At 38.6% G+C, this 144,179-nt stretch overlaps 2 protein-coding genes, 1 long non-coding RNA gene and 1 pseudogene across 4 annotated transcripts; 2 read left to right on the top strand and 2 right to left on the bottom strand.

Moving 5' to 3' along the window:
• Positions 1-25,094: 25,094 nt before the first annotated feature.
• Positions 25,095-51,870, bottom strand: LOC102547081 (uncharacterized). The gene is made up of 6 exons (XR_015683854.1): positions 51,626-51,870; positions 51,332-51,417; positions 50,551-50,645; positions 49,577-49,708; positions 37,227-37,381; positions 25,095-26,560 (listed from the first exon to the last, which is right to left on the bottom strand). It is a non-coding gene; the product is annotated as an uncharacterized LOC102547081 (long non-coding RNA).
• Positions 31,949-34,177, top strand: Amd1-ps3 (adenosylmethionine decarboxylase 1, pseudogene 3; annotated as a pseudogene).
• Positions 51,194-53,369, top strand: Nkx2-4 (NK2 homeobox 4). The gene is made up of 2 exons (XM_087654960.1): positions 51,194-51,797; positions 52,203-53,369. Exons 1-2 carry the CDS (start codon positions 51,350-51,352, stop codon positions 52,814-52,816), a joined length of 1,062 nt encoding a protein of 353 aa, XP_087511086.1. The 5' UTR covers positions 51,194-51,349; the 3' UTR covers positions 52,817-53,369.
• Positions 53,370-58,549: 5,180 nt separating this feature from the next.
• Positions 58,550-130,775, bottom strand: Xrn2 (5'-3' exoribonuclease 2). 2 transcript variants are annotated; one of them, NM_001108596.2, is given in 30 exon segments: positions 58,575-59,071; positions 61,774-61,915; positions 66,979-67,042; positions 72,613-72,740; positions 74,673-74,804; positions 74,894-74,962; positions 85,347-85,403; positions 86,997-87,076; positions 87,692-87,789; positions 89,371-89,454; positions 93,978-94,050; positions 94,637-94,726; positions 94,806-94,913; positions 96,106-96,241; positions 101,674-101,792; positions 103,879-104,010; positions 105,640-105,684; positions 110,126-110,233; positions 110,317-110,374; positions 110,473-110,606; positions 110,689-110,763; positions 111,993-112,150; positions 112,588-112,638; positions 112,859-112,931; positions 113,635-113,724; positions 113,801-113,859; positions 114,952-115,063; positions 115,452-115,563; positions 115,644-115,771; positions 130,643-130,762. In NM_001108596.2, coding segments are annotated over 30 exon segments (2,856 nt in total). In that variant the 5' UTR covers positions 130,718-130,762; the 3' UTR covers positions 58,575-59,005.
• Between the last annotated feature and the right edge of the window lie 13,404 nt (positions 130,776-144,179).

Raw genomic sequence — 144,179 nt, 5'->3', positions numbered from 1 at the left:
GCCCACATCCCTGGCCCAAGAGGAAACTGTATAAGGCCTCTGGGCTCCCGTGGGGGAGGGCCCAGGAGCGGCAGGACCCCAGCCAGAGACACCGCCGGACCCTGAAGGAAACAGACCGGATAAACAGTTCTCTGCACCCAAATCCCGTGGGAGGGAGAGCTAAACCTTCAGAGAGGCAGACAGGCCTGGGAAACCAGAAGAGACTGCTCCCTGCACACACATCTCGGACGCCAGAGGAAAAAGCCAAAGACCATCTGGAACCCTGGTGCACTGAAGCTCCCGGAAGGGGCGGCACAGGTCTTCCTGGTTGCTGCCGCTGCAGAGAGCCCCTGGGCAGCACCCCACGAGCGAACTTGAGCCTCGGGATCACAGGTAAGACCAAATTTTCTGCTGCAAGAAAGCTGCCTGGTGAGCTTGGGACACACGGAAACAGAATTTCTCTAGAACCGGGCACGTTCTGTGTTTACCGGAAGTCCCACACCCGCGGATCCCGGCCCGCAGCAGCTCTCTGCTCCCAGACCCGGTGAGAGAGAGACCCAACCGCCTGGTCAGGTGGGCACTCCTGAGGCTGCAGAGCGGAAGAGACCACCAACACTGCTCACCCCTGCCCACATCCCTGGCCCAAGAGGAAACTGTATAAGGCCTCTGGGCTCCCGTGGGGGAGGGCCCAGGAGCGGCAGGACCCCAGCCAGAGACACCGCCGGACCCTGAAGGAAACAGACCGGATAAACAGTTCTCTGCACCCAAATCCCGTGGGAGGGAGAGCTAAACCTTCAGGGAGGCAGACAGGCCTGGGAAACCAGAAGAGACTGCTCCCTGCACACACATCTCGGACGCCAGAGGAAAAAGCCAAAGACCATCTGGAACCCTGGTGCACTGAAGCTCCCGGAAGGGGCGGCACAGGTCTTCCTGGTTGCTGCCGCTGCAGAGAGCCCCTGGACAGCACCCCACGAGCAAACCTGAGCCTCGGGACCACAGGTAAGACCAAATTTTCTGCTGCAAGAAAGCTGCTTGGTGAACTCAAGACACAGGCCCACAGGAACAGCTGAAGACCTGTAGAGAGGAAAAACTACACGCCCGAAAGCAGAACACTCTGTCCCCATAACTGAATGAAAGAGAGGAAAACAGGTCTACAGCACTCCTGACACACAGGCTTATAGGACAGTCTAGCCACTGTCAGAAATAGCAGAACAAAGTAACACTAGAGATAATCTGATGGCGAGAGGCAAGCGCAGGAACCCAAGCAACAGAAACCAAGACTACATGCCATCATCGGAGCCCAATTCTCCCACCAAAACAAACATGGAATATCCAAACACACCAGAAAAGCAAGATCTAGTTTCAAAATCATATTTGATCATGATGCTGGAGGACTTCAGGAAAGACCTGAACACACTTAGGGAAGCACAGGAAAACATTAATAAACAAGTAAAAGCCTACAGAGAGGAATCGCAAAAATCCCTGAAAGAATTCCAGGAAAACACAATCAAACAGTTGAAGGAATTAAAAATGGAAATAGAAGCAATCAAGAAAGAACACATGGAAACAACCCTGGATATAGAAAACCAAAAGAAGAGACAAGGAGCTGTAGATACAAGCTTCACCAACAGAATACAAGAGATGGAAGAGAGAATCTCAGGAGCAGAAGATTCCATAGAAATCATTGACTCAACTGTCAAAGATAATGTAAAGCGGAAAAAGCTACTGGTCCAAAACATACAGGAAATCCAGGACTCAATGAGAAGATCAAACCTAAGGATAATAGGTATAGAAGAGAGTGAAGACTCCCAGCTCAAAGGACCAGTAAATATCTTCAACAAAATCATAGAAGAAAACTTCCCTAACCTAAAAAAAGAGATACCCATAGACATACAGGAAGCCTACAGAACTCCAAATAGATTGGACCAGAAAAGAAACACCTCCCGTCACATAATTGTCAAAACACCAAACGCACAAAATAAAGAAAGAATATTAAAAGCAGTAAGGGAAAAAGGTCAAGTAACATATAAAGGGAGACCTATCAGAATCACACCAGACTTCTCGCCAGAAACTATGAAGGCCAGAAGATCCTGGACTGATGTTATACAGACCCTAAGAGAACACAAATGCCAGCCCAGATTACTGTATCCAGCAAAACTCTCAATTAACATCGATGGAGAAACCAAGATATTCCATGACAAAACCAAATTTACACAATATCTTTCTACAAATCCAGCACTACAAAGGATAATAAATGGTAAAGCCCAACATAAGGAGGCAAGCTATACCCTAGAAGAAGCAAGAAACTAATCGTCTTGGCAACAAAACAAAGAGAATGAAAGCACACAAACATAACCTCACATCAAATATGAATATAACGGGAAGCAATAATCACTATTCCTTAATATCTCTCAATATCAATGGCCTCAACTCCCCAATAAAAAGACATAGATTAACAAACTGGATACGCAACGAGGACCCTGCATTCTGCTGCCTACAGGAAACACACCTCAGAGACAAAGACAGACACTATCTCAGAGTGAAAGGCTGGAAAACAACTTTCCAAGCAAATGGTCAGAAGAAGCAAGCTGGAGTAGCCATTCTAATATCAAATAAAATCAATTTCCAACTAAAAGTCATCAAAAAAGATAAGGAAGGACACTTCATATTCATCAAAGGAAAAATCAACCAAGATGAACTCTCAATCCTAAATATCTATGCCCCAAATACAAGGGCACCTACATATGTAAAAGAAACCTTACTAAAGCTCAAAACACACATTGGACCTCACACAATAATAGTGGGAGATTTCAACACCCCACTCTCATCAATGGACAGATCATGGAAACAGAAATTAAACAGTGATGTAGACAGACTAAGAGAAGTCATGAGCCAAATGGACTTAACGGATATTTATAGAACATTCTATCCTAAAGCAAAAGGATATACCTTCTTCTCAGCTCCTCATGGTACTTTCTCCAAAATTGACCATATAATTGGTCAAAAAACGGGCCTCAACAGGTACAGAAAGATAGAAATAATCCCATGCGTGCTATCGGACCACCACGGCCTAAAACTGGTCTTCAATAACAATAAGGGAAGAATGCCCACATATACGTGGAAATTGAACAATGCTCTACTCAATGATAACCTGGTCAAGGAAGAAATAAAGAAAGAAATTAAAAACTTTTTAGAATTTAATGAAAATGAAGATACAACATACTCAAACTTATGGGACACAATGAAAGCTGTGCTAAGAGGAAAACTCATAGCGCTGAGTGCCTGCAGAAAGAAACAGGAAAGAGCATATGTCAGCAGCTTGACAGCACACCTAAAAGCTCTAGAACAAAAAGAAGCAAATACACCCAGGAGGAGTAGAAGGCAGGAAATAATCAAACTCAGAGCTGAAATCAACCAAGTAGAAACAAAAAGGACCATAGAAAGAATCAACAGAACCAAAAGTTGGTTCTTTGAGAAAATCAACAAGATAGATAAACCCTTAGCCAGACTAACGAGAGGACACAGAGAGTGTGTCCAAATTAACAAAATCAGAAATGAAAAGGGAGACATAACTACAGATTCGGAGGAAATTCAAAAAATTATCAGATCTTACTATAAAAACCTATATTCAACAAAATTTGAAAATCTTCAGGAAATGGACAATTTCCTAGACAGATACCAGGTATCGAAGTTAAATCAGGAACAGATAAACCAGTTAAACAACCCCATAACTCCTAAGGAAATAGAAGCAGTCATTAAAGGTCTCCCAACCAAAAAGAACCCAGGTCCAGACGGGTTTAGTGCAGAATTCTATCAAACCTTCATAGAAGACCTCATACCAATATTATCCAAATTATTCCACAAAATTGAAACAGATGGAGCCCTACCGAATTCCTTCTATGAAGCCACAATTACTCTTATACCTAAACCACACAAAGACACAACAAAGAAAGAGAACTTCAGACCAATTTCCCTTATGAATATCGACGCAAAAATACTCAATAAAATTCTGGCAAACCGAATTCAAGAGCACATCAAAACAATCATCCACCATGATCAAGTAGGCTTCATCCTAGGCATGCAGGGATGGTTTAATATACGGAAAACCATCAACGTGATCCATTATATAAACAAACTGAAAGAACAGAACCACATGATCATTTCATTAGATGCTGAGAAAGCATTTGACAAAATTCAACACCCCTTCATGATAAAAGTCCTGGAAAGAATAGGAATTCAAGGCCCATACCTAAACATAGTAAAAGCCATATACAGCAAACCAGTTGCTAACATTAAACTAAATGGAGAGAAACTTGAAGCAATCCCACTAAAATCAGGGACTAGACAAGGCTGCCCACTCTCTCCCTACTTATTCAATATAGTTCTTGACGTTCTAGCCAGAGCAATCAGACAACAAAAGGAGGTCAAGGGGATACAGATCGGAAAAGAAGAAGTCAAAATATCACTATTTGCAGATGATATGATAGTTTATTTAAGTGATCCCAAAAGTTCCACCAGAGAACTACTAAAGCTGATAAACAACTTCAGCAAAGTGGCTGGGTATAAAATTAACTCAAATAAATCAGTTGCCTTCCTCTATACAAAAGAGAAACAAGCCGAGAAAGAAATTAGGGAAACGACACCCTTCATAATAGACCCAAATAATATAAAGTACCTCGGTGTGACTTTAACCAAGCAAGTAAAAGATCTGTACAATAAGAACTTCAAGACACTGAGGAAAGAAATTGAAGAAGACCTCAGAAGATGGAAAGATCTCCCATGCTCATGGATTGGCAGGATTAATATGGTAAAAATGGCCATTTTACCAAAAGCAATCTACAGATTCAATGCAATCCCCATCAAAATACCAATCCAATTCTTCAAAGAGTTAGACAGAACAATTTGCAAATTCATCTGGAATAACAAAAAACCCAGGATAGCTAAAGCTATCCTCAACAATAAAAGGACTTCAGGGGGAATCACTATCCCTGAACTCAAGCAGTATTACAGAGCAATAGTGATAAAAACTGCATGGTATTGGTACAGAGACAGACAGATAGACCAATGGAATAGAATTGAAGACCCAGAAATGAACCCACACACCTATGGTCACTTGATTTTTGACAAAGGAGCCAAAACCATCCAATGGAAAAAAGATAGCATTTTCAGCAAATGGTGCTGGTTCAACTGGAGGGCAACATGTAGAAGAATGCAGATCGATCCATCCTTATCACCCTGTACAAAGCTTAAGTCCAAGTGGATCAAGGACCTCCACATCAAACCAGATACACTCAAACTAATAGAAGAAAATCTAGGGAAGCATCTGGAACACATGGGCACTGGAAAAAAATTCCTGAACAAAACACCAATGGCTTATGCTCTAAGATCAAGAATCGACAAATGGGATCTCATAAAACTGCAAAGCTTCTGTAAGGCAAAGGACACTGTGGTTAGGACAAAACGGCAACCAACAGATTGGGAAAAGATCTTTACCAATCCTACAACAGATAGAGGCCTTATTTCCAAAATATACAAAGAACTCAAGAAGTTAGACCGCAGGGAAACAAATAACCCTATTAAAAATTGGGGTTCAGAGCTAAACAAAGAATTCACAGCTGAGGAATGCCGAATGGCTGAGAAACACCTAAAGAAATGTTCAACATCTTTAGTCATAAGGGAAATGCAAATCAAAACAACCCTGAGATTTCACCTCACACCAGTGCGATTGGCTAAGATCAAAAACTCAGGTGACAGCAGATGCTGGCGAGGATGTGGAGAAAGAGGAATACTCCTCCATTGTTGGTGGGATTGCAGACTGGTAAAACCATTCTGGAAATCAGTCTGGAGGTTCCTCAGAAAATTGGACATTGAACTGCCTGAGGATCCAGCTATACCTCTCTTGGGCATATACCCAAAAGATGCCTCAACATATAAAAGAGACACGTGCTCCACTATGTTCATCGCAGCCTTATTTATAATAGCCAGAAAATGGAAAGAACCCAGATGCCCTTCAACAGAGGAATGGATACAGAAAATGTGGTACATCTACACAATGGAATATTACTCAGCTATCAAAAACAACGAGTTTATGAAATTCGTAGGCAAATGGTTGGAACTGGAAAATATCATCCTGAGTGAGCTAACCCAATCACAGAAAGACATACATGGTATGCACTCATTGATAAGTGGCTATTAGCCCAAATGCTTGAATTACCCTAGATCCCTAGAACAAACGAAACTCAAGACGGATGATCAAAATGTGAATGCTTCACTCCTTCTTTAAATGAGGAAAAAGAATACCCTTGGCAGGGAAGGGAGAGGCAAAGATTAAAACAGAGACTGAAGGAACACCCATTCAGAGCCTGCCCCACATGTGGCCCATACATATACAGCCACCCAATTAGACAAGATGGATGAAGCAAAGAAGTGTAGACCGACAGGAGCCGGATGTAGATCGCTCCTGAGAGACACAGCCAGAATACAGCAAATATAGAGGCGAATGCCAGCAGCAAACCACTGAACTGAGAATAGGTCCCCTATTGAAGGAATCAGAGAAAGAACTGGAAGAGCTTGAAGGGGCTCGAGACCCCAAAAGTACAACAATGCCAAGCAACCAGAGCTTCCAGGGACTAAGCCACTACCTAAAGACTATACATGGACTGACCCTGGACTCTGACCCCATAGGTAGCAATGAATATCCTAGTAAGAGCACCAGTGGAAGGGGAAGCCCTGGGTCCTGCTAAGACTGAACCCCCAGTGAACTAGTCTATGGGGGGAGGGCGGCAATGGGGGGAGGGTTGGGAGGGGAACACCCATAAGGAAGGGGAGGGGGGAGGGGGATGTTTGCCCGGAAACCGGGAAAGGGAATAACACCCGAAATGTATATAAGAAATACTCAAGTAAATAAAAAAAAAAATGTGGTACATCTACACAATGGAGTACTACTCAGCTATCAAAAACAATGACCATGAAATTCATAGGCGAATGGAATGAACTAGAAAATATCATCCTGAGTGAGGTAACCCAATCACCGAAAAACAGACTTGGTATGCACTCATTGATAAGTGGATATTAGTTAAAAAGCTCAAATTACCCAAGATGCAATCTACAGACCACAGGAAGCTCAAGAAGAAGGATGACCAAAATGCGGATGCATTCTTAAAAGGGGGAAAATATTCATAGGAGGGGATATGGAAGCAAAGTTTAGAGCAGCGACTGAAGGAATGGCCATTCAGAGCCTGACACACATGTGGCCCATATATATACAGACACCAAAACTAGATAAGATTGATGAAGCTAAAAAATGCATGCGGAAAGGGACTGGATAGAGATCTCTCCTAAGAGACACATCCAGAGCATGTCCAATACAGAGGTCAATGCTAGCAGCAAACCACCGAACTGAGAATAGGATCCTCTTGGGGTTAATTAGAGGAAGTATTGAAAGAGTTGAAGGAGCTTGCAACCCCATAAAAACAACAATGCCAACCAACCAGAGCTTCCAGAAACTAAACCACTACCTAAAGCTTATACCAGGGCTCCAACTGCATATGTAGCAGAGAATAACCTTGTTGGGGCACCAGTGGAAGGGGAAGCCCTTGGTCCTGCCAAGGTTGGATCCCCCAGTTCAGGAGAATATGGGGGAGGGCAATAAGAGGGGATGTATATGGAGAATACCTGTATTGGGGAGGGGGAGGGGAAGGAATGTGGGCTTATGGACAGGAAACTGGGAAGGGGAATAACATTTGAAATGTAAGTAAAGAAATATATAATAAAAAAATTTTAAAAAGTCATGGGAGATCTGCTTGAGTGCTATCGGCTCTGAACCCAGGTAGTTCTGCCTAGACTAGAGATACAGCCTGGCCACAGATATGACCATTCTTTGGAAGTTTTCCCCCAAAACTTCTTTCAGTCAATTCCATTTGCTTTTCATTCTTTTGGGATTCATCATTTTTACAAACTTCAAACATGATGTTTTATGGACTGGAGAGATGGCCTAGCAGTTAGAAATGCTGCAAGCTCTTGAAGAGGACCCAAGTTTTGTTCCCAAGTTTTGTGCTGACCCATGTCAGGTGACTCACAACTGCCTATAACTCAGGTTCCAGGGGATCTGACAACCTCTTGTGTCTTTGGGCATCCACGTGTACTGACAGACATACACAAACACATAAACAAAATATGAATATTTATATTTTTGGTTGTGAGCCTAGCCTTTAACGGCTGAGCCATCTCTCCAGCCCAATGAATATTTAAAACAATAATAATTACAGGATAAATATTCCTTACCTGAAATATTTGGGACCAAAAGTTTCTGACTTTATACATTTTTCATACTTTAGGAGCTTGTATTTCTTTTATTCACAAATTATTTTATATTTTCAAATTATAATTACATCATTTCTCCCTTCCTTTCCTCCCTCCAAAGCCTGCTGTATACCCTGCCTTGCTCTTTTCCATATTTATGGGCTGTCCTTTAGTTGATTGTTGTTACAAACACACGTGCGCGCGCGTGCGTGCGTGCACACACACACACACACACATATTTCTAAATACACAAATATAGCCACCTAAATCTATATACTATTACTTGGATGAATTCATAATAAGAATTCATATATAGTCTAGAATCCTATTGAGCTATTAAAATGAACTACATACCAGGCTGGAGAGATGGCTCAGTGGTTAAGAGCACCAACTGCTCTTAACCTGAGTTCAAGACAGCTATAGTAGTCATATATAAGTAGTCATATATAAAATAAATAAATAAATCTTTAAAAAAATGAACTACATACCTAGATGAAGATAATTTTAAACAAAATTTTTAAAAATTGGGGGCTGGAAAGATTCCTTAGAAGTTAAGAGCACTCAATACTATTCCAGAGGGCCCAGCTTTGCTTCCCACCTACAACATAGTGCCTCACAACCATCTGTAACTACAGTTCCAAGGGATCCAATCCCTTTTTCTGATGTCCATGAGTACCAGGCTTGCTCACAGAGTACATACATGTATAGCATAACATTCATACACATAAAATAAACCTTAAAATACTGTGAGTAAAACAGGTGGGCAGAGAACACCCAGAGGCCAGCTCACCACGTGGCCCACCTGCAGTGGGAGCCACTACAATGTAAACAAGTATGTGGTGGAGAAATGGGAAAGAAAGAGAAGTGGAATGGTTTCAGCATTATGAAAAGAGGCAGAACTGGAGATTCAAGGGTGCAGAGAAAGAGCCTGATGTGAACTAATATTAGGTAAGATTCTTGGCTAGACTTCAGAGCCTGAAATACTCCAGATCAATTATTTTCTTCTCATAGATCAGGGGAAAGATCTTTGGTGGCAAATATTTGTATTTCTTTTTCATTCTTAACCATAATCACCTAAGTTCTGTTTGGTGTTTTATTACCCTTCTAGATTAAAAAGATAAAAACCTAGAGTTTAGAAGCCCCTTACACAAGTTGTTTTTCTACCATGAATGAGCAGAAGCATAGTTTGAGCCTGTGCAGTAGAGCAGAAAAAAACAGTAACCATCCTTGCCCACAAGAAATAAGGATCATTGTCCTTCAACTTCCTAACAGTTTCTGTGTGCTTGTCTTAGTTAGGGTTTTACTGCTGTGAACAGACACCATGACCAAGGCAACTCTTATAAAGGACAAATTTAATTGAGGCTGGCTTACAGGTTCAGAGATTCAGTCCATTATCATCAAGGCAGGAAGGATGGCAGCATCTAGATAGGCATGGTGCAGGAAGAGCTAAGAGTTCTACATCTTCATTTCAAGGCCACTAGGAGAAGACTGGCTTCCAGGCAGCTCAGACAAAGGTCTTAGGCCCATGCCCACAGTGACACACCTATTCCAGCAAGGCCACATCTACTAATAATGCTGCTTCCTGGACCAAGCATATGCAAACCATCACAATGCTCCTCCCCAGGTCTATCTTCCACTCTTCTCCACCCTGTTTGGCTTTACACCTTAGGAGGCTTGTCCCTCTAGGCTGTATGACCTGGGCTCCTGTACCCTCTAGGTTCCAGCCAGAGATGACAGAGCAATAGGAGAAAGGAACTGGGATATTTACTCTTCTTTCATTCTTGTCTTCATCTTTAAACAGAACCCAATCCCAAAATGTAACATTTTGTAGAAATGGATCACAGTAAGATCCCATTTATGGACTGGAGAGATGGCCTAGCAGTTAGAAATGCTGGAAGCTCTTGAAGAGGACCCAAGTTTTGTTCCCAAGTTTTGTGCTGACCCATGTCAGGTGACTCACAACTGCATTAAATTTCATTAGTTATTTCATTAGCTATTCATGTGGTGTGTGTGTGTGTGTGTGTGTGTGTGTGTGTGTGTGTGTGTGTGTGTACACATGGATGTCAGAGCACTACCTTGGGGTTGTTTCTTAAATGCTCTCCACTTTTTTTGGACAGGATATCTCACTGGCCTAGAATTCACCTACTACACTAGGCCCCAAAAGTCCCAGGAATCCACCTGCCTCCACTTTGACTTTTTACATGGGTTCTGGTGATTGAAGTCAGGTAGATCTTCATGCTTGCAAAGCAAGTACTTTACTGAATTACTCCCACAATATTGCATTAAATATATTTTAAACCTGTGGTTTAATAAAGCTAATCTATTTATTACAAGCTTTTTTCTTAAGTAGAAGAATTATTTTAGCATAGATTTAGATTTAAAGCATGCTCTTAATTGACTTAATAGAATTTTTAAAAGGTATAAAATGGAACACAGAGAAAGACATCAACTGATACTATGTGAAAAGTTGTAAACTTTGTTAGCTATTGGTTTCAGTTTTTCATATCTGGTATTTGGTGAAACACAAAAATTCCATTTCCATTAGCTAAATAATGATAGTGCTGATACAACTATTGTAATACTGATTGGACCCAATCTGCATACTTTTCTTATTTTTCTCAGTGTATACTACTAGAAGGCAAATCACCAAGTCAAAGGCTCTCGTTTCCTGCTCCTGGTACACACTGCTGTATCCTTTTAAGGTTGGCTAGATCAATTTATAATATCACTAGTCAAGACAAAGCTCCAGTCTCAGCAGCAGCATCAAATTCTCATTCTCCTTCCCTCCTTCCATTCTTACTTTTTTTTGAGATAAGGTCTCACATAGCCTAGCTGGGATTACAGAAGTGAGCCATCATGACCAGTATATTATTAATTTTCAGTGCTTGCTAATTTCATAAATAGAATGTATCTTATTTCTAAAGTACTAGAGATTGAACCCAAAGTCTCAGATATGTGAGACAAGTGCTCTACTCCATCTAGTTCTTTATTCTATTTAACTGAAATTTTCCTTCATAGGTAAATCTATTTTTAAATAAAATTGTTATTTTTATTTTACACAATCACCTATTTTTGTTCTTTATCCATGTGTTTATTAAAATTGCAATAAAGTCTCTGTAATACAAAGCCACCATTTCTATGAAGGTGTTCCCCCACCAATCCATCCAGCCCTACCTGCCTCCCCACCCTGACATTCCCCTACACTGGGGGTGTGGGGTGGAGCCTTGGCAGGATCAAGGGCTTCTCTACCCATTGGTGTGCCCAACAAGGCCATCCTCTGCTATATATGCAGATGGAGTCATGGGTCTGTCCATGAGCAGTCTTTGGGTGGTGGTTTAGTCCCTGGGAGCTCTGGTTGGTTGGTATTGTTGTTCTTATGGGGTTGCAAACCCCTTAAGCTCCTTCAATCCTTTCTCTAACTTCTCCAATGGGGACCCTGTTCTCGGTTCAATGGTTGGCTGTGAGAGTCCACCTCTGTATTTGTCATATTTGTATTTGTCTGTATTTGCAGAGACTCTCAGGAGACAGCTATATCAGCCTCCTGTCAGCATGCACTTCTTGGCATCAGTAATATTGTTTGGGTTTGGCGGCTGTATGTATATGGGCTGGATCCCCAGGTGGAGCAGTCTCTGAATGGCCTTTCCATCAGTCTCTGCTCCAAACTTTGTCTCTGTATCTACTCCAATGAATATTTTTGTTCCCTCTTCTAAGAAGGACTGAAGCATCCACACTTTGGTCATCCTTCTTTTTGAGCTTCATGTGGTCTGTGGATTGTACCTTAGCCGAAGTTTTTCAATGCTTGCTTAAGTTTCACTTCAGACACTCTGTGATCAACCTCTGTATCAATTCTCCTACATCCCCACAGCAAATATGTTCTGAAGGATGTTCATAAGGACTTGATCATATCTCTGCCTTTAGAGAGAGCTGAGAATCAAGTCATCTAACCTAAACTCTCTGCCTTTGGAGAGAGCTGAGAATCAAGTCATCTAACCTAAACTCTGGAGAGCTGGGTATTACATGGCTTGGCAGGTAGGAACTCAATTATATATTTTTCATTCAGCAGACTAAGTAATTCCTTTGAACACTCTTAAAGAGCCTAGGCCACATAAGGATTTTTGTGAAAACTCGATAGGCAGCTCTCCATCAGATTAAAATTCCAACTCTTCTTTCAACATTTGCCATATCAATCGATACCATTTTTAATATCTATGATTACTTTTCAGAATTTCACCTGGGCAAAATTCTATCTATGAGCAGCTCTTTTTCCTTCCCTGAACCTTAAATAACCCAGCTTGTAGTAACCTCCTCTACCCCACCCCAGTTAACAGCACTTCTTTGGATAGTTGGCTGCTTTTCTTAAGCAGATGTTTTAAATAATAAAATATGTTATATTAAGACCAGGAAATGACATTGTTCTGCTATCATCTTAGAAGAATAGTCTCAGTCTTTCATTTTATCATAACTTGAAGAATGCTCGCAGTCTTCCATTTTACCCTGCAACACTTTTTAGATGAAATAGAATATCATGTATTCAGAAAGGACTAGTGTCCTACCCCACAGATACTTGCTCAGTCGCGTTCATTGGCACTCTATCCACAGCAGCCAGGTAATGGAAACAGGCTAAATGTCCTTCAGCTGATGAATGGATAATGGAAATATGGTCCATACATACTATGAAATATTATTCAGCTGTAAAGCAAAATGAGATAATGAAATATGCAGGTGAATGGATGGAACTAGAAAAAATTATACTGAGTAAGGTAATCCAGACTCCCAGACCAAGAAAGACAAATGCCATATTCTCATATATTCTCATCCCTCTCCCTCCCCCCACCTCTCTCCCCTGTGGCTCCTAAATCAAAATCTTTAAGGATAAGTAAGTCTCTCTCTCTCTCTCTCTCTCTCTCTCTCTCTCTCTCTCTCTCTCTCCCACCCCCCACCCTCGTGGCTCCTAAATCAAAATCTTTAAGGATAAGTAAGTGTAGCTCTCATCCTTCATCAAAGATATTTTTCTTTGTAACAGAGACCATTACAGAAAACCACAACCAATCAGTATGCAATAACAAATGATCCTGCAATGCCCAGTCACAACTGATACATCTACAACACAAGTCCTACACCTAAGCCTCTAGAGAGCATCAAAGAGGGGGAAGAAAGATTCTAAGAGCTGGAGGAACAGAAAGTCTGCTATGAGATTGTGTCTCCTAGAAATCTCAGTAAAGGCTCATAAACATATGTACTTAAAAAAAGATGTGAGAAAAGACAACACCAACCATTTTTGGTTAATATGGGTGGGGGAAATCTCACAAAGCCCAACCCTAGACAGTTTTACATGTATATATGCCACATCCTAGCCCAACAGCCCATCCTATTTCCACTTTTTAAACATACTGACCACCTTTAAGATTTTAAAAATCTCTTCATTTATTGTAAAATCTTTTTTCATTCATGCCAGAAGATATAATTTGTATTTGAATAGATATAAAATTAATTTAAAGATTTTATATACCTATTAATTACAGGTTGAACTTATGGAAATAAATTGACCAAACAAATATATGAATTTTAAGACTATTGAAATAAATATTTAAGGAAGAATTATTTCAATTATTAAGAATTCAACAAAGTACATTATGAAATACAGTTAACCCAAATAAATAAATGGAGTCAGACACTGGAGAGACTCATCTGAATGAACTGTGTCCTATAGCTGGAAGAACTAGAGTCAGCACTCCATATGTCAGGGATTCGGGCCCAACTCTTGAGATAGGGGCTAATGTCACAGTGTTGATCCAAAACCTCTTCACTGGAAGAGTTGGTACTCTTCACTCATTCATGATCTCTCTAACAGGGCTCATTCTAGTTCACTGGAGGCCTGCCAGAGTAGCTAGTATTAAGCCAATCATTCAGCTTCTTTCTAGACTGTATTTGAAGTCCTTAGCATATATATCAGAGTGCCTCAAATCCCTTGCTGATCCAGGGGTAATGCAATTTCTGCCCCCCAACACACTTCCCCATCTCTCTTCATATTTGTTTTACTTGGTTTCTCACTGAGTACATCACATGGCCTCATTTTCTTGCTTCTCTCTTCACATGTTTGCTTTTCTCTCTGCTCTTCCCTTAGCCCTCCATCTAACAATCCTACTTATCTCCAGGCCCACTTTAAATAACAGTTCCATCATAAATCTTTCTTTCTACTTCTTTCCTGCTATATTTGATTGAACTAGATTTAATTCTGTGGGCCACCACCATGACTCAATTTGAACCTTTATTTTCATGCTCTCAGCAGACTAAGATTGGCATGGAATATGGACCTGTCTCAGCTTCCATATATTTACTCCTAGGAGGTAGGATTACCTATGATCCAATTCTTTCCATTTCTAGCAACTCCCAAACACATGGTAAGCAGTCAACAGATTTTTCAGATGACTTTTATTTCTTCCTATTACAACTATGCCAATTGCTCTTAAACATTCTAGCCAATTTCATTTTGAAGTGCTTCTGTTGATAAACCAATCATAGCTCACTCCTTTCTCTAGCTTCACTTTTTACATCTGCTCTGTTCTATCAGGCATTATTGTACTACACTGGTATATTGTCCTTTTTCTTGCCCTCATCCACAGTTTTTCTCCTTTCTGTTTTATTCTTTCTCCCTCTTGCCATCTCTCATTTTCCCCTTTAATCCCCCCACTGCTTCTGTTGTTATGAAACAGGGTCTTGTTATGTAGGCTGATCTGAAACTTAGTCCAGGTCTAATCCTCCAGTTCCATCCATCTAAGAGCTGGGAGTATAAGCATGTGCCAACCCAGGCTTACCTATTCCCTGAAATGTGCTCTTTTGAAAGAGGTGGGATTACACTTATGACTTACAAGGATAGGTAGATGTAGCAATTCAATTCTCTTCAAAGACTTACATTTTTCTCCTGTGACAGGATAGTGGAGACTGGAAAAATTACATCAAGATTAATATATGGAAATCCAATGAACATAGCAGAGAGAGGTTGAAGAAAACTCAACAGGAAAGGCAGGGAAATATAAAAGGCCATACACTGAAACAGCCCACTTCTATTCTAGATCTGGAGTGTTCTCTATTTCTAGATCTAATGACTTCCTGGGACATAAAAGCCTGAGATCAAATATCCTCTGACCTTACATTTGCAGCTTCTAAGCACATTTTCCTATCACTATAGGCTTCCTCACTGCTTCACTGATCTCCATGGCTAACTTAAAAGACATGACTTTTTCCTCAATGACCCTTTCTAGGGACTGCTGGGATTTTTAGTTTGTCTATATTGTTGCTTTTCTTTCAAAATATAATAAAAATTGTCCTCAAACTTCCTTCTTAGTCTTTTAAAAATCCTTTTTGTTTAAGAGATTACATCCCCCCAAATGGAACCTTATTTTCTTTACTAACAATATTGTCATCATTCTTCAGCCCCTATCAGGTAAATTATTCTGCACCAGTATGACCCTACTAGTGACACATCACAGAGCATCTCTGGAAATTCTAACTTACAGACCAAAACAATGACACTCAAGAGAGGTTATCAAACTTGTTCAAGGTCATCTAGGCAGTTGGCAGCAGCCTTTTGAGTCCACTGTATTTTCACATTTCATCATCCCTATGAAGGGAGCTTTATACATCACTCACAATGCTGAAACAGTCTCCCATGAAAACCCATTTCACAACACTAGCTCATCTTATCTAGAGCCATTCATTGTTACAATTTTGATTGCTGAATGTATTATATTTTTCTATGTTTGCTAAGTAGGTTTTCATATATTGTAAATAATGCAGAAAGACAATGTCTCACATATGGGAACTAACTAAACATTAGTCTTTATTTTGCCAGATAATTGCAAAATAATAAACCCCCGGAAAAATCAGATATAGTTTTCTATACTCTATTGTCTTCAATAGCATTGGGTTTGATTAACATGGGGGAAAAGAGCTGAAACGAGAAAATGGAAGAGGGTTATTTACATCCTGGTTTGTTTGTACGTCCTCAAAGAGGCTGTAATGCAGCACAATTTCAATGATTGTCACAAAATTGGTAGTTCTCAGCAGCACCTAAGATTCTCCATTGACCTGATTGTTCCTGGAATTCATTATAAAACAAAGATAAGGATAATTTTCCTGGGATTATTATTAAGCGTCTGATTGTGTGTATAAGCAACTACCATTTTCAGTTTTCTGAATATAAAAGCACAGCAAACAGAAAACAGTGATTAGGAAGAAACTCAAACCATGTTGTATTCAAACTTCATAGTATGTGTCAGTATTTGTTCTGTTTTTAGAATTCAAATTCAGAAAAACAGAAACTATATCCTTTTGAATTCATCTTTACTTAATTTTCACTTTCTGGAGCTCATATAAGCATTCTACTTTTTATGTTTGGCATGCATCTGTGCTTTGCTTTTATTTGTTTTAATGGTGAATCTTCCAAATAATGGTACAGGTCATTTCCAAAGTAAAATGTCTTCTTCAATGCTTAAAAGAACGATATCCAATTACAAACAAAGGCCCACTGATGGCTAGTTCGAGCTTACTCGTATAAGCATTAATGTGGAGGTGTGTTTCTTACTCTAAAATAAGGCCTTTAAGCAGGATCATTTTGGTTTAGGTCCTTCAAAAAGTAAATCCTGCTTTTAGATAGACTTTTCATCTTCCAAATATCTGTTGTTTTCTTGGATTCAAGCTAATTCTCAGGTAGAATAATGTACATGTAATGTTATCTCTCCCTCAGTATTTTATTTGAAAGCACACAATGTTTTCTCATTGGCATCTGTCTCTATTTAGTATTGTCAATTATGATCACCTAATCAAGGTATATCTAATTTCTCCTAATAATAAGTCATCTTTAAGAAGATACTTAAGGACACACAAACGACTACTACTCATCAAAACTTTTTCTTAGGACTAGCCAAAGAACATTAACCTATATTTAAGAAAAAATAAGTTCTTTTTTCTTTCACAGAGTAGAGTGACTGTTACAGTAATGCATTTGCATATATTTTTAAACATAGAAGAGTAATTTTTGGTTTTACCACAAATGCAACACTTTGAGATTATTTAATTATTTATTCTGATTTGAACATGACACACTGTAAGCATGAACTGAAAGAACAAATGATATTCCAGAAATATCTACTATCTACATACTCATCTTTAAAAATACATAAAGAAAAGCATAAAATACAAAACCACCTGAAAATTGAAATCTGGTAGTGACAAATGTATGCATTTAAGCTAAGGAGATGTCTTAGTGTGTAAAAGAGCTTGCTGTGCAATCATGAGAACTAACCTGAGTTTGAATTCCCAGAACCCATGTAAAAAGTCAGGCATGCATGTGGGTGCCTGTAACTCCAGCATTGATGAACTAAGACAGCTTAGTCTGGAGAATTCACTGGCCAGCCAGCCTAGTCAAAACAGTGAGCTTCTGGCTCAGTGAGAGAGAGACCTTGTCTCAAGGCAGTAGGCAGAGTAATAGAGAAAGATGTCCTCTGGCTTCCCATACACACACACACACACACACACACACACACACACACACACACACACATAGACACATATATACATACATTCACCACACATAGAGACACAGACACTCTTTCACATGCGCATACGCGCACACACACACACACACACACACACAAACCATACATATATACACCATACAACCTTCACATCAGCACACACTAAATAAAAGTAACTGGAGCTAAGCATCTTTGCTATCTAAGAAGAAAAGAGGTGGTAGGTATTAGGACAACTGGGTGATTATATAGAACAGGCTAGATTTTATCTATTCCTTACACCATAAGAATTTTAAATGGATCAATGATTTCACTATAAGGTGGCAGCAGTGGTACATGACTGTAATCTCAGCACTTGGGAGACTAAGGAAGGAAGATTGCTATGAATTCAGGACCACTCTGGGATACACAGTGAATTCAATGCCAGCTAGAACTATAGACTACACTCCACCTCAAAAATTTTTTTCAGCATAAAAAAAATGAAGGAATACCAGGAGGGAGCAGTGGTGGGAAACCAAAGTGAGTGTCTTTATAATCTAAAGAAATAAGACTATGACTTTAAAACCTAGAAAGAGACTTATGGTATAGTTCTGCTGATAACGTGCTTGTTGCACGAGTATAATAAATCCAATCTGAATTCAATCCCCAGTAGTTACATAACAATTGGGCCATGACGGTGCTTCTTGCAATTCCAGTGCAGACAGAGAAGCAAAGACAGAAGGATCTAGGCTCACTCTCCATCAAGTCTAGCCTAATTGGCAAGTCCCAGACACCAGTGAGAGAATCTGTCTTAAAAAGACCTAGCAGATAGCTCCTGAGAAGTGATAGCCTATGTTGTCTCTGGCCTACACATAAACACATATGCAAATCATTAGAACACACATGTACACCATACACACAAAAAGACACAAACACAAATCTAGAAAGGATTAAGGAAAAATAGCTCACAAAACAGGCTCCAAAATGGCAGCCTGGTGGTATGTTTAAAGATGGATGCTCAGATCCCACCATAGCTGTTTTTGCTAATAAATAGAAACCAAACCGCCAATGTTTCTCAGAAAACCTTAACCCTCAGCCTCATCTCTTCCTGCAAAGTCCCCTAACTAACTCTCAGGTTGCTTTGGCCTCCAGGATACCTCCCAGGACATAGTTAACAAAGCTTTTTCTGCCAAGTTGCTGCTTTTTACTCTGGTGGAGTTTGGACAATTTATTTGCCAATAAGCTTTTCTTCCTATGTACATAATGGTCTAGTTCGGCAGTTTTGCTGCACTCACTTATAATGATAAACTAGGAAAATACTTTTGTTATTTATAGCAAGGCATACAGGGTTGGCATTCTTATATAGGAATAGAGTCGAAACAGAAGGAAACAATCAATATCCTAACTGAAAAAAAAAATGGACCAAACTTTGAACAGGAAATTCAAACTGCATCCTAGTTTGTTTTCTATTACTGTGATAAAACACCATAGCTAAAAGCAACTTGAAGAGGAAAGGGTTTTCCTTACAAGTCACAGTCCATCATCAGGGTAAGCCAAGGTAGGAACTCAAGGCAGGAACCCAGATACAGGAACCTGTAGACAGGAAAGTGAAGCAGCGATCACAGAGAAAACCTGCTTACTGGCTTGCTTCACTTGGCTTACTCAGCCTACTTTCTTATAGCACCTAGAGTAGGTTGCACCCTTCTATAATTGCCTACAGGCAATCAGATGGGGGCATTTTCTTGACTGAGATTTCTTTTTCCCAAGTAACTTTAGTTTGTGTCAAGTTGACAAAGCTATCCAGCACAGCTGGAGATACGACTCAGAGAATGTGCTTAGCAAGATGCTGTCCCTGGGTTCATTCTCTTGTGTGGCAGTAAGGAAAGATAAGAACAGGGAATAGGAAAGTCTTAGCCATGTGAAAAGGTTGTTGCCACATAAAAGGATGTTGAACCTTACTCGCAATAAGGGAAATATAAATTAAGAGAATACTGAAATACTATTTATTAGATTAGCAAAAATTAACAAAAACAGTAGTGGCAAAAATACAAAATGACACAACCTTACCTAAAAAAGAACAGAGATATGTTGTAAAAGTACAAAGGCAGTTCTTTACCCAATAATTCCATCCTAAAACTCAAACACATCCTGGGAAAACACATGAAATGATACCTATTACTCACTGCAATATGCTTTGTAATAGTAAAAGACTTGAAAGACCCAAACTTCAACCAGAAGGGGACTAGGTGAATATGTTACAACATTCACAAAATAAAGCATCATTTACCTATTCAAAAAAATAGGAAATGTATATTATCTCCATACAGTAATCTCCAGGATATACTGGTATGTGAAAAACAGGTTTAAGAAAAGTTAAAAATAAGGATATATAATAAAACCCCTGACACACATCTTCATTATAGGTACACCAATTGGATTATTATATATTATGAGTTATTAATTGCATATATGTCTAATAATAGCACCAAAATTTACATTTTTAGGAAAAATATATGAAAATATATACTCCAGAAGTCCCAGAAATAGGAAGGGCAAACTCCAGAACTCAAAAACATGTAAATGGAATCCAGGCATGATGGCATACAAATTTAATCACAGCACTCAGGAGGCAGGGTTAGGCAAATCTCTATAAGGTAAAGGCCAGTCTGGTCTACAGGGCTGCAATGTGAAACTCTGTCTCAAGAAAACAAAAACAAAGAAGTAGAACATAGCTGCAAAAATTCCTAAAAATTTATGAAACCTATATAAGACAAATATATACAAGTCAGATATATTTTATATACTAACAACAATTGAAATTAAAGTATATTATTTACAATGACAAAAGCCTTATAAATATTTAGAGATAAATATGTTCCCTAAAACATTACTGACAGAAACATTTTAAAAATTAACAAAATAATGTTCATAAAACATAACTAATTCAGTACTCTAAGAAGTGAACAGGAAGAAAATCTGAAGTTCTAGGTCATCCTCAGCACCATAGTGAGTTTGAGTTCAAGACCAAATCTGTCTCAAAAAATGTTCACAGGCTGTACAGTTCAATATTGTTAGGATGACAGTTTTCTGTAAATTGATCTATAGATTCTAATACAATTCCAGTTAAAATATCAATATGATGTTAATATGAAATTAAATGTGTATGCTGAGTAGCTCTGAACTCCTTTCAATTGTATACAATCACTCCAGATAGGAAGGGCTCTGCTGGTGGCAGTGACGGTGTTGGAACTGGCAGTGCACTCTGCCTTCCTCTTTCCCCTTCCACCTCTCCCCTCCCTTCCCTTGACCTCTCCTCCAAAGTGCCAGGATTACCAAGTCTATGCCCAGCCCACTTTGAATCTGTTTGAAGCCAGCTTTGTAGCACAGAGGTAAAACAATAGTAACCATGCTCAAGAAAATGAAATTTAATCTATCAACCAGGCACTTCAAATCAGAGTTTTACATAATTATTTGGTATACTTTTCCTTTTTCCCTCACATGGTTTATCATTGACATTTTTGCTTAGACACATGACCTCACAGTTGAATGTTGTTTTCGCATCAAAAGGAAAGTAAATTAATCTTTTACTAAGGAAGGGAAGAGACAGAAGATAGAGAGGTAAACTGGTAGTTTGCATTTTAAAAAAGGAGACAGAATTGAAAGTGTTTGGTTATAAAAACCAAAATTAGATTTAGATCCCATTACAGATGGTTGTGAGCCACCATGTGGTTGCTGGGAATTGAAATTAGGACCTCTGGGGTCAGTGATCTTAACCACTGAGCCATCTCTCCAAGTCCCTATTCTACAGTTCTCAACAATAAAAATATTTTGGAAAAATATTAATTGGTTTTTGGAGGCAGGATGTCCTGTAGCCTAGACTAGTCTCTTATTATATAGCTGAAACTTGCCTTGAACTCTTAATTTTCATGTCTCAACCTCCTACGTGTGGGTATTACGGTTGTGAAACATCATACCCAGCAAAATATTTTACTCAAATAAAAAAAATTGTAAGTGCAAGTAAGATTATACTAACTTTATAAATGTTATAAAATGAACTATAAAAGTGTGTTATTATTTGTATATAAAACTTGATTACAATTATAACGGTGATGAGATGAGAGAAAAATACAGTTGCACCAAATCTCTTGACTAATAGAAGATATTTCAACATATTGCTTTTCTCTTGTTTCTAAAGATTATGGAAATAATGGCTAAATATTATGTCTGAAAAGTACAAAAGTAATCACTGGTAGATTTTAAGACAGGAATATGTCTTTTTAATCACTGAAAGTGCAGAAAAATGCCAAGGACCATTTATGAAAAGAAAAAATAGGGGAGAAAAGAAAACCAAAACAAGATGACAAAAGCAATGTAAGTCATACCAATTATAATAATAATTAAAATATTTTAACAGACAAGTCCCTTGACTCAGTAAGAACAATGTCTCATCAAAAAGACCAAAAGGTCAGGTGAGTATTAATCGGGCAATTCAAAGAACACAAAATCAGGTTACAAAATTAATATCAAACAGCTAAGAATTTAGGGCAAACATTAATTGGGCAAAGACATTAAAGCAGATAAAAGAATGAAAGTTTCAAAATGAATTAGTTTCATTAAGTTGTACTTTCTAAGTAGCATTACATTAAAATATTCAAAAAATTATATATCCATAACTTGCATTTGAGTTTCTGTATCTTCTTTGAGCTGTTTGCAGATCAATTTACAAAGACAATAGAAGTTTTGTTCTCTAAACAGCAAAGAAAGGAGAGTTGGTTAGAAGGATTTTTCCTGGGGCTGGGGATTTAGCTCAGTGGTAGAGCGCTTACCTAGGAAGCGCAAGGCCCTGGGTTCGGTCCCCAGCTCCGAAAAAAAGAACCAAAAAAAAAAAAAAAAAAAAAAAAAGAAGGATTTTTCCTTTCATAGAATTCTAGGATTCATGTGCTAGGGTTGTGACTTTACATACTGTAACAGCAAGTCCATTTATGATGAAAACTTCAATCAGAGTATACCAACATTTTGTTCACAGCAAATGGTGAAACAAACGCAAATGTTGAATGTTGTGGTAAATACTATTTGGGGGTTTCTACCCCACCTTAGATCATCTAGTTCCCAAAAAGACACACAACCTTAAATAAATAAGTCTTTATAAATAAGTTTATAAATAAGTCTTAAAAGCACTAGAGCTGGGCAGATATCAACCCTCTATGCTATTTTCTCGACTTCCTTTTCACTAACCCTGAAATATAACTTGCCGTGTTCTACCTGGGCCACTCCTGCTCCAAGTGGACAGACCTCGTGGCCATGTTCTCACAATCCATCTACTCTATAGTGTCTTCTTCTCCCCTATCTTCCTCGAGGTCTCTGCCTCAGACCCCAAGCCTGAGAACCGAAGCCTCACCTACCTCTCTTCTGCCCAGCTTCAGGCTGCAGGCATCTTTATTCAACCAATACACCATATTATGCTATGTAACCTTGCTCCTAAGTTTAAAACTATTGACTATATAAAAATGGCTACAGCCAATTACTGGATGGATTAGAGGTAGGTTTTTTTAAGTGACCTGGTTGGAGGTTGCAGAGGAGAGAGTTGGAAGCCATGATAAGAGGAAGTGAGCCAGGAGAAACAGCAAGAATTTGGGGTACACCACTAGGGATATATGCAGACAAACAGTTAAAAAGTAGACTAGGAGTTATCCCCCGATAATTGTCAAATCCAAATAAATTAACCCTAGTCTGAGTCTCATTCAATCATTCATAAGCTAGACAAGGATAAGTTTAAATTGGTTCAACCACAATTGATGTTTGTCATCTGCGTAATGCGAATGCATAATAGGATAATTGGGAAGGGAAAAGATGGCAGCATTCTTATAGAAGACATGAAACATTTTAATTCCAGGAATAGACAACGCTGGCCAGATCACCAGGCAGTTCTTAATATTTTTGACTTGTGTTTATCACAACAACCAGACCATTTATTTTGTAACTAAGAACAGTATACTCATTCCCTTCTAAGTCTAACTGGATTGCAGGGTTGTTTATGGTTATGAGTAAAACCTAAATAACAACAACAAAAAGAACAAAAACTACCAAATTTGTATATGAGCAGTACTTGTAGGAAGCAGAGCAGACATAAGGAATCTTTCAATGATTGCCACTGGTAGATCAAATAAACAAAAGGTAACTTATGGGTCAGTTTCCTTGGAAAGAGACTCTGAAAAGCAACTGCCTGCCAGAGATTTACTGGATGTACTCTTAGGACTGTGAGGGATGGTGAGAACTGGATTTACTGGATGTGCTCTTAGGATTGTGAGGGGATGTTGAGAACTGGATTGGTACAAAAGGAACCTAACCTATGCTTGCAGTTACATTAAACACACATAGTGCAGGGAGCTCTGAAGCTGGAAAGGATCCTTCAAAACAAAATCCCCACCGAAGGAAGGCTAGAAAGCCTTTGTATTTCTTTATCAGTCTCTGAGGTGCATAATGCACCCCAGAAAAGCTTAATCTCTACTGAAAACAATTTCTAGAGGTTGACTCAGCTCTAAGTTAAAAGCGGGTTAACAGTCATTACCATGTCCAGGGCAAGGACAGTACTGTTCTTTGCAAAAATAGGAGAATCTAGAATTTCATGAGGACCACTGTATCAGAATGGGAATATATGGAAGAGAGGTGTACTTGGCATCTATCCCCTAGATTACTCTGATAAGCTTCTTCCAATTCAAGTCAGAAGCACTAGAATCTAAATACAACAAAGTTAAAAGTTGGTTTAAAAATATATTGTGCCTTTTGGGCTGGAGGGGTGGCTCAATGGTTAAGAACACTGGCTGCTCTTCCAGAAGACTGAGTCAAGTCATAGCACTCACACGGAAGCTCACAATCTTCTGTAATCTAGTCCCAGCAAATCCAATGCCTGCTTCTGGCCTTCATGAACAGCAGGCAAGCACATAGTGCACAGACATGCATACAAAGCATCTATACACATAAAGTAAATAAATAAAAAATGTTTAAATGCTTTTAAATTTAAAATTGAACTTACTTTCCTAGCCAGCATCTAGGCAACCTTTACAGTATTTTTTACCAAATACTAGAGTATAGAAAATGTGTTAGTACATTAAAAGTGTATTATTTCCAGTATTGTTCTAAACATAATAATTATAATAGACAATTATCAGCAAAAATTAGAGTCTAAAATAAGGGTAATCAAATAAAATATAATCCAGTCTTTCCAAATTCATTAGAGTACCATATAATCCCATGCTAAACTCCCAGTCACTTGAAAATAACTAGTAAAGAGCAGCCTAGAACAAGTCTTCATAATTTATTCAAATCTATTAAAGGAAGATAGACACATTCTAGTGGTAAACAAGATAAAAAGTATTTGATGTATTAAGAACTTAGAACATTAACTAGCAACGTTGGAGGATCATAATGTATTAAAGTTTACTATTTTATAAAACTGATATACTGTCTACTACTCAAAAAAGTGATTAAGATTTAAGATTTTAGAGATCATTTCTTGGGAACTATGACTGTTAAGATCAGCTTTACACTTTTGTAGCATGGTCTCATCACTGAATTATGCTTATTTTCATAAGCAGTAAGACACATTTCTCTTTGAATGGTCACTGTGTTGATGTATTGACAGCAATTTTGATATGCTACAATCATGACACTGGATATGTCATGGTACATGTTTTTCCATACGTAGAACTTGCTGAAATTAGAGTTTGCTGATTTGATTCTATATGACACAAGAAGAAAATCTATAATCTCTTTGAATTTTACTTTGAGTTCTAGGGGTTTTTTATATTTTAAATTTACATTTAAAATTATTATTATTATTATTATTATTATTATCCCCTTTTCACGTTTCCCATCCATAAACCCCCTATCTCATCCCCCCTCTCCCTTCTTCTAGGAGGGTGTTCTTCCACCCATCCACCCACTCCTTCCCACCTCCCCAACCTGACATTCCCCTACACTGAGGGTCCAGCCTTGGCAGGATCAAGGGCTTCCCCTCCCATTTGTGCCCAACAAGGTCATCCTCTGCTACATATGCAGCTGGAGCCATGGGTCTGTCCATGTGTAGTCTTTGGGTAGTGATTTAGTCCCTGGGAGCTCTGGTTGGTTGGTATCGTTCTTATGGGGTTGCAAGCCCCTTCAGCTCCTTCAATCCTTTCTCTAACTCCTCCACCAGGGACTTCATTCTTGGTTCAACGGTTGGCAACAAGCGACCACTTCTGTATTTGTCATGCTCTGGCAGAGCCTCTCAGGAGACAGCTATATGAGGTTCCTGTTTGAGTTCTTGTTTTAAGTGCAGTTAGCCAACAGTATCTTATTAGATTATTGCCTTCATTATATGTGGCAAATTGTATAGCATATTTCCAAAATTTGATCAGTAGTTATTTTTCATTACTTTAAAAAATATCATTTTTAAGTGTGTGTGTGTGTGTGTGTGTGTGTGTGTGTGTGTGTGTGTGTGTGTACAAATGAGTTCAGATGCTTGTGAAGGCCAAAGGTATTGGATACCCTGGAGCTAGTGTTACAGGTATTGGTGAGCTCCTGGCATGGAGAAACAACGAACCAAACTCAGATCTTCTGAAAAAGCAGTAAGGGCTTTAAATGCTGAGTCATTTCTGTAGCCCTTATCTTTATTTTCTGAAGTATCTGTATCGTTGAGTTTTCATTTTTACCAAATATTTCCAGCAAAAAGTCCTTTGATTCCATGAACTTGATCCTGTTGAACAGTCAGAAATTTCTGGTTTGTAATTCTGGTAAACAAATAGAACAAAGTTTTATTATGAAATGTGCTTGATTAATGCTTTGAAAAAGAAAGCAAACTTTTGTTTAAAAGATACAGTGTAAAATAAAAAGACAGACAACTAACCTTTAAAAATAAATAACTACAAAAATTATGACTCAAGAGCCTGGTTATGACAACCTCTTACAGAATGCAAAAATTAATTGCATAGCATTAAGTGACCAAATATCTCAAAACTGAATATATTCATTCATTCATTCATTCATTCATTCATTCTCTCTCCCCCTCTTTCTCCCTCTCTCATGCATTTGTGTGCACATACACATATGCGCGTGCGCGCGCACACACACACACACACACACACACACAATTTGTATCCAAGCCAAAAAACCCACTGAAATCAAATGGCCATTTACACTCCACAAAAGCAGATATACCTATAAAAATAATTCTCTATTATGTCAGTTTGTACTGTTGAAAGTGGTTACCAAGAAAGACCGAAGATCTGAAAAGCAAGCAGTTAAGGGCAATGACTGCTGCCTAAAGAAATAGAATGAAATTACTGACAATGATGGAGTGATTTCAGGAGGAAATGAGAAAATCATATACCAGCAAATAGAATTTTCGCAAAGGAAAATAGCTCCAGTTTATACTCACTATTATAGAAATAAATGTACTGCTGACATCTGCTTTATAGAACATTAGTAACTAAATCACCACATAATGGAGAAACTCAGAAGACTGAGGCATTACCATTTGTAGAGTATAAGGTCACTGTATACCCATATGGGGAGAATCATTTATGACCCGTCTCAACATAAATGTCTGAGTTATCCAGCTATCTCAGGCTGAGTGTAAGGAATATCCACATCATGATCTTGGGAGCTACTCATACAAGTTTTTCTAAGGCAGTTAGTTGGTTATTTCTGGCTACTAGAAACTATGTAAGTAAATTTCAGTATTAATTCTCCTATGAATGAGTGAATCCTTTACCATCTGTCATCATTTAGAGGAACCTATGGAAATGTAAATGAGACTGCTCAAAAAATGGAGACTGATAGTTTTTTACTTGTACCTGCATTTGAGTTTTCCCTGTTCTATGAGTTGTCTTCACATCTGCAAAGCGAGGGGGAAAGCTTAGGTACTACTTTCTTGCTTTTCTTGATCCATTTCAGATTTGTTTGGAATGCCTGCTCTGCTTTCTCCAGAACTACTTATGAATGTGATAAAGTTTCTCATGCCTTCTTGGTGTGTGTCAAGTGCCTAGTATCAACATCTGAAACCAATTTTGAGAAGGTGTCCATTCTGTTTCCCTGCAGTAACAGAGTAGTTCATAATATATTGCTGAATAGGGATTCTTTCCTCTGGATTTTTTTTTTATTCAGGAAAATACAGACTGTTGGTTAGTGTCCTTACAAATTACAATGCTGGTATAGATTTGGTGACAGCTATAGACACACACACCTGCCACCCAAAATAATCAATTTAATGACAAGAGAATCTATGTCTAATTTGCTTATGGCACATTTGGAATAATTGTGGAAATGACTGTAAGGAACAACACAATCAAACTGGACTCCTGGTCCTACCTTATTTATGTGGTGTTCATAAGATTGTATGTCAGAGATTCTCAACATTCTTGATGTTGTGACCCTTTAATACAGTTCCTCATGTTGTGGTCACCTCTAACCATAACGTTATTTTTGTTGCTACTTCATAATTACAATTTTGCTACTGTTATGAATCATAATGTAAATATCTGATAGGTTGACTCCTGTGAAAGGACTGCTCAACCCCAAAGCGGTCATAACCCACAGGTTGAAAATCACTATTTGGTATCATTAGCTCTGTTTAGAGTGACTTTATATTATACTACCTTTCTCCATTCCACTATTCAGCATTTTCATAACAAGACAGATTCTCTGTGCTTAGATTTTTTAAAGCGTGAAGAATAAATACATTTCAATATCTTTATATCTGAGAAAAGTATGAGAAGACAGAAGCTACAAAATAACTATATAAAAACTTTAAGTTCCATTTCATAAGAGACAATACAATCAAAATTTAATGACAAATTGAAGAAACTGTCTGCAATATATACACAGGGCAAAGTGTTAATGTGTATTTTATAAAGAACTTTTTAAAAAGAATTTATTTTTATTATTTTTAATTATGCATATGTGTGTGAAGAGGGAATGTGCATGTGCTTACAGAGCCAAAGGCCAGATCCCCCTTGAAACTGGAGTTACAGGAAGTTGTGAGACACCTAATATGGGTGCTCCCTTCAAAAGAAATCATTGTTCAGGTGTACAAAGATGTAATACAGTGACATCAATGTAATTGTTGTTCACAATATTTGAAAATTTGATTAACATCATTCGATAAGGGTATAATAAACTGAACAATGCTATAACTATACAGGAACTTCATGTGACAGAGAACATGGAAAATACCATCAAGTACATAGACAGAGGAGCCTACAGTCTGTGTATCATCTGGGGGCAAAGGAGAAAAGAAGAGGAGGGAAGGGAGTGAGGAAAGGGAAAGGGAAGGGAAGAAAAGGGAAGGGAAGGAAAGGAGAGAAGTGGGGGGTGTTAGTGAATACCTATAATCTCAGTACCTGGGATGCTGATGCAGGAGGATCAAGAATTCAAGGCTATCCTGGGCTATATGAGGAGAGGGAAAGGAAGAGAGAGAATATAAGATGATGTAGAAGACTAAAAACTGTACTTTTAGGGAAGAGGCTAAGAAAAGGCATACCTAAATGTTGTGGGATCATTTAAACAGGTTCTGCATGTGCAACTGAGACACAGAAAGCAAGAGATAGAGCTTGCAGGTGAGGTCAGCCTCTTTAGATGGCTTTTCCCCCCAAGAATTGAGATATTAAGGATAAAGGGGTTTCCAAACACAGGACTTCCCTATAAATTATCAACACAATGAAAGTGAGTGTCTGAATCAAAATAATTAGACACATTTTATTTAGTACCACACTGCTTATTATTCCTTGTTGCAATGTCTTCAAGAGAAATGAAAGGGTAAAGTTGTGATCTTGGGATGGGGGGCAGAGTACAGGAGTATTACACAGTTCCATGGAATACTTGTTAACCAGCCCTCAAGCCTGGAGTAATAGCTTGTGCTCTGCTCTGGTACAGTGTATAGTAAAGAAGGCAATTGACTTTGTCAGAGGTTGAGGGAAATGACATCAAGAAAATGAGTTGCTGGGAAAAACAAATCTTAAAGGCTATCAATCAGAAGAAAGGGATCCAAGCATCTGGCAAGCAGAAATTACACCGTATATTAGTAAAGGCAACCTGATACAACCTTCAGCAGATATAGTGAATGTTTCTATCTGTAAGACTAGATCAAACTTTTTTGGAAACAGATGCTCAATCACATACATAGAACAGAGTAAGAGGCAGGTAAAGTTGGCAAGTGACTGTTCTTTTGGTCAAGACAGATAAAAGTTCCAAAGGCCACAGAAATGGTAGCTTCTATTGCAACCCAATAGTAGTTTAAAAATAAGAATTACTGGGGACAGAAAACGTGTATCAAGTCACCTCCCATTTATTTTCATTCCTCAGTCATGGTGGTATCCAGAGTGATTGAGAACCTTTGGTAGTATAAAGGAAACCCCAGTGTTTAGTAATGGGTCCTCTATCTCTAACTCTCTGCAGTACCAACAACAGAGACAAAAATCTATATCTAAGTATAGCATGGAGGAGGGTTTAGTTTGGAAGCCAAACAGCTGTCATGATACAGGTCTTGTCAAACACTGCAAAGAAAAATTACTTCAGGTGTGGGCAAGGAAGTAGTTGGAGCCCCCTAGTTTGAGGCACATTCTTGCAACTCAAATTCATTTAGATAATATGCAGACAAAAACAAAGAGTCATTTACCAGAAGGTCAGAGATGCATCACTACTCTCTGAGTAATGTTTTATCCTTAAATATTTCTAATATTGAAACAGGTATTTCTAGAAACTGGAATGTAACTATGGAACTGTGACAAATTGTGGCAAGGATAGCATACATTTCATTGTGATATCAGAAAGACTTTCAGATGACAGTTTAAGCATGTTAACATTTTCATTTCATTATTCTGGCAACATAATTAGTTTTAGGATTTAAGTATTGAAGGTGTTAATTCTATTGTAACCTCTTATTTTTGCCTCTGATATATAAATGTCAATGAATATAGTTGCTTAAGGCACTTGTAAAAGATATAGAGAGAATATATAGAGTTGCTTTTCACTTTAACTTTTTTACATTTATTATCTGTTATTCGTGGGGTGGCATTATCACAAACCACAGAGCATGTGTGGGGATTAGGAAACTACTTGCAGAGCTCTCTTCTCTCCTTCTACCCTATGGGTCCTGGCAGCTGAACTCAGGTCATCCGTTAGGCTTGGGAGCAAGTGCTTTACCTGCTGAGCCATTTCATCAGCCCTTATTTGCATCTTTTTTGCATGTCACTGATTAAATAGAGAAATACTGATAACAGTGTTAGGTCTTAACCACACCAACATAAAATTTGTAAGATTTATAGACATATCAATTAAATGAAAAAATAAAGCTCAGGCATTTTATATGTACATAAGTCACCACATGTATCCTGGGAATTAAATTAAATGTCTCTGGAAGACAACCAATGCTCTTGACAGCTAAACAATCTCCCCATCGCCTAAACTTTTTTGTTTGTTACTCAATATTATCACTGTGGTGTTTACTAGGTATAGAAGTAGATGAATGTAGCCTTCTCTTGTTCTTTTCAGTGATTTCATAGCATTGTTCTATTGATAAAAATACAGAGCAAGATACTTTCCCAGAAATGAATTTGATATGTAAAAGAAGATGGGAGATGTGCATATAAAACTTACAGGCAAAAATGCTATATTATTTCACAGTCTTGTCAACAACCTGCCTGTGTTGTTTTATATTCTTTAGCTCTATGTATAATGTAGATTTTCCTGGGAGCAAAGAATATCTTCTCATGGATATTTTATTTGCACGTCCTTCATACTATGGAGGAATAAACTCTTTTATTCAGGTGGTGACTTTTCCTATATCCTTTGTAAATTATTCTTTGTGGTTTGCTTGAAGGCATTGCCACTACAGATAGCAATATTATTTTTTGTAGTATACATTTCCCTCCATCATAAATATTTTTTGAATGTGGCACAGCTTGGCCAATCAGCCCTCTTTTTGGCATTTTCTTCAAAATCCAGAGTATGGAAGGCTATAGTCACATCTTAGCAGCTTTTGTCTGAGCTATCAAATCTGTCTTTCTGAGGAGCCAGAAACACTTTCTTGTTCCTTCTGGTAAGCTGTCAACTCTTCTACATTGAGGTCCTTCACCCACAAATGGGAAATGAACAAAGCCAATGATAGACTAGATAACATGGCTTACACAGTATGGCCAGCAACATTAGCTAGCACTTGCTCGACTCCCTCTAACAGGAAAGCAGCAGACTACAAGAGACTTAACTGTTTCTGCCTCTATTTCCAACAAACTCAGGTTCAACTTTCATTCACAAAAATAGCTGGGAAAATTTTATTAGCCCTTTTTTAAAAAAAAGTTAATATAAAATTATAGCAAAGAAGAAGAAAAAGAAGGAGGAGAAGGAGAAGGAAGGAGGAAATTTTATTAGCCCTTTTTTAAAAAAGTTAATATAAAATTATAGCAAAGAAGAAGAAAAAGAAGGAGGAGAAGGAGAAGGAAGGAGGAGGAAGAGGAAGAGGAGGAGAAGGAGGAAGAGGAGAAGAAGAAGAAGAAGAAGAAGAAGAAGAAGAAGAAGAAGAAGAAGAAGAAGAAGAAGAAGAAGAAGAAGAAGAAGAAGAAGAAGAACAAGAACAAGAAGAAGAACAAGAACAAGAAGAACAAGAAGAACAAGAACAAGAACAAGAAGAACAAGAACAAGAAGAAGAACAAGAACAACAACAACAACAACAACTACTACTACTACTTTAGTAACACCTCCGGAACAATCTGCAGTTGCAGCAGGAGCGGCAGTACAAGAGATTTAGTTTAGTTGATTTTCTGTGGTTGTTGGCTGTTCATTAGTCTCACAGTGATGGAAGTTGCACATTTTTTTTGAAGGGACCGAGAAACATTTGAAGGTCAGGTTTTCCAGACAGCAGTTCGACACAAACCAGGGATCTAGGGATCTTCATACCGCCCCAAGGTCTGAGTGGGATGCCCTTTTGAATAATAATATGTCAACCATAACTGTGACAAAGACTGACAAGCAGGAAGCTTATGTACTTAGAGTAGCGTGTTTGTCTCCAAGAGATGTTTTATTTTGAAGACATGTGGTACCACCATCTTACTGAAAGCACTGGTTTCCCTGTTGAAGCTTATTAGGGACTACAGTGGGTTTGACTCAATTTAAAGCTTCTTTTATTCTTGTAAGAATTTCATGAAGCCTTCTCACCAAGGGTACCCACACCGGAATTTCCAGGAAGAAACAGAGTGAGTTTCTTAATGCAATTTCCCCAAATGGAGCATATTGCATGAAACATATAAATTCTGACTGTTGGTACTTGTATACTTTGGATCTCCCAGAGAGTCGAGTAATCAATCAGCCAAATCAAACCCTAGAAATTCTGAAGAGTGAGTTTGACCCAGCAGTTATGGACCAGTTCTACATGAAAGATGGTGTTACTGCAAAGGATGTCACTCATGAGAGTAGAATTCATGACCTGATACCAGGTTCTGTTGTTGATGCCACACTGTTCAATCCCTGTGGCTACTCAATGAATGGAATGAAACCAGATAGAACATATTGGACTATTCACATCACTCCAGAACCAGAATTTTCTTACGTTAGCTTTGAAACAAACCTAAGTCAGACCTCCTATCATGACCTGATCAGGAAAGTTATGGAAATCTTCAAGCCAGGAAATTTTGTGATCACCTTGTTTGTTAATCAGAGTTCTAAATGTCGCACAATGTTTTCTTCACCCCAGAAGATTAGCAGTTTTAAACATCTTGATTGCCAGAGTGCTATATCCAACGATTACAATTTTGTTTTTACCAGTTTTGCTAAGAAACAGCAACAACAGCATAGTTGATTAGAAAAAAACGAAGAAGAAAAAAAAGCCACAAAAAGAGAAGACACATAGGAGGTAGTGGCTGCTTTCTAGATGTTGATCCTGGGGGCCATGCTAACCATAACCACCACTTTGTAGTTGCAGAAAGCCCCAGGTGTAATGATAGTGTAATCATTTTGAAGTGTATGCATTATTATGTCAAGGAATTAGATATCTTGCACGAATGCTCTCGTCTGTGTTTAGGTGTTCTATGCCACTCTTGCTATGGAACTGAAGTACATGTAGAAAAGAACTCTGACTGTATGAATCCTTATGACATTTGCAAAAACAATTCAATTTGGTTTATGCACAGTGTAATATTTCTGCAGGCATTGTCCAAAACCCTCACAGACAAGGCTTTCGTCCCCATTAGATGTGGCCTCAGCTGACCAGCTGTGACTGTTCTATTAAATTGCTGCCAGAGTTTTTACATCCATTACCTCCACTTTCTAGAGTATATTCTCTACTAATGTTATTCAAAACCAATTCTTATTTCATACATGTGTTTTATACAACAGCAATTAAAGTTTTTCTTCCACAAAAAAAAGAATAGATAACATACTGCATGGCAAAAGCATCATCCTTACGTAGCTTTGACATAAGCAATCATATATAAGTACTTCAATGGCACCAGACCTACTACCTCTTTCTTTGTTTGCCAAGCACCCCTCTAAATTCCAGCAGCTGTCTTTAAAAAGTAGGGAACAGTGGGTTTAATCCTGAGTTCAATTGTCCTATCAGGCTTCACAAAGATGTTTGTAGGTAGAGGAATGCTTTCTTTGATGTCTCTTGTCTTTTCATGAACTATTTACAAAATTGTTCGATATCTCTATCAACCTTTATGATCCAAGGTAGGACCTAATGGGGACCAACACCTGGACTGGCCTTCCCTGCCTGTATAATAGTCCAGAACACACCTTGTGTTTCCCAAGGGCCTGACTTACCCGGCTTACCTTAAACATGAATTGAGAACTTAGTTCACCTCTGCTGCTATATGTCCTTTAGCCTTGCTTGTGATTTATTTTTGCCTTATTGGCATTTTGAACTCTTATGAATTTAACCTGTAATGTTTTCCGAAAGCAAATCCACTCTTCATTTTATACATGTACAGACCAAATGAAGCCAAGTTACTTGCCCTGTTTTATATTTCTACCTAGTATTCTATCAGAATACAGCTGTTTCCACATAATGCACTTTAACAAGTAGATAATAAAAATGATGAATGCAAATGATAAATTTAATATCATTGCAGTCATTTTTACATCACTCAAAAAAAACCCAAAATCTAAAATGAAATATGACATCAGAAAAGATCAAAGGGAGGAGCGTCACCAGAGGAGAGAATCTGAGCTGGGTCTTGATGCCTGCTGGGAGGAGGATAGCACAAAGGTAGGTAGCAGAGAGTTCTTAGGATAAAGAGAAGACCACAGACTGTTCACAGAACTTCTAGAAATAGAATCATTGGGAAAGTTACCTACAGTTTTAGTCGGGGTCCTAAAAGCAATGGATTTTCTGAGTAGAAATCAAGTAAAAGGTTGTCTCTTCACCTCCCTTAATGTATGAGATGGCTAGATACAAGTTGGTTCTAATGTGTAGGAAGTTCTGAAAAGAATATAAAAAAATACACTCTTCTTAATGGATATTTGGAGAAAATGGAGAGAAAAAAGCCTGGTGGAAGCAGGCAGCCTGAGATATATTAAAAAAAAAAAAAACCTATGAGATCCTGGAGCTGATGGTGTAGCAGAGTGGTAGTTTTCTGTTCTTGTTGCTGTATTTATTTATTTTTTTACTAGCATGAAAAAAACAAGTTTGAGATTTATTATTGATCAGAACACCATATTTTATTATTTGTGAAAGACAAGAAAAGTAAAGGGAGTCAATATTGGGATCATAGAATAAGCATAAAGTAGAGGGGAAACAGTAAGAAAACCTAAGGATATTGCAAAGATAGTAGCAACAATGATAACAGAAAAGTCTAAGAAAAGGGTTCTGGATGAAATCTATTGTAAAACAGAGGTGTGGCAATCATGTTCAATTTTTCTAGCTTTTCACCACCTTTTGTTAGCTGTTCTCTACTCCTCCCATCTCAAGCACATAAATATCTTTAACCTAATATTAAACAAGTCTTTAACCTGCCATAGCAGGTTAGCACTTGTACCAAGTTCAATCAAACAGTCTTTTATAGGATTAGACTACAGCATCCTATACAGAGTTGCTGGCCTTGTTTTTTTGCAACACAGAGGATAATGATCAGTTAAGGAAGAAATGACACCAATATGCAGAGAGAAAATAAGTAATGATGTCCTAGTGGGATGTGAATTTCTAATTCCATTTGTCCCTGACAAAAGCAGCCATGGAAGTAGAGAAGGTTGTGAAAGATACACAAGAGATGGAATATATGAACTACAGAGGTTTAAATACAAAATAGTGGTATGAATTTCTACATGAGTTTGAATTTGTTTCTATCTAAAATTTAAAGAATAAAGATGTTCATATGATGGATTCATGGATTTTAAGATTCATATATTCCATCTCTTGTGTATCTTTCACAACCTTCTCTACTTCCATGGCTGCTTTTTAATGTAGGTATAGAAACAAACAAACAAACAAACTAAATGTTACTGAAGCAGTATTTTATCTGGTAACTTTGTCCCTAAAGCATACTTATACTCAGTGTATCAATAAGTCAGATGGAGTTGTACCAAAAAAATCCAATTTTCACATTAACATTTGATCATTTGATTATTCCATCTCCTCATCAAACTCATCCTGGCAAGATATTTTATTAATTCCCTTTGTACAAACTTCCTTTGCTTTACCTCAACTGCACATCTTTGAAGAACAATGCTTACTCTAAGTTTAAATGAGTGGAATGTTTCCTTTAGAAAACTAAACCAGGTTCATGCTATTTGAACAAAGACAATGACAGATAAAATTATACCTCAGGGTATACTAAAACCCTAGACTGACAGAATGTAACATTATTTTGGAAAGCACTCAGGTCTTCAGAGTTCAAAGGAATATGTAGACTTTTAGCATCTATGTGGTGAACAGCACGGAAGTAGGGGATATTATGTTAATGCTACTCAAGCACTTTTACCATGATATGAGCTGAGCACTGTGAAAAGCTGAGAGTAGAGAATAACCAGCTATAGGGGACCACTCCCCCATGGATCTGATTGGCTAGAAAATGAATTCCTGGTAGTCAAGCCAGTCAGGAATTAAGCTGCTGGTATACTGGTTAACTGGCTCTCCAAACAACAAGCAAACAAACAAAAATGTCCTAACTTGTAGGTTTCCAATGTTCTGTGATAGGAATACTTCCATTGTATTTAAGAAGACACTCTAAGTTTGTTGTAGAAGAGACACAAGCTTTGCCTCCCTCGTGTCATTTGGAGTCAGTCTGAGCAGGTAGGAGCCAGTATAAGTTTGAAGCAAAAATCCCCCAAAGAAGCAAGTAAGATGACACCTTTACTTTTCTCATTGTTGTGACAAAAAAAAATGCCTGATGTAGAAAAACTTAAGGGAAGCAGGATTTATTCTGCTCATGGTTTCATAGCATTCATTTGCTTATAGTGGAGAAGCCATACCAGAGAAGTTCAGTCATGAAGAGGAAGCAGAGAAAGAGGAATGTCAATGCTTCGTTGGCTTTCTCTTTCTTCTTCATTCATTCTGTCCAAATTCCTATCGTACATAGGGCTGTGGCCACATTCAAGTTCTATCATCCTCTTTAAATGAATCCTCCCTAGAAATAAAGACACACCTCATCAATCTCCTAATTCTATGTGGTCAAACTGACCATGAACATTAACTACCACAAGTCTGTCCCTTGCCAACTTCACACACAAATACATTACTTTAAACCATAATTTCCCAGCACTGTCTCTTCAAAAGGCTAAGCTATATTTCTACACAAATTTCACTAGCCCAGTGTGAAAAGTCTCTGTAGTTCCATTCAAAGTTATTCATAAGCCCAAGTACAAAGTCTATACTAAAGTTCAAGGCATTCTCTTGCCTGTGAATCCTTGTAAAATAAAAGTACTCCATATTTCTAGTACACAGTGATACAAATATTCCCTTTTCTTAGTAGAAAATTTTTAAATTACTCATTTTATGTGTATGGGTGTTTTGGTTGCATGTTTGTCTGTACACATGCATGCACTATCCTAGACTGATGCCAGAAGAGGGTATCAGAATCCCTGGGACTGGAGTTACAGACTATTGTGAACCACCATATGGGTACTGGGAACCAAACTCGGGTTCTCTGAAAAGGCAATCAATGCTCTTAACTGCTGAGTAATCCCTCCAGACCTAATATTCCTATTCTTAAGAGAAGAATGAGATTGTCTGTGATGACGGCAGTGCACAATCCCAGCACTCAGAAGGCTGAAGCAGGTGAATCTCTGAGTTTGAAGCCAGCCTGGTCTACAAAGAAAGTTCCAGTCAGGGCTGGAAAAACCAAGTTTGAAAAGACAAGTGTGGGATGGAAAGGAATGGGGACACAGAAAGGAGGAATGGGACCAGAGCTAGACCAAATACAATAAGAAAAAGATTAAATCCCATAACTTCGTGTCACACAACTAGAATATGTGGTGACCTGATGCGAGCACTACCAAGCATGGGCAGTCCCATCCCTATGGCTTTACTATCTGTGGGCCTATATGGCTTCTCTTAAGCTGCATTCACTTGTAGCCTATAGTTTTTCTTGGCAGACATTCTACATTCCTACTCTGTCCAACATCCTAGCATCTCCATTACAACTTAGACTTTAACCTAAGAGCTTCACACATTGATCTCTCATGGACTCCTTGCAAGAGAATCTGACATACCATCTGCTTTTTAGGGCTTCCTTAAAATGCATATGTATCTGTGATTCTGTAATTTGATTTCTACCTGCCTGCAAAAGCAGCATCACATGAATGATGCAGTAGATGGTCCCCCTTGGACTATGGTTGCAGTGACCTTTAAGTTTAAGTGTATGTGTAGTTAAACCTAGGAAAACCATTCCAGTCTGTTGCTATTTGTTATCTCATAATCTTTACTGTTCACATTCTTATCTGCATTCTAACTTTCTGAGCTCCCACAAGAATCACCCATTAAGTTCTGCTCATAGCACTTGGGCTTGTTCAGCCTAAATTTCTGAACTTAACATTTCTTTGTGTAAGTTTGTTTTTTTTGTTTTTTTTTTTTTGGTTTTTTTTTTTTTTTCGGAGCTGGGGACCGAACCCAGGGCCTTGCGCTTCCTAGGTAAGCGCTCTACCACTGAGCTAAATCCCCAGCCCCCGTGTAAGTTTTTATAACAACTTTCAACTGAATGCTCTGCTTCAAGCATTAATATTCCTGAATTCTTCATCTATACTGATGGCAGTATGATTTCCCAAAACATAAATCTAGTCTTGTTCTTTGTGGATAAAGTCCCAATACTTAGTATTTAGCAAAGTTCTTTATCATCTGGACCCTATCTAACTTTCCAATTCTATCTTCCATTGATTCTTAATTTGTAGCTTATACTCCATTTGAATGAAACAATGTCTTTCTCTAAACACTGTACATATTGTAGGGCTCGGCACATGTCTAGTTTTTGCTGCTATACTAAGGTATCCAAAGCCGTGTATTTATTAAGAAAGTAGGTTTATTTAACTAATAATTGTAGAGGATGAAAGTCTAAGATCAAGTGTTCCCATCTGTTTGACCTCCGATGAAGTGTCACAACATAGAAGGAAAATTGACACATGTAGAAAAGTCAATAGTAAGAGTATCCTTGCTTTAATACAATGCAGTCTTACAAGAAGTGATAAGTGAGGTCCCAAGAAAACTGTATTAACCCCATTCAAAGGCAATACCCTAAATAGTTCATAAATGTCCTGTTTAGTACTAGGCCTCCCTCCTTCCCTTCCCCCCGCCTTTTTTTTGTTCTGGAAATTGAATTTAGGGCCTTATGGATGCTAGAGAAGCACTCCTCCACTGAAATGCATCCCCAGTCACTCTCTTAAGAGGAACTAAGTTTTCAGTATATGAAGCTTTGGAACACAAACTTACATATAAATCATAGCAGTAGGCACTAAGTAAACACTGATTTTAAACTACCAGATACGGTGATATGCCTATACTCCCAGCTCTTAAAAGGCTGAGACAGGATTGTAAATTCAAAGTGACCTTTGGTTACATAATAAATTCAACCTTTTTGAAAATAAAAAATATTCAAATATGTATATCATACCATATATACATACATACATAAATAACTTCTATAAATGCTCCTAAAATATTCTTCTGTTGGGACTATGATTTCCACCTTCTATTTCCTCAACCTATACAGTTCATAAAGTCCTCATCTATGGTTTCCTAGGATATAATTCTCAATGTTATATTCTTCCTTGGCATGTAATTTTCCATTGAAAACCATTTGCTTAATAAAATTTGATTAATTCCAGGATTATACAGTTCTTTCTTCTAAAAAACACAGACAGACAGACAAATAGAGTAAGGAGACTAAAGAGGAAGGTATTTCTTTTATGCCTGAAGATATATTTTCCCAACAAGTAGGATATTATTCCACATCTTGGCTATAGAGTAGTATGTGACAAGAGGATGATATAACTGAAGGAGAAATGTCATGAGATCATAATAAAATGACAGCCTTGAGGAAATTAATCTTTCGATATATATAGATTTGTAAACATATTGGACATCATTACTAAGCCATCTCCATTTACATATAGGTCCCCAAACATCTGCAATTAAACAGTATTCTTGGAAATAATCTTTTTGTTGTTCTTATAAACAAGTAAAAGAAAGAATAAAGTGGACATCTTGGGGGGACTTTTATGACAATTTAACCCATTTTATCTGGCACATTTTTACAGTTAAGAATGGTGAAATGCAGAAGGCTTAAGTAACATTTGTCACCAAAATTTACAGTTTGGTGGAATAGGATTTAACCAAAGTCCATGTAATTCTAAAATATAATTACATTTTACTGTACAATATTGTTCTTAGAATAATAAGAAAAAATGAAAACAACAGTCTAAGCTTTTATATAGTGATACTTCTGGACATTATTTCAGGGAACGCTATTTTTATACTTTATATATTCTTTGGTTAATTTTTTTGTTCTTTTCAAATAAGGGACAGTATTTTAAAAAAACAGAAAAGTACTGGAGATACTAAAATAATTATCTAATACTGAACTAGTATTAAACGGTTTAAGGCTTGAGAGATGACTCAGTGGCTCAGTCACTTGTCCCCCATGCATAATCAATTCCAAAGACCTACATGATAGAAAATAGAACTATTTGCTATAAATTGTGCCCTCCCCTCCCCTCCTCCCTCCCTCCCTCCCTCCCCCCATCTATCTAACACACACACAAATGTCCAAAATGCTCTCACATACATGCACATGTACATGCATATGAGCACACATTATGGCACATATATGCACACACATACAAACATTAACACAAAATAAATGTAATTTTTAAATTTAGGAATTAGCTAGTGTTGGCAAGGACATGGGGAGAAAGTTTATGCATACTTCCATGTAGACTGGTAGTTTTTTAAAGGTAATTTAGCAACCTCTACCAAATGTAAAACCTCATACTTAGATTAAATTTTACTTCTAGAAATTGACCTTGCAAAAACTTATGAGCCACAAGAACCTATATGTATGTTACCTATAGCACTGTTTATAACAGAAAATAAAAAGGGAAAGAAAGATAACTCAGGAAGGAAGAGAGGAAGGAATGATAGAATAAATAAACGAACAAACAAGAAAAAGAATGAATATACACTCATTGGAAACTGGTTAAACAACTTATGTAAACTCATATTGTGGAACAGAATGTGATCATTAGAAAGAAGATGGAAGCTGGGCATGGTGGGGCATGCCTTTAATCCCAGCACTTGGGAGACAAGAGGCAGGGGGATTTCTGTAAGACCACTCTGTTCTACAGAGCAAGTTCTAGGACAGCCAGGGCTACACACAAAGACATTCTATCTCAAAAAATTTTAAAAAATAATAAAAAAGAAGATGAATACCTACACTGTAACAAACATGTGTGTGTGTGTGTGTGTGTGTGTGTGTGTGTGTGTTTGTGTATGGAGCATACGTATAACTACTGACATGCCAATTGATAAAAAATATAGTTGAGTAAAGGAAATCAGAGCAGATGTAATAATACCATTACATAAAAATGTAAATGTGTTCTAGATACATAAAACTACAGGATATGAACATGTTTGCACATACATATTTATATATTTATACACACACATAGAGAGCATACTATATACCACATCTCTATACATAAATACATAAATATAAAAATATCTAAAAATCATAAAATTGCACATAAAACCTTAATAATGATTAGTTCTTAAGACACATACGGGATTGTGTATAGCAAAGGTGATTTTCCATTTCACTAGCAAGGGTTAGTCAATAGTATCTGTAAAAAAATTTAGGGCTATGGGACAGTACTCATTGTCATAGCTGCTTTGTTGTTATGTTATGAACACAGCCACAAACAAATGAGTATAAATGTGTTCAATAAACCTTTATTTATGAGTACTTAAATCTGAGTTTTTATGGGGTTTTCACATCAGATGAACTAATATTATTTATTTGACTTAACAGTTGAACATGGTAATCCCAGCACTGAGGAAGCTGAGCAGGAGGATTGCCATGCGTTTGAAGCTAGTCTGAGCTAGTGAACACCAGACCAGCCAAGACTACTTAGCAATCGAGAGAGAGAGAGAGAGAGAGAGAGAGAGAGAGAGAGAGAGAGAGAGAGAGAGAGAGAGAGAAAGGGGGAGTGAAGGGAGAGAGAGGGAGGGGGAAGGGAAGGGGGAGGGGAAGGGGAGGGAGACGCCATTTAATTCCTGGGGTATAAAGAAAATAGGTGCTAAGCCAAATCTGGTGCACAAATTTCAGATCAATGTGAATTTCTGTGAAAACACATATTTGTAATGACAATGAATATACATACATTTAGATGTATAGGAAATTTGAATAGAACACTATAGGAGCACTACCTCTCAACACAATAATCATGAATGACACATGGCCACTGAGCCCTTGAAGTATGGCTACTTCAAGCCAGGAGTAATCATAAAATTGCAAAGGTCTAGCACATAGAAAAGAAAACCTTAACCTTTTCATATACACCAACTTTAGAGATGACTTAGTTAGGAACAACGCCTGCTCTTCCAGAGGATCAGGGTTCAGTTCCAACCACTCACATGGCTGCCCACAATTGCCTGTAACTCTAGTTCCAGGAGATCCAACACCCTCTTCTAGCTTCCCCAGGCACTACACACACATATTGCACTTACATGCTTGTAAAACACAAACATAAAAATAAACAAAACGGGGGCTGGAGAGATGGGTCAGTGGTTAAGAGCAGTGACTGCTCTTCCAGAGGTCCTGAGTTCAATTCCCAGCAACCACATGGTGGCTCACAACCATCTGTAATGGGATCTGATGCCCTCTTCTGGTGTATCTGAAGACAGCTACAATGTACTTATATATAATAAATGAATAAATCTTTAAAAAAAAATAAAACTTTAAAAATTAAGTTAATAGATGGAAATAATACTTCAGATACATTGGGTTAAGTACAACCCACCTACTTGAGAATTATATATACTTTTATATTACTTTACAACAAGCCTCTCTTCATTACTTATAATCTTAATAATACCAAATTGACGTCAATGATCAATAACAATGGTCTATAAATTTGTAATTCACTATAACATGGGAAATTATACTTTCAAATTTTCTAAAGAAATTATTTTAATCCTGAAGAATCTGTAGAAAAAAACTTCTTTCATCCAGTAACCACTTACAAGCAGTTGAAACTTTATATTATGCTCATATGTATATACACATATACTTATCTGTGGGACTGTAATGACCCAGGGTTACAGAGGAATGGTTGAAGGAGCTTTGGCCCTGGGTACCCTAATCTTGAGGACAGCAGGAGTTGGCTAACCTGCCCCTGCTTCAAACCTGAAGCCATAAGGCCAGCTCCCCCACCATCAACCCTGGTAAGAATTTATTGTAAGTTCTAATAACAGTTATCAGGCTTCATTCATTTGACCTTATAAGGTCCCCAGATTCTCAACTCCATCCTCAGATCCTACAGTACCTGAGTATGTAGATAAGGATCTTCCAACCCCCCTGCCCCAGCCACACAAACCTTGCCCCAGATACTCTGGCCACCTCCCCAGGGGCATAAATGCCCCCCCCTTCTCTCCTACTCCTCGTAATCCAACCAGTTCTCTGAAGCTGTTCCTGGATGTGTTCATTACCCATGCATTCATTGCTGACCAAGATCCTGCACTGCATCCACTTGTGCCCAGTTAACTTCCCTCCCTCCAGGCCAGCTCTGTGTGCAAGTGGTCTGGCTATCCCAAAGGAGAGGTGGACATGGGGCAGCACACATATCCATCTGGATATCCATTTGTATCAATCTGGAAACAAATATCCACATGAGTATTAACTTTGTAAACTTTGTGTAAGTACCATCAAAGTCATCAGGCAATATAAAAATAGCCTCTACAATTGATACTCAAAGACAGCATAAGTCTTGACCCATCACCATTGCAGACTCAGAAGAAACTGATGTACAATTTTCTGAGTACTTCTTTCCTCTCCTATTCAGAATATTTACTTAATTGTATACCAATGTCAATTACATGTTTAAGTTCTATGTATCAGTTAACTTAGACAAACACATAAAACTCATTACAGCATTGAGTATGTTATAAGACATTAATAACTCTAGGTGACCTACTGCCACATTCCAAGTAGGACAAGTTCTGAGAAGCTGATAAATTTAGAAGACTTTGTGTCTGTATAGTTAAATTTTTTCTTCCTATTCTTTCAATAAAGTTCTTATTTGTGGGATCTTGATAACCTGCCATATATTTTTCAGAATCAGAGAACAAATAAACTGCATTTTTCCGATACATTTCCTCCTGGGTGTCAAAATATCTATATGACAAACACAGCTGGCTTGAACACATACAAATGATGTAACCTAAATAAGTAAAGATAAGTAGTTTGTTGTTAACTTTCCTTTCCTTTTTTTTTAAGATTAGTTTTCACTATGAAGCATAGGCTGACTTCAAACCCATCAGCTTCCTTTTTCAGTCCCTTTACTGCTGACATTAAAGGTGTGCACCACCATCCCTACCTTCATAAACAGACTTCCTTAGTCATGAAAAGTTTGACTTTTCATGAATGCTCACTCATGTTCATTTATTATCTATGAGGATAAATTCAGTCACAGAGACTACATTGAATATGCACAACATTATTTCTTTTTGGTAGGAGTATAAAGCATATACCATGATTTGTCATTAAAGAACCATGCTCAAATAATCTCTTTATGCCACTTTTTTCATGACAGGTACTTAAAATGACACTTGTCTCTGCTAAACCTGGTTTTATGCAAAGATGATTTCAGAGGGTATGGGAAGCCCCAGGTTTCTCTTCCATCCTTCAGTGTCCTTAGAAAGCAATTTCTAAACCACCATTTCCACTACCTTTTCAATCTCTGAAAATCATTAGTAAAAGCTAAGTCGAGGCAGTCTTCCAACAGCAGCTCAATCACATATGCATTATCACTGATTATCCTAAAGAAATATATTTATAATATATAACATATAAATATTATTATATCTAATATATAAACAGATTGTTTATATAAGGACACAACTTCAGATCTATATATCCCTTGTATTCAACATTATTTATATTGTCTAAAAGTTAACTATATAAAAGTATCAATTAGATTTTTAAAAGTTTCATCTTTACTACATAATTTGACTTCACTTATTGAGACTCATCATCTTTTATTACTGAATTAGTGTTGCTCTTAAACTGATACTGCAGTTTTAGGCTTTTTATTATGGAAATAATAATTTGCCACTTTTGTCTTCATCAGATATTATACATTCTTATCAACATACCAACAACAAATTGCTTTTCACTTAAACTAGTTCAAAATTTCTCAAGCGAATCTTATTTCTCTGGAGTTGTAATTTAGACTGAATTACAATGCCCTGTGCTTTGTGACACTTTTGTATCTTGTAAAATTCTTCTATTTTTCTAAAACGATAACAAACAAACCCTTCCCATATAGTTGTTATATTACTCCCTATATTCAAATTTCATAATTAGTATTTCATTTTTTAAAACTTTTGTCAAAGGGTCAGATCCCATTCTTACTTTACTTCACAGCTAGGTACTTTAGGGAAATAATTTTCAAGTACATCTGACAAACAGTTTGTGGTTTTATTAACTGAGGGTTGTTCGAAGCATTTAGCCTTGGGATTGATCCTCAGCACTCCAGAACCGAAACAGCATTAAAAACTCCACAGCTATCTGTTTGCTTATTTATTGGCAGATCTCCTCCTGTAGCCCAAGTTGGCTTCAGATTGACTATGACACGCAGGCTAGCCTTGAACCCACAATTCTTATGCCTCAAGAGATTTATGATTACCAATGTGTTACTACATCCAACTTGATTTTATTTTTGAGATCTTATGAGGCAGCTTTATCAATAAAATTTTCCTGATGGTACTCACAATGAATAGAGTAATTAACTCTTTTGTATCAGGCTTTTTAATGCATATTATTAAGCTAATAATTAAATTGCTTGAAATTTACCCAAATGTTTTATGAGGTAGACACTTCCTTGTAAGTACAATTATCAATCAAATATTCAGACTGATATGCATAAACAGTTATTAAATAACACCTTGACATTAACAATATAGACAAAAAAAGTGAAGAAACTATTCTCTGGTTATAAGATTACTTTAGTTATTTCTTCTAAAATGAACATAGTACAGCTTTAATAACAATGCAACAATCTAATAATCAACTCACCAAATGTCATAAATTGGAGTTCTCCTTCAAGTAAGTGCTGGCAACAAATAAACCAACTACTCAGCTCAGATATTAAAAGCTAACTTGTAAAGCTAAGGTGATGCAACATTAATATAACTTACATGAAAATTATGGACTAACTTGGACTGGGGAAATTGATTGTGTATGAAGTTATAAAGGTATATATTTTAAAGACTATGTGTAGTAGTACCTATTAAGAATGTATATAGAGAGAAATTAGAACTTTGTCCCTGCATAAAATAATAGAAATTATTTTTTCTTAAAATTCAAATTATTCCTTTTATAACAGGAATTTAATGACATTCTAAAATATGTGAAAAACAAATAGAAATAAAGTTTTGAACGTTCTATGGCAGCAAGATATACACATAACTTGTTGTTTAGAAACAAAAATTATATTCCTATATTGTTAGTTTTCCTATAGCATACACTAAAACACTATTTTTAAAACTAAAGAAAAGTATAAATATCTAATTTAAGAGTATATACCTAAGGTAAGGGAATTATAATGTAGTAGATGTATTCTTCTTGTTTTATATAAACATACATACATACATACATACATACACTGTTATTTTCTGCTACAACTTAAAAACTAAGATTACAGCTTTCCTATAATATCAGGAGAAGTACATTGTTTGGTGTGGGTTGTTTTATATTACTTGTTTTGCTTTGTTTCTTTGTTTTTGCTCTGGGGTAATCATATTAAAAAATCATTATGATTTAGCCAATGATAACATTGCTGATATTTCCCATTTGTTCTCATGATGTTCAAAAAATGTACTATTAATAATTGTACTAACTTAAAATAAAACCATTGATTAGACTTACCACTGAAGAGAAAGCATAATATTTTTCATCTAAAAATATCTGAATATTTTTCAGATTCAGTCAAGAGTCTTTTTGTAGGTAGTTAAATCACAAAGACTGTATTTTATAAAGAAAATATGAAAGTAGCACTGTGTAACAGAGAGAGTCATAAATATATGAGTAAAATTAGCCAAAGAAATGTGAAATAATTTAAACAACCAATTAAAACTAAAAGCATCTAGGAAAACTATAAACAAAAATGGGAACTAAATTCCAGAAATTGATAAAATTATCAAAAATTTAAGAATAAACTTCATTTTGTCTCCTTAGCATTTTGTTTATACATTCAAATTTTGCTGCACAAAACTAGTGCTATTGACATGATTCTTTATTTCTTTCCAATTAAAAAAAGGTCACAATTGTTATATTACAGCTACTTCTCCAACATGAGAATTTTACTAATCAAATAAGTTTACAACTATTTCAAACAATTTCTAAGTACAGCAAAAGTCTCATTTCTAAACAGCACTTATATTCTTGATTATTCAGAAGAGTAATATTTTCAAGAACAGTCACCCTGATGCAGAAATTCAGGAGCTAGTGACAATCTATGTGCCACCATAGAAAGACAAAATCTCCCTCTTGGTTCTAGCTGGAACTCTAATTCAAAGGGGGGTCTGTCACAAGGTTACTCCCCTTTTCCCAGGCCCCTCTGGCTGAGCTGCATGACAACAGTAAATCCCAATTACAAGGAAGGCTCTTTCTTCTGATTTTAGTATTTTAGTTTAGTTTAGCTTCTTGCCAGGAATTTTTGTTTCTAAAGTTAACTAATATATCAGAGATTTTCAATAAATGTCAATTTTTGTTTTAAAAAAAAGGAGGGGGATGAGCCTACTGAATCTTTTTGTCTAGGAAAATTTTCTTTTTCTGCTATAAGCTGTTTTAGTAAGTTTCCAGTGTTGTGTGATGTGTGAAACTACAAAAATCTGAACTATGGAAAACAGTCAAGGCACGGAAAAAACCAAATCCATGCTGTCCCCTGTATGTAAAGTAGCATTGTACTTCAAGACCAGGAGCCAATCCTAGCAGAATACAATGTCAAGTGTTGTGAGGAGAGGAAATGGGAAAGGAAACTAGAGTAGGAGAGGGAGAACCATCTCTTTTCACTACTGTATTCTCTTTAAGAGTTTCTTTCTTTCCTTTCTTTCTGCTAAGTGCTAAGAGAAGGGAAGGGAATAACAAGAAAGCATTCCTGAGAAATACATTTTCACAACACATAGTCAACGGTGTTTAACAATCACTAACTAGAAACTTCCATTCACAATTTGGGCAGAGAATAATTGGATGAAATGAGTTTGATGGAAATCTTCAACAGAGTATCATACTATTTTATCATTAGATGTACATGTATATATTCTCCAGAGTCTATTATCAAACTCATCTACACACATCCAAATAACAACATTTTAAAGATGTCAAATTTCTAGGGTAAGATGCAAATAACTGATAAAAGAAAATGTAGAAGATTTTAAGATTTTTTTTCCTTTCAGAACATTTCATGTCCAGGAGAGGAATTCTCCTTGGCCTATGATGTTCCTAAGCAGTCAGAAAGTGAATTTTGGCAGAAATTCTGTTTTGTTTTATATTTTCACCTTATAGTAGGAAACCTCCAGATCTGAGTGCACTGATAAACTGAATAAAATATAGTATAAACACTTATAAAATTGTCACACTGAAGTTTTACAAATAAAATGTCACAAGATAAAATGTGTAACTTGAAAACAAAATCATCTGAAAGAACTATAACTATTTTTTCTGGCTTGGATAGCTCATCAACATGAAGTTTATGATAATTGTTTCATTTTTAAATGTGTCCAAACTTGAAACATAAAATGACTTGCAAGAGACTTTCATATTCACAGATATTATGAAAACTATACTTATCTTTGTTTAAAGTTTAAGATTACTTTCTGTTGTTTTTAATCTAGTAAGTAGTAAAGAATACAATTTAAAGCAAAACAAAGTTTAAAACCCACACTGTAAAAGGATCCCAGCATTTGAGTGCCCTCCCCCGTAAAGGCTTCTTTGTATATCATTAGTTCAAGAAATATAAGTAGGCAGTTCCAGCATAAGTGACCTAGCTCAAGTGTCTCAAGTTCAGGAAAGACCTGTAAAAGTAGCATTATGTCAGACTGTAGCAATACTAACCTTGTTAAGGCAGTAACTGATGTCTGTAAACAACTGCTAGAAGCTGGCATTTTGTCTCACAGTGTTTTAAAATATTAACCACTACTCTGGTTGTCCTTTTCTTTCCACGAGTGATCATAGGTCTTTTTCTCCCTACAAAAGGCAGATTCTTTGCAAAAGTACACTGAAATGAACACAGTTGTTGATTAAAATAATAAGACAAAACCACCAAGGACATTCAAACCACAGGAAACCAAGAAAAAGATAATGCTGAACTGCTCAGATCTTCAAGGCACGTGCTGCCAGGTTAAACTTTGGTAGTTACTCTTTGGTTTTTAGACACAATAAAATCTTGCAGAAGAAACATTTCCAGTTTCCAGGAAAACTTTTAAAACGTGTCTTTGTTTCCCTCTCATCCCCATGTTTTCCAGTTTTACTGGTGCCTGCACACTTCTTTGTCTTTTGTCTTGCTCGGCACTTTCTGTAAGTTCAAAAAGTTTAAGTTCTTTGTTATGCAGGAACATTTGTATACCAAGAGACAACACTTTTTTTAAAAAAAATTAGCTTATGGGTTTGCATTTTTCAAGATGAGCTGCTGTTTTAACCTTCTTTCTGCATCCACATCAATGTTGATACCCCTTAAACAGGTTATTTTCCCAACACCACCAAAAAGATCCATTACAAAAAACATACTTGAACTCTCTCTCTCTCTCTCTCTCTCTCTCTCTCTCTCTCTCTCTCTCTCTCTTCCCCTCCCTCCCTCTCTTCCTCCCTCCCCCTCTCTCCCTTCCCCTACCCTCCCTCTGTCTCTTTCTCTTTCCCTCCCTCTCTCATAGTAGAGTAGTGACAGAAGAATAAACTGTAAGTCAGATTCTGGGAATGGGGACAAAGAAAAGATAGAGGTAATGAAGGTGCAAATTAAATATGAGACGTTTTTAGCAAATACACTTTGTCTTGTTCAGTTTCTAGCCTGAGAGTAGAAACAGCATACTTACAAGCCAGCATCTCTGTAAGCCAGTATCTGTGTGTGTTGTCCCTCTTCTTTAGATTTGGATACTTTGAGCTAATTTGGAAGTGTCCGTTAGGTTGCCTACAAAATGATGCTTTAAAGGATCTAACGATGCATAAATTAGAGAGCCCTACAATGCCAGAGGACTGTCATTGTACCTCTCCTCTTTATCTGCTCTTATGGTGGGACCCAAGAGCCTTTTTTTTTTTTTAACACTTTAGCTGATGGAGCCAGTGAGGGGCTGGTAGCTAGAAAGGAGGTGAGCCCTGCAAATCATCCCCCTCCCAAACTTAACAGCTGTTTGTTCTCCCCCACCCCCCACCCTCCACGTTGTACTGAACTTTGCTACAAAGTCACTTTAGGAAAACTCCCAGTATGCACGAAACAAGCGTGGGTCTTTCAGTGGCCTCAGAGTTTTTATTTCTCCAGGGCTAAGGTAACCTGGATAGGAGAGCGAAGGATGGAGATAGAAAGGGGAGGTGATATTTTCAAGAAACACCCAACTGGCCCTTTACCTTTTTTGCCTCCGTTATGGGGAAGGGGGGTGAGAGAAAAAGATGTCAATGACCATTGTTTGCTCGTTGGGGATATTGCTCCGCCCCCCGAGTCTGTCGTAAACCTGGCGCTGGACTAAAATAAACCCAAGATCCCGCAGCTCGGGGGCTCGCCGCGCCGCGGACAGCTCTCCACTGGCGCTGCCGCCGGGCCGAAGTGGCGGCGACCAGCGGCCGCCGCGTCCCGCCCGCGCCCGCCCCGGGCCCCCCTACCTGGCTGTCCGCCGAGCCATGTCGTTGAGCCCCAAGCACACGACGCCCTTCTCTGTGTCCGACATCCTGAGCCCCATCGAGGAGACCTACAAGAAGTTCGGCGGCGTCATGGACGGTGCGCCGCCTGGCCTGGGGGCGCCCCTGGGGGCCGCCGCCTACCGCGCGCCACCGACTGGCCCCTCCTCGCAGGCGGCGGCCGTGGCCGGCATGCAGCCGCCCCACGCCATGGCCGGACACAACGCGGCGGCGGCGGCAGCGGCAGCGGCAGCGGCAGCGGCGGCGGCCGCCACCTACCACATGCCTCCCGGCGTCTCGCAGTTCCCGCACAGCGCAATGGGCAGCTACTGCAACGGCGGCCTGGGCAACATGGGTGAGCTGCCCGCCTACACGGACGGCATGCGGGGCGGCGCGGCGGCCGCGGCCACCGGCTGGTACGGCGCCAACACGGACCCGCGCTACTCGTCAAGTGAGCGGGGCCAGAAGCGCGGGACTGAGGGCAGGCTGGCGGCGCGGGCTTTTCCCGCCACAGCCGGGGCGCGAGGGTGCTGGCGTTCTAGTCAGCGGCGCCCGAGGGCCGACGCGCGGGGTGTCCTGGGACGCGGCCTAGGGCTCGTGAGGGGTTCTGGGTCGAGGTTTGGGACGCGCAGGGCGGCCTGGGACGCGCGGGGTTTCTTGGGAGACCCCTGGGGCGCGCGGGGGTTGCCGGGCCCCTGGGCACGCGGAGAGAGTGGGGCGCGGGCCGCGGCGCTCGAGGGGTCCCGCGATGCAGTCGGGGCCCCCGTGCCATCACTTAAAGCGAGCGGGGCGACGGCGGGAGCGGTTCTCGCAGGCTCGGGGCTCACCGGCCGTCCTTTTTGGGCCCCCTCCCCAGTCTCCAGGTTCATGGGGCCGTCGGCGGGTGTGAACGTGGCCGGCATGGGTTCGCTGACCGGCATCGCGGACGCCGCCAAGTCTCTGGCACCGCTGCACGCGGCCGCGCCGCGAAGGAAGCGCCGAGTGCTCTTCTCGCAAGCTCAGGTCTACGAGCTGGAGCGGCGCTTCAAGCAGCAGAAGTACCTGTCGGCGCCCGAGCGCGAGCACCTCGCCAGCATGATCCACCTGACGCCCACGCAGGTCAAGATCTGGTTCCAGAACCATCGCTACAAGATGAAGAGACAGGCCAAGGACAAGGCGGCACAGCAGCTGCAACAGGAGGGCGGCCTGGGTCCTCCACCGCCTCCGCCGCCGCCGTCGCCGCGCCGCGTGGCCGTACCGGTGCTGGTGAAGGACGGCAAGCCGTGCCAGAACGGCGCGGGCACCCCGACGCCTGGCCAGGGCGGCCAGCAGCCGCAGGCCCCGACGCCCGCGTCAGAGCTCGAGGAGCTTTCGTCCAGCCCGCCCGCTCTGCACGGTCCCGGGGGCGGCTTAGCGGCCCTGGACACCGCCACCGGGGACTATGGCGGAGGCGTGCTCGGCGCCAACCTGCTCTATGGCAGAACGTGGTGATGAGCCCCCGGGGGTCTGCCTGCGACTCGCAGTATCCGCCAAGAAACTGCAAGAACGGATGGGGAAATGTACAGAAGCTGGCCCTTTAGTGCATGGAGATAAGAACGAATGAGTCGCGAAGAGGGTCAGTCTGCTCTGAACCTCTTTACTGGGGGTGGGAGAGGCGACAGCTCCAGACCGAATAATGTGACACCACACTTTGAGGTGGTGATTTCTCTTCTTTCAGAAGTTCCTAAGTTATGCGAAGAACTGACGGGAATCCACATTCACCACGTTCCGAACCAAAGCTCTCAGAGTTTTAGAAGTTGGAAACTTTGTTGGTGTTTGTATCTCTATAAATCAACCAGCTTTCACGATGAATCCTTGAAGTGGAATTTATTTTGGGAGATTAATTTGCAAAGCCCCTCCCCTAAGTGCAATTTCGTTAATGCTTGATTGAAAGTAAATTGAATTGTAGCCCAAAATGGATCATATACACAGCAACATGATTGCTGAGGAATAACTGCCATTTGGGTGAAATAGAGAAATGGAATAAAAAGAATTGAAATACTAATTATATGGATCGTTACCGTTTTTACATTTAAATGCTGATTTTAAAATATTTTTGTTAATTATTAGGCAACCAAGTAATTGTATATTGTCCCAGAAGAGCACAACCCCCACCCACCCCAAGATGCAGTACATCATTTTTAAAAAGGGTTATAAAATACGTTTTATATAGAATCTAGCCTTTCCAAATCAGCTGATAAACATACCCTTCCCTTCTAAAACCATGGCATTTATTCTCTTTAAAGTATTTTTACCTGAATTTGGACTCCTTGACAAAAGTACTAGAACAAACAAGCAAAATTAACAATATTACTACCAATCTGTTTCAAAGCATGTCAAAAAGAATAAGACGATTTACTGACTTGTAATCAAAATACACAGGAAAAGTAAGATAATTGCACGTTTCCACCATATTGCTCAGTGGAAGTTGCAGCAATTTTATCGGTGTTTTATCACATAAATAAATGTATTTACTCTTTAATATGCCAATTTATATTTTCAGTATTTCAAATGGATATTTAAATATAACTTTAAAAGGGCCTTAAGTACTTTTTCTAAAAGTCAAGAGGTCACTTCTTTTTAAGTGTTGTAGGGATTTTTTTTTTACTTTTTCCTCTTGGCAGTGTGGCAACACAGCTCCTTTACTCATTATTAAGGTAATCATATTGGAGGAAATAAAGCTGACCGAATAGTGTGAACTTAGAGAATCAATGAAAGTTAAGGAAATAATATGGGCAAAACATGCTTTCAAATAATCAAAACAGGTGGTCACCAGAGATACCAAACCTCTTCTACATTTGAGTTTTTAGAAGAACAAGTTTGAGTGTGAAACACTCAATTTCTTCTCATGGTTTAAACATTTTTCTGGAAAGTTCAAAGTGACTGCATAGGAAGGTACATAGAAGTCAAACTTGCCCTTTCTCCAAAATTTATTTTATGTAAATTCTCTTGAAAAAAAATTAACTCCAGTTCCTTTCAAGGCAAGAAAAGGGAGGGGGCATGGAGCAAAGAGATTGTCTTTCATCAAACCATCATTGTGCATTTTTGGAGAATGAGATTTAATTTTAAAGTTATTTAATATAATCTCAGTAGACAAGTTAGACTTAAAGTGGTGCGATAAACATACAGAAAAATCTCTCAGTTTGAGTTTTTGCATTACTACTAGATTGACTCCAGAAATCAGTGTTAATTTTGCTGGGAAAACTATTACTGATGTGCTGTAGTTCAAAGTGCTTTGTCTTCATCTGTTTGATTATACTCCCTCTAGCAAATGATTTAAAAATTCACACCATTTTTAATAATTTTTTTAACAGACCAACACTAACAAAAACAACAATGGATTTAGGTCTGTGAGCATCCAGACCTTAAGGAAAATAAACCTTTAACAGTTCTACACACACACACACACACACACACACACACACACACACACACAAACGCCACAGCTTATTTCCAGACAAAGAATCCTTTAAATTAAATGAATTCTACTGGAAATAATGTCACCAGAAGCAAACAATTTTTTGCCATTTACCATTTTCTGAAAGTATATTTACTGTAGCCATATCTTTTTCCATTCAGCATTTAAGTAGTAAAAAACCCCAAGCTTGAGGTAATTGCTGCAGAGGGCTTAACATTCTACACCCAGAGACTTACTGAGCACATCCTGACGTTAGGAAAAGGTTCGATTCCTGAAACATTAAAAGAAACGTTTTTTACTATAGAATTCCACTTTCTGATTAATGCAAAGCAAAAGCCTTTTCCTTCGTTTGCAGTTGGTGCTTCACAGATCCTTTATAAAAATACAAACGGCTAGACTAGGTGAAACTCATTAACTGAAGAGGAGGATAAGTGTCTCCACAACCAAGAGGGAGAACTGGAGCTGGGGCTGGGTGGAACAAAGCCCTCTCAAAGTTTAGCAGAGGCCATAGCAAAACCGGGTTTCAGAAATGCTAACTCTGCAGATGTGACATTTTGCAGTACATTTTGGGGTCTAACATCTTTTCTAGTGGAGGCGTAGAAACCAAAATGCAGACTGAAAGTTGCAGGGAGTAACGGCAGGGATTGTAGGTACTGCATGTAATCTTCATTAGGATGTAAATTAAAGTATGAGAGTGTGCAAATTTGAAGGACACCACAAGGATGGTTTATATACGCAAGGGTAAGAGTGTAACCCAGTTGTCCTATTTAAGGCTTTGCTTAGAACTACAATCTAAAGGTCAGAACAAGTAGTTAACACAGCTGTGTTCAAACTCCATTCTGCTAGTATCTGTTTACTTTCAATTTAAAGCAAATCAGAGACTCAATTCAGTTCACTAAGTACAAACATCTTCCATAGGCTTGCTTTGTTAACTGCACTGAACAGTAATGGCTCTAAAAGTAAATTTTGGACCATAATTATATTAAAAAGCATATAGATTTAATTTTGATAAGAATTTGTGCATATGAGAAAGTAATACATTATGTGGCAGTGATATAAATTCCAGTTCACATACAAAGCACAGATAATATTGTCCTGCTATTTAATGCCACGGTATCATTGGACCTCTGTATGTAAATTATTTAAATTTAGTTTGTTTCTTTTTTTTTTTTGAAACACTGTGATTACCATCCTCAGTCCTGGTAAGACAGAGAACTGATACATTTGTAAAACATAAGAAGTCATTTTACTGCTAGTGAGAACTGGTGAGTATCAGTCTGGGGAAATTTCAGAGATACCCAGACTGGGGAACCTCGCACTCCTCTTTCCAGTTGAGTATGGAGAGTTCTTTGTGATCTCCAGGTTATGTTTTCTAAATTTAATGGTGATTTAATGAAAGTTTCTGACATACGGGTTTTAGTTTTGTTCAGTTTTGATTTAAAGAATTTATCTGAAATGGAGTGAAACGTTTTTTTTTTTTAATCTCTATAACCTTAGTAATTGTTAGGCAACTTCTAATAAAAAAAATTAACAGTTAAGCTGCATAAGCTTAATGTGCCCAATTTTGCAGTAGTGCCATTTCATACATACGAATTAAGGCATGTTATCTTTTTACTCCAATTCAGAAAGTAGGGTATAGAAAAACAGCCACAAAACATGTTGGAATTAATGGTGAATGGAGGAAGCATATTTCAATGGGCCACTTGTTACTTTGTGTTAGAAATAGAGGATGCAATCAGTCACCAGGAATACAGCACCTTGGTTTTCTGACCCATTCAGAATGGGCAGAAGTCAAGGTATAGTTGCAAAGCCACTCTGTGGCCTTTAATTACGGATTAGATTTCTAGGCACAGATGAATTTGATTAGTCAAGACTTCCGAATTTTAAACAGAAATCTGGAGTGAGGGTGAGGCAGGACATGTTTCTGATTTTCTACAGGTTCAGCATGTGCACTTGCCTGGAGAACTGTAAATATGAAGACTGTGGTACTGCATCCAGTGAAATGATGCTACAATGTCCCCAAGACTGAAGGTCCGAGATTCCACACACCTTACTCCACATTTGTTCCTGGGTAGGCTGAAATTCTAGGCTTAGGGGAGATGTTGGGCCAATTGCCTCAGCTTCCATATTCGACAGGGAGGTGAAATCAGGATACAGCACAACCTTGACTATGAGGAGCAGCTCACACCCTCAATAACCCTGCCAGCCCTCTGTTCCCAGGCAGCTCAGCCTCAGCTGCAAAATCCTTGTGCATCCCAAACCTTCATCTTAGCCAAATCCCTGAGCATCTGACCTCCCTCAAAAAGTGGGAGGATTCCTACCAGCTGTGTTATGAATATTCCAGGTTTTTCAAGAAAATTAACCTACATGTCATTATATCCTATTTGCCCTTGAAAAGCTTAATGGCAGTCTAATACCCATTTGCACAAGGTTTTGTACTTTCACATCACCCCTTTGGGGCTCCAGAGCTAAGGAGGTTGCTTTTTCCTTACTAGGTCCTCTTAGCATGCCCCCAGGTACTGACTTAAAACAATTTAGTGACAACCCCCGAAAAAAGATGCCCCAAAGGTAACAATGGAATACAAGTAGCAAAACTAGCCTGTTGCCTGCAAGACTAAAACTTGAGGGAACATTTACATCGGTAAATATCGTCCAAAGCTTTAAACAGCACTTTACTGAAGTAACAGCATTTTTCTCTTCTAACAGTAAGAGATGGGCAGAGGATCTATGAGTTCAGGAACTGGGCAAATGTTCCCTGGACACACCCACCTGTTTCACAAGAGGGAGCCTATTGTCAGCTAGTTCCATTATGCCTTTTACTTAGACTTCTTCAGCCAAAACTAAAAAATCAAAACCAGTGAATTGGGGAAATAAAAAGCATTAGTGTGGGTTTGGAGAATCCATGAAAACTATATAAAGTAAAACACATGCTCCCTTGGAAGATACAGGACTTTATTTAGAAGGCAGCATTAATGTTTGGAAAGCCAGACATTAATAGTAGGATTCATTACTATAACGTGGAGTGAAATTATTATACAAAGGTTGACAGTCCTAATGAAAACTCTGTTCCAACAATAAAATGATCCTGCTGCTTTCACCAGCATCAGCAATGAATTCCACAGCTTCCAAATGCCTGTTTTCAAAGGTGAATTTCTTTCCCACATAATAAAAAATTAACAAGTGTGCATTAGCTGTGTTCCAAAGAACAAATGTCCTAAGTGGGAAAGTCAAAAAGAAATCTTACAATATTAGTCTAGAAAAACTGAGACAAAGCCTCAGTCTTCTCGGAAAGGTGTCTGGTCTAAGTTTGTTTTGGTAGTTAAACAAAAATAGCTGTGTGTGAATCCTAAACATGCATTTAGGACTTCGTGTACTCAAATGAAGGGGAATAAGATCTAGACTGAATTCTGCTGTGATTTATCACTTAAAATATGCTGAGTATAGATTCTTCAGTTAAAAAAACTTCAACTTGAATTTTTTAACAAAATGATCCCTAAGTAAGAGATTTAGAAGTCCTTAAAACTAAAACACAAGCATGAAATTTGTAATAATGTAAATATTCACAGATGTATTAGTAATATGCTAATGTAATAAATGCTTCTCTTAAAGTGCTAACCATATCCTCTTAAAACATGCCTTGACACTGACTGGCTCTTGACATCTAATTGTAGGAATTGCTTTCTGTCTAAGTTGGCACTGTAAATAAATCTGTATAGGCACCATAAGTCAATACTTCAGCTGAGGTAATCAGACACCAGACCACAACATTTTTAAAGTTTAGCTTTATTTTTATTTTTTTTACTAAAGTCCACAAATTTCTGTAAGACAAGTACTTTAATGAAATGTTTTCAAAGAAATGTTGAACAATATATGCTCTAGTCTGCAGAATGTGCAGTTCAAATGTCCATACCTAATTATTAATGTGCATTAAAATCAGCATAGAGCTGTTTTGAGTTTTAACCATAATGAAAACCCAGGACTCCTAATTTCATCAAATGTGTTTACAAGCAATAATAAATTCAGACCCACTGTATTATGCAATACACATCTCTAGAAAGCAACATAAAACAGTGAGATCAGATCAGTAAAAATATACACACAGTTAAAAGAAATACACAAAGTACTATAGTTTTATTAAAAACTACTACTTGAGAAAGAAACCTTTCCACAAATAGCATGAAAGTGTAAAATGGTGAAAGGAATGTGGGAAGCTTTACAAAAGCCTAATTCCAACTGTATCTTCCCGAGGGCGGTGGCAAAGGGTACTTCCTTCCTTCTCTGGGATATCCCTGAAAATAAAAAAAGAAAGAGTTTATCTTCTGGATTAATATACCTAATAAAGGAATTTACATCTCTGTGGAAGAGCACATCAGAAAGCAGCAGACTTTTTCTTAAGGTACATCACATGACAAGTCTTCAAAAGTATGTGTTCTAAGTCTACAGCTATAACATAGCTTGCTACAAAGCTAAAGATAAAGATGCACACAAAGGTTGAATTACTGAACACCAACCCCAACAATGAAATGCGTCTTGTAAGTATGGACAGTGGGGCTTATTTTATATATTGTTTTAAAGAGTTTATTTCTTTTATTTATATAAGTACACTGTAATGTCTTCAGACACACCAGAAGAGGAATCAATTCCATTATAGATGATTGTGAGCCACCACGTAATTGATGGGAATTGAACTCAGGACCTCTGGAAAAGCAGTCAGTGCTCTTAATCACTGAGCTATCTCTCTGGCCCCTGTATTTTTATTAGTTCTTTGAGATTTTCAAACAATGTATTTTGGTTATATTCACTCCCTTCTCCTACTCTTCTCAAACCACCCAACTTTGTCTTTTTTTTTTTTTTTTTAAATCCATTAAGTACAAGCATTCGTGTTGCCCAAATGCTTTTGGCTATGTGACCTTTTTTTGGTGAGTAGTCAACCTACCAGGATCTACATCCTACCAGGAACTACACCCTTAAATTAACAAATGAGAAAAGCCATCAAAACTTTCCCTCTCTTTCCCAGTGATTACGAGTTGCCAATAGTTCCTTAACTAAGGGAGGGACTTTGTGTCTATCTCCCCACTCCATGCTGCATTCTGTCTGGTCTGAGCCTGCACAGGTATTATTCATGTTGTAAAGACAGTGCTTTAACATTTTTCACCATTCTGAGCCCTTGGTGGCAAAGTCTCTTTATTTAACCAAAGAAAGAGACTTATTAAGGCCTAATGGCCAATTATTTTTAGGAATATATTTTTTTGTTCAATGAAAAACAGAACAGTAATAAAACATTAATAAAATGTTTGCAAAAACATTTCCATACAAAAATAATTCACAGGTACTCTTCTAAAGGTTTGGGAATATAGCTTAGTGGTAAAAGCATTTGCTGGATGAGTGTGGTACAGATTTTGGTTCTAAAGGGAAGAGGAAATTCCTATTTAGAACACCAGTGATAAAACTCCATTTTATCACTATACAACTCACACTATATGGCATGACAGATACTGGAGGCTGGGATGTGCGCTAAGGACTTGTTTAGACAAGTACAAAAAAAATTAAGGCATGATTCTCTTTAACAATAAACTCTAACTTCAATAGTTGCAATTTAACAAAAACTAAGTGGAAACAAGACTAAAAAGAATGAGTGTATTTCCAAAAACAAAAGAATCTTCCAACTTGTTTATGTATCTTCTCAGCAAAGAATTTTAGCTTCTTCAACAGCAGAGTTCCCCCAAAAGGAAAATCTCCTTAGCTACTTCCAGAGGCAAGATGAACTGGGATTCAGTGTTCCCAGCTCTGTCTCCAAACTATGAGGTCCCATAGTCAGGTCCTGACTGCAAAATGATGTAAGTGACTACACACAGCATCCTCCACGGTTTCTCATGTCTTCATTTTTAAAATGCTGTTGTCTCAATTGCCTAGTGCCATCTAAAGCACAGACAGCAGTAATTTCCTAATATGATTTTTCAGAGATGTTGGGTAGAAAAAAAAATTAAATTCTATGAAATGATTTTAATGAATTATAACAAAATTTTCTCAAAGGGTGTTAACTATAAGGTAACTATTTTCTGGTAAAGTTGAAATGGACATACAAAATACACTTTTGAGGTATCAAAATCGTTTTCCTTCGATGTCAAGAGATTTTAGACAGGGGGAGGGACACAAAGTAAGAAACAAATTAGAAAACCAATATGCCAAGTACTACAAAGGCTATAGGCAACACCAGGTGAACAACTTAAAACTCCTCATGTCACTGCAGGCACCTAACTCCAGAACGCTACACCCCAGGGCCGCAGTACTTCAAATCCTGCTTTCTACCAAGCACTGGATTAAAGTACAAATTCTATTCAGGGTGACAAACTGCGAGAGGAAATTATATTAAATAGGTCTCAGCTTTAACTATGGCTAAGACTGGATGGAACTGAGAAAACAAAGCTGCATCATTTCAGTTTATCTATGAATTCTAATAACACTCATTTGCATCCATTTAATAGAAAAATGTGTGGAAAATCTTCAAGGAGAACTTTGCTTCCACAGGGAGAGACTCAATGACGATCAGTTAAGAGAATTCTAGGATGAATAAAGACAGCCGGTGAACAGGTACTTTTGTGTTTGATTGATTTGATTTGATTTTACTTATTTATTTTACTTTCAGCTTCCAGGCAGTCTTCACTTGGCAATGACAGACGTAGTTTATATTAGAATACAACATCCTCCAAGCTAAAATGAAGTGTGTTGGTGACCGTGACTCCTATTACTCACCATTGCCAGCTAAGATAAAAGAGGCTTCTAGGCTGGGATTCTTAACGGTTGCCCACATACAAACTGTTTATGTGAGATACTTGGCATGAGTGTATTTTTAAAGATGACAAAAGTTCACCTAAGCTGTTCTATTAACAATTCCTCCAGAAATATTGGTAACAAAATATTAATTACCAAGAGGCAAACGTAACCGAGCAGTATGCTGCTTCTCCTCTGTAGCCCACACTGTATTTATTACCTGTCGCCCTCCTCGATGGTCATCACGTCTGGGTGGATATCCTCCGGGCCCAGCCAGCATCTGGTACTGATTTGGCTGAAAGGCTGCATTTTGGGTTTGGAGCATTCGGTTCCACGGCAGTAGGGGTTCAGCTCCAACACTTCTGTAAAAAGACATTTATATCAGAAGCATAAGCAAAAATGGACAGCATAAGCCTAAAATGGACAGGTTATCTCCTCTAAATTAGATGTGTTATACAGAATATGCAGTATGATAGCCTTTGTGTCTCTGGTATCCAGTGAAGTGTACTGCAGTTCATAAAACACCATAATTTATTAAGAGGGATGTTTACAGCTAGTGGATGGCTCAGACGGTCCAAGTGCCCACCTTACAAGTCTGATGACCCAAGTTCAATCCCCAGGACCCAATTAGAACTTCCATATATATGAGGTAATACCCCACCACCACCACATTAGTGTGCACGCATGAGATAAATGAATTATTTTTTAAAGGGTGATGCTTAAAGTCAGCTGATTAACATTTACAAAATATTTTGTATGGTTTTAAATGTGAAGTTTCTTTGTATTTGGATCCACAATCAGCAAGCTGATTACATTTATGATGCTGCCCAAAAGAGTAAACATGTACAAGTAGGAGAAAGAGGCTTTATTTTAAAAAATGTCTGGACTCGTTCTTAGATTCTATTCTTTCTAGTTAATTGCAGGTTGCAAGTGAATTCTTACTGCTGAGTATTTTGAATCCAGGGTAGGAAACTTGGCAGTTTTTTCCCATCCATTATTCTGCTCAATATGTCAGAAGGTCTGATCGTGAAGAAACCTTTTCAAGTTCTATTGATGCAGTTTTCAATTGACCATGGTGACCTAGCAACATGAGCACTAATTGGCATGGGCTGACTGGCATTTGGTGTACAGTTTACATGGGAACACAGATTGAACAGCTATTATAACCCAGTTTGCTGTCCCAGATTACTAGTTGAAAGACATGTTTTAATTGTCTTCAAGTGCCTATTTTAACTTTTAGATACACAACAACAGGTAGAAGGCATTAAATCATAACTTAATTAAAACCTGTCACATAAACAATGTAGCAAAGATATTTCTAAAGGCAATAATTAATCATCATTTAAAATGGAACTTTCTCAGTTAGAAATTTTTAACTTCTATTAACAGTCACAAAAAAATAAATAGAAAAAAAAATGTTCCTGTATACTTTTAACATTAGAAATTTTGGGGCCAAAGATGATACCAGGAAGAACTCAGTAAAATCTCTTATATTCGCCAAGGTTCTGACTAGCCAGCTTTCACTATAATGGTATCAGCATATGAATTTCACTTCTTTGTAGGAGAGAAAATTTAGGGATAAAAGCCTGAAGTTGGACTAATTCTTCTTAGTTAGCTATTCAAATCTGAATCTATCCTCTCTACTCTCCCTTCATTTACAACAAGCCAAGCCTTCTTAAAAACGAAACAAAACAAAAAAAAAAGTAAAGTAATTATTTTTGTATAACAAATCAAAGACAACAGTTATCTGCAGATTCAAGGAAGACCAAAGCTACTCTTTATAGAAAGGGAGTAAAACCAGAGCTCAAATAACACTGAATGTGATTCAAAGCCAATTCAAAGTCAGAGTGAGGTGCCTATGGTTAGGACTTGTAATTATCTTTAGGTTATTATCAGTAAATGAATTCTGGCAAGAATGTCCTATCTGATTCAGAAGAACAGCCCTATACACACATAAGGATGGTCTCTTCTGACCTCTGCATAGGTAAGGGAGCTGGTACATGGGTTATGATCAAGGATCATCAATGTGGGATATACATGCAAAGCCTACAGACCAAAACTGCAACTCAGGCACTGTACTGTGATTAATTTTTCTTTTTAGCCTTAGTAAATTTCATGTAATTATCTTGGCATAATATAAATTATAAATATAACTTAAAAGCATTTTTATATTCTAAAAATGTTATAAGGCAAAGCCAGTGTAAAACATACAATTTTCTTTTTATTCAAAATAATCACTAATATTTTTGTTCAAAGATAATTTCTATAATGAAAATAAAATTTAAAGAGAAAAAACCATGCAGCAGATATATGTACTACCATTTCCTGTTTGCTGGCAAGAATACCTGTATTTACTATGAAGTAATCATTTTTATTTGCAAATATAAACAAACTGAAACTTTGAGAAAAACATTTGTAAAATGTGAGATGGAAACCCTAAAGTTGGCCAAGCCTAACTTTAATAGTTAAGATTACGTGTGATGGCGCACACCTTTGACCCCAGGACTTTGGAGGCAGAGGTAATTGGATCTCTGTGGATTTAAGGCCGATCAAGTCTACTTAGCAAGTTCTAGGCTAGCCACGACTGCATAGTAGGAACTGTCTCAAAAAAGCAAACTAAAAATCCAGGTGGTGGTGATGTAGCCCCTTAATCTCTGCACCTAGGAGGGAGAGGCAGGCAGATCTCTATAAATCCAAGACCAGCTTGTTCTACAGAGTTCCAGTCTAGCCAGGGATACACTAAGAAACTCTGTCTCAAAAACAAACAAACACAAAAGGCTAAATAAATAAATAAATAAATAAATAAATAAATAAAATGTAAGAGATAGTGGTTACAAACTGAGGCACTACTTGGTACTGAGTGACAATATTCTTAGGCTTCCAAATTACTGTTCTAAAGAGCAGTCGGTAGTTTAAACCCAATTTGGGTAGTTTAAATTTGCATGGTAGTTAGTCATGCCATTTAAAGATTTTCCCCCCACAACTGAGCTGAATAATCACAAGTAAGGAAACTAAAGTGAATGGCTGCCTTGTACTCAAACGCTAGCTAGTCTTGCACAGAGTCAACACCATTAACTGCAATATAATTATTTTGTTTTGGGGGAGAGGAAAGGTGGCTTGTTTTTTTCTGAGATATATGACATCAGATTCATTTGGTTTTGGGTGTTCACGTTTGCCTGTGTGTATGAGGTCAGAAGACAACTTGCAGGAATTAGTGTTCTCCTTCCAGCACTGAGTCCTGGGGACACAAATCAGGTTGTCAGACTGGGCACTTTTATCCACTGAGCCTTTCATTACCAGTCCATTCACTGTATATTTAGGTCAAAGGGACATATAATTTAAAGTACTATCACAAATGAAGAAATAACTCAAGACAACATACTATAGTAGTAGGAGACAAGATACACTCAAAAGTCATGTTCTAATAGGATTCTCAACAACACCCAAAAATAGTACACTGGAAATGCTCTAAACTAGGGATTACAAAAACACCTGGCTCTCATAAGACTACCACCATCTATTATCTATAATCTTTTGGTAAAGTAAAAATGGTTCCTACTCTCTGTCTTGTAAGATCTGGATATACAGAATGACAAGTGCTATGGAAATGAGTAATAAATTGTAACCACTTAAGTAGCTAAAGAAGCTTAGAATAAAATGGTTTAGTTCACTAATACTTGGGAAACTGAGGCATGAAGAGTACCTAAAACACCACCCCAACCCCATCACACCCAAACAAAACTTTCCTCACTTCTGGGCTCACAAAGTTCTTGGTGATGTGAGGGTAGAATAAGAACAAGAACATGACAGACAGCAGGGCCAGGAAGAGGATACGGACGGTAGACAAACTTTACCCGTGCACAGAGAAGGAAAGCTGTTGCAATTGCAGAAAGAGCCTCAGAAGTGGAGCTGACCCTTCATTCCTTTGATGTGCTGTGGCTTTATACTAAGTTCAGAGTAAAGAATCTGATGAGTGCTGTTCTACTAAAAAATTTCTTGGTAAAGAGTGACCTCGGATAAGCTACTGAACTGTGTGGACAGCACATCTGAGAAGATGTCAACACAGTGTGGATAATTCTTAAGCTGAAGAAACACATTAGATATTGTCATTAACATACTGAAGAAGGGAGCAATGATATAAAGAAACCAAATACGATAATTCACAAGAATTTCTTCCTTAATTTGTTTTAAAACAGGGTTATGCTGGTTGTGGTGTTGTATACAGGTAATCCCTACTCTCAGACTTGAGAGACTAAGGCAAGAGAACTGGACATTCAAGGTCAGCCTGGCTACTTTGATAATTAAATAGTATGTGCAGTATGCTTTGAGAATGTACAACATACATTTACCAGTTGTATTGAATTTAAAATATGATTTACATGAGGTAGCTGACATCATCAATAAACAGCTGAGTTATACAAATCTTTGTAGTAATATTGAAGAAAATAACAGAAGGCAATTTTGGAAAGGCTCGGGCTACTGAATGTTTGTGCAAGAAGAACACTGTTTCTAGTACAATTTGTTACTGCACCCCATTCATTGAGTGGAGGAAAGTAAAAACATTGTAACTGGAAAGGTGAAAAGGGGAGTTTTACTTTCATGAAGCTCCATTTGGTTTTACATGTATTGATGCTATCAAAACCAGCCTGGAATGATACATTACACTTTTAAATAAATGAGTCTACAGATGATAATAATTATTCATAACATGCCCATCTGACTTCTCACGCAGGTCCATGTGACTTAGGAACACAGAACTTATGAATGACAGAACACATGTCAAACATCCCTTGTTATTAAACCATGTCACATTCTTCCTAGTCCATGGTACTTATTAGACTGCAGATCCCATAATCCTCTTCTGAGTCCCTTCTGCATTTAATTCAGTTCAATCTTAAGTAGTTAAAGAAACTGTTTTCAGTGGCAACTAATAACTACTGACCTACAGTGACACTGCCCTACAATAGGCCTGTCAGCCCTGAAAAAGTTGTACCAAAGAAGCTGATTAGGACTTGAAGAGGTCTGTAGTAAGAATCAATAGCCGGCCTGTACTAATGCTGTGCTGCTGGCAGACATGAGAAAAGTAGAACACCATTAGTTATGCCTCATTAAACTGCACAACCCTGCTAAAAAGAAATTTGTTTAGCTTGACAAAAACCTAATACAATTTTAAGCTGTGTTGCGTTTTTTTAGAGTACCTCAATTCGTCAATAAAATAAAGTCCAAGAGAACCAAGAAACACAGTAAACTATGTAAACAAGAACATTTAATTCAAAGCATTAATTACATATTTCCTAAAAACAAGGACAAGAAAAAATATTTGGGGTGGGAACAAGCATTATTTCAAACCAGGTAGGTTTTGGTTTATAAGCAGCCAGCATACCCCAGACATCAATACATTAAAGCATGAGAGCATTAGCATTACCTGTCAAATCTCTGCTGCTGGAAAAGAGGAGGAGGACCTCGCCAGTTATCTTGGGGCCTCATATCTGGAAAATAAATGGGAGGAGTTCATAAAACGCTTGCAAAAGTAATCTCTATAACTCACATGGGTTATAATTCAAAGTTCCTGAAATAGAATGAGATAACATGTAAACCAAGTAAGCAAGCTAATGAAAAAAGACCAACAGAACTAGCACTGACTTTCATTGATCAAATTTTTGTTGCTAACAAGACAGTTTCGGTAACAACCTTAGCTATACTTACACTTCTCTCACTTGTAGTGTGTGGCTATGTATCATATACATAGACTTTTTACAAGTGTACTTTAAATGTTATTTTTTAAAAAAGGATCTTAGCTTTTTTCATGACTGTACACTGAACTACTTAAAATTAGTATTAATTCGAATAGAACTACGAGTTCTATTCGATGCAACACCATCAAATAGGCAGCACACAATCTCTCTAACACATACCACCAAGAAAAGCTAATGAAAGAACCACCTATTTTTCTGTAGTTTCCTCACCATTCACCCTCACCCATTATAGCAAAGCAGAACTGGTAACTTTATCTACTTAGATAAAACCAAATGGCTGCTGCTCTTCTCCATAAGCTGAGCATTACAAGGAAGGAAAGGTCCATCAGCTCCTGGTCAGGCATAGCATTCACATTTAAAGCACTCAAAGGGGCAGTATCAACTAACCACTGGTCCTGGCTTCAGCCTTGCAGTTATTATCTGCCTTTATCATGGTCTGCTGTGACCTAATTAAAACAGATCTAGAAGTTGTATAGTCACTATGTGAGGACAGTGGCCATCTCCAGACTGCCAAGAAGAAGGACATCACAGCTCATCATAATGTATTCAGGCATGCATTTAAATGGAAACTCAAACCAAAACCATGCTTTCCAGAATAGCTTTCTAAAAGAATGAAGAAACAAAAACTTAGCCCTAGTTAAGAACCAAAAAATGTACAATCTGATTTTACAAAAAACCCCAAAGAATTAATGCTTTTAAATTTTCCACAAAGCACAAATGGGCCAAGTAAAGTACGTGACAACTGACGACTACAGCATGACATAGCTGCTCTCCTCTGTTCTAAGCTTTCTGCCTATCTCCACAGGACTGTAAAAGACAGCTTAAGGTTGTTCTCTAGATGTGGGCATACTATCCAAAGACTGGTACCAACCTGCAGTTTCAGGCACCCAACTAAGGACTCCTTTTTCAAAAAGGAGAGGAAGTTCTTCTTCAGAAAACCAAGTAGTCTCTCTAGCTGAATTATATCCTGTTTCACTGCTTAAAAATATAATTATTAGCAGTAAAGCTGAGTTACAAGGTGGAAAAATCTTTCAAATGGTCCAAAAATAGGGTTCAAAACCTTAGTGGAAATTCTGGAAGCTGATTACAAAGTTCATAGAAATGGGAGAAGAGAGTTGCCTATTCTGGGACTAGAATGACCCAGTACTACAGAATATAAATTGTCAGAAAAACCAGTATTTATCTTATTTTTCGAGATAGGGTCTCATGTATCTCAGGCTAGCTTCAAACTCTAAGTAGCTAAGATGACCTTGAATTTCTGATCCTCTTGCCTCAGCTATTTAAGGGTTGGGTATTAGAGGTGAGCACCAGTACCATGCCTGGTAATTATGGTGCTAGGAGATGGAACCCAGGGCTTTGTGCTAGACAAACACTCTACCAAGTCAACTAAACCTTAACCCCAAAGGAAATCTTAAACTGGTAAAGCTAGAAGTTCGTGTAAGAATGAGAATTATTTCCTTTGTGAGGCTTCCTTAGATAGAAAACTTAAGACATTTATTAAACATACTTAAATTTTCAATGACCTGCAATCTATGAAAAAATAGTCCTCTGAAAATAAAAATATGCATTTATATTTTTTGATTACTTTGTTACACTTGAAGACCAATAACCTATTCAGATGGTACACAAAAATTAGTAACAATCAGCTAAATGATTTTTTTATGTCTCTACATGTACAAAATTAGGTAATATACCGACAAAAGTAAACAAAATCAAACTAACAGAATGACTCTGACCCAGACACTCTTCAGCTCTGCTCTGCATGCCTCTGCGCTTCACCCCGGAAACACGCCCGTTTATCATTAAGACTTAATGCCAAGTCTAGTTCCATGGTGGATCCTAATAACCACAGAATGCATACCTTCTATGGTACCCAGAAAAGCTTTCACACAAAAACCCCGATTTATTCAAGATCAACTAAAGACAATAAAAGACACATGCACATTAAAATAAACTTTCTAGAGTCATTTACCCTAATGTTTTTTGAAAATGAAGGGAAAAATGTTTATTTGCTCTTAGAAAGTGTACAATTGGAGGGTAATGCAATCACCACATCTATTCACACATAATTCAAAGATGATGTACATTAAATTAAGCATAAGATTGTTTTCAGGAAGTAATACAATAATACAGAAGCATCAACGGTGAACACTTCCTACAGACTACCTTTAAGTGGTAGAAAATGAAGACAAACATTCATTCCATGTCACCATTTCCAGGCACATCAAGTGCTTCCATATTTAATTCTCACTTTCAGAACAACCCATTTTCATATAATCTTAGCATTAGCAAATATATGGTGTTTTGCTAAAACTTGGGCTAATAATATAAAATTTTTTTTTTTGGTTCTTTTTTTCGGAGCTGGGGACCGAACCCAGGGCCTTGCGCTTCCTAGGCAAGCGCTCTACCACTGAGCTAAATCCCCAGCCCCATAAAATTTAAAAATTTTTCTGTCATATATTATTAAACATACTTTGCTTTTAATCCAAGAAAAGCCACAAATTTTTTTCAAAGCTACTTTTAGACAAAATTTTTCATGTAGTTATAAGTAATACACATAGCCCTTAAGTATTCATAAAGTAGAAATATTTCTTGGCTTATAAGTAATGAAGTAGACAGTAAAACAAACTTATTACCATTCATTTGTATGACTCTAACAGAAGATCTTTTTGAGTGGGAGAAAAAAAAACCTATGAGACAATGAATTGCACTTCAGAAGGTACAAGAACAAGAAGGGGGGAGTTAATTTTTTCCTTTGGTCTTCAAAAAGGCATCCCTTTTCTGGAGCTCTAAGGCCACATAAACCAGCCTTGCCAACAGCTTCTCAAGTGACAATTTACTTAATCAGCGTGGCAATCACAGAAAAGATTTCATGTTTACTGATTGCAGTAATCACAAATCACTTTTCAAATGTAACTAAGTGACAAGTTTACTGATCAAAATGAAGAGAAGTCATGTGCCACCTTCTCTGGAATGCCAAAACTGATGCTTTATTCATATTGAGTACTCAGGGCTACACTTGACTCCAAAAAGTTATCAAAAAATAAAGATTTATAATGTGACCCAAACTGTCACATTAAAGGTAAACTAAAGAGCAACAAAGGAGACATCAATGGCAAACAGCTGATAGAGGCAGTTTGACCAAATGGTTCATCTATAGTGTATTTTATACCATATTAAAGAAAATAATTATGACACGAAAAATGCTTTTGAAAAATTAAGTGGTTTAGTTTTCAATTTTACTAAAACAAAAGTTTCTGACCAAAATTTCAAATTTATAATGAGTGATGTTCTACCAGTGATGGGTTCTTATTAAGCCAAGTATCACTAACCTAGGGCTTGCACTTTCCCAAAGAAGGGTGTTTTACAGTTTGTTATTTTGTGGTTTTTGGTTTTGTTGAGACAAGGTCTCCCTCTGTGGCCCAGTCTGGTGTCAAATTTGTGGAATCCTCCTCCTACCTTTGTCCCACCAATGCTGCTACAATAAGGTGTGTGTTAGTAAACCCAGAACAGTTTTTGTTAGTCACTAAACAGTCTTTTCTATTTTCACAATTATGCTTTTGTGCGCGCGCGCGCGCGTGTGTGTGTGTGTGTGTGTGTGTGTGTGTGTGTGTGTTTGCAAAGATTTATTTTTATTTATCTGTCATGGGTATTTTACTTTCACAAGTCTGCCTACAATGTGTATGCTATGCTGTCAAAGTCCAGAAGAAAATGGTAGATTCCCAAAACTGGAGTTAGTAATGGCTGTGAGCTACCGCAGAGATGGTGGGAATTGAACCAGGTCCTCTGAGTGAGTCGTGACATTGTTATCAATATCAGAAAGTCATGCAAACCATCAAAGTCATACAATCAAGACAGCATACCTGGTAACAAGTGAGCCCTGAGAAAAAGGAGACCTTCAGAACCCATTTCTTCTCATGTACTATATCCAAAAAATCTGTGCTTCAAGTTAGAAAATGATCTACAAATCAACTGACATTAAAACCATGATAGGCACAGAGCAGACACTTCCTAACAATTTCCCACCTTACCTAGCACTTTAATAACTACTCAACATCCCTAAAAGTAATGCCTGGCTCTATGGTATATAGTACTGAGATATTTTTTTGGATCAAGAAAGAGCAACTTAAGTCTGGTGTGTTAGATTAAGCCCATTGTCCCAGCATCAGAAGGCTAAAACACAAGAATTTCTGTAACTCTGAGGCCAACCAGGGCTACATACTAGCTAACAAAATCTTACCTCAAAAATAAACAAACAAGAGTAACAACAATTGAGTTGGAAAGGAGGGAGGGCAGAGAAATGAAAGGAAGAAGGGAGAGAGATATAAAGATTTCCGGGAGTTTTCTGCACTAAAGCAACACTCTATTCCAGGTAGTAGCAGAGATCAAACACAGGGCCCTGGCAAGCAAGATAAGGGATCTACTGTTGAGCCATATCCCCAGCTCCCACCCTTCTTTTGAAATTTAATTTATAAAATATTACAAACATTAAAAACATATTTTTAGGTGTCAATGCCCCTCATATCTCTTGCCAAATGTTTTTCTCCCCCATGCTGCCTTTATCTGGTTGGGTACTAACTGAAAACCAGGAATGGAAAAGTAAGGCTTTATGAAGACAGTTCAAAGAACATGGCATATGATCTGTATCTTTCTGATGAACAGAACAGCCATGGATCTCAAAAGTAATATTAAGTAGGAATAAAATTAAAATCAATAGTAAACTTAGTATGTATTAACACTCAACTATATTCTATCATTACTATGGTAATCAAAATATATTACACTTTTTATGGTTAACATTATCAACTATTTATAACTCAAGTTTTGAGGAGTGAAAGAAAGGCCAAGGTTGTCTCAGATGAGAGATTAATACTGCTTAAATTAATGCCTGGCCTTATGTTAGGTAAAACTAACATCCAATTTGGACCAAGATAGGAATACTTTTGTCTTTCAGCATCTAAATGACCACTATTTCATATCTAATAGACCTATTAACTATTTAAATACTTTAATTATCAATGGATAAACATAAATCAACTCTGCCTGTATAGGTTAACTCAGAAATAGGTTTATAAGTAAAGAAAAGGAAGAAAGTTCAGTTCCCCTTAGTCAGTTAGCTAAATACAAACAAGACAAAAGTACTGGAAAGAACTTTTATAGTGTTCTCCCACGAGTCTTCTAGCAATGTCTGACCCCATCGCTGCATTCAAAGCAATGATCGTTCTTGGCACTGAGAGTCAGAAAGCAGCCTTTGCTGTCACAGGTCATTTAGAATATACAATAACCAATCAGTAAAAACTTACTTGACATTAGTTTTGGGATCTGAGCTTGACCTCTCAGCAGTGGCCTGTATACGTTCCCCTGGTAATTGGCAGGTGGGGGTGCAGTGTTGCTGTAAACACCAGTCCCTGAGCCTCTTGGTATAACATGGCTGTAAAAGAGAGCCTTACATAAGAAAAAAATAGAGAGCTATATCCAGAAATTATAATATGTTAAGCTGACAAATCAAACACTGGCAGTTTCCTCTTTGTTAGACCTGATTAATATAAAAATAAGGTTTGTAATTAAACTAAAGTTCCAAACTATACACAATAGTAATGGTGATAGCAAATGTTCATCTACCGCATAAGATGTTCATAATCCTCTAAGCATCTAATTACTGTGAAAAGGCAACAAATCTTCTTTTTAAATATGGTTGGCTCTTTTTCTCAAGGATCTGTTAAGTTGCTGTCACTGCTAATCACTATTCTATATTCTGCTACTTTAGTTCACCATCCCAAGTACTGCCCTGTGGCTTTCTTTACTCTTAATAACAATAGCATGGAATCCTTAGACCATCTCACTGTTAATGTCTCATAGTTCACTAAGCCTCTTTTCTCATTTAGAGCTAGTGTTACATATTTTGATGAACAAGACATTTGGTATACAGCTATACTACTTTAAGCTATTTTCTCAAGTAAGTTCCAAGTAAAAAGAATTTAGATAAAATATTATCTTTGAAACTTGGAACTCTACTTAGAAGACTTCAATGTTGCTTTCTAAAAGACTAAGACTGTGAAAAAGAAGTTACAAGTTTCTTTTATCATCAAGAATTGAGAAGCTTCCAGATGGTAACATATCAGCTGACACAGTATTGAATCACCACCTCTTCCTGAGGTAGGTGCAATTATTATCCAATTTACATATTAGGAAACTGACATGTTAAGTGGTACAGTAACTTTTATTAATATAGGAAGAAACTTAGGAAAAATGAGACTGAATTTTACTATTAACATTTAAGCCACAACCTTTTATTATTTAATATATAAATGACATGCTGCCAGAGACTTTTTGCCTGAATTACCTCTTCACTTTTTTAGATGTCTCATTCACATCAAAATACCTATGAGTTATCAATTCAATTCCTGAATTATGAGTTATTAACATTTCCTCCATCAAGTTGCTCTGAGACAAGGTCTCACTTTGTAGCCAGAGTTGACTTCCAACTGGTGATCTTGCCTGAGCTTTCCAGGTATTATAGGCATGTGCTACCACACCCACCCCAGACCATTCTTCTTTTTATCCCCGCCTGAACTTCCATTGTTTTAAAGTCCTCTAAACACAGTTGCTTCTATAGCTAGGAAAATGACAATTCAACAGCTAATAAGGGTAAAAGATAAAAACCACAAATTTATATAGAAAATATAGATGATCAAATAAACATTAACTTTGCTGGCAGAAAAATGCCAATGCAAACAACAATGATATACCTCCTTTCGTGCACAGGTAAACAAAAATTTAAGACTCTGGTGTCTCTGTTTTTATTATTTATTTCATTATCATTTATTATTTATTAATGTATTGGTTAACACTTCATAAAGACACTCTTGTAACAGTACATGACAAATCCAAACCTTGACAATAAAGACAATATTTCATTTCTTTATCTGTTAGAAACCTAGAAAAAAATAACCTGTTGAGAGAATACTCTTCATGCAACATACAATGCAATACATAAAGAAATAGAGAAGCGAACATCTAAAATGAAGAAAAGTTAATCAGCACTCTGAAGGCAGAGGCAAGCGGGTCTCTGGGTGTTTAAAGTCAGTTTGATCTACATAATGAGTTCCAGGCCAGCCAGAGCTACAGAGAGGTACTGTCTCAACAGAGATAGAGAGACAGACACAGACAGACAAATGACAGACAAATAGATAAGGCAGAAGGAGGAAAAGATGATTATCAAAACCACTAATATAGATGCAAAGTGGTTGTGCTGTGTAGTCTCATAAATATCTGTAGCAGAAATACTGACTTGTTTATGGAATAACTCAGGAAAACAACAACAAAGCTCCCACAATATACAAACAGGAACCACACAACTCACCCTAAAGTTCTAAAGGCTGCCTGGTCCAGGTGAACAGGCCGCCGGTCCCGGTTAAAGCCAAGCTGGGGTTTCCATTGCCGCCCATTGCTGGATTTTTCCCAGTCTCCGGGTTTCAGAACTGCTGCTGGCTTTCTGGCCATTTAAAAATAACACTATTTAGGATATAGGGATGAACACTGCCACAAAGCACACATCTTAGGTAAGTAGTTTACTGTTGTTACCTTGCTCCTGGAAGCATTATAGCTTTAAAAACATAATCTTCCGCAAACTGTGGATCTTTAAAATTAATACTGAAAGAGAACAATGAAAAATTTAATGATTTGATGATGTTATCAGTTTTAATTTTCAAGGAAACAAAGACACTAAACAAAGATGTCTAGACAGAATAACTAAAATTGAAAACTGTCCAAATTGTTATCTTAGACAATGATTTTGTCAAATGGTTAAATATCTTCCTTACCAAACTACCTCTGATCTCTATTGCATTGTCTTCAGGTAACTTTCTCTATAGAAAGAGCCAGGTTCTAGATAACTGTAAATGATCACAGAAAAATAATAAGACATTATCCCAATTCTTAAGAATTTCCAGTCTAATACTGGAAAAGCTGAGAAAATTTGTAACAGAATATAAAATGTGTACACAAACATTTAAGCAACTGTGCTAGATAGTTTTATGGCAACTTGACACAAGCTACAGTCATCTGAGAAGAAAACCTCAATTAACAAAACGCCTCCATAAGATCAGGCTGTAGGCAAGCCTATGGGGCATTTTCTTAATTAGTGACTAATGGGGGGAAACGCAGCCTACCAAGGGTGGTGCCACCACTGAGCTGGCCTCTCCATCAGCTCCTGCTCCCTGGTTTCTGCCCTTTTTGAATCCCTGTCCTGCCTTCCTTTGATGATGAACAGTGACATGGAAGTTTAAACTAAATAAACCCTTTCTCCCCAAGTTGCTTTGATCATGGTATTTCATCATAGCAAGAGAAACCTTAACTAAGACAGGAAGTTATGAGGGAAAACAAACATTAAGAGCCCACTCAGCATCGCTGTTGGAACCACACCCTGATCACATAAAGTCTTGGTTAACACTTAAAACTATACTGAATGGTTCAATTATATTCCCTTTCTGGTGGTGGCAGGTATATATACCTAGCCCTCAACTGTTAGGTATATATGTCCAAGTCTGCCTTCTGACTCAGCAATGGCCACTCGACAAGTTTACTTAGATGTCAGGTTTATACTCAAGAATGCCTTTGACATCCTTATTCAGCATGTTCTAATTTATAATCTAAATGTGTGATTTACAACTTGTTAAAGAAACGAGGTTCATCCTTGAAAGACAGGTGAAAAAAAATTAGTAAAATATGACATGGGTAAAATATATACACAACAGACCAAATATATGTTTCAATTTATTATTTGTGATTTTCTGTGTAATTGCTATCTTCTTGTCAATCCTATCTTTTTTAATATTTTTCCAAATTACTCTCGTGATTACAGTTGTTATAGTCAATAATTTTTTTTTTTTTTTTTTTTACTGAATTACTTAGTTTTACTGAATTTTACTGAACTACTGAATTCACTTTGAGTCAGATAATTTCTTTCTTTCCTGTTCAGTATCACCATTTTTACAACTAGGGTCCATGTGTTACAGAAAAAAAATTATCACGGTGAGATTTCAATTGTGTACTTTAAATACACAAATTACTCTTAAAATAAAAATTACCGCAAGCACAAGGAACTACTGAACAATCCTTCATTTAGTCAGCTGGTTCGTCTTCTGCCTCACTGTTTACTTACAACCACTATCTTTTTTTTTTAATTAACTTGAGTATTTCTTATTTACATTTCGAACATCCCCCTAACCCCTCCCCCTCTTTATGAGTGTTCCCCTCCCCATCCTCCCCCCATTACTGCCCTGCCCACAACAATCACGTTCACTGGGGGTTCAGCCTTAGCAGGACCCAGGGCTTCCCCTTCCACTGGTGTTCTTACTAGGATATTCATTGCTACCTATGGGGTCAGAGTCCAGGGTCAGTCCATGTATATATAGTCTTCGGGTAGTGGCTTAGTCCCTGGAAGCTCTGGTTGCTTGGCATTGTTGTTCATAAGGGGTCTCGAGCCCCTTCAAGCTCTTCCAGTCCTTTCTCTGATTCCTTCAACGGGGGTCCTGTTCTCAGTTCAGTGGTTTGCTGCTGGCATTCGCCTCTGTATTTGCTGTATTCTGGCTGTGTCTCTCAGGAGAGATCTACATCCGGCTCCTGTCGGCCTGCACTTCTTTGCTTCATCCGTCTTGTCTAATTGGGTGGCTGTATATGTATGGGCCACATGTGGGGCAGGCTCTGAATGGGTGTTCCTTCTGTGTCTGTTTTAATCTTTGCCTCTATTCCCTGCCAAGGGTATTCTTGTTCCCCTTTTAAAGAAGGAGTGAAGCATTCACATTTTGATCATCCGTCTTGAGTTTCATGTGTTCTGTGCAACTAGGGTAATTAAAGCATTTGGGCTAATAGTCACTTATCAATGACTGCATACCATGTGTGTTTTTCTATGATTGGGTTACCTCACTCAGGATGATATTTTCCGGTTCCAACCATTTGCCTACGAATTTCATAAAGTCAGTGTTTTTGATAGCTGAGTAATACTCCCTTGTGTAGATGTACCACATTTTCTGTATCCATTCCTCTGTTGAAGGGCATCTGGGTTCTTTCCAGCTTCTGGCTATTATAAATAAGGCTGCTATGAACATAGTGGAGCATGTGTCTTTGTTATATGTTGGGGCATCTTGTGGGTATATGCCCAAGAGAGGTATAGCTGGGTCCTCAGGTAGTTCAATGTACAATTTTCTGAGGAACCTCCAGACTGATTTCCAGAATGGTTGTACCAGTCTGCAATCCCACCAACAATGGAGGAGTGTTCCTCTTTCTCCACATCCTCACCAGCATTTGCTGTCACCTGAGTTTTTGATCTTAGCCATTCTCACTTAGAACCACCATCTTTATCCCTGGTGTGTCTTACTGGGCAAGGCGGTAGGAGGGCAAAATAGGAACAGCAATAAAATTCAGAATATTGTACTGAGCACAGAAATTATGTATTTGTTGTCACCAGGTAGGGAATCTGCTATAGTATATAGTATATAGTATATCTGCTATATATACTCTCAAGTAGGCTTCCAATCTGCTAGGTTGCCAATCACACACACATCAGGGTGGCAGTCTGAACAGTCTGCTTAGGCACCAAGCCTATCTATCTCCCCTTCTAAAGCGAGAAATAAAGAATGTTTCACAGTTGTTTTATAAATCAGGAGAGTAGACATGCAATAAAAGACACAGAAGAAATGACAAGTTAAAACTGTGTGTGCACTTGCCTTCTATATACAAAGATATAAATGAATCAGAAAGGGGAAGGGGAACAAAGGAATTCTTTTATCAGGGGACCAAGGAAAACACACAAGGGGCTGCAACTTAAGGTACAATAATAAGACTAACTATAGAATGGCAGAAAAAGATATCGCAGCAATCTACAAAACATCTGAAATTAAAACAAATCTTACTCAAACCATTCCAAAAGACTGGGAAAAGAGACTGTGTCAAAATTTATTCTATGAGGCTAGCATTACTTAGACAGCAAATTACATAAAGGCCTAACAACAAAAAATTAACAAACAAACCAATATATCTGATAAACACAGATTGTCAACAAAATACTGTCAAGCCAAATCTGACAGCACATCAGAAAGATCAAACATGGTGATCTGGTAGGGTTTATCCCAGAGATGCAAGAGCATCCTCACAAGTCAATAAAGGCAGTGTCTTTGGTATGATTTGAATATGTAACGTCCTTCATATACTCATGATCTGATGCTGATAACTAGATGGTAACACCATTTGTGGAGGTTGGAGAAACCAGGAGGTGGCCTACCTGGAGGAAGCAGGGCACTGGGGGTGCAGGTACTTGAGTATGTATTTATGCCTACTTCCTACAACACTGTTTCCTGTTTGGTCATGAGGTAAAACAACTCTCCTCTGCCTATCCTAACACTTTGCCCATGTTTGTGAACAAACGGCTACAGCCTAAACTATTTACAACTGTAAGCTCAAATAATCTGTCCTCTTGTTTCAGGGACTCCATCACAGCAATGAGAAAGTAACTAATGCAGTATCACATTAACAAAATGAAAGGCAAAACAGTTTGATCCTCTTAATAAAAACATCCAATAAAACCCAACATCCTTTCATGATAAAGAAAAAAAACCCTGTATGTTAGGCATAGCAGGAAAATACGTCAACATAACAGAGGCTACATATGAAAAGGCACAACCAAATTTAAGCTTTAAAGAGAAAAGGTTGAGTGTTTGGTCTGATAGATGGAAAAATACAATGATTGCCACTCCTACCTAACATAATTTTGTCATGGTAATAAAGTAAGACAAAGAGATGAAGGACATCCAAAGTGAAAAAAAAACATAAATTTATTGTTGTCAGATTATATGCTCTTCTATAGAGAGAATCACCTGAAGACTACCAAAAACCCAATCAAATTGATAAATTTAGTAATAATGATACAAAAATCAACACACACACACCCCATGGATGTGCACATGTGCGAGCACACATACACACACGAGGGTTGGGGAGGGAGAAGGGGGATTCCTCCCTCTCTCCCCATTAGTAACAAACTCTTGCTAAAAAACAAATTTTAAAAAAGCAGTCTCATAGGCCTAAAAAATGGCTCAGAAGTTAAAGGTACTTGCTATTTTTTGCAGAGGACCTGCACCTGTACCTGTACCAGGCAGTTCACAACCCCTTGTAACTCCAACACCCCCTTCTAAGAACCTCAGGTACTTGCACAAACATTCAAGCACACACACATTTTTAGGGGCAATATCATCCCCAATATTCAACATTTTAAAGGTGAAAAAAACCCCAAGGAATAAATTAAACTAAGAAAGGAAAATATATCTGCTATCAAAACGACAGTGACAAAAAATTCATTATATACAAAAAGCTAGAAATATATCCCAAGTTCAAGAAATTGAGCCATTAATATTTTTACAGTGTTCATCTTACCAAGGGCAGTTTAAAGATAGAAAGCAATAACCATGAAACTACAAATACTATTCTTCATAGTATTATGAATAATCATATAATCAACACAGGACCCACAGCAAATAAAGCATCCTGAGCAAAAACAAAGCTGACATACCACAAATCTTGACTTCAAAATACAGACAGAAACCAGCAGACCATGACAAAAACTCCAGAAATTAATGTGTGTCTTCACAGCCAACTGAGTTTGACAAAGGCATCAAGAACATACACTGTTCAACAAATAATGTTGGGAAAGTGTGCGTGTGTGTGCGTGCGTGGATGCGCGTGTGTGTGTGTGTACGTGTAGAAAAATAAAAGTTAAACACCATGTTTCACCTTAATTAACTCAAAAGATACAAATATAAGAGTGGTGATTATGAAAGTACTACTGCAGGAAAAATACTTCAGGATTTAGAGTAGGCAGAGATTATTTACGGAATGGAAGTACTTGCAGACTATTGACCAGATAGAAACTGTAACACCCAAAATATGTAATGAGTGATGAAATGATATTAGACATTTCTCAAAAGACAACACAAATGGCCAGCAATTATATAAGGAAAAAAGAGTCATAAGTCAGCAAGGAAGTCAAATCAACCAGAAGTTGTCATTCTTCTCCAATTTAACAGTTTAACTATTAAGAAGACAAAAGTAACAAATGTCGATGAGGGTATAGAAAGGAGATTTTAGGAATTAGTTAATTTTTGAAAACTGTAGCAGGAAATCCATCCTGTAGGCTCGCTTTACCGCTGCTGCACTACTTTTGTGGTCTGGGAATTTACAATCTCATTTTAAAATAATAATCTTTGCCTACTCAAATCCTGAAGAATTTTCCATTTTCTAGTAGTTTTAATTGCTAGTCACTACATACACAGCCCAACTGGCCACAAACTTTTGTTCTTCTTCTGCCTGAGCCTCCTGAGTACTCAGGATGGAAAAGGAACTCTCACATACTTTCTATGGAAATGTACGTTATAGCTCCATTATGGAAAAAAAGTTTTACAATTCTAAAATAAAAACAAAACAAAACACCCTAAAAGATACAATGCCTATAAGGAAATCCCACTGTCAGGTATATAACTAAAAGAAACAAAAAGACTGCGGCATCTCTACATGTACTGTAGCAAATATTCTCAATAAAGATACAGTTACTAAGATGTCCTTGTACAAATAATGGCAAAGAAATGTGGTGCCTACGGTGGTATACGGCATTTACAGGTAATTTTTTAAATTGTGATGTGCACAGCCCAAAAACAAGAACTATCACCTGCAGTAGACTCACAAGTAAACACAAGTCAAATGTTTCAATTAAGGTATTTTTTAAAGGGAACAAAAACACAGTCTTCACCCTAAGACCAAAGAAAAACTTAATTTAACTGAAGTAGTCCTTCTCAATAGAGATGGAGAACTTTAAACTCTACAAAAATAATGTGAGTACTTACTGAGTTCTCCCGAGGAACAGCAGGCTAACACTGCTCTACAGCTACATACAACTAATGTGTGCACTCTCAAGTCTTCACTGTCATGTGGAAAAAGCCCAGACAGTTTAGGCCAGAGCCTTCACTGTGCACTTGAGACACTAGGGAAATAGTCAGGAAGCACATGGAATATGGAGATGAAATCAGCATAATGTTCAAATTCAAATGAACAAGTTACATGTGGAATGATCTGAAACTAGAAAAAAGGAGAACACCAGCAAAAGAACAAGCTCCTGGGAAGAGAAAACAGTCCTGGGATGCAAAAAATCATTTCCTCTAGCTCTGTAGACAAGGCTGGTCTCAAACTCAAGAGACCTGCCTGCCTCTGCCTCCTAAATGCTGGGGATAAAAGTATGCACCAGCAGGCCCTTACTGAGGTAACAATGAGATTTAGTTAAGAACTCAAAATAACATTTGGGAGAACAGATTCACTTATTCACCAAAAACATTTACTTTAGGTACCATTCCTTTAAATGTTTAAAATGTCTATATTTCATACTCATGCTCTGAAGGGAAAAAATTTCAAGCCAATAAAGAAAGTAATTTCTCAAGCATCCCTCAGAACCACACCCACACAATAATGTTTATACTTAAGATAATACAAATCACTTAGAGAAAGAAAAGGTACCTAAAAGTAAATTTTGACATCCCAATTCAGGGGGCAAATATAATCTTAAAAACTAAATCATTCTTTTCTTTGAGTATCTGAGACCATGATAAAGAAAATCTTTCTCCTAAAGTTAAAGACTTTTACAATTTTAAATAATTCCTAAAACTGTATTTCATTTTTTTTGCTGTTGCTGCTATTGTTGTTGTTTAAATGTAGTTTCCAATGTGGTAACATTAGCCACAGCACAAACTTATTTCCTAAAGTAAAAAAAACCTATAGGCAAGATCCTAAGAGGAAAAAAATCTATTACAGATCAAAAGTCTTTTAAAAAACATTTCATCTATTAAATTAATTAATTTATTTATGCAGCAGCACACACATGCTATGAACACACGTCTGAAGGACAGAGACATCTTGTAGGAGTTATCTGTTCTCTACTTCTGTGTGGGCCTCACAAACTGAACTCAGTCTATCAGGTCGGATGGCAAGCACCTTTGCCTACTGATATCTCTGGCTAAGGTAATCCTTTATACAGGTCCAAACATTTCACGGTCCTTCGCTTCTTTCAGGTTTATTATTTTTTAATTGTTCAGGTAGAGCACTGAAGGGAAACATACAGATGACCATCTACAAACTCCACAACCAGAAACAGAAACCAGCTGTGCAGTTTATCTGGGGGAGGAAGCAGCAACACTAAAAAAAGTAGAGGAGCACCCGGACCCTCACTAAGGCCAGAGAAAAGGAAAGTCAGTATACAAACGGCCTATGGCAGGAGAGGAGGGAAGGAGGGAGGAAGGGGGCGGTATAGGTATAGGTATAGATCTATGACAGGGCTCTTGCCACAAAGCCTTAAACAAAAGTGCCTAAACCAGGCCAGCCTACAGACTCAATAGGCTGCTAAGTCAGAAAACCACGTTCAGATTTACACTATTCCATGCAACTCTATGCACCTGAGAGTATTTTCATCTGCTTTTACCTAACATAGATGTTACCATGCTGATTCAACATTGGTCTCCTCCTACCAGCTGAGAGTATAACACACCCCTTCCTTGCCAGTTATATTTCTCTCACTTTAACTGCCTCACAAATGTGATACAAATATGTTACAAATGTGAATAAAGTATAAATCCTAAATATCTTTGAAAATAAGGAAACTGACACTTATTTGCATGCCAGATACTGTAGATGCATGACATCTCTTTTGACTTACTTCATTTTAAGAATTATTCTGAGGAGCTGTCAAAATGGTGCAGAAGGTAAAAGGCACTTACTGCATAAACCTGGCAAACTGAATTTAATCTCTGTAACCCACATAAAGGTGGATAAAAAGACCCAACTCCACATAGCTGTCTTCTGAAAGACACGTGTGCTTGTGCAATCTCTCTCTCTCTCTCTCTCTCTCTCTCTCTCTCTCTCTCTCTCTCTCTCTCCCCACTCACCATGTACCTGCATGTCTAATAACAAATTTTAAAACAAAAAGAAATTTTTCTGACAAATGCTATTTCAACATTACTGATTAAAAATGGTAGCACACTTTTCAAAGAGAGAAAACTCCAAACAACAAGCTTCATTTTTATTCTACCTTTCCCTATACTCTCTGATTATGTTGGCACTGCAAACTGTTCTTGCAGGGAAGGTTTTATGATTCATATACTTGACATTTTAAAGCACTTAAAGAGTTTGCAGAACTGTGACATTCTCTCAGAAGAGGTTATCTAGTTCAGTGTCCCACAAAGGACTGTAGGCAGTGTCAGCTAAACCCTCCCCAGAGTTTGCCACCACCAAATCTGCTGTTGAGTGTGTGTATTCCACTTCCTTCAGGCTTCTGATTCTTAGTTACCTATCTGCCAGCTGTGAGCCTTATAAAAACTGTGGTAGTCATTACATTTAAAGTCTATTTACATACGATCCAATTAAAAAAAACAAACCCTTCCTGTAGAGATGAACTTGAAGTACCCTAGTAATTGGTGTAATAACACACTTTCTCAATACTAAAGATAAGACCAGATATGACAGGAACCAATCCAAAGTCAATCTGAATTACTCAAGCATGAAAGGAGAGACACTGACTGGAAGGTGCTATTTTTAGCTCGTTTCCTAAAAATCTTTAGAAAATTAGCTCAAAAGTTCCATGTTTAAAGTTAAACTTTCAACATATAGCAGAATATGCACCTAGATCTTGGATTTGTTTTGGAAACTCAATCAACACTGTGAGCTCATTCACATCAAACAGTATAATGCCCTTCAGGTTCAGAAACAAAGAGCCAGCAGAGCAGCATCTATCACCCCAAAATACTCCAGGACTCATCCACTCATCTGTCACTCTCCTCTGGGAAAAGTTCTCTTTCCTAATTAGAAGCTTGAGTAGAATTAACTGTTTCTAGAGGGCTAGGTAGTGAGGTCTTTGAAAAATTCAGGAAACCCAACTAGTAAAACAAAAATGTGACAACTCAAAGAGAAAACTAGTGTAATTAACTGGTCTAAAGCACCAATGACAGGCAGAGATCCGCAGGTTAATGCACGTGTCCACAATTAATGTGGCAGATTGTTTGTGACGGGCTTATGAGATGGCTTTAAAGTCTGTACTTCACCCTTAACAAAAGAACATAAAGACAGAGAGTGAGAGCTAAGTAAATAAAGAGGAAGAGAAAAAAATGTATGTACACACACACACACACACACACACACACACACACACACACACGCACACACGCACACACGCACGCACGACCTTTTAGAATGGCATTAGCTACTAATTAAATCCATTTAGGCCAGCAATTAAATTGGTTTACATTGTGCAATGAGAAATTTTAATTAAAATCTAAAGCATTTCCTGAAAGTATGAGCAATTTTAACAATGGGTCAGGGAAAAAGATTAAGAATTATCATGTATTTAACAAATCCTTAAATGTATTTGTTTTAGTCTTGCCTAAATGATAACAGCATAAATTCTGGCAACAAGATTTACAACTATACCACAACAAAAAGCAGAGGGCTGACTTTTATTTACAGTAGTTAAATTATGTTATTTTTTTACTCAGTGGAAGATGCCAAAGTGAGGGATAACTTTCCCAGCTATTCTTAAGTAAAATATAGTACATAATATTTTTAATTTTTAATTCTGCAGGACCACAATTATAGTAATAATTATAAAGAGTGAAGCAGTGTGAGCCACTGGGGCATAAAGGTTTGTCTGCTTCTGTATGACATGCTACTCACAGACCCCATTTCTACCTCCCACTTTTCTAATCCTGAAAGAATCAGAGGTTGCCAGGGGAAACCAGAAAACAGATAAGCATGCTTGTTAAATCAGTAACCTTAACAATATACATAATTTAAAGTCAAGAGCTCTGTTCTGAGGTCTGCAACACGAAGACTCTCAATCTCAAAGAACTGTGAATTAACACTGCCATTTCCTTGTAAATTAAAGATCTGTAAAATTCACTTGTAAATTCTAAGCTGTGCCCTGGATGAATGCTCTGAATTCTAGAAAACTTACCTGATTGCAGTGTTCTGTGTCAAGTCCCGTAACATGGGCACAGGGGAACATACTGTTCTAAAGAGAAACAAGAGAAAAATCACCTGTGTGCACACTGAAACTCTGTGGGCAAGTAAGGCATACTGTTTTTCGGGCTTTTGAAAAAACTAAATCATTAAAATGTACTAATGAAAACAATATGCCTTTATAAAATGATTCAGTTTAATATAAGAGAAAGCAATTATGGGAAAAGGGTTTATATTAGAATCCGTAAAACAGAACAGCCAAAGACACTTCCCCTCATTAATCAAAGGGCGGCAGAAAGAGATTAGCCAATAATAATAAAAAAAGTTGAATGGGAGCTGGAGAAAGGGCTCAGCAGTTAAGAGGAAACACTGATCTTCTGAAGGGCCCAAGTTTAGCTGTCAGCATCCATGTTCAGAGGCTCACAACCTCCTATAATTCCAGGTTACAATATTCTGATACCTTCTTCAGGCCTGCACAACTATGTGCACTCACATAAATAAGAATTCACATGAGTAAAAAGAACAAAAAATAAAAAATAATAATTTAGAAAAGGTGAATCTCATTAGTAAACAGAGAAACACAACTGTAAACCACAAGAAGTCAATAAAGAGATTAACAAAGAGTTATGATGATATCTCAGTATCAGTATCTCTCATCACCTACCACTCACTATGATACTATCATATATCATACATTGTAGCCACTTTGAAATATATGTGCCCTGAGTAGCTGTCTAAAAATTCATGTCTCAGAACCCTTTTACATTCTTGAAAATTATGCAGTAGAGCTTGGGAGATGATTCAGCCAGTAAACTGCTATACAATTTGAAGACCTGAGCTCTAATCCCTAGCACCACGTAAAAACTGAAAAGGGCAATAATCTGTCCTCGTAATACTAGGACTGAGAAGGTAGAAACAGAAGGATCTCAGGTACTTGCTGGCCAGCAAGTGTAGCCAATATAACAGTTCCAGGATCAGAAAAAGACAATATATTTCAAAAAAGAAAATGAAAATAAAAAGGTAGAGAGTAAATGAGGAAAGCATCCAATATAGCTGTCTAGTTTCTATTCAAATGACTGTATGTACACACTTGTACAAACACACACATATACAACAAAGAGGAAGAAAATTATGAAAGATTCTGAAGTACTTTTATGATAGCTATAACTATCTGTCTATTAAAATACTTTAAAGTACTAAATTAGCACAAATAATATTTCAATGTAAAACAACTTTATTTTACAGAACCAAACTAAAAGAAATAAAAGTATCACTGTTACATTTTTAAAATCTAAAAATCTGGCTTATGTATTTCAGTAGTCTCCTCTGCTTCTTATCCCACATCTTGCCTCTGAAAACACTGTGTATTCAAGAAAGAATGGAAAAAGCAAATGACATTGGAATAGGAGTAGCAATGACTAAGCTCTGACTGTGTAGGTATCTTAGTTTCAGAAACTCAGAAAGACGCACAGAAGGCTTCAAAGCTGCTAGATGCTGGCCTTGGAAACCATCTCCTTATTGTAAGTTCAGCAGTTTGTTGTACGTACAACGTTCATACTATTTCTAGAAATAAGACAGCAGACCAAAGAGAAAGCTAACCTGGCACTGTTTTAGTTGTCTCACTCACACTCAAGTGGGTACTTACTGGTCTGGAAGTATGGCTTCTTCATCCAAAGAAAACTTCCCTTGAATCCCGTGACACAACTCAGGCGGCACATCTACTGGCTGTGAAAAAATGCATTCCTATAATATAACTGAACGAATGGACCACAAGGATACAGAAGAGGTTTGTGAACCTTCTTGTAAGTTAGGAGGACTGATATTGAGAGGAGCCAAACTCAGGTGAAGGAGCGAACAAACTGAAAATACATCAGCAGGTAAACTGATTTAAAAAAGGGTGGCATTTGCTTCTTATTGAAGATCAGTCATATAAAGAAATGACATTTTGGTCATGTCTACAACATGGATAAACTTTAACATGCCAAGTGAAATGCAGCATACAATGAGAATTCATACCAATAGGGTCCTATACATGAGGTACCAAAAATAAGCAAACTCATAGAGAAAGATAAATACTTGGCTCTGTGGGAGCGTAGAATGAGGAGATGCTGTTTTAGTACTAATGGGTAGAATTCTGTGTGGGTAAAAGCAAAAGTTCTACAGATGGACAGTATTGCTAGTTGTACAATACCATAAATATACTGAGTGTTACACAATTTTATATTTTAAAAAGTTAAGAGTAAATTATAACACACACACACACACACACACACACACACACACACACAACCTGTAACTTGTATATCCCTAATTATTATTAAACAAACTTTAATACTGTACCTCTGTAGAACCTGTCTGATACAGCTCTAAAATGAAGTCGTGTAGTGGATGAACTTTTCCCACAAACAAAACATCACTTCCAAGACTATTTCTCCTGTCTAAATAAAAAAGTATAAGACCACAGTCAAGCAATTACATCTAATAAGACCCATCTTTATAAAACTATAACAAAAGAAAGCATCTATATACTAAAATTAATTCAGCACAATACTGATGAAAAACACTTTATAAGTAACAAACTTAAATGTATGATGTGTGGCTCTATGGAAGAAATCCTATTTGAAATGAGTTTCGACAATGAGAAACCCTAAGAAAGGTCACTGCTGATACATACTTGGATGCATCACATGAAAAAAGACAAGACTTTCTTAGTTATACAGTAGTTGGCTTCTTGCTTAAGACATAAACATTCTCTAAGGAAATACAAAGTCACAAAGATGAAACAACAGTTTCTTAAACTTGTTATAATGATACTACATAAAATTTTCAAAACTGAATTCAGCTTCACAATTTCCATGCTCTAAATACTCTGCCATAATTATAAAATGCTATTTTATGCAGAATAACAACTGAAGTCAGCCCTCTAGGAGTAAATGCTTGTTTTACCCAACTCTTTCAAGAAGAGTCAGTCTTTTGAATGCTAATAGGAAGAGAGCAGATGAGAGAATGAGGACTGCCTTCTTAAGAGGCCGTAGTATGTCATTTGTGTGTGGATGTCATTAAGAACCAAAAAGTCAAAGGGGATTCTTTTTTTTAATTAACCTAGGAATGTTTATTTCCTTCTTAAAGTTTCTTCAAGGACAAGTCATTGTTCTCTAGTGTCTAGTTTAATCTCCACAAGTTTATGGATGCTCTAGGGTTTACTATTGATTTATAATCTTATTCCTGCAAGATTGAACAAAATACAAGGAATTATTTCTATCTCCCTTTATTTGTTAAGACTCCTAGTACATCGTCTATTTTAGAGATAGTTCTCTGGTCTCTAAGAAATTAGTATATCCTATAGTCTGGATGGGATAATGTCCTAGGAATTATCTCCTCATCCATTTGACCTAGGATGTCATTTAATTCAGATATTTTTTGTCAGGGTTGCTAGGGCTAATCTGTGACATTATGACTAGCAGTACTCATTCGGTCAAACTGGATACACGTGTGTTGAGGGTTCAGAATATTAATATTCTCTTTAATCGGTAAATTAAAGAGAAATTTACACCTTCACATGTTTCCACTAGTTTTGGCTTAAAATGTATATTGTTAGACACGATATCGGCTTGTTATTAGGTCCACTTGCTTAGAATACCTCAAGAGATATTCTTGAATTGTAACATTTTTTTAGGGTCTCATTCTGTAGCCCAAGCTGAATTTGAACTTTCAGCAAACCTCTTGCCTTAGTGCCCTCAGTGCTGAAATAACAGGATTGTGCCAGCAAAGCCCAATTGGACTTAGTCTTTAATACATTTAGTAAATACTTTTGAATAAAAAAATGACAATTATTTAGTACTTAGTTTACAGATAACAAATTAAAAATCAAAGTTAACGTCTATTACAAAAAAGCAAATCAATAATTTATGCCCTCTATATGAGAAACTTTCCAAATGAAAAAAAGGCTAATTTTATACAGAAATGAAGTCTGTGTTGGATAGACTTCACATTGACCAAGTAGGCAGTGTGACTCTTACTCTCTTCTGGAGTGAGGTCTGGGTACACCTCTTCTAGGGCCGCTCGCAGCCTTCGCTCATCCACAAATGGCAACAGAGCAACACCTGGAGAAAACAACGAACCATCTGACCATTAGAATCACCTGATTTCAATTCGTTGGTTCAAATAAATACTCTAGAAAAGCATCTCTGTTGACACAAAGACATTTGGAACTGAACTGTCATGTAGCAAAACTCAGATGTAAATATTTACATTTGTGATGGTAATGACAAAAATGTCCCCATATTTTCATACTTACAATGCTATTACCTTACTAATGTCCTGAGGCCAAGTATTAGCTCATCTTCCTTGAGCCTGAGCTTGTCCTTTGGTCCTTCATGATTCTTTGTAAAAATGATTTAATTTACCTAACATACCCAGGAGTTCTATATTCTGGACTACATGAAAAGTCACTTTAATTTCCAAGCTTCTATAACGCTCTGTTTATAATTAATCTAGCTAATTTGAATGCAAACATTGTTTAGAGCTTTGCCTAAATAACTTACCACTAGTTAGGAACAGAATAGACTGTTCATGTGGGGGCTGGAAATGGCCCCCCTAAGTGTGCTGAATTAAAGGCATTATTTCACTTGAACCTACAGCTACCTAAGCTAAGGGAAGCTTATCGTAATACAGTGTCTATTAGAATACAAAAAAAAGTACTGAACCATATCTTTGTTCTGCTGGAATGCAGAATAAAATAGTACTCTGGGTAAATAAAACTTAAAGATAAGTAACAACAACAAATGTGAAATAGAACTAAACAATTCTAAAACAAGCACCACTCCAAACTACTGTATTTGAAAATTTAAGTAATGAAAAGGTTTCCAAAGCAGACATTACTAACTTAGTTACTATTATTTTCTTAGTAAGGAAGCATTTGATTTTACTGCCATGTAAGAATCTAAGTTCTGGTATAAATTTTGCAGTGCCTAAAAGAAATGATCTCAAAATAATCATCATCTGTTATCTAGGCAAGGCTAATTCAATTATTGGCAAACACAAGGAAATAAATGAGTTTGTTCAAATTTTATTCAGTCACACACTTGGGAAAAATATACCAACAAATACCCTAATCTTTATCTTTTATTGTATACCCATTTGACTTAGGATTTAAAGAGAGTTCTGAAAGACTTTCCTTTAACAAAACTTTGCTACAATATTCATTTCAGAAGATGAATCTAATCAGGAAACAGCTTGCAGTGCCACTGACAGTAATAAAAATCACCAAAGAACAAATCACCTTTGTTGCCTGGAGCAGAAAGGAACCATTAACAGTAGAGTGCTGGTAGTAACCATGAAAGAGCAGATCCACGCACCACCTCATCTAATCCTCTCATTCATCCCAAACCAGCTCAAACACTGGTTATTGTCAAAAAACAGCCACTTCAAGAGAGCTCTTCTAGAATCAGACTCCCTAGGTTCTGATCTTCGTTTTGCCATCATGAAACTTTGACCAAATTACATAAGTTGTTTGTTCATATATAAAACAGAAAAAAATCAAAACTATTACATATATAACAAACTGTATAAAATCACTATTGTGATTTTTTATTATTTTGTTATTAAATTATTATTTATAATTATATATAATGTTATAAAAGTACCCACACTCAAAAAAAATTTTTTTTAAACAAGTGACCATATTTCTCTTCCTATCATTTTAAGGTATAATCAACCCTGGTAAAAGCTTTACCAAGTAATATACTAACATTGCTTCCAGTAAGTTTTTAAAGTTGTGTTTTAAACTGTATTTCTTAATAGTACTAAATTTGACAACATTTTTGTGCTATGGATAGAGTGTAACTGAAAATGTTAATGTAATTTGACATATAAAATATAGAAAAACAGTAAGAAACTGGCATTCAAGCCATTCTAAAACATAAACTTTCCAAGAGACCCTGTGATGGTTAATCTTCACCATCAACTTGACTGGCTTTGGGGCCTCCTGGGAGACACCCCTTTGAGTGTAAGTGTAAAGGTGTTTCCACTGAGAAGGGAAGAATCCCCCTGAATGTGGGAAGCTCTCTTTTGCTGGCAGAAGTCCCCAATTACAAGAAGAGGAGCTGGCATTCATCTTCTGCTTTCTAACTTCAGTGACAGTCATCAAATAGCTGGTTTCCCCTGGTTTCCCACGACCTCCCTCCCCTGGGCTAGGCTCAATCCCTGAAGGCATGAGTCACAATATTCCTTTCCTTTCTTAGGCTGCTTTTGTTAAGGATTTTGTCACAGTGCTAAGTAATTAATACAGACTCAAAATACCCTAGAAAAATTCCTGTGGGGGACTAGTCTGATGCTGCTTGTGTTCAAATGCTAAATTCTGTACCCCAAGATCTGGTTGCCCCCCAACAAGGAGATCCTCAAGAACAAGATCCTCACATATACCAGCTTTTGTTGTATAAACTTTCCTCAAGTCATCCCTGACTGGGTAATGAAGATGTCTACAGCCTGGGCTGGGCAGAAGAAGGGGGATGTCAAGGATTTTGACAGTGAAGTAGACAAAATGGCACAAAGGATTGATATCTGCCCAGCTCTAGAGCTTTTTATAAATCTAAGGTCATTGTGTCTTTTATTTAGGAACTATATGTTCTAAACCACCAAAATAATATTTACCATAACAAATCCTGACAGTACAGTACTGGGATAAAACCATACAGAAAGACTAGCCTCAAAAATAACCACATGATTTTCAACAAAGAGTACCAAGACTTCTCAAGAGGAAAAAGTCTTTTTAACAGCTGGTTCATAGAAACATAAGATATCCGCATATGAATGAGACTAGATTCTTATAGCATACACAAATATTAAGTCAAAATAAGACTGAAAACTAAAATATAAAAAGTAAAACTGTAAAAGGTTTAGAAAATAGGCAAAAGTTCACAATACTAGACTTGGCAAATGATTTCCTGGATACAGAAAGGCAAGCAAAATAGATAAAGCAGACCACCAAAATTTAACTGCTCTGACATTAATGGACACCATAACCAAGGGAAAAGATAACCCACAGAATTGAGAAAATATATAAAAATCATTATCAAATGTTTAAAGGCTATAAACTTTAAAGCAACAACAAAGCCCAACACGACCCAAAGTATTTGAATAGATATTAAATATAAATGCCCCAAAGACAAATGAAAACATGCTCACTATCATTATCATTGGGGAAATGTAAATTAAAGCTATTGTGAGTCACCATTTCATAATGGTTAGGGTAGCTCAAAAGAAACAAAAACAACAACAAAAACCACAGGAGAAAAATATTGGCAAAGATATGGGGACACTCAAACCATTGGACATTATTTTATCTTCTCTCTAAAATTACTATATTGAGAAGTTACTGTCATTGATACAAATAACTATAACATCAGTTGGCAAGCAAACTGTACGTTTATATATTTAATTATTTGTTTACTTAGTAAACCTAAGCAAGCATTGAATTATGTACTTAATAAGCACAAATATATTTACTTATTAATCCCCTTTTAATTACCCCTCCATTTTCCTACACTGCTTCTCTTTAATTAAACCATCCTCTACAAAGTTCCTTCAAAAACCTTTAGAGAGTCTAATCCATTTACATGTGACCAAAGCACATTTTAAATAGCCCATATGTTGGATGCAATTTTCAATATCATTATATTAAAGTAATAAGAAATTATCACTATTATTTAAACCAAAAGCTAACCCCCCAATTACAGTATGTCTTTGTTGTTTTTGAGGGGATGTGGGGGTGGGGGTTGGGGTAGGGGTGGGTGGGTGAATGTTGCTTTCTGGGGAATCAAAGGCACTTGTACATGCCAGGTAAATGATCCATCACTGAGCTACTTCTTAGCCCTGCAATCTGTAAACTGATGATATGCCCCACTGCCTCACAATTCTGAGCTCAGTATCCTAAAAAGGGTACAGCCTAAGAAAGTGTCAGAGGAGAATTTGGTGAGCAAGATTTTTTATTGTCTTATATTCAATGATCAACTTTTGTTGAGTAATGCCTAATACCTTAAATTTAGTTTAAATTTTAAAATTGCCTTTTCTACATAGTCTATTCACACAAGGAATATAAAAAATAGGCACAACAGAAAAGATAAGTTTCTACTATATTTTTTTACAAGTTTCCATAACCAAATAGGCATGACTGTGTTTCTTTCTTATCAGTTTTGAAAGGTGGCAATGGGCTACTGATTGAAGAAAAAGTCACAAAGCACACTAAACCTCCAATTTTAACCTATTTCAATAAGTCACTATTAACCTTTTACTATTAGAATTAATACTGATCACTGACAATCATGGATTGAATATTTAGATCTACATTTCACATATAATTATGAAAGTATGACTTCTAGAATTCTTATCCTGGAAGTCATGATTAATCAGCTTTATTAAAAACTGTAAACAAACCAGGTGATGGTGGTGCACACATTTAGTTCCAGAACTCAGAAGACAGAAGTAGGCAGATCTCTGAGTTTGAAGCCACCCTGGTCCAAAGAACAAGTTCTAGAATATCCAGGGATACACAGAAAAAGCCCCCAACCTCCCCCCGCCAAAAACAAGCCAAACAAAACAAAATAAGGAACAATTATCTAAATCTTACCTTGCCATGCATACTTCTTCCCATTCAAATCAATAGCAAAGTCTTCAGGATAGAAGTCAATTATACTAGAATCCTGTTTCAGGGAGAAAGTAAAGAGAATCAGAAAACAAAAGTTACACATCTTGTCACAGAAACATGAAATAACTTTAAATAAGAAAAGGAGTTTTAGGTCTGATAATTAATGGACCATATGCAGTCAGTGAAGGGTTTAATTACTTGACAATTCCTACTTCCTGGCTGGGTCTCAAAATTTAATCAGCACAAAAGAATAAGCTTAGAATTAATTTTAGTTATGTCAGATAGAATGTCTGAAGTTGTTATAGGGCTGAAAACAAATAATCATTATTCAGGGTGTGATAACTCACAACAACTATAATTCTAGTACTGGGGAGTCAGAGGTGGATCTGTGAGTTCAAGGCCAACCTTGAACAGGGGGAGTAGTTTCAGGGCTATCTCAAACTAGTAACATGTAGACTGAAAACAAATCAGTTTTATTGACTGGGTAGGATATGCAGAGGCAAAGAAAGTACAGAATACCACATTATGTAGTGAAAAATATATAGAATATATTCTTTCTGTATTTCAGCTTTTTAAAACTATGACATGCAAAGTCAACTCTGACTAATGTTACTAACACATTTGAAAACACTAAGACTTACAGGGTCACTCATGAGCTTCCGCCATGTTGGAGGTAAAAAGTTACCACTTGCAGCTGGAAAAACCCCCATTAGCTGTTCCAGTGGTTTAAACTGCAAGAGAGGGAAACGTTAAAGGCTTTCCATTATTATCAAATTCAAATTCCTACTTTTTCATCAACTTGAAGCTTACCGGTTTTGTGCCCTTTTCAAATTCAGAAGGCATGTCTGCAATACCTTCAAAGTCTGAGGCAAACGGTGCATAATGGAATGGGTAATACCACTTCCAGGAAGCACAGCCCTAAAAGCAAAAAGGAAATTAAAAGCAAAATACTCTTAATGATGAACACAGCAAAAACAAAAAAATTAGACTATTGACTATCAGTCGATAATATCTTATTTGTAAAATATGATTTCTGGCATATACTCCACTCATTAATTTTTCTGGGTTCGAAATAGTTTAACTGATTGCTCCATATCAGTAGTTCTTTTATTTACAAAAACATTGTAAACTTTCTTGAATAATCAGTAGTTAATATCAAACTTTATATTTACATATATAAATTCATTAAGACATTTATCCTTAAAATACATTTGATGGCATTTCTTTCCAATATCAGAGCTTCTGTCATCAAATAAAACCAAACACAGTTTTCACCTAATACTTACTGAGCAGGTAGTATTTGGGAATGTCAACGTAGTTGAGAATTAAACAACCAAAATTTACTATTATACTTCCATGTGGCAACTTTCTCTTGACTATAAATACACTAAATATTAACCAAAAGCAAGTAATATTCATGGAAAAAGAGAAGCCTTTTTAGCGTGCTCTAAATCAAGATCTCTCCATCACTACTTGGTACACTGGACACACTGACCTAATTCATCATCCCCAGGTAACACCAAACTGAAGTTTATTCTCTTTAAGATGAAGCCAGATGCTGTCCTAATTTAGTATGACAATCTTCCATGTGTCTACCTAATAATCTGTCACTAGCCTGGCATCTCGATAAACAAAAGGTTCAAGTCAGATACAGACCAGTTTAATTAATATTCATCTTATGTAAAAATCATAGTATTATAAGGGAATTGTTACAATCAAATCCCTTTCAAATTTTTATTGGTACACAACATACCACATCCTTTCTTTGGTTACTTAGTAACTGTCTAACGCCCAATTATTTTTAAACTCTTTAAACAAGCAAACATATAAACCAAAACTCAGTTAAACTTTAATAATCTTAACGACCAACTCAAACACTGTGATACTTAAAGTCCTTTAACACAACAGAACCAAGTTTTATTGACAGACTAATTCCTAAGGAAGTTCCAATTCTTTACGAATATTATTCATAGTAATAATTTTTAGTAGAAAGTTTAAAATTATAAGTGTAGGTTTATCAAAGGATATTCATCATTAGGTACTATTACAGAAATTACTGGTTTTCTAAAATGGTTACCTAAGAACTTAGGAGGAAAACTTCTTTTGATACCTGGTAATAATATCGAAGAACCCAGCACAATCCTTCAACATAAGACTGAACAACCTTACGTCGGAATTTCTCATCAGCTGCATCTACATCAAATTTGTTCTTGTAGTATCGCTGCTTCCAACCAGCTTCCCATAACCTAAACCAGGTAAAGTAATTTTATGTTTAATTAATGCACGTGTGACTATAGACTGTCTACTGAATCCCAAATTAAATCAATTTATACTGACTATCTAGAGGAAATTGAAGGAGCTGAACAAAAAGGTAACAGATTCATTTAACACCATTTTCAGCATTATCTACTTAAAGATAATTAAACATCAGAAACCCAAATATTGATTCTGGTAAGTATATTATAAAATTACATTTTAAAAAGAGAGGATAATCATTCATTGAGCAAATACATGATACTTGTCTGTGCCAATTTTAATACTGCTTCCCATATTTGCTTTAATTGTGCAATAATTCTAAAATTATATTCTAAGATTAAATATTCAATATATTTTTTATTTCAAAGTTCTTATTAATATATTAAATGATGAGTTGAAGTGGTAGTTATTTTAAATGTTAAAAAGGTATAAAGTGGTCTAGGGAGTGGGCAAAGATTGTGTGCATAACTTTTCTTTATCCTTGTTTGTCTTATTCTCTTTCAACTAAGAGTTCTGATGTCTTACTAGGAGACAGAGATTTATTTCTGCATTGTCTCTCCTCATATCTCCTCCCTTATGTTCTGGTATAACCTATAAGCAGTCACTTATTGTTAACATTGAAGATACACAATCACATTTTAAACTTTGTTTGTGTACCTGAATGTATGACTGAGCCCCACATGAATGTCTCATGCCCACAGGCACTGGACCTCCTGGAACTGGAGTTACAGACTGGTCGCTAGCTGCCATGTAAGTACTGGGATTCAAACCCAGGTTCTCTGCAGGAGCAGCCCATGCTCTTAACCTCATCTATCTCTCTAGCCCATAAATTGCTACCCAAAGAAATGTATTTCGTTCTGTATTTTTATTTTCTAAAAGATTTAGATACTTTATCCAAAGAACAAGAATAAAACCAAAGAACACTTTTTAAAAATCAAAACAGATCAAGAACATCATATCATTCTCCATTAAGGACTTTTGCGCAACACTCAAACTTTAACAAAGAAACAGAGACCACACTACTATCCTCCCAAACCACCTACCCAAACCAAAAGGATTCTCAGAACTAGAAGATATGGTCTCTACTGTTTTAAATAAAGATATAAATGAAACAAATGCCAAAAAGCCTCAATCATTTCTTGATAGAAGCACAGTTCTACCTTGACTATCCCGAGCACCAGTGTAAAACAATAAATTACTGAATAAATCAAATTACCTATTAAACCGGTGTTTGTCATGATGGCTACATGATAAACAAAAACAATCTGGTTAAGTAAGATGACACATGTCTTTAATCCTAAAATTCAGAAACAGAAGCAGGCAGATCTCTGGTCTATAGAGCAAGTTCCATCCAAACCAAAGTCAGACAGTGAGATCTTGCCTTTAAAAAGAGGGAAGGGCCACTGAGAGACAGCTCAGGTTAAGAGCACTGGCTGCGAAGCTAGAAAGAACCCAGATGCCCTTCAACAGAGGAATGGATACAGAAAATGTGGTACATCTACACAATGGAATATTACTCAGCTATCAAAAACAATGACTTTATGAAATTCATAGGCAAATGGATGGAACTGGAAAATATCATCCTGAGTGAGGTAACCCAATCACAGAAAAACACACATGGTATGCACTCATTGATAAGTGGCTATTAGCCCAAATGCTTGAATTACCCTAGATGCCTAGAACAAATGAAACTCAAGACGGATGATCAAAATGTGAATGCTTCACTCCTTCTTTAAAAGGGGAACAAGAATACCCTTTGGCAGGGAAGAGAGAGGCAAAGATTAAAACAGAGACTGAAGGAACACCCATTCAGAGCCTGCCCCACATGTGGCCCATACATATACAGCCACCCAATTAGACAAGACGGATGAAGCAAAGAAGTGCAGGCCGACAGGAGCCGGATGTAGATCTCTCCTGAGAGACACAGCCAGAATATAGCAAATACATAGGCAAATGCCAGCAGCAAACCACTGAACTGAGAACAGGACCCCCGTTGAAGGAATCAGAGAAAGGACTGGAAGAGCTTGAAGGGGCTCGAGACCCCATATGAACAACAATGCCAAGCAACCAGAGCTTCCAGGGACTAAGCCACTACCCAAAGACTATACATGGACTGACCCTGGGCTCCAACTGCATAGGTAGCAATGAATATCCTAGTAAGATCACCAGTGGAAGGGGAAGCCCTTGGTCCTGCCAAGACTGAACCCCCAGTGAATGTGATTGTTGTGGGGAGGGCAGTAATGGGGGGAGGATGGGGAGGGGAACACCCATAAAGAAGGGGAGGGGGAGGGGTTAGGGGGATGTTGGCCCAGAAACCGGGAAAGGGAATAACATTCGAAATGTAAATAAGAAATACTCAAGTTAATTAAAAAAAAAAAAAAAAAGCACACTGGCTTTTCTTCCAGAAGACCTGAGAGGCTAAATCTGTTAAATTCAGACTGTATTTTGGAGAACCTGACCTAAGTTTGAACTCAGGTAAACTAACAGATTGGTACCTAGCATTAGTTTCCAAGTTGCCCCCCAACAAAACCCAAGCCTAGAACCAGTCTCCAGGTTACACCCTCAACAAGACCAGTGCCTCCAGTTTATTCCTAACAAACCTGCACCTTCAGGTTATAAGCCTATACCCTACCTAATGACCACCAATGCAGAGAAGAATAGAAATTAAGTTTATGATATGACTCCCAGCACCAGCCAATTATGTTAAAGACCACAGTAGCTTTCCAATTAGATGCTTGCATGCATACTCCCTGCTTGTTGCCTAATACAAAGCCCTGTTCCAATACACATCTGGGGTTCCTCTCTCCATCAAAACCATCCTGTGTGCTAGCAGTAAGCTGAAGGGCCCAAACTAGCTCGAATAAAGATCTGTTAAGTTGCATCAGATTGGCTCCTAGCTGTTTTCGGGGAGGGGGGGATCTCTAACATTTCCTTGACACTACAGACCCAGATTCATATCCCAGCACCCAACAACTACCTGTAACTTCAATTTCAGGGAACCTGACAATCTATTCTGGCCTCTCCACGTATGAGGCATACACATGGTGCACATATATCCAGGCCAAAACACATTAAGGCAAAAAAAAAGAAAGAAAGAAAATCAATGGTTTTAGGATGAAAACCGGGAGTGACAGAGATAGTAGAAACTGTAAAAAGTTTAAATAAATGTTTATCTCATGATTATTCACTAATCTGATATTAAAGGATATTAAAAAGAAACACCACATATGACCTACAGAAAACCTTAATCGCAAATAAAAAATCCCACATTTTATCTCCTGTACAAGAAACATGCCTTGCTGAACCTTGAAACACACTATTTCCCTAAATTCTTAGTGAGCTACAATTTTTAAAATTGTTTTCCTTTGTACAGGGAGCTGAGGGTAATCTGGACCTAGGTATAAGAGAAGGTAATGATCTTTTTAATGATTCTAAGTCTAATTTCTAAGCCAATTACAAAATCAAAGTTCCCCACTACAAAATTTAAATATGTAATTAAAAGGAAACTCCCTTGCCATGCAACAAAATCACATATGTGCAATTCCATAGTTCTTTTTTAAAAAATATATAATTATCTCTTGGCTGGTGGGATTGCAAACTGGTACAATCGCTCTGGAAATCAATCTGAAGGTTCCTCAGAAAATTGAAACAGATGTACCTAAAGATCCAGTAATACCCAAAAGATGCCCCAGCATGCCACAGGGCATGAGTTCCATTATGTTCACAGCGGCTTCATTTGTGTTACCTAAAAGCAACACAGATGTCCCACAGAAGAATGGATACAGAAAATGTGGCTTCATTTACACAATGAAATACTACTCAGCTATTAAGAATGAAGACATTCTGAGTTTTGCAGGCAAATGAAACTAGAAAATGTCACCCTAAGTGAAGTAACTCAGACTCAAAAGGACATGCATGCTATATACTCACTAGTAAGTGGATATTAGCCATAAAGTACAGAATACCCAAGATAGTCCACAGAATTCAAAAAGGTCAACAAGCTGAAGGGCCCAAGTGAGGACACCTCAGTCCCACTTGGGAGGAAGAAGGGGTGGGGGTGGGGGGATCTGGGAGGGAAAGGGGACGAGGACTAGTAGAAAGAATGGAAACAGACAACCTCAGGAGGTAGGAGGTTGGAGAATCCTCCAGAATATACCAGAGACCTGGGAGGTGAGAGACTCTCAGGACTCAAAGGGGCAGACCCTAGATGAAAGGCCCTACAGTGGGGGAGAGGGAACGTGTAGAGCCCACCTCCAGCAGAAAGACAGGGCACCAAATGAGGGATGGGGTTGCTCTCCCACATTCAAAACCCTGACCCATAATTGTTCCTGTCTGAAAGAACTGCAAGGATGGAAATGGAGAAGAGTCTGAGGGAAAGGAGGTCCAGCAAGAGGGACAAAGGGGGATCCAGCTCAAGGGGAGGCCCCAAGACCTGACACCAATACTGAGGCTATGGAGCACTCAGAAAAAGAGACCTATTATGACTGCCCTCCAAAAGACCCAACAAGCAGCTGAAAGAGTCAAATTCAGATGTGTGCACCCAACCAATGAACGGAAGCTGCTGACTCCTCTAGTTGAATTAAGGAAAAACTGGAGGAAGCTAAGGAAGTGGGGGAGCCAGAAAGAGGACCAGCAGTCTCAATTAGCCTGGACCCCTGAGATCTCTCAGACACTGGATCACCAATCAGGCAGCAGACACCAGCTGAGATGAGGCCTCCAACACATAGACAGCAGAGGACTCCCAGGTCTGGGTTCAGTCAGAGAAGATGCAACTAATCCTCAAGAGACTCAGGCCCCAGGGAGTTTATTTTGATGTCTGGTGGGGTCGGGTGGGTGGACCAGGAGGGGAATAAATCTGGAGTGTAAAATGGAAAGAAGGGAGGGGGGAGGGAGGGAAGGAGAGAGGGAAGGAAGGAAGGGAGGGAGGAAGGAAGGAAGGAAGGAAGGAAGGAAGGAAGGAAGGAGGAATCATTATCTCTTAAAATGATTTGTGCACATTTTATTTTATGGAGAAACGATTTCAGCTGAGAATACTAAGGCAAACTATATTAATTGTCCAAATGTATCTGAACTTTCTAGGTACGCAACCTAGAAATTTTAATCTCTAACAGTAACATTCAGATCATATCGTCGGAGTTAAAGATTCGTATCTAGTCAATCTAGTGTTTGGTCTCTGAGGGATAGTGGTTTGGAAGACAGAAAGCTGCCTGCATACTAATCTAGATACTTGGGTTTAACAGCAATAGCTTACACATCTCCCTGGAATTAGTGATTATTCTCACTCTCCACATTAATTACTGCTGGATAAAAAGATCACAGGCAAGAATCTAAAGGCATTGCTGCTGTAAGCTAAATAGCATTAATTAGACCGCATGTCTTTCAGAATGCGCTAACAAAGTGTTACCCAAAGAAAAGGCTTTACCTGACGTTATCCTCTGGCTCTGGCTCACTATCACTATCTTCTGCTTTTCTCTTAAGTCCTCCTAGTGGAGATGGGGAGCCATCAGATGCAAAACTTGTATTAGGGGATATTGAAGGACTCTGCAGACAATTATGATATTACAGGAAGATTTCATTATTCATTCTACGAAAGAAGGTACAGCCAAGCACCTCCACTTAACAAGTCTCGTGGGACAGTTAGTTTTAAAGCTATTAAACAGAGCAGACACACCTACGAAGAGCAGACTGGTCGCCTTCCGTACCAGGCCTCTTCCCAGGAGAGTTAACAAAGTACTGAACTTCTTATGTTCAAACCCAAAGAATTATTAGGACACAACTTGTCTCAAAAGAAACATAGCTTAACAGACATAAAAAAGTTATTCAGGGGCTGGGGATTTAGCTCAGCGGTAGAGCGCTTGCCTAGCTAGTGCAAGGCCCTGGGTTCGGTCCCCAGCTCCAAAAAAAAAAAAAGAAAGAAAAAAAAGTTATTCAATTTAAATCCTGATTTCTTTTGGCAGTTTCCTGGTACCATAATTCACAACCATTCTCTACTATCAAACAGTAAAGTTCTTAAAAAAAAAAAAAAAAACCCTCTGAAGGAAAAACCACACATGTGGTATATATTATCTGTAATAGATAACAATTGAACACACACAAACAAAGCTCGTGAGAATGCAATCAAATACTAAATGGCCAGCCATACCCAACCACACTGGAAAGAAGCAATTTAATGAGACTCCATCTGAAAACTGCGAAATCGTTTTACATGTATTTTTTAATACAGCATATAAAATAGAAAAATTTTTATTACCATTGTAAAAACTTGGATAATACTTTAGATTATTAGTTTTCCTTTGTACCAAATTTAAAAAAACACAATAGGACCATAAATATTTTAGTACTTAATTTCAAAAAATGTTAAAATATTTTCCAATTATACTTGATATATGATCAAAACTGTCATAATGGAAAAATACTTTCATATTTGTTTTCCTTCTGTTAATCACAGCAGATTAATTATTACATGTAAATTGAACTACTTTAGAATTGAGAGTTCACAGGCTCCTCAAGGCTTTAGTGATATTAAAACAAAAACCTTAGCATGAAGACAGTTCAGACTACATACCAAGAAAAGTTCAGCTATACTTCACATAGAACTCAAAAGCACTTTCCTTTCAAATATACATGGCAGTTTTGATCAGAAGAATGTGTACCCAAGGCCATAAACATGGATCAGTGAGTGAAGCAATTGCTGTATCAGCATGACAACCTGAGTTCAACTCACAACTAGAAGCAAAAGGCCAGACACACCTTTAATCCAGCACTTAGTAAGCCTGGTCTACATAGTGAGCACCTTCCAGGGCTACCAAGTGAGACCTTGTCTTTAAAAAAAAAAAAAGTGAAAGGTAAAAACCAAAAACAAAGCTGTCCTCTGACCTCCATAAGTACACGATGATTCATAGCACCCACATGTACAAACACAATAATTATTACATGATTTATTTTAAAAGTTATACTCTATAGTGTCCAAAACATATTAGTGTAGAAAAGCATCGTTGTATTTAGAAATGAGAGTGACATTATCTCAGACAGATCAGAGTCTGGGATACCAAGTTCAACCTTTATTGGACACATGTATGGTCTTCAGCAATATAACTCCTATGAATTTCACCTTACACTGAGAATGACGTTCTCTTTAGATGGTGTAACAAATATTAGCTAAATCATGTATGTCAATGATTACTGACTAGCATTCTGCCTGCCTTGCACAAGTAGTTAATCAACCAATAAACGATCACTATTTTTAAGCCTCATCTATTTGGGTGACATGTGTATCAACTGTCTAAGTCACTATTCTCTTTAGCCTCAGCCCTGAGACATTTTGGTATCCGAGTCATATCTCTAGCCTCACCCACCACTTGGCGTCTCAGGATAGAGAAGAGCAGCTATGGATCACTTGTATTACAGGAACACCACAGCCACTTGACTCTCTCTTTCTATTTGCTTGTTATGTGCTGACTACCCCATATACTTTTTCACTTCATTTAGTGATTTTCATCTTGAGAAGGGTAGATTTCATAAAGTTAAATGATGTTGGGAAAACTCTGTAAAACAAAACCTTAAACACAATTATAAAAGGATCCAACGTTCACCACTCAACACCACACAGAAGTAGTAAGCCACTTACAGAGTTACTCTGCATCCTCATTTCATAGGCGGCTTGTCTTGGATTACTGGCTACTTGACAACCTGGAGAATTTCTTGAACCCAAAGCGTAAGGTGTTAATATTCCACTAGGAGTAAAAGCTGGTTGATCTCTCTAATATAAATAGAAAATTAAATTATAACACAGTTAGTAACAGGAAACAAAGAGGACAATGGAATAGTTCTTACTTTATTGAGTTCTTTACTACTACACTAATTGAAAACTACATGAATTCCCATTAACATCACAGGGTTACTTGTACCTTCTAAGCAACAATCTGTAATACTTCATAACTTTGCCCTAAAGTACACATAATACTACGCTTGTGCTGGGTAGTTTTATGTCAACTTGACACACAAGCTAGAATCATCTGAAAAGAGAGCCCCTCAATTGAGAAGATGCTCCTACATAGGACCCAGCTGTAGACAAGCCTGTAAGGCATTTTCTTAGTGACTGGTAGTGGAGGGCCCAGTACATTGTGGGTGGTCTTGGGTTCTGTAAGAAAGCTGAGCAGGCCATGTGGAGCAAGCCAATAAGCAGTACCCCTCTCTCTATGGCTTCTGCATCAGCTCCACCTCCAAGTTCCTGCCCTTACTGTTTTTGATGATAAACTGTTATATGGAACTGTGAGTGAAATAAACCTTTTCCTCCCTGAATTGCTTTTGGTCATGGTGCTTCACCACAGCAATAATAACCCTAACTAAGACAGTCCTCTTGAACCAGATGCAATGCTAAGCATCTTAACATCTTTCCCTTTCAATTTCCAGATACTGCTCAGTAACAAGTTTGAAACTCCATCTGGTAAGAAACTCCATCTGGTGGGGAGGGGTGGAGAAGGAAGTGGTTATAAAATTTTATGCACTTAAGTATAGAATCACAGACAGACAAGCAACAGCAAACTAAGAGAAAGAACTGGTCAACACTAGGAGCAAAGCCAACAAGGGAGGCCTTGTGTATGACTGGAGAGAGTAACAAAGGCAGATGTGCAAGTGGATGAAATGAAGGAAACACTAAACACACACATAGGTGAATTTGGAAGACAGCAGGGGATAATAGATGGTTAGACTAAAACCAAGGTAGAATTGAATTCTGAAGGGGTTGAGGAGTCTAAAGAGATTTCAGAGCTGAGAAACAAAGCTTAAAAAGCCACATTCTAAGAGAATTAATCTGACAAAGATGAGAGAAGAGAAAGTGAGTATAGTAACTTCCAAGAAAAAGCAAAGGGCCAACTGTTCTTATTTCAAAAACTACCTTATTTTTACAAAAAAGTCTAATAGCCAAGTGCCACTTGCTGCCTACTTTCTATCAGGTAGAACACTGACTCCAAAGCATAAGAAGGGCTTCCTAAAAAAATGAACCAGATATTTAAAGAAAAGGATGGCACATACTAGTCTTTACACTTAAACCAACACAGGAGGACTCATGATCAGCTTAGGCTATACACATACAAATATTTCCTATCTCAACACACATATACACACACGCTCACACACACTCACTCTCTCTCTCTCTCTCTCTCTCTCTCTCTCTCTCTCTCTCTCTCTCTCATACACACAGGAGCAGGGGGTGGTGAGGCACAGACAGAAACACAGAGAAACAGAGATCCTAATATTCTTTTGCCAGTTCCAAGAAAGCTGGTTGGATACGGATATTCTTGACTGAATAAGGAACACTGTACTGAATAATGTCCTCCAAAAAAGTTAAGCTATGGCCAATCTCATATGATTAAAATTAAAAACTCACCTTCATCCTCTTTCTTTTTTCTTTCTGTCGTCTTCTAAAACTGTCCTAAAAGTATAAAATCCACATATTCTGTCAAATAATTACACAAAAATGTCAGAGTTAAACATTAGCAGGAGTGATGTGAAAGACCATTTATCTGGGTACATGACAATACTGGGCACCTCTCTGCCTCTCTGCCTCTCTGCCTCTCTCTCTCTCTCTCTCTCTCTCTCTCTCTCTCTCTCTCTCTCTCTCTCTCTCTCTCCATATGTGTGTGTGTTCAACCTTTATTGGACACATGCATGGTCTTCAGCAATATAACTTCTGTGAATCTCACACACATACGGGGACAGAAGGGGTGGGGGGAGAGAACTCTAGATGGGCAGAAAAACTGACCTTAAATACAAATAACTATTCTTAAAGTTTTAAGATCTTAAAAATACATTTTCAGGAAAATATAAAAGCTATGACAAAGATCTTAGCTTTACCTCGAATGGAATACATCTTTCAATATGGAGAAAATACAAGTTAAATAAATTACGAATCCTAAGTTGTTAAATATAACTGCCATTTAAAACCTCTACAAGACAGCTGAATAAACACACTCTGCTACATTACTGAAGGCTCTCACTCCTAATTCTAGCATAAACCACAAGAACCACAGGCAAGAAAGAAGTGGGATCCCACAAAGACTGATTGGTATCATCTAGAAAGCTATCAACAGAAAAAAGGGAATTCAGATCTAATGTTTATTCGGGGCCACATTAATGTACAGGGTAGGGTTCTTTTTCTCTCTTCTCAAAGAACAGGTGTGATTTTGACTTTCTGCGATTTGGGGATGACATTGTCCCCAGTTAATGATGGTCTATTCCACAGGTTTGCAAACCCATACTTAGCAAAGTAAAACAATAATACAGTGCTCACGGCTGCTGCTGTGGCCTAAAACAGAGAAAAGCCAGCAGGTACAAGTACTGGTGGCTACCCCAGGCAGATGTACTTGTATCTCTTCTAAGTGTATCCTGCCAAGTGCAATACAAAACTTTAATGAGATCTGAAATTGGTGTTTTCTATCCTGGAGATGGGTTTTATTGGTGGTAGTTTTCAAGACAGCTTCCCTGTGTAGCCCAAGCTGCCCTAGAACTCAGATATCCACTTGCCTCTGCTGGGATTAAAGACATTCATCACCACACCCAGCTCAGGAGAAGGGTTTAACATGGACCCAGGATGAGCCTATGAAACCTCCAATGGTATGGAAACTGCTAAGTTTTTTCTTCTTTGACTTATTTCTGTGGTTCTGGAAATCCAAGCCAGAGAGAAGGGTGTGGATGAGTGTGTACGCGCTCCAGGCAAGTTAGAGAACAAGCAAGTTCAGGGAGTCTGTTCTCTCCTACCATGTGGAGTCTAGAAATCTGAAGGTCATGAGGCTTGACAGAAGTGCCTTTACCCACTGAGCTATATCTAGCTGGCTCCCCCATTGATTTCTGTAATCAAGCTTTCCTCCTCCCTCTCTACAAAGTTTCTATCTAAGCCAGCTGTAGACTGTGAAATTTCTCAGTCCTTTTCAGAACTTCCTTGAATCACATCCTTTACCTGGCTCTCTTCTACTCTCACTACTTGCCTTTGCTCAATTTTATTGTTCCCTTGAGCTCAGTACTTGGACCTCTTCACTTTTCTCTTCCAATGGGAATGAGCATCTGCTCTCTTGGCTTTAAACACTGTCCATATGTTAATAACCAGGACCTCTTCCACTTCAAAATCTCCATCTGGGTACTTTGAACTAAACGCGTCCAAAATGGAATTTTCATCTCTACTTCTAAGATTTTCCTGCACCCTAACCTTTCTTAGAGGAGATGCTTCACTTTCTAACTGCTTGGAAATACCCTGTGGTCATTCTTGACACCTCATTTCTCTCTTATAACCTACATGCAGCCCATTGGCCAGCCCCATTGCACTGCTTTCAAAACGTGTGCCGACCTCATCTGCATGAAATATGCTCTCCATAGTTAATCAAAGCAAGGTAGGAGAAAAATCAGATCTTATCAGTTTTCTATCTAGAACCTCCCTTTGGTATATAATAAAGCTAAGTACTTAAAATAGCCTATAGGGGTACCTAGATCTAGCCCTCTTATCACTTTTCAGAACTTCACACCAATACTCTCACCGTCTTGCCTCCTCTCCTACTGCTATATTCTGCTTGCCCCTTACTGGTCAGTGTACATACAAGGCAGCTCCTGTCCAGAGCTATTCTCTGGGTTTTAAGTGCTTCCTTTAAACATCTACGTGGCATACACCTTAACACTATCCGTGTCTTTATTCACTTATCTGTCAGTAAAGCCTCTCGCTGTACAATCTTGCCATTACTACTTTGCCAGATACTGTCTCAACTAGTTTTTATCTTAATGGCTTTTAAAAGTCTATCACATTACAAGGTTGAGCTGGCTACTATGGTTGCTGTCGATCTTCCCCTAAAGAATAAAAGCTCTCAGAGGGCAGAAATTTTTGTCAACTCTTTGTCTACTGCCTTATTACTGGCAATCAAAACACTAGCACATAGCTAGGCTGCTCATACTAAGGATTCCAAAACTCATAAACTATACAGCATCACAATTTAGGCTTAACTGCTCAATTTTAATAAGTACTAACACATCCTTTTCTGAAGACTTTCATTCTACTGCCTGCTGAATATATGGCCCTAAGGGCTGGTAGTCACACATAAACAAAACAACCACTGGTGTGAACTGGTCTTGAATTCTTCTATGTGCTATGAACACCTTCATGGATTTACCAAAAGCCACAAACAAACTTTCTGGAAGTTTCATACTGAAACTGATGTTTCTCCTGCTGTGCAACCATGAGAAAAGACAGTATGACTTCAGGGACACCAAAGCTTAAAATGCTTTCTCAGCTAGGTCAGCAAGAAATCATTATTACATCTAAAACACTAAAGTAGAAAGCAAATCCCTTGTCCTTTAATGGTAAGTTAGCACTGTAGCACATATAAAGACTGCTTTTCCAAGGCGTTTTTATACCAAGCTGTAACATCATATACATTATTATGTATCAATAGCAATAAAGTGAAAACACTGTAAGTGTTAAAGATATAGTCAAACACACACACACACACACACACACACAAATATAATAACAACAACAACCAACTCCAAAACAGATGCTCTAGTAGATACTAAAACTTGGGGGTTGGGGATTTAGCTCAGCGGTAGAGTGCTTGCCTAGCAAGCGCAAGGCCCTGGGTTCAGTCCCCAGCTCCGGGGAAAAAAAAAAAGAAAAGAAGAAGAAAAAAAGAAAACTTGACTAATACTGAAGACAATTGGAAAAAAATGCGTAGTCAAGTCAAGTTGATATAAGAAAGGTCCAAAGCCCTACAACTAAGAGAGAATAACTGTGGTACACAGAGTTAAAAACACAGGAACAATATAATTATTACTTGCTATTTGCTCAATACAGCCATTTGTCTTTTTATCAACTCAGCTTACAAAAGTTTCTTTCTCTTTAAGGAGCTACTATCAGCTCATTGCCCCATTCTAGTCTCCTCCTTTACTACCCCTACCATCAATCTTCAATCCCTCTGCCTCTAGGTTGCTGCCCCTCCAGCCTACCAGCTTCCTGAGGTTTTGCACCCCTGGTCAAGCCTTAGATAGCATGACTAAGTCATTCTAAACTGTAGCTTCTTTTCTATTTAGGGATCTCCTTCTGCCTCTCTATAACTGATTCCTTACTCTTAGCAATGGTCAATGTTCCCAGTGTTTTTATGGGGGCACTTTCACTCCACACAAGCCCATAGAATTTCACATTCCCACTCTTGGCTTCAAGTAACTCCTTCCATCAACCAAGGTTCTAAAATTGTTTTCAAGACTTGCCCCATGTCAGACATTCTGTAGTCATCCCATACTCATCTCCAAAATGTACTTCATTTTGTATCTGTCCCTCGCCCCAATATTCGGTGAATGGTATCAACAAATTCTGAATTGCCCAAAATAGAAACTTGGACTCCTCCACAAGCACTTGTGGATCCTCCATAAGCAATTTCAAAGTGCTTCATTACTTATTTTCTTCCTTAATGTTTTAATTTACCTTAGAGGCACTACCCTCCACAGGGCCTCCATTTTGCCGCCATTCTGCCCTAGCTCATGCCATCCAACTCAGACCTCTACACCTGGACTCCTGGAATACAAACTCCTAAGACATAACCCTGTTTCTAGAGTATAAATAATTCTTAAAAAAACATGATAGCCACTAGTTCAAAGCCAACTTAGGCTTCAGGTTTTTGGATTTATACCTGAAATAAGATTAGGAAAAGAAAACCTGCAACACAACTCAAATAATGTACAATACACGGTTTCACACAGCAAGTATCCCAGCCGTTATAAAATAACCAAGAACTAGGTTTGAGATTACAGCAGGGGCAGCATAACACACTCAGACAGGTAAAAAGTACATCACAGCCTAGGAAAGACAGGATCAATTTCAGCTACTACAATGTATTTACCTCATCATCTTTTCTCTTTTTAAAAATGCTATCCTCAACTTCACCAACTGCTAACATGATCATCTGTACTCTTTGTAGATTGACATAACCACTTTCTGTAAGGTAACCCTGTAAGTGATAAAATACATGTAAAATGATCCTCTTAAAAAACCAAATATTTTTGTTTTTAAATTATTCAAGAATAAACTTACCCCAGTTTTGTGTACCACGTTTTTGTATATGTTAACCAAACGATCAATTGCACCTTCCCTGCCACCAGGAGACAAATATTATTCATTAAAACCAATGGGCTCTTTGAAGTCGAGAAGGCTGAAACAGTCCCTGACACATCCCACAAATACACACACCTAATCTCTAGTGACGGCAAGTGAGGAAGGAAATCATTCCCCACAAAGAAGCACATGAACACCCAGTCATCGATGCTCCTCTCCACATCAAATGGGAACGGTAAGCTGGCCATGGTGAGCTCTCGTTCCAGATACTACAAGAAAAGAAGGTTAATATCAAAGCAATGGAAAGAAGATGCTTTATGAGTGCCAGTTCTAAAAACCATTGAAACGTACCTCTCGAAGGACATTCAGCCGAAGGAAGATGAACTCCCCTTCTGCACAAGGAAGACTATCTGCAAGTTCATCATGCTGTAGGAAAGAAATGGAGATTGTGTCCAGCCTATTCCTGCAATTTTTCAGTCATGCAAATCTTAAAGAGTTTTTCTAATTTAAGAACCACTTAATATTTAAGCACTAAAAATTTAAAAGTTCACCAAACCTTTTTAAAATAATCACATCTAGTTGGGGATTTAGCTCACTGGTAGAGCGCTTGCCTAGCGAGCGCAAGGTCCTGGGTTCAGTCCCCAGTTCCGGGGGGGGAAAAAAAATCACATTTAGATCAGAAGTGGGCAATTATTTGGTATGAAGGGCAGTGAATATTTTATATTTGGGGAGACATATACAGATGAATATTCATATTCTAGAATACTTTTACTTTCCTTTTAGAAAATATAAAAGGAGCTGGAGAGATGGCTCAGTGGTTAGGAGCAGTTGACATTCTTTCAATGAACCCAAGTTCAGTTTCTAACACCCATGTCAGGTCAAAACGGATGTCTATCTCTGGTATCTATTTCTGTCTGTCTGTCTGTCTCTGTCTCTCTCTCTCTCTGTGTCTATCTTTCTGTGTCTGTCTGCCTGCCTCTCTCTCTCCCTTAAATTAAAACCTTAAAAAAAAAAAAAAAAACTTCTAACTCATAGGTAACCATGAAAGGCCTGTTTGCCAACCCCTCCCTCACCTCTGTCCCCCAGTATCAGTATTCTGATACAGTATGTATATTCCTCTGCCCCTTCTGTGAGGGTTTACTCAGATCATTGTATATTTCGCTTTTCTGCTGTCTGTCCAAAATCACATAGAATACTATATTTAACTGTTTTTCAGTTTTCCCCAAGAAACCCGTGTGGAAGGGTCTTAACCAACCAAGTAACTCAGATAAACATAAAACGGTAAAGTATCATGATGTGTAATATATATGTAGTTCCTTCAAAGGAAATAGTAATCATTTAAAATATCTTCCATAAACAATTCACACTTAATACACACCATTATCTACGGGAACTTACCTTCATGGAAACAAAAATTACATTATAAAAATGTAAAGTAGAAGGAATTGAGTGTGTGCAAGTTTGTGAATGCAGGCTTACTTCAGATTCTTCCACAAGCTACATTTCTGTGAAATATTTTTATGAAGTAGTTTGAATAAAGTTGGTGGTTAATGCACATTCTAAAACTGTTGAAATGGTATGCTGTGTGGCAGTATGCATATTTTCCTATGGTAACAGACTTTTCAAATAGGGTATGTCTATCTTAAAGCTCTTACCTTCCCCTTCTTTTCTCTGGGCAAACCTTCACAGTCCTTGACCTCGTGTCCAAACTGATTACAAAGAGCACATGGTTTAGGTTTATTTGGTTTGAATTCTTCTCTGATTATGGTGAAGTTAGGTTCATGTGTAGCAAGACCAAGCATAATGAGATCAGCTATCAATAAGAAAACAACAAATGAATGGTATTTTGGATGGATCCTATACCATAATCAAAGTACTACTAAACAATGACAACAAGAAAAAGTCCCACAGAACAAAGAACATAGGCAGGAAAACCAAAAAGCCATCCAATAGTAGTTTTCTACTATAAAGTCATTCAGAGACATGGACTTACAATAATAAAACACCACTAGGGATTATGTGGGAAACTGTCCACAATAAAGTCAATGACACACATTTAAAGTTTTAAAAACAAAACGACAACAAAAAAAAAAATTCATCACAGGTTAACTGACCACAGTAAAACAACAAATCAACAGTGGTTCCTTCTAAACTCAAGCAAGACACCTGAGAATTGTCAACCCACCCTGAAATACCCGCCACACAATACCCCACTTAACATACTCTGGTTTAAACCAAGAACAAACTTACCATCAGCTCCACATAAACAATGATGAGTATTTGGGTCATGGTTAGGCTGGGCTAAAAAAGAAAAGAAACATGTATTTATAGAAACATACCACCCACAACAGAAGTACCACAACTTGCCAAGTATTTTCTAGCTAATGGTCTTCTTAATTGTTTTCAGTCAGCGCTAGGACAAAACCCAAGGTCCTGCATGTACTAAGTAAATCTTCTACCATTAAGCTACATCCCCTGGCCTGAGTTATATTCATTATCATCAAACACTTTTGAATTTTACCTCTTTGTCTTCTAATGTAATCCATGATTTTGTGTTCTCCTTCACCAGGCGCACTAGCGTCAGATAATATAACCTATTAAAAAAGGTTTTCTATGTTTAGTTCACCGCCCCAGTTTCTATGAACAAAGAGGAAAAAACAGACAATTTCCTCAATGTGTATTAGTAGGTGGGACAACAACTAAAGAAGGTATGTGTTGAACACTAAGGATACAGCACTGCTAACTAAACACAAGGACGGAAAAGAACAGAGTGATTCCTCACCAGTTCACAAGCTCTAACTACTTACTACAAAGGATACAGCACCAATCATCAACGAAAGAGTTATCCAGTCTAATTACTAAGTCTAATTAAAGAAAAATACTCCTTAAGCTACAATAACAGAAAGGTTCACTCAGTTTTACTTAAAGACTTCATGAGAACTATCCATTTGTAAATACAGTCTCACAACTTTATTTTGCTACATTTTGATTTCTAATGACAAACCTACTTTCTAGTTAAAAGCTATATTCTTATCTGTATTTTTTTTTAAATTATGAATCCCATTTTACAGCTTAACAGTGAGGTAAGAGAACAAAACTAGCATTAAGAGAAAATTCAGCTATATAAAATCTGACCATGCAAGGCAACCCATTTCCAATAACTGAGAAGGCTTCTCTTTTCTCTGACAGTCAACTAGCATTTTACCGGAGGAAAGGGATAAATAATACCAGTCATATCAAAGTACAGCCTCGAATGATCACTCTCATCTTTCTGAAGTACCAAAGTGTGAAACTTACTGTCAAATTTTTCCACCCGGGGTCATTATTTAAACGATCAGCTATGTAATAGCGAAGGCATTTAGCAAGATTGTCCATGAACTCAGTTCCCTAAAATGATAGAAAGAAAGAAATTAACCTATCATTTAAGAGTTAGCAGTAGCTAGCAAAGCCTGAGACTACTTACTGGTGTAATACAGTTGCTGTCAAATCTTTCTTTTATTTCTTCTGGAGGAAGAAAGCCACCTAGACAAAAGAGGCAATGTTTTGTTTTCCCCTTAAAAACTGAATAAATTAATCAATATTAAGGCAGAAGAGTAACAAAAAATGTAAATATGAAAGAAAGATGTTATAACTTAAGAAAAAGATGATCTGCTCTCTGAGAAGAAAACAGCATTTCTCCCCTTCAATTTAATAAGCTTTAACTTAGCAGTTCTCAACCTTCTTTGGTGCGACCCTGTAATAGTTCCTCATGTTGGATTGACCCCACCATAAAATTATTTTCATTGTTACTTTCTTAACTATATTTTGCCAGTTAGGAAATATCTGATATGCAGGGTATCTGGTATGCAGACCCCTGTAAAAGAGTCTTTCAAGCCCCAAAAGAGTCTGTGCAACCCACAGACTGAAAACCACTGTTTTATTAAGACTGTCAAAAAATACATAACACACAAAAGATTCTACAACACAGAAACATAAAAATCATGAGGTCCTTTCTCTGTAAGAGAACATAAGCATTGGTTAATGGTTTTAATTTTGACAACAATTCTCAATAAATCATTAAAATATTCTAACAGAAACAAGCTGTAAGAGAGTCATAACTACAGCTGGTGATAGTGGTACATGTATTTAATCACAGCACTCAGGAGGCAGAGTCACATAGATCTGACTTCAAGGCCAGCTTGGACTACACAGTGAGTTCAGGGACAGCCAGGGCTACAGAGAAACCCTGTCTCGGGGAAAGAGGCAAAGGGAATCTTAATTACAAGCCATGGTTAAAATAGCTATATATACTTACATACTTTCAAGCAAATTAAATAGCTCATGACATCTTTTTTTCCTGATATAAAATGCGAATTAGTAACAAAAAAGTGGGGGGGGGGCTTTTCTATCTACTATACTGCTGTGGGTAGCACACACCAACAGATAAACCTGATAAAACCAACCAAAGGTCACACCACACACACTGGGTTGAAGAAGCAGTTCCAGTTGGCCTCAGCATCCCTCTCCAACTTTCTTCTGAAACTTAGCTCTAACCTAGGTATCCAACAGAAATTTTAAAGCACTGGGAACTGCAGAAAAGGGGGAAAGTCCAACTTAAAGATATATCCTCCTTACCTTTTGCAAGTATTTCCTCTCTGACTCGCTGCTTCTCAACTGCGGCTTCCATTCCTTCCTTAGATGCTCTGAACCTCCTTGAACGCTGCTGGTTCATTTTGGCACGTGGTGCCTAAAAACATATATCTCATGTTTACATAATGCTATTCAAAATATTTCCAAGCAAATCCATACATCATTTCTAACCTTCACTTTTTATCCCATAGTAAATCCAAACTGCCTCTTCTCCCAACACCTTTGTATGTGTCACTTAGTACTTCTAAGTATCTAAATTTACTGTCTATGTCACTTTAAAGGGGAAGTTCATCAATCAGTAATCCATAGCATTGCATAGTAAAATGACAAAAGAAAATGTCAATGAATTATTGAAGTATGAGACTTTTCTTTTTGAAATTAACCACAGTCAATATTTTTTTACAATTCAGCTGACTTTCACTGAGATATTCAGAAAATAGCAACAAAAATAGAGGCTTCTAAATCAATTCCTTTTTAGCACTTACCACTCCATCTATTGCCATATAGAGAAGTCTTCTTGGTCTTACAATATTGAAAAGTCTGTCAATGTACTCAAAAATTGCAACCATCATTTCATCTTCATTTTTTGGTGCTGGTCTATAATGATAAGCAGACAATGTAATAGAATGTAGTGCTTCTGTAACGTGTGCTATCAATGGCAAAAATGGATTACATACTTGTCTTCAGGATGAGTACAGGGATGGATGATTCCATTCATATCCAAATACAGATTATCAAACTCCACATCATTTGGATTAGGTTTACTGGCATCAACTGGAATCTTCACACCATTGCATTCTTTTGGCTATGAAGAAGTGATAAGCAATATTTTGATTGTGCAGATCTAAATATGGCAGGTACTATGCACAATATGAACCGATTTAATTTCAGAACTGGAAGTACAAACAGAATCAAATGAAATGTTCCCATTAAAGTATAAACCGCCTCTAACTCTAATTATGTAAGATCACTGACATATTCAAGCAAGGTCAAGGGAGCCATCTTCATCACATCTCTCACCATTTACACTAACAAGTTCTGTCAGTTTAACCTAAAATGCTTTCCCATTCATCTCTTTTCATGCTGTGAGCATGGTATCATGCTATCACATCATACCTAGGAAGTAGCAACTACCTTCACACAATCTCACTTCCAGTCTAGTGTTTAAACAGTAAAACACAAACACATTTGTGTCTTATCCTTGCCTACTTTCCCAGTGCTTCCCAACCAAACAGCTAAACAATGAGCCTGACCCACACAATATTATGGAGGCCCAATTCAGTTCTCAAAAGTTCCTATAAGCCAGGTGTAGTAACTGGCACCTAAACACAGCACTGGAGAAGCTGAGAAAGGAGTGTCCCAAGCTTAAGGCTAACAGGCTATACAGTAAGTTCCAAAATTACAGAGTACAACCGCATCGCAAAAGAAAACCTAAAAACGAAACAGAACAGAAAAACAAATGTCCCAGGAAAAGCGCTGTCCTTTCTTCTGCTGCACCTCTGGGTAGAAAGCCTTCTTCCCTCTACCAACACTCACTTCCTGAAATCTTAGTAACTTCAGAGCCCAGCCTCAAATCAAATGTCATTCACTTCACAGTATCTATAATATGTCAGCTCCCAAGGAATGAACCGTTTCCTTCCTGCATTTCTTAGGATTCTGCTTATACTCTTGTAATATCATCGTAGTCTTATGAATAGTTTGTCATTTCTACCCAACTACATTGTGAGGCCTTCAAGTGTGGGGCTGTACTCTCAAAGGTTCTCAATTACACTTTAATAATGACAGTCCTTTTGGTTTTCCTCCAGAACTTCAATGAAAGATTAACACAAGACCCAATTTTTGTTTTACTAATAGTATGAGTTCTTAAACACAAAGCAATAGGGGAAAAAGTCCATAATTTAAAGGCCCATCATGTACATGCTAAACCACAGGTAATTATAAAAAGTTATGCTACAAGACAGTAGTCACCTATCCTGTATGATTATATGAAAGACCTATAGAAATCTACAGAAACAAAGTAGATAAGGCTATATCAAGCTGAGGATGAAGAAAGATGAGAGAAATGAAAAGTGACTATTAATGAATATCCACTGCTTTAGATAGTAAGGAAATCTAAAATTATATACTAGTAATGATCACACAACTCTGCAAATACACTAAAAACTACTGACACCACTAGGCACAATGGTGTACACCTCTAAGTGGCACCAAGAGGCAGAGACAGGTAGATCTCTATTCATTTGAAGTTAGACTGGTCTATGTAAAGCGTTTCTGGACAGTGAAGACTACACAGTGAGACTATTTCAAAAGCAAATAACTTAAAACAAAGAAAAAAACCTGGTATTTTAAGCAAATGGATTCATGATAGAATTTATATCAAGGGTAATACAAAATGAACATGATTAAAATAATTTTATGTGTATGAAAATTATATTATTAATGTTACTTTGTATGCAAATAAGTTATACTTCATAAAGCTGTTTAAATAAAATTCAGAAGCTAACTTATGTAGACTGCCATGTATCCATGTACTGGACTGCCAGGCCAAGTAAGATATAAAAAGCTAACTGGATGGTTATGAACACACCACTGGACAGAAAATGTAAGAGGCAGAAAATACACATTAATTAGATATTGTGTAGAGCTAAATACACATGCAATGAAAGCACAGAGAACATTAAGGGAATAATAACAAAAACTATTTTAGAAAAGTGGTTACTTAAAGGGAGGGACGGGCATGAAAGCAAGCTTCAATATATACTATAACTGACGGTGAGGGGTATGGAAAAAGGGACTTTTAGACAGTTCTATAAATATATACTGAATCAAGCAAGAGGATTCAAGAGTTCCAGGACATTGTCTCTAAAAACAAACAAACGATAAACATGTGTGTGTGTGTGTGTGTGTGTGTGTGTGTGTATGTGTGTGTATGTGTGTCTGTGTGTGTGTGTGTCTGTGTGTGTGTATAAATGTAATCTTTGGAAATGGTTCCAAGAATAAACTTTACATAAAAAAAATGCATGCACAAACATACATAAGAAAGAGAAGGATAGAACAGAAAAAAATTCAAAGAGATACTGAAATTATCACAAATAAAAAATATAGGGGTTGGGGATTTAGCTCAGTGGTAGAGCGCTTGCCTAGCAAGCGCAAGGCCCTGGGTCCCCAGCTCCAAAAAAAAGAAAAAAGAAGAAAATATATATACCAGAAGCTCTATAAACTCCAAAATATACACATCATCACAGTAAAAATGCTGAAATATACAAAAAGGAAGAGAAATGATATGAGAATATACTAGAGGAACGAAGGTAGCAGGGGAAACAGTTCGGTCAGGTTAGAGTTGGCTCCCCACTTAAGAGCACTTTTGCAGCCTGTACAAAAAAGGACACCAGGGGAATCAGCATCCCTGATTTCAGGCTGTACTATGGAACTGTAGAAATAAAACAGGTTGATCAATGTGATTAAATAAAAAACCTAGACATAAATCCACACACCTATGGACATTTGACTTTTTATAAAGAAGCTAGAATTACATAATGAGGAAACAAAGTATCTTCAACAAATGGTGCTGATGTCTCCCGTGTTAAAAAAATGCAAATAGATCTGTCTCTATTACCCTGTGCAAAACAAGTCCAAGTAGATCAAAGACCTTACCATAAAACCAGACACACTGAACCTGATAGAAGAGAAAGTGTGGAATAGCCTTGAATACATTGGTTGGCATTAGCATTGGTACAAGAGACAACTTCCTGAACAGAACACCATTAGCACAGGCTCTAAGATCAACAATCAATGGGACCTCATAAAACTGAAAAGCTTCTGTGAAGTGAAGGACATACCACTAGGAAAAGGTATTTGCCAACTCCACATCTGACAGAGGGCTGATATTCAAAATGACTCAAGAAACTAGGCACCAACAAACCAAACAATCCAATTAAAAATGGGACACAGATCTAAACCATATTTCTCAATAAAGTAATCTCGAATGGCTGAGAAGCATTTAAAGAAATGTTTAACCTTCTTAGCCATCAGGAAAATGCAAATCAAAACTCTGAGATTCCATCACACAACTGTCAGAATAGCTACGATCAAAAACACAAGTGGCAGCTCAATTGGTGAGGATGTGGAGCAAATGGAACACTCCTCCATTACTGGCGGGAATACAAGCATATATATAGCCAATTAGAAATCAATATGGAGGTTTCTTAGAAAATTGGAAATCAATCTACCTCAAGACCCAGCTATGCCATTCATGGGCATATTCCCAAAGGACATTCCATCCTACCACAAGGACACTTGCTCAACCATGTTCACTGTAGCTTTATTCACAAAAGCCAGAAACTGAAAATGACTTAGGTGTCCCTCAACGGAAGAATGGATAAAGTGTTGACATTACACAATATGGGAGGATTTGGGGGGGGGGGGTACTAAGAGAGATGACTGGAATTGGGGTGGGGCATTTGGAAGGTGAAGCAGAATCTAGTGCAATGGAAACTTCCTGGAATCTACGAGAATGACCCTAGCGAAGTCTCCTAGTAATGGGGGACAGAGTGCCTGAATTGGCCTCTCTACCTGTAACCAGGCAAGGCTCTCAGCAGGACTGGGACATTAATCTAGCCACAAAACCTTCAACCATACTGTCCTTACTGCAAGACATGTTGGGGCAATGGTGACAGTGGCACAGAACTTGTGCAAATGGCCAACCCATGGCTAGTACAACTTGGGGCCCAATCCGTGAGAGGGAATCCAGACCCGACACTGCCCAGATAGCCAAGAACCAGAGGCAGGAGAGCCCAGAGACCCAGGATAGAACCAAACACACAGACCAAAAAAAGTCAATGAAATAATTCCTAATGATATTCTGCTATACTTACATATAGGTGCTTAGCACAACTGTCCTCAGAGGGGCATCATTCAGCAACTGATGGGAACAGATGCCACAGCCAAACACTAGGTGGAGCCTGGGGAACCCCACGAAAGAGGTGGGGGGAAGGACTGTAAGAATCAGGGATTCAAGAATACCATGAGAACATGGCCCAAAGAATCAACTACAGCAGAGCTCATAGGAGCTCTTTATGGGTCTGAGCTAGGTCCTCTGCATATACCTCATGGTTGAGTAGCTGGGTGTTCTTATGGGACTCCCAACAGTGAAAATGGAGGACATCTGTGACTCTTTTGCCTGTGCTTGGGGACCCCTTTCCTCCTACTGGTTTGCTTTATCCAGTCTTGCTGTTTGTGCCCACTTTTATATCTTGTTATGGTGTTTTTGGTGGACATCCCTGGGAGGCCTTCTCTTTCTCTGAAGGGAAACTTATCTAGGGGAAACAGGGTGGGAGGGGGCAGGGGGAAGACTGGGAGGAATAAAGAGAGCAGAAACTGTGGTCAGAATGCAATGAAGATAAATGTTTAAAAAAAAAAAGAGTACTTGTTGTTCTTGTAGGAGACCCAGATTTGACTTCCAGCATCCAGCTCACAACTGTCTGTAACTCTAGTCCTAGTGAATCTGATGCCCTCCTTCTGAACTCCAAAGGGCACCACATACATCCATGCAGGCAAACCACTCACACACATGAAATAAATATAAAATTCTCAAATAAATTAATAAACAGCAAATGCTTAGCAACTTTCAAGAGAACCCCAGTAACATCTTACTTCTCGGGGAAGCAGGACAGCATAAAAAGTGTTAACCAAAGAAAGTTTTTATCTAGGAACATTATTATTAAACAGTAATGAAGTCCAGGAAGATGGCTCAGAGGGCAAAGGCCTTTGCTGCCAAGCCTAATGTCTTGAGGTCAACCCCTGGAATCCACATAGTAGAAGGAACTGACCTCCATATGCATACCATAGCATTTACCCACAGTCACCAAATAAATAAATGTAATTTAATACATTTAGGCTAATAAAATGGCTCAGGGGGTAAAGGTACTTGCTGAGTAATCCTGGTCACATCAATTCAATCCTCAGAAGCCGCATAAAGGTAGATAAAAGACCCAACTCCAAAACTTGTCCCCTGACCACCAGATACCTGTGTGCCTGCTTATTTATATGTGTACCACATGCATGCAGACACCCTTGGAGGTCAAAAGGCACTGGATTCCAGGGAACTGGAATTACAGGCAGTACTGAACATAGGTCCTCCACAAAAACAGCAAACTACTGAGCTATCTCTCTATCCTCCAAAATACTGTTATTTTAAGATACATTTATTTGTTTTGAAGGTTGAGGCAGGGACTATGCACATGCCTTTGGTGCCATGTAGAGGTCATAGATAACCTGGTAGAATGTTGTCTTCCCACCATGTGTGTTATAGAGCTCAAATTCAGGCTGCTGGGTTTAAAAGTGCCTTTACTTACTGAACACCATCACAATAAGAATGTAAAACAAAACATGTTAATAAAAGAATATCCTCCAGCCTGGTGGTGGTGGTGCACACCTTTAATCCCAGAACTTGGGAGGCAGAGGTAAGGCCAGTCTGGTCTACAGAATGAGTTCCAGGATCCAGGGATACAAAGAGAAACCCTGTCTTGAAAAACTATAAAAACAAAACAACCTTTCTAGCATCTTTGGGCACCACATACATATGTGGTGTACATACACAGACACAGGCAAACACTGATGTACATAAAATCTCAGATCAAACCAGACAAACAGCTAAGCATCTGTGTTCTAGCACTTAGTTGAAACAACAGGATCCTGAGAGATTGAGGTTAGCTTTGCGTGCATAGCTAGACTATGCAGCAATCATCATCATCATCATCATCATCATCATCATCATCATCATCATATCATCATCATCATCATAATGATAATAATCTCAATAACCTAGTCCTTTCTCCATTTCAAGATCCCAAAGAGAATAAACCAAGCCTAAAGCAAACAAAAAGAATGAAAAAATTAGAGTAGAAAATAATTAGCAAAAAAAAAAAAAAAAAAATCAGTGAAACTAAAAGCTAATCCTTCAAAAAGATCAATGAAACAGACAGTCCTTTTTTTAATGTGAACAAGAAAAAGACTCAAATTACTAGAATGAGACACAAAAACTTACTTAATTGACAACTTTGCAAACAAAAAATAATTATAAAAATACTTTGAATGAACATATATCAACAAATTAGATGGGACAGAGGAGCATATTACTAGAAAAACAAATACTGAAAATTATTCAGGAAGACATAAAAATAAACCAATAATAAGTGAAGAAACTGAATCAGTAATTCAAAAACTGACTAGAAAGAAAACTCAAGGCCAACAATGCTGAATTCTACCAAGTATGCAAAAAGAATTCATATTAGCTATTCATCAACCCTTGCTAACACTTCCTAGTTTGTCGTACAAGACCAATATCATCTGAACACCAAAATCAGACAAAGTTTAACAGGAAAAAGCTACAGATGAGTACCTCATGGGAAAAAAAAATCAATGCAAAATCCTCAACATTAGCGAATAAAAATCAGCCAGAAACACCCCCACACCTCCAGAGAGAGAAAGAGAGGAAGAGAGGAAGAGAGAGAGAGAGAGACAGACAGACAGACAGACAGACAGACAGACTATACAACAGGACCAAGTGAGATTTTGCCCAAGAATGCAAACTCAATTTTACCTTCAAAACTCTATGTGCCCACTTGTTTATAAATGCTTCAAAACTCTTATCATAATACCAAAGCCAACCTGAGCTACACAGTAAGACCTCCATCTCAAAAAATAAAACAAAAATTACACATTAAAACACATTGCAAGAATGCTACAAGTATTTTTGTAAATATATAAGTAAAAAGAAAACTTTAGTGAACTGAACCCAACAATAATTAAAACAAAACAAAACAACACAAAATAAACAATACAACATGACTTCTAGGGTTTTCCCAAGGAATGCAAAACAGGTTTAAAACATTTAAAAAAAAATCAATGAACAAAGACTAAAACTTCATTAAAGAAAACACGAGCTCAATGACCCAGGCAAAAACTTAAAACAAAAACAAAACAAAACAAAACAAAACAAAAAAACAAAACTACTAAACGCATCATTAAAATTTAAAATTTTTAAGGGACTGGGGAGATGACTTAAAGAATAAGACCACTAGGCTCCCCTAGTGGACCTGGGTTTGATTCCAACCACCCACACAGTGGCTCATTTCCAGTTCCAAGGATTCCAACTCCCTCTTCTGGTGTCTACAGGTACTGCACATCCATAAGACACAGACTTGTGCAAGGAAAACAATCATAAACATAAAATTAAAAAATTCTAAAGGTATTCTTTAAGGGAGAAATCTGAAGATTAACAGAATGTGCATGCAAAATATTTATTAACCTAAAGAATTCTACCTAGAATATTTAAATAAAACTGAACATAATCTTAACTCATATATGGTTTAAAAAACTAAAAGGAACGGTCCTCTTGCCTAAGAAGATACATAAAGCACTTGATAAAGTGTTCTATTATCATTTGTCACTAGGAAAATGCAAACTTAAAACCACAAACCAGATGACACTGTGCTAGAATATCTAAACCTACAAACACTAACCACTGGTAATGAAAGGAAGCAACTGAGAAATTCTCATGTACTGCTAAAGTCAAACAGAAAATGGTGCACCTAATTTGAATCAGACTACAGGACTGATCTTTCTTGTTAAATCATGTGCCTACCACATAGCCTCATCACTTCACTCCTAGACTTCAACACATAAATGAAAGTATGTGTTTCAATGACAAGAAGATGTACACAGAGCTCATGGGTTTTCTCTAGCAGTTCCAAACTGGAAACAGTGCAAACGTTCCTCAGTAAGATGAATGAAAAACAAATAACACATTATGCAATATGCTACCCATCTTGAAAAGATTAACCAGATTGATCCTATGCTTGCTGTAGCAGCATGTACTCAAACTGAAACAAACGGAGGATTAGCACAGACCCAGCTAAGACTGACTGTTGTTAAACTAAATCAGCCCAAAGAGAAAAGACTCAAATTGATAAAAGTAGAAATGAAAAGGGGACATCACAATAGATACTAAAGAAATTCAGAGGCCCATTAGAGACTACTATGAAAACTCCATTCCAATAAACTGGGAAATCTAGAAGTGTATACATTCCTAGACACATATGACTTACCAAATATAAAATTTATGCTTATAAAGGTACAATGAAAGTGAAGTTATAACAGAATCATCTGACGAAAACCCAGACCAGGGCAGATTCCACTGTTCACTGCTAAACAATATCAAATCTTTAAATAAGAAATGACACCAATGTTCCTCAAACTGTGCCATAAAACAGAAAGGGAAGAACATTGCTAAACTCATTCTCAAAAACCAATATCACGCTGATGATACAAGGGAATATAAATACAACAAAACTACAAACAGATCTTTTTCCCTGAGAACACAGATACAAAATTCTCACTAAACACTTTCAAACTGAATTCAGCAACACATTTAAAAGATCTTAGAATCAAGTTCGCCTCATTCCAGGGACACGGATTATTCAACATACACAAGTCATTATACACAAATCTAGTATCTACATAATTAAAGCAAAGTGGGAAAATCATATGATCTTTTCAGATGCAGAAAAGGTCTCCAACAAAGCTCACTCCTTTAGAATGAAGCCCTGAAGAAATTAGAATAGAAGGAACATACCTCAACATAATTAGTGTCATGTATGAGTAACACAGCCAAGAGTAAATGGGGGCAGGGGATCTCTAAAAACAGGAATGTGCCAAGAATGTCCACTCTAGCCACCCTTATTTACAATACAGCAGTGAAACTCCTAGCTGGAGTAACAAGGCAAGTGAAAGATCATTTTATTATAGAAGTAAAATTATTATTTCTATTTGCAAACTGGATGTTACTCAAAAGACTCTAAGGATGGGTTAATGAGATGGCTCAGTGGGTAAATGCTCTTGCCATGGCACACATATTCTCATACAAAAATAATTTTAAGTATATCCTAAAGGCTACCAGCTCTTAGAGTGGATAAACATTTTCAGTGAAGTAGCATATACAATCAGTATTAAAATAAAATCAGTAAAAAGGCTAGCAATATAGGTCATGGGGTAGAGGTGACTACTAGCAAGCCTGATGAACTGAGATTGAGCCCCAGGATCCACATGGCAAGAGAGCCAAATTGGTTCCCTGACCTCCACAAACACACCAGGGCATGTACACATGCATGCACACACATACATACAGACACAAACAAAAGTTTTGATTTTGTTTTTTTAATCAGTAGCATCCAAGAATAAGTGACTATTAATGTTTATCCATAAGTGAGACATCATTATCAAGGCTCAGGGAACATCATGGAAGAGGAGACAGAAAGAATCTAAGACCTAAAGGGTGGAGATGGTACTGGGAAAATGCAGACATCTGGATATGATGTGGCCATTACACCATGAACTCCCAGAAGTTGGGATCACTTATACAAAAACCTATACAAGATCAAGTCGGTCAACATTCTAGCATGGATGAGAGAAAGGCTCACAAGGTCCAGTCCACAGCTAGAGAAGGGAGAGACAATTTTCTTTGGAGTGTAGCACCCAGTATACTGTTGGTGCTCCAGTGGATAACCCAACACACATATATAGGTGAAGAGCACTAATTGGACTTGGTCAGTGACTCCTAAGTTAAAAAGACAACAAGACAAGTAGCAAACATATCCCAGCACTAGGAAGGCAGATAGGCCTCTTGTGAGTTAGAGGTCAGCTTAGTCTACACAATGAGGCAGGAAGTTTTTCTATATACAAATAATGAACATGCTGAGAAACTAGGGGGGAAAACCACATTCACAATAGCTTCAAAAACAAAGCCAATCAATCAACCACCACCCACCCAACAAAAAACATTCCACAATAAATATGATCATGGAAGTAAAAGAACTCTATGAAATTTGGACACTGAGGAGACGCCTCAATAGGTAAATGTGCTTGCTCTGTGAGCATTGAGCATATCTAAATTGAATCCCAGGATCTGTGTATAAAGAGCAAGTCACAGCTATATGTGCCTATAAACCTATAGTTGGGAGGGTAAGACAAGGAAATCATGAAAGTTTGCTAGCCAGTTAGCCTCACCTAAAAAGTGAGCTCCCAATTCAGTGAAAATTCCTCCCTTAAAGAATAAGGAGCTCAATTTTTATTCCATGAGAGGGGTTGGGGATTTAGCTCAGTGGTAGAGCGCTTGCCTAGCAAGCACAAGGCCCTGGGTTCGGTCCCAGCTCCGGAAAAAGAGAGAGAGAGAGAGAGAGAGAGAGAGAGAGAGAGAGAGAGAATATAAGGTGGAAAGTAAAAGAGGAAGATACTCAATGTCCTATGTCCTCTTCATGCACAAGCAACCACATACCCATGTGCATGCACTATGCATATAATCCCAAAATAAAAGATAATGCAACACTGAAGAAATTGATGCAGATACTAGAAGACTAAAATCTCCCATGCTTTGGAACAGCCCAAAAGCAATCTACAGATTCCATGTAATCTATTATCAAAGTTTCAATGACAACCTCTACAGGAAAAAAAAATATTCACATGGGAACACAAGAAGCCAAAGTAATACTGAGCATAAAGAAAAACACTAGAGGTGTCAGTATTCTCCATCTCAAATTACACAACAGAGCCGTGGTAATAAAATCAGCAAAGTTATGGACCCCAAAAACAAACATGTTAAAAAAGAAATGAAAGAGGACCCAGAAATAAATAGCAACAGCCATCACGGATTTGGGAAAAGTGCTAAAAACATGCCAGACTTTTCAAGAAACAATGCTGCAGAACTGAGTGTTCACAGGCAAAGGACTCAAACTAGAGTTCTAGCTCTTGTTCATTACAACATAAATTCAAAATAGATCAAAGATTTAAGTATTAGACCTGAAACTCTGCAACTACCAGAAGAAAATATAAGGAAAACACTTTAAGATAAAGCACAAGCAAGGACTCTAATTGTCCAGGAAATTTCCAGGAAGAAAGACAAATGAGAGGGTGAAAAGAAGGCAACGTGGTTGAGAGCACTTGTTGCTCTTCTAGAGGAAGAAAGTTTGGTTCCCAGCACCAACATGGGGGGGGTCACATTTGCCCCAACTCCATCTCTAGGGGGAAATCCAACACCCTCTTGTGGCCTCAGAAGGCACTCATACACACACATGAATAAAAATAAATTTTAAAGAAAAAAATTAACAAGTGAGATTCCATGAAATTAAGTCTCTGCATTAAAAAAAAGCAAACAATTGGTAGTGAGAGCATACAGAATGAAACATTCCTGCCAGTTAGTTATCTGATACACACATAATCCAATAAATAAATAAGTGAAATAATACCTTTTAAAAGATAAAGTGGCCAATAATACAAAGAAAAACCCTTAGTCATCAAGAAATGCAAATCAAAACTACAATGAGATTTCACCCCAGTGAAAATGACTATCACATGAAATCAAGCATCATATGCTGGCACAGATACTGGGGAGTGCTGACACACACTGCTAGAAGCAAAGTGTGTGATGGCAGCCATTATGAAAAAGAGAAAAGGAAGAAAAAGGCAGAAAGGTAGAATTACCATATGATATGATCTAGCTGTGCCTATATGATTGTGCATGCCTACAATCCCAGCACCCAGTAGGATTATGAGTTCCTGGACAACCTGGACTATGTTTCAAAAATGAAAGAGATGGTTAATGCATATCAATTAAGCTCAAAATCTAACTACGGAACATGAAAGTCAATGAACTAGGAAGAATAAATAGCATAGAGGCCAACCCGAAGTTCAACTGGGTAAAGGTGCTTGCTTAGAAGTAAAGAACTGATTTCACGAAGTTGTTCTTTGACCTCCATACACATGCTAAGACATGTCACTGTCTCTCTGCTCTGTCCTGGGAGCAGGTACACTTGTGTCTCTGTACATATATACATACTCAAAAACTTTCACCAGGTGGTGGTGCACACCTTTAATCCTAGCACTCAGTAGGTAGAGGCAGATAGAACTCTGAGTTTAAGGCCATCCTGGTCGACAGAGCAAGTTCCAGGACAGCCAGGGCTACATGGAGAAACCCTGTTGAATAGAAGAGGAGAGGGGGAGGGGAAAGATAACTGGGGGGTGGGGTGGGGAGTAGGCTCGAGAAAGCTCACTCTCACCCATATTCTTCTAAAGGACACTAATTGCTCACACAGAGACAGAAGTCAATGAAGGTAGGGAAGTAAGGGATTGGGGGGGGGGGGGCCCGCACAGGGATAGTATGGGGACACCTAAGAAAGAAGGATGTAAAAGGGTGGATGGGATCTAAACATATTGTGTAAATGTATACAAATGGCACAATGAAAACACTGTGAACAACTAATACATGCACACACAAACTGACCAGTTCTTAAGAATGAAAGGGGAGGGTCATAAGTTAGACACAAGGCCTTCCCAGCTTTCATATTGGTATGATATTAGCTGAATAAGTAACTCAGAAATATTGAAATTTTTCAAAAATTGGAAAAGTAATTGAAAAGAATCTTCCCCTTTTGATTTCCTTCTCCATAACAGGCACCTAACAACCTAGTATCGATCCAGTGCTCAGAACAGAGTCTGGTGCATGGTAAATGGTACCAAAATCTGGGAAATACATACCACAAAACCCTGCCAGACCTAGCAGCCAGCAAGCGGCTTTAAATTCCAGCACTGGGGAGGTAGAGGCAGGCAAATCTGAGTTTCAGGCCTAACAGAACTACATAGTGAGACCTTGTCTTAAAAGAAAATGTTTAAATTTTCATCAACAATAACAGCTAGAAAGAGTGTTTCTAACATCTTCATGGGAACTGGTTTTCCAACTTGGAGTCATAATCACTCGGAGAAAATAAAGGTATTTCAGATCACACAGTGGCATTTCCTAAAAAGTCAATTCAAAAATAAAAACCAAAGATAGCTTTAAGCCAAGAGAGATGGGCTATTCTGCAAACTGTAATTCTCGGGAAGCATCTTTCCAGGAAGCATATTGAAAAAAAGTGCTGTGAAGAAAATAGCTGTAAAGACAACTCCAAGCTGGGAGTGTCAGTACACAGGAGATTGCCTGTGTGTGAGCGTCTGGAATTTGTATCTCCAAAGGAAAAATTAATACTTAAAAGAGGCGCAATGGAAAAAAAAAAAAAAGGACTTGACAGAATGCCTGATAAAATAATTTAGATGAGGTATAAAGTGTACCCAAACTAAGGGTGAGAGGGACAGGGTAAGGGAGGAGCTAGCTTTAGTAAAAGATAAGCAACCTCAAACTACAATCACAGTATAAAACAGCCAACAACACCACTTCTCTCGCAGCTTGTATGGTCAAAGGTTTGACAATCTTGAACGAGAACTAAAAAGTACAGGGGACCAAAGAATTAAGACAGCTAGAGTTGGGGGGTGGGGGTGGGGGAGCTAACATCAGTCTGAGAAAGTAGAAAATGATACTTCGTTTGGCGATAGAATTTTTGTTTTGCGAGAGGGTCTCACTATATAAGCCTTAATTTGCTTTGAACTCTGTGTAGATCGGGCTGAACTCCATAACTCAAGCCTACCTCTCTCCCAAGTGCTGGGACTAAATGTATATGCCATGCCTTGACCCGATATACGTTTAAACCAGTTCTCCATTAAATTACAAAATTTACCATCAGATACAAGAATTAGCATTAGAAAAACGGGTGGTGGTGAATAAATAGCTAATTCCTCTTCTACCCAAAATTATATAGACCTAAAACAGATAAATCAAACAACCATATTCAGAGACAGTGCCAAAACAGTCCAAAGCGTCTGTCTTTCGAGAGAGAAGACTGGACGGAAAAGAACGGAAGAACAACTGTGGCTTTCCCTTTGGAACGTCCTCCCAGGGGAAGGCAAAGTTTTACAAAGGAAATAATAATTCAGCTTAGCAATTTGTCTTTTGAGAACAGAAAAAAATACTAGGAATGTCACCAAAACAAAGCTTTTGGTTTCTTCTAAGACACGAAGTAAGAAAGTAAATAACTTAAGCAGGAGAAATAGGTTCTTGGAAGGAGGCGGTTCTAAAGACGAAAGTGGGAGGGGACACATGTGCCCGGAACTTTTCCAATCCAGAAATTCTAATTGAGAGTACAAAGTCGAACTCGGACAGAATTACGCGAACGACAAAAGCAAAACTCACGAATCGGAACAGCTATAAGTCTGCCTGTGAAGTAGCAAACTAACACCACTCGAGAAGACAGGAAGTGAAAACAGCGAGCTGCCCGGCAGTCTTAAGACAGCGAAGCCCCCGCGGGGAGACAGACCGCTCCTCCATCCTAGTCCTTCGTAACTAGCACGGTTAACTGCAACAAATGGCCAGTCTCCGGTGGAAAACAAGCGATCCGACCACCGGGAATGCCGGGCTCAACAAAGTGGACCAGGCAGCGGTCCCTACCCAGCCAACCCTGCTGCCCGCGTTAGGGGGCTGACCAGACAGGGCGCCCTTTCGAACTCTGAGCGGCGCGGGCAGCCGAGGAAACAAAGCCGTGGGCGGAGTCTGGGGTACCCGGCTTGGCAGTCGGGGGAGGAGCCGTCCAAGCCCCTACAGACCCCTACTCCCCCTTGCTTCGCTCAGAGCGCCTCCGGAACCGCGAACCCGCGAAGCGGCCCGCGAGGCTCCCTGGGGCGGGCGCCTGTTCCCGAGGGCCGCGGCCTAGACGTGTCGCGCTGGGTCCCCACTCCGGCGTACTGGCCGCCTCCTCACCTTCTCCTCCACGCAATTGACAATGATGGACGGGTACTTGCGGCTGAGCCAGCGGAAGAACGCCGGGACTCCCATGACCAGCGGGCAGCTCGAAGCAGCAGCCGGGCAGCGGGAGAGTGTAACCAACGAGACTGGCGGGAGCGGCCAGCCGAGGGCACTTCCTCCCACGTGCGGCCAGCGACCGGAAGTTACGTCATTCCACCACCGCGAGGGAAGCAGGGAAAGGAGCTCGGTTAAGTGAGAGTTCGTTTGAACTGCACAAGCGGTGGCCGGTTTGGACGGGCTGTAGGTGGTGAGACCTAAAGCCTTTGAGAGCTGGACTCCGGGCTGACGCCTTCGCCCGCAGTAGTCCTCAGAGCACGGGCCACAGTAGGCCCGCGGCAGCAGTTCCTTGCTGGTGTGGTCAGGCTTTGCAAAGGCGTGGCCTATCTGACTTCCTTTCTCACAATCAGTCTTGGGCTGAATAGAACCATCTACACTCTAGTTTCCATTTCCTGGTTTCTCTCATTTTTTTTTAAAATGCAACTGTGCCTGGCAGAACTATGAAAAAGCATCATAAAGTGTCCTACAAATTTTTTTAAAATCTGCTTTTGCATAAGCAACTTTTCAAAATACGTTTAAGATTTATTTTTAATTATGTGAATGTGTGTATATCTACATGTGGTTATGTGAACGAGTGATGGTACCTATGGAGGCCAGAGGCATCAGATCCCCTGGAGCTGTCATCTGCCTGCTGTGACTGCCAGAAGTCAAACTCTACTCCTTTGGAAAAGCAGCATGAACGCTTTACTGCTAAACCATCTCTCAACCCGACGAGTCACTTTAAATAGTTGCAGAATCTAGCTAGAATTTGGTGTTAAACAACCTTGTTGCTATGCTCAGTGTATCAACATTTCCCAATATCACGTTCTAGCATTTGTTGAGTACCTATGATGTGCTAAGGCAAGGAACTAAAGAATTATCTTATCACCAGTTGAGCCGTCTGTGCTGGCTGGCTGTGTCATCCTGGTGACTCCAGTGTGAAAGAATTCTCCAAACAGGGAGGGGAAAAAAAATTATTAGATTCAGTGCATACAGCAGGCAAGAAAGTAAAAGCTGGAAGGGGCTGTTTTGTGGAAGCATGTTTCTCTGTGGGCCTTGAGGCAGTGATTGTTTGCCTGAGTCGGGCACAGTGTAACAACTCCACCCATTCTGTGGTTTTGCTGTACCATTTTTTTGTAAAGCATAACACATAAAGTCAGGTTGTCAAAGAGTTAAATCACTTGCTTATTCATACTGCTTGTATTTCACTTCAAGCAAGGATCATTTAATCCTCTGCTCTCAAACCAACGTATTTTTAACCCTTGTTTTCTGGTGGCTTCAAATGTGCCCTGTCTATCCCCCACCCCACCCGAAGCTTATGAAAAAAAAGTCTTGAAAGAGGAGGTATTCATGCCCATTTGCTCAAGCCTGAAAGTCTCTTCCCTGAATCCCCCTTGGCCTGACAAATCACACTCAATGACAAAGGCTCACCTTAAGAGGCCTCTGTAAAGGGTTTCTCTGCTACCTGTCAGGCAGTAAATGTTGTCCCTCCCTCAATGGTTTAATGACTTCATTTGAATGCTACTGTGGAACTTAGCCTATGTTTAAGAATAGTTATATATGTGCATATATATGTGTTTGTTCTAGAATATTTTTTCTATGATGAAAATTCCCATTTTAATTGGAAATAGTTCCTTCTTAAGAGTTTGGGTCCAGGGCTGGAGAGATGGCTCAGTGGTTAAGAGCACCGACTGCTCTTCCAGAGGTCCTGAGTTCAATTCCCAGCAACCACATGGTGGCTCACAACCATCTGTAATGGGATCTGATGCCCTCTTCTGGTGTGTCTGAAGATGGATATAGTGTACTCATACACATAAAATAAATAAATAAATCTTTAAGAGTTTGTGTCCTCTGGAATGGGCTATGTTCTTATGTGAACACAAATTCATAGGCAGTTGGGGAGGAGCAGGCAGCTTGCTACATTGAGTTCCCCAGAGTTGATCACAAATGGTTTTGAACTTTGAAATGTAAAAAATAAGTCAAAAGCTGTATATGGTAATAAGCATCAAAACATCCTGGTCTGACAAAGAGGCATACTCAAGTAATCCTAGCACTGAAGAGGAGGGTAGCCTGGGTCCAAAAAACAAAGGAAACATACAGAAACGTATGCTACTCTATGATGTTCGTTTGGAAATCCTGCTCATCCCCAGCTCAAGGTGGGAAACCCCATTTGCCCTCCTACCCCATCTTTAGCCCCTCCCACACAGAAAAATCCCCCACCTGCTTGGAAAGCACTCTAGGCTAACAGGTCACCTCCCCTTCTCTCCGTGTTTCCCACAACTCACCCAAGAGGGCCTGCCCTGGGACTCAGTTTTTGACTATAATGTGGACACAATCGCAGCTCCTAGTTCACACATCATTATCCAGTGCCCAAGACCCGTAAAAAACCCCTTGCTTTAGCCTAGATAGATGCTCGACTTCACTGAGCTCCACCTATGAGACCAGTGAAGCTGAGAGCTGCCTCCTAATAAACCTGCCTTTGGCTACTTTGAATGCGGTTTAACCTGGCCCATATCTGCATCACTGAAGGAGAGGAAAAGCCGATCATCCCTCAACAGGTCTAAGTCTAATTCCAGGGGGGTTTTGAGCTAAAAACCTCTCCTTGTAATTTGATTGATGAGTGTGGCTTGTATGAGATGTTCCCCCACAGTCTCAGGCATTTTGAGTGCTTGGTCCCCAGTTGGTGGCCATTTTTGGAGAGGTAGGTCTGACCTTGTTGGAATGAGTGCGTTACTAGAAGCGGGCCTTGCGAGTTTCAAAAGCCAGACACCATTCCCAGTTTGCTCTCTCTGCTTCTTGCTTGCAGGTTAAGGCAGGAGCTCTCAGCTTTCTGTGCCAGCTGTCATGGCTGCCTGCTGCCATGCTTCCCAATCTCGATGGTGATGGATTCTTCTTCCTCTGGAACCATAAGCTCAGATAAACCCTTCTATAAACTTCCTTGATCGTGGTGTTTTATCTAAAAAATAAAAAGGTGAAACCCAGACAGTGGCAGGAGGGTATGGACTAAACCTTGTAACACTTTCTTCAACCCAGTGTGTCCTAGGAAGTCTTTTAATATTCAAGCTTGAATTTGTCTTGTATAAATTAAAGAAGAGACTGAGTCTGGTGTTGAGTCACTGTGGTCTGGAATCACAAGTGTGGGCAATGAACAGCTCAAGAACAGAAGAGGTGATGAGAGTTTGTGTTGGAAATGCACACAAACATTGAAACAGACTATAGGCTTCTACAGATTTAGAAGCCAGAGGGTCGGAGACATGTTCACCAAGATTTCATGGGCCAGAGGAAAGCTTTCCGCTGACATCTGAATTACATTCCTGTAAAGGATAATATGTAAAACAGTGTTCATTTTTTCCTTATGCCATGTAAATCTAGATTTTTTTTAAAAACTAAAAGTTACTAAACTGCCATGAAAATATAGTTCTCATAATATGACAATAAAGGCAACTCTTTTTTTAAAGATTTATTTATTCATTATATATAAGTACACTGTAGCTGTGTTCAGACACACCAGAAGAGAGCATTAGGTTTCATTACAGATGGTTGTGAATCACCATGTAGTTGCTGGGATTTGAACTCGGGACCTTTGGAAGAACAGTCAGTGCTCTTAACCCCTGAGCCATCTTTCCAGACAAGACAACTCTTTTTATTTTTTTTTATTTTTTTTAATCCCCCCCCCCCAAGACAACTCTTTTTAAAAGCTATTGATTCATTTGCTGACTGCCATGGTCTGGGTTGCCACCCATGGGACAAATTTCACTTGGTGCATCTCAGGCCCACTCATCTCCATATCCCGCAGTATCTGCCCTCCACCCTTCCTTGCAACATCCTCCCCCAAAATAAAATAATAATAATAATAATAATAATAATAATAATAATAAGAAGAAGAAGAAGAAGAAGAAGAAGAAGAAGAAGAAGAAGAAGAAGAAGAAGAAGAAGGGGAAGGGGAAGGGGAAGAAGGGGAAGGGGAAGAAGGGGAAGGGGAAGAAGGGGAAGAGGAAGGGGAAGGGGAAGAGGAAGGGGAAGGGGAAGAAGGGGAAGGGGAAGGGGAAGAAGGGGAAGGGGAAGAAGGGGAAGGGGAAGAAGGGGAAGGGGAAGAAGGGGAAGGGGAAGGGGAAGGGGAAGAAGAAGAAGAAGAAGAAGAAGAAGAAGAAGAAGAAGAAGAAGAAGAAGAAGAAGAAGAAGAAGAAGAAGAAGAAGAAGGGGGCTGGGGATTTAGCTCAGTGGTAGAGCGCTTACCTAGGAAGCGCAAGGCCCTGGGTTCGGTCCCCAGCTCTGAAAAAAAAAAAAAGAAGAAGAAGAAGAAGAAGGAGAAGAAGAAGAAGAAGAAGGAAAGTGTCCCACGCGCGACTTCTTGCCAGCAAGAAACACGCGGGTACATAGAAATCCTTACTGTGACCAACTTTATTATAATCTTAAAGAGGAAGCCTCGCCGCGCCAACATGGTGCGCTTATATACACCCTAGCATGGCGCATCCACACCTGATTGGTTGTTTACCCATGATCTCATAAGGCACGCCCCGAAGTGGGCAAAGACCTGGCACGAAGGCACTCTTGCACATGCGCACAGTTAACTTCCTGAAAGGGGCCGGCTGGCACGGCGAAGGCTGGCGCCATCTTGTAATGGCGGAGGCTATCCTGGCCTTCCACGTGGGGCGCAGTGGAAGCCAGCGCCATCTAGCGGTGGCGAATGTTATAGTGGCCCTCTACAAAGAAGAAGAAGAAGAAGAAGAAGAAGAAGAAGAAGAAGAAGAAGAAGAAGAAGAAGAAGAAGAAGAAGAAGAAGAAGAAGAAGAAGAAGAATCATCATCATCATCTTGTTATGGAAGCTATAGTATGTCACAGTGTGCCCCTCAGAATACTCTTTTGTCACACATCTTCACTTGCAAATGTTTATCGCAATGACTCATTGGTCTGTTTGAGGCCTCTGGCTTCTGCTTACACTATCAATACTGGATCCTCACCTGGAAGTCTCTTGGATATCCTGTTGTTGCCCTGTATCATGGAGATCCCGCATCTTTGGATCTCCAGGACTGGACATGCTCCAGCAGTTCATAGATGGGGTAAATACTGGGGTGGGCCAACTCAAATTCCTGGATCTGGGCCTGGGTGGTAGCTGAGTTGGTCAGTCGGACAGTTCTCCCATAAAAACATCAGGGTAAGCTCCCTAGTACTGTCCTGGCTAGCTCACCCAATGCAAGGCTAGGGCCATCTCTTCTGCCTGTCCCATGCTTAGAGGAGTAAGGAGCGGGCGGGAGGGCATCTCTCCTTTGCCCACACCACCACAGAGCAGATGAATGGCAGAGCCAACTCCCTTGTGCTCATGGCCTCAGGATTGATCCACCACCAACCTAAAGCCAACAGGGCCAGCTCTACTGTGCTACCCAAATGTGGCTCTCCTAAGTGCTGCAGCTAGTAAGGGCTGGGGCAAGCTCTACACAGGCCTCGGACATCAACATGGTCCCAGGTGGCAGCCCAGACCAGGGATGTCAGCATGATCTTGAGTCATAGCCATCAACACAGAAGCCCTGCTGCTGCATGGCCATAGACTCAGACCTGGCCCTCAGTGGCAACTGGCCAGGACTTCATTGTGTTTCCTGCTACTGGCAGGCCTTTAAGTCAAAGGCAACTCTTATTATATTGGTTTATATTTGAGGCAGGATCCATGGCATAATTAATGTGTGGAGGTCAAAGGATAAGTTATCCTACCATATGGGTCCCTGGATTCAAACTTGGGTCTTCAGTTTTGGCACTTAGCATCTCTACTGAACCAGTCATCTCACTGGCCTAGTAAGGGCAGCTCTTAAAACAGTTACACTAGATGAACAACTACCACAGTAAATGTCAGTACAACACGAACACTCCTGCTCTTCAGGGGATTTTGTCAGGAAAGCTGGAGCAAAGCCACATCTAGAAGGATAGGTGGCTGAGCTCTCTAGACCTAGGGTGGGGAGAATGGGTGAGAAATAGACCCCCCAAAGGTTCATGAACATTTAAATGTTAATTCCCATTAACATTGTAATTATCCTAGGGAATACTGTGTTTGATTTTGTCTATTGTTGATGTCTGGATTATTGCATGCTTTCTTTCCTCATCAGTTTTGCCCAGTTTATATCTCCACAGTACACTGTTGTTTGTCAGTCTCATCCAGTCCAGACTGGCCACAAAATCTCTTCGTAGCCAAGACTGACCTTGATCTTCTACGCTTCCCTCTACCCCTTAAGTGATGGGATTGAGGACCTAGGCCACCACGCCTAGCTGAAATACACTTGTTTCTCCTTAAGATTTAGAAGTGTGTTGTAATGTATGTGTATGTGGGAGAGGTGTGTACATGCGACTACCCTCAGACACCTTGGCGCTGTATGTAACAGGTGGTCCTGAGCTGCCTGATGGGAGTGGTGGGAACCGAATTTGGATCTTCTGTGCTCCTTTTACCACTCCATCAACTCCCCCAGGCCGCAGCTGAAGTTAATTCTGTCTTTTATTTTTTTCCTCACTTTCGGAGTTTCAAAAGTGTAAGATCAAGTGCTGACTGGTGCTGCCTCTGCGGTTTCATCCTGGACCTCCCTATGACTTCACGTCATTGTCCTTCTTGTGTGTCTCAGTTGAACTTTTCAAAGATAAAAAAATATGACTGTGTAACTCAGGCAAACCTCAAAACCCCAAATCCTCTTACATCAGCGACCTCCAATTGCTAGAATTACAGTGCACTGTACCTCACCTAGCACCAAACTTCCCCTTCTATTAGGGAGACCCAGCATAACTGCCTAAGACCTAATGGCCTCATGCAATTAGATCATTAAAGGTTCTATCCTCAAATACATTCACATTCTGACATGGTAGAGCTTAACAGCATCGACAACTATTTTTCTCTTCTTGGGCTTTTATTTGTTGAGACAGTACCCCCATGTTGGCTTTGAACTTGAAATCCTGGGTGTAAGGATTAAAGGCCTGCACCACCATGTCAGCCTTTGTTTTTCAATTTCTCTTTTTTCTTTTCAGTTGGTATTTATTCTTTAGAACTATATGTTTCAGAAGAAAACATTTTTGTTTCTTTGGTCTGAAGGGTGGGATCCAACAAAGAGGAGATTAAAACCTGTAAAGACTACCTCCAGTAGATAGGTATAGCCCCCAGTTGAGGGATGGAGCCATCCACGCATCTCAAAATTTTTAACCCAGAAATGTTCCTGTCCAAAGGAAAGACAGGGACAGAACACGGAACAGAGACTGAAAGAAAGGCTATTCAGAGACCACCCTACCTAGGGATCTGTCCCATCTGCAGACACCAAACCTCCATACTATTACTGATGACAAGAAATGCTTGCCGACAAGAGCCTGGAATGGCTGTTTTCTGAGAGGTTCTACCAGCACCTGACTAATACAGATGCAGATACTCATAGCTAACAATTGGACTGAGCCTAGGGACCCCAATGGAAGAGCTAGGGGAAGGACTGAAGGAGCTGAAGGGGATTGCAACCCCGTAGGAAGATCAAGATAAACTGACTGGACCACCCAGAGCTCCAAGGGAGTAAACCACCAACCAAAGAGTAGACATGGAGGGAACCATGACTCCAGAGACATATGTAGCAGAGGATGGCCTTGTCTGACATCAATAGAAGGAGAGACCCTTGGTCCTGTGGAGGCTCAGTGCACCAGCATAGTGGTGAGGCTGGCGTGGGTGAGTGGGTGGAGGAGTACCCTCATAGAGGCAAAGGGGAAGAGAGGGGATGTGGGCAATGGGATGGAGGGCTCGTGGAGGAGGGATAACCGGGAATCGAGATATCATTTGAAATGTAAACGAATAAAATGATTAATTTTAAATTTAATTTTTTTTAAAAAAAGGGGGTTTTCCCTTAGAGAAAAAAGAAGTAGGATCCAGAACTCTGTTCCTAATGAGACTACATCTGGAGGAGCTGAGCACCTCTGAAAAGTGACTCAGTTCAAGTATGAAATGAGCCTTGATCTGACGGGTAGCATCATGACTTTGGAATTAGAGACAATCCTTGTTGGGTATAAAGTGCTAATGTCCCCATCACTTTTGCCTATTCAAATATCACTCATTAGTCCCTTTCTCCCAGCATGAAAGCCCAGCCTGGCTTCCACGTAGTCTCATCTTCCAAATGAACTGAGCTCATCAGCATGTGGCCCCATGTTTTGAATCATTTCCCATTTCATTTGTGAGAATTCGTTTTCCCCCAATGTATGAGGATAAAGGTGAGATTTGGTACAAGGACAAACAATTATGAAATTTGCATTTACCATGTGTGAGGTCAGGCTCCAGGTCTTCCTATGGTGATATTAATCACAATCAGGCAAGAATAAGGCCAGTACTACAATTTTTGAGCCAAATTTGAAGCAATACTTCATTAAATACTGGCCAGGACAGTGGGCACTGGCCAGGTCTATTCTCGAGATTTCCAGAGTATGGTACCAAATCACATTAGTCAGAGGCTTGTAAAGGCAAAACTGACAAGGATACATCTTCATCCCCACCTTCATCCACTCATCAGGGACAAGCATACATACTGATGTACTTCCTGTCTACATACATCCCGCCTACATGTGATCAAGCACATCCTGCGCAATTGGGTCAATAAGCAAAAACATGTGGCTTGTTATCCTACCTGAACAGCAGCCTCCAGCATTCTGAGAACTCATCGGTCCTTGGGCATGTGGAACCTACAGGTTAGAGGCATTTTGTTTCAGAGATCTTAAGCATAGTAATTTAAACTTAGAGCACAGCATTAGTCCTCACAATGACTTGGGGGTCTTGTTGCTTCCATCCTCGATCCTTCGATGGTTTGAATGAGGATGGCCCTGTAGGTTCATATGTTTGAATACTTGCGTCCCTGAGTAGGACTATTTGGGAAGGATTAGGATATATAGCCTTATTGGATGAGGTGTGTCACTGGGAGCCAGCTTTAAGGTTTCAAAAGACTCCTGCCATTCCCACTATGATCTCTGCCTCCTGCCTGTGGATCAAGATGTGAACACTTGGTTGTTCCTGACATCCATCGTAATGGAGCCTAACCCCGAAAACCTGTAAGTCCAATTAAACACTTTCTTTTAGAAGCCTCCTTCATCCTGGTGCTTTATTGCAGTAATAGAAAAGTAACTGAGACAAGTCTGCAAAGGCAAAATTGGGGAAGAAGGGCTGAGCTGGATGTTTTTAAGAGCTAGGCTTAATGGTAGCTTATGATACTTGCAGTTAACATCCCACTAGGCCCAAACCTGTTGGCTCCAGCCCAGGTGCAGAGGACACCTGGACAAGGTAGTCATCTTGAGTACTCAGGAACGGGAAAAGGAAGTGGGATTGGCTGAACCCATGGCACTATCTCTCTTATGATTAGTCACAGGTAGTTACTAAACGTGTAAGATACGTAATCTTGAGGCTGCAGAGATGGCCCAGTGTTAAGGTTGCTTATGGCTCTTTTGGAAGAGCTGGGCTGGGTCCCACTCCCCACATGGTAGCTAGCATGCATTTGTAACTATTGCTCTGCAATACAGCCTGAGGTCAGGGATGGCATTTGTAACGCCAATTCTAAGGGATCTCGATGCCTTCATGAGCACTGGATTTGACCAAAGATCCACAGTCTTTCTTATATAGCCTTGGATCTATACAAAGGGGAAAATTAAAATACCGCAATTAAACTCTCTTGAATAACTTAAAAGTGAATTTAGGAAGAATGAAATATTGCCATCAGAACCAAAGACAAGGTACAGTCACCAAATATGTAGTGTAGCAGAACCCAATTAAGGCTACCCGAATCAGTCCCAGTGGCATCAGCATGCTCTCCTCACTACCTGCCCCAATGTTCTGGGTTCCCCAATGAAATAAACACACACAGCCTTTATATTTTTATATGCCTCAAACAGCTCAATGTCTGGGCCGCTTTCTAACCTCCACATGGCTGATTCATCCCCTCTCTCCCCATATTCCCTAGTTGGTTACTTCCTAATCCTATATTCCACCTTTGGTGCCCTAAACCCAAATGTGCAGCCCTCTTGGGCTGTGATCCCCAACTCCTACATGACAGCTAGGCTCTCTGTCTTCTGCACCCCTCAGGCCTAGTGTCTGTCTTCCTTCCCTTCCCCTGAATGGTCTTCCACTTCCTGCTCCTTCCTTGGTCCCTTGCCCTGGAAATCTAAAGTCCCATCCCAATCGTTGGCTGTCAGCATCTTTATTTACCAATCAGAACCAACGGGTGGGGGTTGGGGGGCACTGCAAACAGGGTTTTAGGGAACCTAATCAGCATGAAAATACAAGCGGTTACAGTAAAGTGATTACCTAACAAGTAAATCTTACAGCTCAGCATCTAATTGGATTTCAAAGGAATTTCCCAAGTCATAATAACTGCACATATTTAGAAAAGGTAGAAATCTTCTTATAAAATCGTCAGAACACAAGGAAATAGAATGAGTCTTGGACTGTTATTAAGCTTTGGGTGAAAACAGGGAACGTGAAGCAGAGAACACCATTTCTGGGGCTAGAGAGATGGTTCAGAGGTTAAGGACACTGGCTGCTCTTCCAGAGCCAGCACCCACATGGTGGCTCACAGTTGTCTGTAACTCCAATGTCAGGGGAATCTAACACTTTCTTGTGGTCTCCTAGAACATCAAGCACATGTGTGGTATACAGACAAACATGCAGGCAAACCACAGATACACATGAAATATGTTCTTATTTCTATTTATATAGATGAGTTATTTGTTTTTATTTATTTTTCGAGCCAGAGTCTCACTGTGTAGTTCTAACTGACCCAGAACTTGATACACAGACCAGCGTGTCCTCAGACTCACAGACATCTGCCTGCTTCTGCCTCCTGAGTACTAGGATTAAAGGCATGAGCCAAAATGTCTGGCAAAAATAAAAATAATTAACTGTTTAAAAGACGGTAGTTTCTTGGAGACGAGGAAATGTTCTCAGGTTTGGTTTATCATGAGCTAAAATAGATCTTATCATGATGTTAAAATAGATCTAAACAAAAGTGTTTTTAAAATGTAATACTATTTAAAAGTATAAAGGGATCCTAAGGGCAAAGACATAGAGAAGTTGTATTTTTTAATACAAAGCAAGAAAAGGGAACTAGGCGTTTCTGTTCAAGGAACCCATCCAAAGATTTCTAGGGTTTTGACATATTCAGTTTCCATTTTACATGTTCTTCACTACCTAAAATAATCTATAATCATTATCAATATGTGAGTGACTTTGCCTAGAGCTGATGTGCCTCATTAATTGTGCGAATCTCTTTAGGAATTACAGAACTTCGCACCCCCTCCTTATCCCTTCCTTTAATCTTGCTCATGCTCCTTTACTCACCACACTGCACATTTTTTCACACGTTTCTACTCTCTGTAAATCTAGCTAGAACAGAGAGAGGTAACCATGCCACAGCCTGAATGCTATGCTGCCTTGGGATCTCCTCCATCCAATAAGTTAATCTATCACTTTTGAATTCAGGTTTGCTCAGGTTTTTAGTGAATGAACAAAATAAAGTCAAATTCCTCTCTAAAATGTAACAGAAATGGCCTCTAGCTAGTTCCAGTATTGAATCCTTATCCCACTCTGAGATGTCATGAGCAGTTTTCAGTATCTGCCTTTCTGTCCACAGTCTAGTCCTCCCCAGGTCCACCAGAGTGGTCCATTAAGCTCTGCTTACACTATTCTGAGGTTTATTTAGCCCACAGATGTGAACTTTTCCTTACCTCGTCCATGAAACCGTTCCTCAAGCCTAGGAACCACAAGGTCAAGCTTATGTGAGGATGCCACTTCTTAGTACATTGAGTAGACTCGGTCTCTTTCTCATTATTCTGACAAAATTCTGGTAACAACTTAAAGGGAAAGGGCTTATTTTGTTTATAGTTGGAGATATTATATTTCAGAACAGTGTGGAAAGTCTTGTGTTGGGAGCATTTACTCATATCTGGGCAGAGGAGGAAGCAAGAGAGATAAATGCTTGTATTCACTGGGTTTTTGACTTTCCTCCACTTGATTCAGGCTAGGCCCTCTGCCCATGAGATGGTGCTCCCTACATTTAAGGTGAGTCTTCCCTCCTCAGCTAATCCACTCAGGAATCAGCCTCACAGACAGTCCAGGAGGTGTATTGTCCAGATCAGTAGTTTTCAACCTGTGGGTTATGTTTCCCACAGGGGTTGGATGCCAGATACACTATGACTCATAACAATAGCAAAATTACAGTTATGAAGTAGTAATGAAATAATTTTGTGGTTGGCATCACCACAACATGAGGAACCCACTGTATTTAAGTGTCACAGCTTGAGAAGGTTGAGAACTACTAGTCTAGATGATTTTAAATCTAGTCAAGGTGACAATGAAGATTAACCCTCATAATTGCCAAGTGTACTTCAAAGACAAAAGCAAAAATAACCTTGGTGAGTAAGTATTCAGAACATGTTTGTTTCTATAAAATTCTATTCTCATTGACCTTTACAATGTAGATCAGAAAAACAAGGACAGAATGGAAATGTATATGATTAAAAGATGCATCTTAAAGCTCCAATAAGTATACACTGATACATATGGTCAGACAGATTATTTAATTCTATGGTTCCACTGTTTATGCGTTCATCTTAAGTCAACTAAGACCATATAGCTACTCAGCCACAAAACTATAACAATGAGTGATGTAGTGGTGGCTTGAATATGCTTGGCCCAGGGAGTGGCAGAATTCGGAGGTGTGGCCTTGTGAGTAGGTGTAGCTTTGTTGGAGGAAGTGTGTCACTGTGGGGGTGGGCTTTAAGACCCTTCTCCTAGCTGCTTGGAAGTCAATCGTCTCCTATCTTCCACTGAAACAAGATGTAGAACTCTCAGCTCCTCCAGGACCATGCCTGCCTGGATGCTGCCATGTTCCTGCCATGATGATAATGGACTGAACCTGGGAAGCTGTAAGCCCCAGTTAAATGCTGTCCCTTATAAAAGTTGGCTTGGTCATGGTGTCTATTCACAGCAATGGAAACCCTAGTCTGAAGTTTGTGAGAAATATTCTTTTGTGAAATAATCTGGCAAAGCAGGCTACATTTCTGGGGTCACCTTAAAGCCTCTTTGGTAACCATTCTCTAGATTTCTCTGGCAGTGAGAACACTCTTTTTGCCAAACATTTGCATTCTTTAACTGCTTTGAGAAGTGATGCTGTGTATAGAGAAATAGGTGCCTGCTATTACTATGCATTTAGCAAGTTGAACTACATTTACTGGGTTTTAGAGGGAAAGATATGGTAAAACCCAGAAGCCTAAATCCATACTTGGTATTACATAGATTTAGATGACAAATCCCATGCTTGAGTCTAAACTAGAACCTAAGTGATCGGAGCCTGCTACAACATGATCTGCTCCTTTGTAAAGCAGATACAAGATGTCCTACATCCAGTGCAATGAGAGGAGCCTACTCTATTTCTTTCTGTAATATGACAGTTGAGGAAATTCTGGCAGATTTCCATTT

This window comes from Rattus norvegicus, chromosome 3 (assembly GCF_021556685.1).
Source record: "Rattus norvegicus strain SHRSP/BbbUtx chromosome 3, alternate assembly SHRSP_T2T, whole genome shotgun sequence".
NCBI classification, from domain to species: Eukaryota; Metazoa; Chordata; class Mammalia; order Rodentia; family Muridae; genus Rattus; species Rattus norvegicus.
The sequence above is the reverse complement of the archived record's forward strand: the minus strand, read 5'-3'. Positions and strand labels throughout refer to the sequence as shown.

Bases quoted from the DNA above. Each gene is read 5' to 3' on its own strand.
- Xrn2 (XM_087653361.1), bottom strand. From the start codon at position 130,717: ATGGGAGTCCCGGCGTTCTTCCGCTGGCTCAGCCGCAAGTACCCGTCC. The intron at 115,064-115,451 runs GTAAGTGCTAAA...ATATGTTTTTAG, and splicing joins ATATGGCAATAGATGGAGTG to GCACCACGTGCCAAAATGAA. The intron at 89,455-93,977 runs GTAAGATTTAGA...TGTTTTCTCCAG, and splicing joins GAAGAAGTATGCATGGCAAG to GTGTTGCTCTGTTGCCATTT.
- Nkx2-4 (XM_087654960.1), top strand. From the start codon at position 51,350: ATGTCGTTGAGCCCCAAGCACACGACGCCCTTCTCTGTGTCCGACATC. The intron at 51,798-52,202 runs GTGAGCGGGGCC...CCCCCTCCCCAG, and splicing joins GGACCCGCGCTACTCGTCAA to TCTCCAGGTTCATGGGGCCG.